The sequence below is a fragment of the Sylvia atricapilla genome, chromosome 12, assembly GCF_009819655.1.
Source record: "Sylvia atricapilla isolate bSylAtr1 chromosome 12, bSylAtr1.pri, whole genome shotgun sequence".
Taxonomy (NCBI): domain Eukaryota; kingdom Metazoa; phylum Chordata; class Aves; order Passeriformes; family Sylviidae; genus Sylvia; species Sylvia atricapilla.
In genome coordinates, this window is record NC_089151.1 from 3327151 (window position 1) to 3449046 (window position 121896).

The 121896-nt window shown below is 44.9% G+C and overlaps 3 protein-coding genes across 5 annotated transcripts; 1 reads left to right on the forward strand and 2 right to left on the reverse strand.

The window, feature by feature from the left end:
• Nucleotides 1–62277: 62277 nt before the first annotated feature.
• LOC136366292 (uncharacterized) lies at nucleotides 62278–70496 on the reverse strand. The gene is made up of 11 exons (XM_066327278.1): nucleotides 70287–70496; nucleotides 69543–69677; nucleotides 68629–68753; nucleotides 68289–68357; nucleotides 67995–68108; nucleotides 67158–67273; nucleotides 66803–66858; nucleotides 65433–65485; nucleotides 64588–64715; nucleotides 63866–64022; nucleotides 62278–62790 (listed from the first exon to the last, which is right to left on the reverse strand). Exons 1-11 carry the CDS (start codon nucleotides 70494–70496, stop codon nucleotides 62703–62705), a joined length of 1251 nt encoding a protein of 416 aa, XP_066183375.1. The 3' UTR covers nucleotides 62278–62702.
• A 4531-nt stretch (nucleotides 70497–75027) lies between these two features.
• ZDHHC7 (zinc finger DHHC-type palmitoyltransferase 7) lies at nucleotides 75028–93637 on the forward strand. 2 transcript variants are annotated; one of them, XM_066327517.1, is made up of 8 exons: nucleotides 75047–75173; nucleotides 79186–79272; nucleotides 81517–81854; nucleotides 84391–84515; nucleotides 88886–88982; nucleotides 89230–89311; nucleotides 90430–90560; nucleotides 91558–93637. In XM_066327517.1, exons 3-8 carry the CDS (start codon nucleotides 81534–81536, stop codon nucleotides 91732–91734), a joined length of 933 nt encoding a protein of 310 aa, XP_066183614.1. In that variant the 5' UTR covers nucleotides 75047–75173; nucleotides 79186–79272; nucleotides 81517–81533; the 3' UTR covers nucleotides 91735–93637. The 2 variants fall into 2 exon arrangements, with proteins under 2 accessions (XP_066183615.1, XP_066183614.1); XM_066327518.1 differs by lacking the exon at nucleotides 79186–79272 and having other exon boundaries at nucleotides 75028–75173.
• A 2004-nt stretch (nucleotides 93638–95641) lies between these two features.
• On the reverse strand, nucleotides 95642–121513 carry LOC136366453 (hepatocyte nuclear factor 4-beta-like). Of its 2 annotated transcripts, none has more exons than XM_066327516.1 (10): nucleotides 121267–121513; nucleotides 114433–114604; nucleotides 112484–112578; nucleotides 104583–104689; nucleotides 103416–103571; nucleotides 102755–102842; nucleotides 101825–101977; nucleotides 99462–99698; nucleotides 98579–98692; nucleotides 95642–97444 (listed from the first exon to the last, which is right to left on the reverse strand). In XM_066327516.1, exons 1-10 carry the CDS (start codon nucleotides 121379–121381, stop codon nucleotides 97308–97310), a joined length of 1374 nt encoding a protein of 457 aa, XP_066183613.1. In that variant the 5' UTR covers nucleotides 121382–121513; the 3' UTR covers nucleotides 95642–97307. The 2 variants fall into 2 exon arrangements, with proteins under 2 accessions (XP_066183613.1, XP_066183611.1); XM_066327514.1 differs by having other exon boundaries at nucleotides 114433–114607.
• Between the last annotated feature and the right edge of the window lie 383 nt (nucleotides 121514–121896).

Consider the following 121896-nt stretch of genomic DNA (forward strand, 5'->3'; position numbering starts at 1 on the left):
GAGGGCAGAAAAAGACCTTGAACGATGGTCATTTTGGGTCTGAAAGTTTTCATTTCTCATCTTCGTGTCTTGGGCACTTGGAATTTTCTGAGTTTTGAATCACTATTGAAACAACCTGTTTGGTTTTTTTTTTTTTATTCTTAATTCTTGGACAAGAAGATTTCAGGGTAAAACAACTTTTCCAGCATTTCATGTATTTCAACTTACTTTGTCGGTGTCATAGCTATTAGATTTTTAGGACAAAAACCAGATGCTGAACAAAATGAAAATGAAATACTGACGCTTATCATCAGCTATCAAAGCTGCTTGTCTCCCTTTTGTGCGTGTCGTATTTCATCCTGAAGAGAGGGAACATTTTATTTATTTATTACACTCCAAAATATCTCGAGTGGATTAGATTCTGCTCCTCTAACCTAAACACTCAAAGGATGTTTCCTATTGCAAGATGATGTTGCATAACCAAAGCGAGATTTAAAAAGCCACTGGGGTAAAGTCTGTAAAATTTATGGTGTAATTTATTAAAGGGACACAGTCTGCTACTTTTTATAGCGCTGTATGTGCCGTGTACAAGGGTAGCAGCACCCCAGTGAGCAGCTCTGGGTGGGATTGAGAGTCAGCAAAACGTTTCCATTTACATATGGTAGCAGTTTATTAGGAAAGCAGTTTATTAGGGAAAGAGATTCAGATATTTAAAGTTCCGCCGGGAGAAGCCCCCAACACCCTTTTCCCAGATTTAGAAGAGAATTACAGAGGCAAGCTCAGCTCCTGAGCTCTCCCATCCTGTCTGGACCAGACATTTTCCATGAAAGTTTGTCCTTCCAACAAAAAATCCTGTTGACACCGAGGACAAGCAGCCACAGCAGATTTGTCTTCTCCAGAATATGCTGGGAGCAAGGAAAACCTCTAAGTAAAACCCCAGGAGACAATTTTGCCCAGAGAAGCTGTGGCTGCCTCATCCCTGGAAGTGTCCAAGGTTGGACCAAGGTTGGCTCCAGGGGCTTGGAGTCACCTGGGATAGTGGAAGGTGTCCCTGGATGATCTTTAAGGTCTCTTCCAACCCAAACCAGTCTGTGACTCTGATTCTAGGAGAACTAGGAACAGCAGTCGCTGCATTCATGAAACCTCTGGACATTTATTCTTCTTTTTTGGAGCCTGCAACAGCTCAGAAGCCACCCCAGGCTGATTTCCTGAAGAAACTCCTTCCAAGGTGAAGCTCTCCTACTTCATAACCCTTAACTAACATTGCTATTTCTGCTGTCATTCTGCTCATCAATAATTATGTTCCCCACCAGGTGATGCAATTAATTCCTGTGCTGCAGCAGCACCTACTCAATCCAGGATTAAGGGCACGTTGTGTGAAGCGTTTCACGGACAAGTAACAAAGAGTTCCCTTGTAACCATTCCTTTGAAAACAACATTTCCTGTTTCCAGGCCGAGCAGAAATGAGACCACACAAGATTTACAATGAGGGAAGAATTGATTACAGAGCTTAGCAGCCATTTTCATTTTTCAGGTTTATTGTTATTGTTATTGTTGTTATTAGTTTGGGGCTAAATTAATAATGGAGACTCGACTTCTCACTTGGACTTTGGAGCTCACAAAGAGCTTTTCATAGCACTGATAATTTTCAGAAGCTTAAGAACCAGCTGCACACACTAAAATACTTCCCTTTCTTTCACATGTGGAGTTTGCACCCTACCCTGTACCCACTGGAGACTTACAAGAAGTCAGATCTGGTTGGGAAAATTCCTTCGATTTTACAGCTCTGGGAGACACCAAGATTATAGCCTTGACAAGCCCAGAAAACATATTTTAGACATTTCCTTGAAATTGCTCTTTCTGTAATTCTGAGCCCTGTGTAGTTACGGAGTCATGAACTCCACTGCAAGTGAGAGAAAAATTACCACTGACTGCAGCAAGGGCAGCGTTAAATCAGAGGTTTGGAGGGTGTTGGCTCTCTTGGCAGGGTTAAATGAGAAGTAGTTTCAAGAGCTCTGCAGTAATCTTTCAAAACCTCCCTGAAAATGTCCTGCTGTGCACGCTGAGGACACGTGTTGGTTTGTTGTGCTGTTCCTACCCCCCAGACGGCTCCAGCATCTTAAAACACATTTCCATCTTTATCCCAAAAAATCCTTCAATGCCAAATCCGCACCCTGCTCTCGCTGTGTCCTTCCCAATAGCTGCTGTCCATTCTCATCTGGGCCTCTGTGGATACACCTGGGAATGGGTGAAAAAAAAAATTTATGTGAGGTTTTATTTTTGAAAAATTGAAATTAAGGATTCTGTTTTAAAGTGAGATTTTCCTGAAAATTATTTCATCTTTCTCTCTTGTCTTTGAGATCACTGCAGACAGAGGAGTCCACCAGGCAGCCTGAGCTCTTCCAATTTCCCTGAAGAACTGAAATTTGGATTGTGCAGAGAGATGGACAGATTAAATTCCCTGGAGCAGGTCAGGATGAGAGCAGGAGGATTCCTGGTGTTACCCACAGGAGGAGAGTAGCACAAGAAAATCACTCGTTGCATGTTTGTGTCCCTGGCATTTTTCAAAACCCTTCAGAAATGGAAGAGTTTGAGAAAGCCACTGGTGATGTTGGGATCTTTGCAAAGGAGGGAAAAAAAATCAGTGGAAATTCCCCTTCTCTGTCTTATTCCCAGAACTGGACAGGAACTTTGTCTGATTTGCGTTCTGAGATTTAGCCACACTCCTCTCCCTTTTTTCTTGCCAAATTCCTTTATTTTGGCCCTATTTCCTTGCCAATTTTTCCCTCTTCTCCATGGGGAGGGAATAGAAGGGAGAAAAGGCTTTTTTAGCCATCAAAACATGTCCCACCACTCTATTTAGAGGCAGAAAGGGTGGCAAAGAGGCTGAGCCAATACTTTTATCCAGCTGCTGGCAAGAGGCAGAGTCGACCTTCCAGGTCCATCACTTTCCAGCACTGGGGGATGTTCCCTGAAAGGTCCATCTGAGCAGCCAGGGAGAGGGGAGAGGAGGGAAAAGCAGCCCTTGGGGAGTCTGTTATAACAGATTTCCCTGGAACTGTGTGGTTAAATATCGTTACACGAGGGTGGAAAATTGCTTGGGGAGGGGGCAGATGGAAACATCCTGCTGGCTGCGCTCACAGCACGAGCTGCCAGATGGGAAAGGCTGGCCAGGACACCAGAAATGGGATGAGGATTCCATGGAGGCAGTGATATCTGCAGGGATTATCCATGGAAATGGAGAGGAACGAGCTGCCCTGGTGTGAGACACGTGTGAAGGGCACAGACACAGCAAAGGCAGCTCTGGGCTGCCTGAGGATGGCGAGGAGATGCTGCACTGGTGTGAGGAGAACTGGAGCTTGAACTACTGCTGAATAAAATAATTCCTCTTTCTCTGTACACTGATCACAGCACATTAAAGGCTACTTTAATAGCAGTTAATTAATTTAATTAAAAATTTAATTGCACGTCCATAACCAATTACACTGGCACAAAACCCACCCAATCCAGACCTTGAATGTTCCATTAATCTTTTTTGTGCTAGAGACTCTGTCCTTAAAAGAAAAAAAAAATAAAATGAATAAATAAAAAGGAAATGTGCTGGTTCATTTAGAAACGAGGAGTGAGAGCAAATAAACAAATTATTCAGGCATCCTAAATCTGTATGCCAGAGCCATATTTTAGAGTAATGCTTCCCCTTCTAAATGAGTTATAAATGGAAAATAAATATTTAGGAGAATTTTATAAGAAAATTGCAAACATGACTAGAACATGTCAAACATCAGTTAAAACACATCGGTCTGAGGGTTTATAGCTGGTTATAAACCTGGGCTAGGAGCAATTTCTGGTCTCTATAAAAATGATTTGCCATTTATTAAAATGGCTGTTTCGTGCATTTAAATAAACGTGGCCTTTATTAAGTGTTTGTAAGTGCATCATTAATGGACAGTGCCATTATTCTGGAGCAGGAATATTGAATTTTGGGCTTGCTCCCTGCCAACAGCCATAACCATGGAGATGGCAAAGTGTGGATGAAGAGAAGGATGGCAAAGTGTGCCCCCTTTCCTGACAACAACCTGACACGTTTCCTTCCACAAGCATCCAAATTCTCCATCCCCACAGGGTGGAAATGATAAACATCCCAGGCCTGAATAAAATGAAAATAAAGGAATAAAAAAGAATAAGAAGCTGAAATCATGGAATCATTGAGGCTGGAAATGGATCAATGAGCCCAACCATTCCCCCAGCACTGCCAAGGCCAACCATGTCCCCAAGTGCCACATCCACGTGGATTTAAAATCCCTCCAGGGGTGGGGACTCTGCTACTGTCAGGGCTGGACAATCCATAAAAAAATGTCCCTGATATCCTTTTCTCTTTGTCCCACAGCGATCTCCTGGGCCACCTGGAAATTTGTGGGTAAGGTTTTAAAACTCCAAAATTTTACAGTGCAGGGGAATATAGATGAGAAGTGTCTACATTAGACTGGAATAAAGCTAACTCCTATGGGTAAGGATTTATTCCCTGTGGGAGCAATGGCCAAATGCCACCAGCTGTTGTGGTTTTGAGCAGATCCCTGGTGTTTCTGAACAGATCTCTAGGGTTTTTTTTAGCAAATCTCTGGTGTTCTTTAGCAAATCACCAGTGTTTTTAAGCAGATCTCTGGTGGTTTTGAGCAGCTCTTCGGTGTTTTTTTGAATAGAACCCCAGTGTTCTTGAGCAGATCTCCAGTGTTTCTAAGTAGATCTTCAGTATTTTTGGGCAGATCCCCAATGTTTCCTAGCAGATCTGTGCTGTTTCTGAGCAGATCCCCAGTGTTTTTTAGCAAATCTCTGCTGGTTTTGAGCAGATCTCAGGCATTTTTAGGCAGATCTCTGCTGTTTTTGGGCAGATCTCTGCTGGTCTTGAGCAGCTCTCTGATAGTTTTGAGCAGATCTCTGCTGTTTTTAGGCAGATCTCTGCTGTTTTTGCCGGACCTGCCTGGTGATGCTGGGAGGAAAGGCTGTGGAAGCAGCTCACCGTGCACTCAGGGCACTTCTTTTGCCTCTCCCAAACCCCCTGGTGATCTGGGAAGCGGCCTCGAGGGCACATACCATTGTCCTGAAGTCAAACTTTATTATTTCTGTAAAGAACAGGCTACTTGAGACCTCGTTTTCTTTTGAACCTGGGAGAGCCCATCTGTGAAGTAAAAAGATCCTATATATCACCCTGCTAATAAGTTTTCCTCAGCAGTTGCTACAGTCAAGTGTTAGTCTTCAGCTGGAGTCTCATTAAAAAAAATAAATAAAATAAATAAATATAGACCACTGGCTAGGAGATGAAAAGTATCCTTGCAGCCACTTTATAAACTTACCTCCCACCCCAAAAAGAATTAATATCTCAAGCCATAGAGCAAAAGGGCTGAGATTTCAGCAGAGGGAAGAGGCTTTGTGGGGTGGGGATTTTGATCTTTTTAGCCCCTGAATAAAGATTTCTTCGATGGGTAATTCTGTGCGGAAAATTAATTAACGCTGTATTAATGTAATGGCTTTACCTACAAATCTATCACGTGAAATGCCAAGAGAAAACATTTTTTATGACGAGCAGCAGCCTCCAATTGGGGGGGAATAGGAAGGTCATAGGGACAATATTTTCTTGGGGTTGTTGACACATTAATTTTTACAGGTTGGACACTGGCAAGAGGAAAAATTGAAGCCTTTTCTTCTTTTGAGGCCCTTGCCACCATCTGATCTCTGATGTCAAGGCAAACACAGTTTTCATCTCTTTGATATCTTTTTTTCTCCCTCTCCATTTTCTTTGAGGGAAGTCCAAGTTTTCAGTGCTGGGCTGTGAATTAGGTCTCTGCTGTTCTGTGAACTGCAGGGAGACCTATGGAAAGGCTCAGTGAAGTCTCCAGGGTCATAAATTCCCCCTCCAGCCCATCTTAAAGAGTTCTTATCTGAACATCTCGTGTTTCATGGGGTCCTGAAGAACAGTCTGAACATATTCAGTTCCCTCTGAGGTGATGTGCCTGAGCTGGCCACCCTTCCCTGCTCACTTTCCTTGATGCTTTGGGACTGAGAAGTGAGATTTCCCCCTTTTTTCCTCCATATATTTCCACTGCACAGGAAAAGGAGCTGGGAAAATGGGATTAATACATGATATGTTAATATTCACACACATCTTCATGAGATGAGGTGTCATCAAGAGCTGAAGGTACTCAGAAATTCAGATTTTTGGGGGATTATTCCAGAAGCATGGTGTCCTTCAGCATCTGGATTTCATATATTTTTGAGCATCATACACCCCGTCATAGATCCCTCTTTGGGCTGTTTAGGCAGAGATTTTTCCAGGTTGGGACTGACCTTCTAAATGGGCATTTAGAGCTTCTCAGTCCTCCTCAGAGGGGAATCTCATGGTGGTGCAGATCCAGCTCAGCAATGGGGCTCCACTGCTGTAAACCCCCAGGAGCATTCACAGGAGCTCTTTGAACATTTCCCCAAAGCAGAATTTAATTTACAGCCCAGATAATCCTCCCCCTGTTGCCTGTGAGAGGAAACACGGAACACAACCCTTCCTGTGGCCTCCATCTGCCATGTCCTCTCATCACCCTCACTGCTGCTTCAGGGTGAACCTTCTGCTGGGAAATTCAGGCTGGAAATTCCTACCCATTTTCCAGCAGGACCTGCCTGTCGGGAGGATGTTTGTTCTTGCTTCCCAGATGGCCTGGACACGAAGGATGGTGCTGTACAAAAGGTGCTGTGTCATACAGCGAGGTCTCCTGGAAGGTTTGGGTTTGTTGGCTCCCAAGAGCTGCAGATCCAAAGCGCTTGCCCATGGCTGAATCAGGGCTGTAATTAAAACCCCACCTCAGCAATTAGGCACATAATTACTGCTCATAGCCACGGTGATGATGCCCAGGGTGAGATGCACAGAGCCCAGCAGTGACAGGAGGCGTTTACAGAGGCTCCTTTGGCTTAGAAAATGGAAGATGTTGGGTAAAACCATCTCCTCCAGGGCACACGGAACAAAGCAATAAATACTGGGATGAAAGCAGTGGAAAGCTTTCTGGTGGGATGTGTGCTGGGCACTGGAACAGGATGGGCTTTTCCCTGGTGGGGGACACCGAGTTTGCTCGGTGGTGTTTGCATGAAAAGGGATTTGTTTGTGTGGGGAATCCTCTGCGTGGATGAACACAGGGATTGCTGTCTGCCCCACCAAAGGTTCCAACACAGCAGCTGCTCCAGGGGCTGGATGCGCTCCCAAAACTCCCTTTTGGCTGGGGTGGAGGATCCAGCACCAGGGCAGGGAGTCCACAAAGCCCTTCCCAGCCCCAAAAGCATGGGAATCATCCCAAACCAGTTACCCTTTGCAGGCACTGCCCCTGCCTGGCCTCTGGAATGGGGCAGCATTCACAGGAAATCTTTGGTGCTGAGGTGAGGAGCTGCCTTATCCCAGCTTGGCAGAAATGCATTCTTTTAATTGCTTTATAATTTGGAAGAGACTTTGTGTGGAGATGGGCTTGGGCCTCCGAGAGTTGTGATGGGGCAGAGCTCATCCTCAGCTTCCTCGGCACCAAACCCTCCCAGATTTAGGATGGGGAAGGTGAGGAGAGATTAGGATGGAGAAGGTAAGGAGGCGCTTCCTCCCCATCAGATGGCTCCAGGAGAGGAAAGATTTCTCAGGGAAATATGATTATTTTTCTCATTAAAAAACTCAATTTTTTGCTTTGCTCTCCTGGAATTGCTTGCTGGGACAGGGTTCGTGGTGCTGCTCCCCTTTGGGAGTGCCCCAAATTCTTCTGGGGTTGCACACACATCACTGAACTTCTCTTCACACCTTTAATGCCTATTTATTTGAGCAGGAACACTGCAACCTAGGGACATAAACCCCAGCATCAGCTGTGCTCTGGGCTGCACAGAAGGCCACCTAGCTCTTTTGGCAGGCTCCTCTTGCTGCTGGCTGAACCCTGAGGTCCCTGTTAATAGGATAGCAGTGTTTATTATCTCGTGGAGATCATTATAAATAGATGCTGTTAAAGATAACGCCCCGCTGTAAACAAAGGCGCCAGATGAAATCACAATATTTAATTAGCTGCTGTCGAGGCATTTCTTGTCAGGAGGAAAGAGTTCAGCAACACTTCACTGAGGCAAAACTCCCAAAGCATCCTGGAGACAGATCCTCTATGAAAATGCTTCCATTTACACAAGGAATCATTCTTTGCATGTCTCTTTTTAGCTAGTTCAGTGGATGCATGGATTTGGATCCCCTGACAGATCCAAACCTTGTCATTTCCAAACCTTACAAAACCTTCTAACAGAGAGTTTGTTCCTCAAACAGGAAAACTGAGACACAGGAGGCATAAACAGGTCGTGCTGGCACCAGCTTTTTCAGTAGGTTGCACATTCAGATCCAGATTTATTAGTCTGAAGACAAATGTCTCTTTGGAGGAAAGGAAACCAAATGTTGCTGGCATTCCATGGATCATAATCACTGCAGAAAGCACAAACTTAGCCAAAAAAAAAGGGAAATGTGCCCCCCAAAATGTGCTAGACTTCTTCAAAGTCTGAGCACACAACTCCCTCCTTCCCCTTTGCTTCCTAAATGTATAGAAATTAAAAATTATTTGCAGATTGCCCCTTCCCTGTGATTTCATGGCATTCCCCTAGGAACTGGCTCAGCAGACAGCTCCATCCCTGCTCTTGCCAGGGCCAGGGACAGGATGGATCAGCTTCCCAGGGACACCTCGGGGCTGGGACCTGCTGAGGAGTTATTCCCTCTGAAGAGGTCACAGAGATGTGGCAGTCACTCCAGGAAGAGGAGAGAGGCTGGGACAGGGACAGGAGACAAAGCAGAGGGAAGGTTAACTCTTGCATCACCTGAACAAGCTCCACAATCCTCTTTTGGGGTCAAAATCAGATGAAAGCCTGTCTGCTCTTCAAAGTGTGGGGTAAAATGTGCTCGTGGCACAGCCCCTGGTTTGCACTGGGACATGTCCAGCAATCCAAATCCCAGGGAAATGCTGGAGTCTGCCCTCCTTGGCTTTGTGTCCATGGCATGGATCAATATCTGTCTCCTACATCATGAAAATTTCAGCGACAAAGGGACAGAGCAAAGCCACCGCAGAAATCACACACAGGACACATCTCACACCTTTATCCCTTCCAAGCGATCTTGATTTCAAGCTATCACCATCTGCAGACACCCAAACCCCCAGCTGCCATCCTTTGAGCTGTCAGGGCTGCCCTCAGCACCAGGATGAAGCCGTGGTTGTGCAGGATGGAGGATTCCAGGGAGCAGGACCCAGAGGAAGCGTGGCTCGAGCAGGAAGAGAAGTCAAGCAGGGGACAAAAGGTCTGACTGCAATTTCCCTTCCAGAGGATGGGAAAGAGTTGTCTGGGCAGGGAGAAACCCTCATTGTCCTGGCTCAGCCTGGCAGCTTTCTCTGTGAAACACCTACCCCGAGCGGGAGCAGCAGATGTTTTGTGTAAATCTGCCACGGGACAGAAACATCCAGAAGGTCGGGTGGCCAGATGGACAGATAGGGATGGGGAGACGGAGGAAATTGCCTTTTCCCCCTTGGAGGGTTAGCAGGAAGGGGTTTTCATCAGCACTTTGGATGCAGGAAATGCAAAGCCTGAGGGCTATTAATAGAAATAGTCTCTTCCATGGATGCTGGAGGTGAGTGGGCCTCCAGGAACGAGGAAAAGACAAATCATTTTAGACCCTCAGGAGCTGTTCCATCCACGAAGGAATTCCTGCCTCTGCCCTTCCAGCAGGCTGCTGGCATTCAGGTCATTTCCCAAACTCTCCTGCAGGTTGATGTCCAGGAAAGGAGGACAGGGTGGAATTTGACTGATGAGGAGATGTGTCCAGAGCCCCTGAGGGCAACTGGGGTTGATGCAGACAGGATTTCTGAGGAAGTTGGCTGTGTTTGGGCAGTGATTCTGGAGAAGGTTTGTGAGCTTGTGAAGAGTAAGGATGACTTTTCAGGAGTCTCCTCACAAGCCTTGCTGACCCACACATCTTGCACAGTGCTGGACAAATGAGTGCTGACCATAAAAGGGGATAAAACCCACCAAAACCAGGCACTTGAAAACTGAATAAACCCCTCTGCTTTGTCATGGACAATCTTACAGCTGTGGGGCTCTTGAAAAGGAGAGAAAAAAGCATTGTGGTCCTTATGCCAAATTATCTCAGGGACTCTGTAAAGATCTCTTATTGCCCTCACAGAGATGAAAAAATAAATGCATCGAACTCAGATAAGTGATCAATTGCCCAGTTTTACAGAGTGTAGAGGATTCACCATAAAGGACAGGGTAAACTCCTGAAGCAGGAGTTGATTTGTCTGTGGCAAGACAAAAAATGAAAAGCCAGGAGAATATTTTACCTTAATAATTGCCTAAGGCAGCATAGCATCCCTGGTTTTTATTCCTCCTTTTTCCTTTATTTCTACTTAATTCTTTTATTCCTTCTTTTTTGCCTCCTCCCAGCTGCACTTTAGCAAAAATCTCATTTATGATCCCAGAGATTTACTCTTCTCCTTCCTCCCCTAGTCTGTGAAGAGGATATAATATTAACTACTGCACAGATTAATGTCAGGCTGCTGCAGGGACGTAAAACCCTCTGCTAGTGCTGTGTAATTACATTATTATGGTCCTATAATAACACAGGCAAACCCATTTTGTTTAAGTGTTGGCAAGGGTAACATCCCACTGCATGCAAAAGTTCATTCCCTTTCTTTTCCAGTCTGCTAAAATGGCCAAACACTTCTACCTATTCCCCGTGGTAGTAGCATTTACAGTAGTTAAGAATAGCAAAGCAAAATTAGCTCAAAATAATGAAAACAGAGCATTATATTGTCATGTTCCCCACGCTGCTGTTGCTGAGTAGCTGGCCCTGAGAAATAGGGGAAAAGGAGAAAAAAAATCATGCAGGATAAACCAGATTTCTCCAACCTGCAGGAAGGTACAAGACCAGATGCTCTTATTGCATAAAAATAATTCCTCCTAATTTTAGCAACTCCTTTGTACAGTTTGCGCTGATCATGAACTACCCCTGTTGGACATTGGAGCAATGGGTTTCTGGGGATATTACTCTATAAAATAATTTTTCCTGATTATTTTATGGTTTTGAAGGTGCTATTTACCATTATCCAGTTTGGATTACTTGAAAAAGCCGAATCTCTTTATCTTTGTGTGCCTAAGTAACACCTACAGGTCTAACTGGTTTAATTCTCTCCTTGAAAAAGCTACTTCTCCAGATGACAGGGAGAAAGAAATCTCCTTCCTGTTCTTTCCTTTTTGTCATCCTTGGATTTTCTTCTTGAATTGCAAATGAGCACATAAATCTTTGAAATTTTGGGAAAGACTTTTTTTTTTTTCTTTTAAAATTTCTCCTCACTCAAGGCTGTGAATTTACACCGATTTGAGCCATTAACTTCTACAGTTCTCTGCCTGTCTTTCCTATCACTCTGTGCCATCCTGTCATGGACAAATATTTTCAAGGGTTCTCTGGAGTTTGGATCAATCCTGTAAATGAATGATTGGACTTTATCTGCTTGAGTAGAAGCTCATGTGGAAAGCCTAAACAAAACCCTGCTGGAACCAAGGATCTTCCAGGCAAAAAAAAATATTTCAGAAAACCAGGGACAGCAATATCCACGGAGACCATCTGTGGAAATCCTTCCCAGGCCTCTGAGGGTTTGGAAATCCTTTCTCTGGGGGTGTTTGTTATTAACATTCGATGTTCCTCCAGCCAAAACAAGATCCTTTGGGTTTCACTTCATAGAAGCCAATCCATGAGGAGCACTGTGCTTTCACCTGGAGAGGCTGGAACCCACCTGCAAATTGTAAGCATTTTGCTGACACATTCATGCCAGGGGGATGAAAGGAGAGAGAAAAAGGAAAAAAGAAAAAAGAAAAAAGAAGAAAAAAAAGAAAAAAAAAAAAAAAAAAAGAAAAGGAGAGTGAAGAACTACGGCAGATTTTAGGAAAAATAGACTGAGTATTTTTCCATCTTGGCCTGGCCCTGCTCGGAATGTGTGATTTCACTGGCTTATGCCAAAGGCTCATTTTTGGGGGGTTATTTTTGTTTGCATAAAGGAATATATTTCACTGACAATATTGTAGCAGAGAAGGAAATCTTTTGGATGAGACACACGTGCTCAGTCACCGGGCATTACATCCTCTTCTTTTCCTTGCTTTCTATTCCTCAGCAAGCTCTGAGAGAAGCCACAACAGCCCTCACGCCAGCAACCATCCTTCCTTTCCTCTTTCCTGAGGAACTTTGAACTTTTCTCCACATCCTCGACAGCTCAGCGCTGTCAGAGAGGGGAAAAAAAGCCTTTAACAGTTTCCTCTGTGGGATGATTGAAGGATTCTCCATCGGGAGCGGCATCCCCAATTATCCCTCTGGGTTAATTTTGATTGACAGGGGCATTGTGAGCTCCCAGCTGGATGGACAAGCACCTGGATTCACCTGTGAGGGAGGAACATGGATCAGCCTGACAGCCTGAGCCCCATTAGCAGAGGAAGGGTCACTAAAGGAGCAAACTCCTGCCTTGTTCTTGCCGTGGCCGTGCTTCGCATGGTCCAACTCAAACAAATGTCCAAAGTGACATTCCAAGCATAATAAAGAGGTTTCCATATCCGTTGCACCCTTGTTGCACAACCCCCTTCAATAGAAGTGTTCAGCTAATGGAAAACCGAAATTGCTCAGGGAAAAGAAAAAAAAAAAAAAAAAAAAAAAAAAAAAGGAAGAAAGAAATGAAGAAGAAAAAAAAACTCATCCATTTTTTCAACATCCTCTCTGCTTTCAGATGGGAAGGGAAAGGGGGATGTAGAGAAGAATGCAAAGAGCAAACATCTTAAAATGCCAACGAGAGCCTTTTGGAAGCTGATTAGAACGATTTGTGTGTGGTCAACAACAAAAAAAAATCAACAAAAAACCCAAAAAAAAACCCCCAAGGGGAGAGTTTGCAGAAAAGGGAAGGGAGACAACCTCTGCTCTGTTCTGAGCCACAGAACCCATGCCAGCGTTCCTTCTGACTTTACAACTTTTTCTTGGCCTACCCGGGTGAAAGCCTGATTAAAAATGGGGGCTGAGAGTGCTTGTTGAAAAACCTCCCAGACTGTAATCCCAGCACGAGGGCAAAGGGAGGCTTGCAGGAAATCATTCCTGCCTGTCTGGGTCACTTATCAAACACGGCGAGCAGAGACACCCAGTCACAGCCAAAGGAAATCCAGGGACCTGCTCCTCACAAGGGGCTTTTTCCTTGTATTCAGTGTGAAACAGGGAGGAGAAAACTGCCGCTGAATTACAGCTGAAAGAAAAAAAAAACAAAACCAAAAAACCCCCTCAGGATTTTCTGTTAAAAAAAATATAGACATGGATGGAAAGAGATTTATCTACTCCAAACCCATTTTTCCTTCAGTGGTGTCTTAGGTAAAATGAAATAAACCAAGAGGATTGAATTTCACTGGGAGAATGACTGTGAGGTCTGCTGTGCAAGCCAGATTTTCCAACCATACATTTAAAAGCGGTTACTCAAGTTTGGGTAAGAGGAAAAAAAAATAAAAAAAAAAAAAAATTAAAAAAAATGCACTTACCCAATTTCCGAGCAGTCTGTGAATCGTGAGCTTGGGAGATGCAGAGGAACAGAGCCTGTATTTACAACTCACATGGGGATCTTTCCAAAGGATGATGGTGTCAAGGCTTTTTTTTTTTTTTTTTTTTTTTTTTTTTTGCTACCCTCTTGACCTCTCGTGGGGGTTGTGTTTTATTTTTTGCCATCAGGGGCTTTAGAGAACATAAAATTCCTTTCCCCATGAATGCTCCCAAGAAAAATGGGCAGCCAGGATGAGCTGCCAGAGGTCTGTGAGGTGCAAGAGCCATGAGCATTTTGAATTTTGGAGTGCCGGTGATTCACAGGCAGCTCAGTCTGGAAACGTCGTGCTCATGGTAAAATCAGCATCCATTATATCCACTATAAAACCAGCAGCTGCTGAAAACACTGGAGAGGGGAACCTGAATTCCAGAAATCAAGGAATTCCACTGAAGAAGTGATTTAGAAATGCAAGAGGGTTGAAATCTGGGAAGGGTAAAGTCAAGATCTTGTGGGGCATCGATTTATCAGCTCCACACCAAACACGGGTGAAGGAAGAGATGATTTTATGCTGTTGATTTTTCCAGGATTGGAGGAGACAATTAATTTGCTAAAACTTCAACCAAAAGATGAGGAATGAGAGGTTTGGCCTCCAGAGCTGGTGATCACAGCGTGGCTGGGAGCGGACACTGATCCAAGACTCAGACCTTGATCATCAATGAGATTCACTAAGTTTTTCATTGGCAGCAATTCAGTGGCAACGACTCAATATTGAACCAAAATGCAGTTATTAAATCCTTGCTGGGTGTCTCAATCTATGAAACACCACGAAACTCCAAGAACTGGGGTTTATTCTGATCCCCTGGAGCACTTTTCCTCGTGGCACCTGTGCCTCTCCATGGAGCAGGCAAACATTGCACTCATTTTTCTGGCTGGGAGCTTTTTTCCCACCAAACCTGGTTTCTATATTTAACCTGACTCGCAGCAGCAGCAGCATCACGGATTTTGTTTTTGTACTGGATGTTTGCAGCTTTTTTGGCATCTCATAATCTCTTGGCACACCTAATGCTTCTAAATGGTGCTGAAATAAATCACCCCTTTGCCTTCATAGTCCAAAATGTTTTGTGACTGCAGATGAAATAGTTCAGTTGCTCCAAATATTCAGTGGTGCCTTAATGGTAGGAAACGGAGAAAAAACCCCAAAATTTGAGGAGGAGACAGCACTTTTCACCTCTTGTCCACAGCTCTGATGTTAATAGATAAGAATTCAACAATGGGGAGAAGCAAATGTATCAAAAATTAGAATTGTCTTATTAAAGAGAGCAAGATGGGACAAGGTTTAGCTAAAATTGGGATTTCTGAGCATGTAGGAAGTTCTGTTGTAGCCATAGGTTAGGAAACCCTTTCCTAAATTACATGGGAGTCTCAGCTTTGAACATCCATCATCTAACCAAGCTCCTCTAATATCTTGCACTTGTTTCCTGAAGAGATCTAAAATAACCATAATATTTGAAATTTGTCTGCTACCAGTAGAAATCCAGCATGGAGAAATCCTCAGTTTAATGGAATATATTGTTAATGGCTTCCTGATTCTAACAGCAATGCAGTGAGGAAGTGGATCTGCTCATGGGGAATCCTTATTTATTAGTAATACTAATTAGCATTGCTTAAAAAGTTTATCTCTTTGGTTCCTCTTTTTAATTTCGCCCTGGTGACAAATCCGTTCTCCAGGACAAGAACTTTAATTTTAACCAGAGGTGTGGGCAGAGCCTCCTGTTTGTGGAAGGATCTCCTCTGTCTGTGGGGTAGGTTTGAACATTATTAAATGTTATCTCATTAAAAATCCTAATCCTTACACATTGCTGCATGAAGGGAGACAGAAAAAGAGAAAACAGGGCTTTAGTTTCCTGAGTTTTCTCCATCATTTCCAATGTTTAGATTTTAAGAAGGATTTTATAAGGTCTTCTGCCACTGTCCAAGAGGGCTCTGGTGAATTTGTGCTGTGGCAGGGTTATCTCAATTAACTCTGGCAGTTTTTGTCCGAGATTACCCTTAAATTAGTGTCAGCTCCCTTCTTCAGCTGATAACCAGCTCTCAGGAAGAAGGTGCCAGATCTTCTCTCCTTTTCCTTCCTTCTGACAAAGGAAATTCCTCTTTCCTGTCTCCAAGGAAGTTACTTGATTTTTACCACCTTAATGTGGAAAACTAAAAGCTCAGAAACTTTGTTCTTTTGATTTTATTTTTATGGAGCTATTTTCTCTGCCTTTCCAGCCTCATCAAAGCTGCAGCAATGCTCTAACAACCAATAACCTCTTCAAAAGGGATTTTTTTTTTCCTCAAGATTTTCTTGTTTTTGCTGATATGAGAGTGAGGAAAGAATTCAGCTGTATCTCTTTATCTCCACTGGAAGGAAAGAAATTAGACAGATATATTACAAGTCTTATCTTATCCCCTGTGTCTCACACATGTGTTGTTGGAGGGGAATTTCAGTTCAGGGAACATGTGAAAAGTTAAAGGAGGATAAGGGTGCTCAGGGGACAGGGATGAGGTGCTGGGGGGAGTTTGGCTGCAGGAGAGGCACCAGCAGCAGGAAAATGCAAGTTACTGCTGGGAAAAAGAAAGATGGAGCTGCCACTTCCACTCTTTCACCTTTTCCAACAGAAAATAAATGAATTCTTTTTCTTCCCTAACTTGCCAAGGGTGAAAAGGGGATGCCTCTCAGCAGATAAAATCAGGGAAAACATTTATTGCCTCAGAAATTCTGCTGCTAGGCTCACCTTTAGTCACGAGCACTCACAGCTGCAGCATGCTGTTCTCTTATCCTTCAGTCTGGCTACAAAATTTAGCTTTCATTAAATGGCGCAATTAAACACTAGAAAACAAGTTTTTCTATTGACATAATTCCATACCATAAAAGCCTCCACACTTGTATACATAAAACAAGCCCAACATTGGAAATATTATCATGATTAAGAATATGGATTTATTCTGCCAGCCATAAGTATTGATCCATATCAATTCCCTCCCAGGCTGCAAAGTGTATCCCATAGCCCAAGTTTGCTCTCCTAAGGACAGATTTCTTTGTTGCTGTGCTCTTTAAAGAGAAAAAAATATTTTGCTAAGAGATATTGAAGTCAAGCCTCCAATGTTTTTTTGCTCACTTGCTGAGAATTCAAGAAACCTTATTACTGCTGAGCAGGGAGTGTCAGATTTAAACTGCAGAACTGTGGAAGTTTTAGAATAATTAGAGACAGGAGCTTCCAAATCCACCTTCTTTTCAATTTTCTGTTGAGTGTTTCCTATCCTTCATATCAAATGTTTCAGATAAATTATTCTGGTGATGAGAGAAAACAGGGTGAGGAAGAAGTAGAATCTATTTTAGAAATTAAGGCATCACCTTCCTGTCCAAAGAACTTTAATGGTTATATCTATTAAAAATGCATTTCACATGAGTTCTCCTTCTTTATTGTGTTCTCTGCCGTAATGTAGAAAAACAACAGAAAATTTGGGAATTCTGTGATGAAGACAAAGAGTTTTTATGGATGGATTTTGATGCTGAAGGCTGAAGAAACTCGTTTGCTCCCAGCCATGGCAGCAAGGGCTGAGAAAGGTTCCAGAAGCACCAAGGGCAGGGTCGCCTTCCCCTGACCTTGTCGTCTCATTAAAAGGGGGATATTCAGAATTCCACATTCAGCCTCCTGTGGATTCCTCTGGGTCTCAGCTTTCTGTCTCTGGCAGGAACTGCTGCTGATGCCAACTTTTGCATTGACACAGATTGGAGTTGACACTGGCAGCGATTCTTTTCCAATAAATTTGACACCAGACACCAGAAATGTTTGCCACGAGGCGAGACTGCTCTCCAACTGCTCTCCAACTGCTCTCCATCCCACCAGTGCAGATCTCTACTGAAAAAAAAAAATCTGTCAGCTTAACTCTCTGCAGCTCCTTTTGCAGGAATAACTCCTTCCTGCAAGAGGGGAATGCAGTGAGTGAGAGGTGATTGGGGAGCACTGTCAGCCTGCAGTGGCACCTAGGAGAAGGTGTCACCGTCTGGGTGTTTACAGCCCACCTGATGCCATGTCAATGGGATTCTACCACCAAGTCCACCTCTGAAACCTGCCCAGCTGCTGGCAGCTCTACCCCTTCTGCCTTCAGGAGTTTTAACGAGATGTTTCTGGTCTGTAATCAGTGTCAGCTTCCCATACAAAATGTGCCGGAATGTCCTGATTCCTGAATAAAACACTCGGCGCTGCGTTTTCTCCCTGAGCGTAATGTTCCCTGCCTTAGCCATGGCGCTGGAAACCAGAGCAGCCTCTAATCTCCTTCTCTCATCTAACATGTTTTAAAACAGGATGGAGCTGGCAGGTGAGATACCAAACAGAGAGCAGCCAGCACAGCTGGAGTATTTTGGAATCAAAATGCATCCCACAGCCTTATCGCCTTCGGCGGCGTCTCGGACCCGCTCCTATTGATACATATCCATAAGCTTTGGATTAGGTTTCTCCAAAGCCAGGAAGCTGTCAGCCTCAGCAGGGCTGAGGCACAGGAGAAAAGTTATTCCCGTGCATAAATCCTTCAAAATGAGCCCCTGGGTGTGTTCACACGGGATATTTTTAGTGTTATTGTCACTGTTAATAAGGGAACTAGTAATTAGCAGCATTAAAAATATCTGTTGGTTCTGCACTTTATTTAGGCATGATTTATTGAGTCATTTGATTGGGAGACACAGTAGCTGTTTGATGGAGTTTTATTTTATATTAAATAAACATATTTATTTGATGTTTAATGGCATAGCCCAGCCTGTGAATTGTGATGTTCACAGGCAAGGCACCTCTGGAAATAAAGATGAGAAATTCAGCAGTGAAATTCAGAAGGGAAGTCAAGGACTCGTCAGGAATACAGGGTTGTGTTTGCATTTGGCTCTCGCAGGGTTCTGAGATGAGGATGGATGGTCAGCAGTGTTTTTGGTGTGCCCAAAAGCCCCAGCTGCCCATGGTGTGGTTCCCATGGCAGTCAGGGCTGCTCCCCATGCTGCTGGAACCCCCAGAAATGGTTGAGTTGGTGCCGCGCTCCACCTCAGCCTCATCACACTTGACAAAGCCACGTCCTCTCAGGCAGGTTTCTGGAGACCAGTTTGTGTTTGTGTCCCCTCCCAGGGCTCAGAGGAGTGACTGCTCCCCCAGCTCAGAGCCCAGAGGCACGGAAACACCTGGAGGGCCACCAGGGTCCCCAGCAGTGACGTGCTCCCATCATGAGCTCCTCTCACACAAAACCAACTTCTTTCTCCTGGGTCTCAACATTGTGACACTGTCCCCTGCCTCGACTTGAACCCAGGCCTCCCAGCTGCAAATTCAATAGCAAATACCTGCTTTCTATTGAAAGCTGCCTAACTGGCTGCCGTTCCTGCTCCTCCAGCCCAATTTGCATTAAAGAAAGACCTGCAATCCTTGGCATCCCCTGCCCTGCTCCACATTTAGCCTATGGAGCTGGCAGTTCTCTTAACGCCCACATCTGTCTGTGCTGGCCACAGCTGATTTATGTTTAATATCTCAAAGGCATGTGGTGCCAGTCCCACGTCGAGCTCTGGATTGTGGTGGTCCGTCTGTGTTTGTTGAAATTGGGCCCAAAGAAGCTGGCTTGGAGCAGAGACTGCGAGGAATGTGAGCCAGTGGCCGTCCAGACAGCTCTGTCAGCAAGCTCAGGAAACTGGCTGAAAAATACTGGGAAGAGGCCCAGATTTCAAACAACCTGTGGAGCTCTCATGAGAACACGCTGTTTTAAAACAGAAAGTTGAGTGATACTCTTAATTACAGATTTTTTTAACAAAGAAATGGTAATGATGGCCTTTGCCCTTGCAGAACACAAGGCACGTTCCCCAAATTCATGGAACAAGCGCCCGTCATTCTCTTGTGTGGAGATTTCTTCTCTGTGCCCTGGGCTGAGAATTTTTAATTCCCAGGCAGAGATAAAGATCAGTGAGACACTTTTGGGGTCTCACAGCTGTGTGACTTGTGGATCTTTACAGCAGCACTGGCCTTATAAAGAAATATTTGCCTCAGGGGTTCCATTCATGTCCACCCCTGTTACCCACCGGACAGCTCAGAGCTGAGGGTGGGTTTGGCTCTTTCAAGTTGTCATCCCATAAACCAGAAAGCCACCAGCCCAGCAGTTCAGGTCCAAAGGGTTTTATCTCCTGAACTAATGGGCTCCATGGTCTTATAGCAGGGACAGGATGACGTGAGCACAGAGAGGATTTAACTGAGCTCGGGCTTTAGGGCTCGGTATCGGGGGAATGGGGGGAAATGCAAGAGTCTGGTTCATCTGCTGGATGATCTAATGGTCCCTCTTGGTCTTAAATTTTATGAATTTAGGCTCTGAGTGGGATCTGGCTCATTGAGCTGGTCAGAGTTTAGCCTGAGAGAATGAAACACAGCTTTTAATCATGAACAGGCACCTTGTGCCCTGCCTGCAGTTCAATTGCACTTAGATGCTTTCTCTTGAGAAATCCTCCGTGGGTTTTTTTCCTCTTTATTTATTGGTCATGTGACTGGGTCAGCATATCTTGGAGCTTGGGAAATTGCACAGATTTAATATTAGACCACAATTCGTTATATCTGCATATGTTGGGACAGTGTTTCATTGCTTTTTCAAGGCAGGAAGTGACTGTCCCATTTTGCACAGAGCTTGCCAAAACAGGTCAGTGAAACTTCGGGTTTAATTCATAGCTCACTTGATTTTATAAGATTTTTCTCTCCATTGAAAAATACTCAGAGGATGAGCTTTACAACATTGAAAGGCACTGCTCCTAAAATCTAAACCAGGAAAAATAAAAGCCAAACTTGGTAAGAGTGAAGTGTTTTATTTAATTTGAAAATATTGAGTATGAATGAAAAGAGATTTTTTTCCTCTGTTTATAAACTGATTTTATTATTATTCCCCATGTCAGTGCTCTACAGACTTCTTTGAAAGTCAGTGATGACATTAGAAAGGGGAGTAAACAGAGGAAAACACATTAAAAATTACCTCTTGATAGTGACTCAGGGTTTAATAGCACAAAGCCTTCCTTGTGATATTTGGTTGAGGCTAAAATTATGTGGCTCTGTCAAACTGTAACTATCAGTGAGTTACACAAAAATTATCTGTTAAATACCTGCTTCTTTTGGTCAGCAGCTCGGTGGTCATGGTTTGTGCCAGCTGGCCTAGAAGCTTAAAATTAAGTTTATGCCTCAGTCCTGATTCTCTGGTAAAAGTGTGTTTGAAGAATAGGGTTGGGAGGGAAAGAGAGGATTTGGGAAGTTTCAAGTGGAATGGAAAACCAGTGAAACAGAGCCCTGGACTATTTAATATTTATATTTAGTACCTCTTGATCCCCACAGGCTGCTGCATGGACAGTATTAAATGCTGGCCTTGATGGTGAATTCTGCACAGTTTAATAAGCTCTGGACAAAACCTCAAATTACCGATCCAGAAATAAGGAATTGCAAAGAACTTCTGGGGTCTGCTTCCTCTTTTTAATTACCTTGCTCCTTACTCTGCTGCTTCTGCAGGAAGTTTGTTCCAGGGCCTTTTGCTGCCAATGGAAATGCCTTGGTCTAAAGAGACCACCAAATTCAGCAAACTGGACGTTTTCAGGTTATTAATTTCCCCTCAAAATCCACAAATGCCTGTCTGGCCAGCATGTACTGTGTAAGTCAATATTGCCCTTTATCCAGGGAGTTTTCCCTGCTCCCAGAATGTTTCCCTGGACGTATTCCCAGCGGACAGTGGTGTCCCTGCCCCAGCTCTGCTTGGATGAGGCGAAGAGAGCAAGGTTCCTGTTCCAGGGAATATTCTCATGTCTTCCCATATAGGACTGCCTTTTCCCCTTTTCCCACAAATGAGAATGGAATGGAAAGGAATAGAATTAGAATTAGAATTAGAATAGAATAGAATAGAATAGAATAGAATAGAATAGAATAGAATAGAATAGAACTCTGACTTGCAGAAAACCTCACTCTCATTCCCTCAGTTTGATATCTCTCAGTATTAAATCAAAAATTTTTATATCACTTCAGCTTTCTTTACACTGAGCCTCTCTTTCAAGATTCAGGTCTCCAGAATTAATTTGGATTCATTGTCTAATATTTTCTGAACTTTGGTGCTCTGGATCTCAAGAACGCCACTTACAATTGTCCTCAAGATGGATCTTTGGAAATTGATATAAACCCCAAACATTCCAGACAATGGGATCAGCTCCCCTTTAGCATGTTTCACTCTGAATTTCCTACTGGGTTGCAATCTGGTCCTTTCTTCTTAATTTTAAGACCCAAGTGTTCCTCTGGAGCACAAAGAGCTGTTTAGAGAATGTAAAAAGACCAGGGAAAGACTTTATATTAAAATTGCCCCACGTAAGCTCACATCACATTTTGTTTCTTTCTTTACCTCAGTGTCTATAATCACTTTTATTCTCTCCTTTAACTCCTGAAGTTTTCAGGTGACCAGGAACAACTTCAGCTGCTCAGGTAACCCTGGCTGGAAACACTTCTTTCATTTTTTTCCAGTTGTTCCACTCTTCTGGGTGATGTTATTTCTCTTCTGTGCTCGATTTCAGCACATCGAATCCTCTGAGGTTTCTTCCCCCTCCAATGTGGGAACTTCCATTCCCACTCACTCACGAGCCCTCCAGCCTTCACCCCATGTTCTGCACACTCTCCCTTGCTGAAAACACATTCAGGGAATGCATTTAATTTTGGGAATTACACTCAATTGCTCTCAATCCCAACACCATCCTCACTGCGCAGCAAACCCACGTCATCTTTTCTGGTTCTCCTTTTATTCTTCTGGTTGAGGAACTCGTGTTGTTTATTTTAATATCCTTCGCAAGGTCTAACTCAGCTTGACTTCTGGCAGTTCTCACTTTACCCCCGTGCTTGCTGACCTCTAAAATGCAGCTTCCTTTGCAGATTCATCTCTTTTTCCACTCTTATCCCTAACAGACCCTATGGAGTCAGCCAGTGAGCTCCAAACCCTTCAGGCTTTTCCTCTCTTGTTTGCAACGTGAGTCCCACAGCAGCTTTCCACTTGTGGTGCAAAGAGTTTTCAAACATCCTGCAGGAACAGGTCAGCAAAAGCTTGGCTGGAGTTGCTTGCCCTAATCTGAGCCTTTCACAATCAGAGATCACTCTTTGAAATCAAATTGATCAAAGAAGAAACACTCACAGCTACAAACTTTGGGGGTTTTATTTTAGTCCCTCTCTATTTGGGTCAGCTCACAGTGGCTGAGGTGTTATTCTGGTTCTCAGTCTTCTTTTTCAGAAGATCATCTCTAAGTGCCAAACAAACAAACAAAAATTTAAAATGCATTTACTTTTTGGGATTTTATGGTCAAGACATCTCCTGGTGATCACATCTCAGATAAAAATAATTTGTTACTACTGATAGTGTTCATCCTCCACGTGTCTCCCATGTTCAAACAATTCCTTGTGCTATTATTACATTGTATAAAACCATTTATGGTCTGGTTTCAAACCCTGAAGCTTGAACAATTCTCTGAGAATTAAAGATATGGCACCAATTTGAGCTTGACATTGCTGTCATGATTTTAGGTAACAGGGTATCCCTAAAAAACAGATCAAAGCACTGCAGGTGGAGGAACTGGAGTGTCAAAAAATGGATAAATTATAACAATACCAGCACTGAACCTGGGAAGATCCTGCACTTATATGGCTGTTTATACCCACAGGAACTTGAACCTGGTTTAGAAAATAAATCAAATTACTCTCTAAATCTCTCATACACGTAGGTATAGTAAGAAAAGACATATAATTATTGATTTCAGAGAAGTAAAGAAAAGGCTGTTTGCACTGAAAGCAGGAACTTCCTTCCTGCCAAGAATCTTCTATGATATTGCCTGAAAGAAACTTCTATAATATTGTCTAAGGGCTCAATCCCTGCAAGGAGGTAAAGAAATGAAAGTTACTCATTTCTTGGGTTGCCTGAAAACATTTTTCCAAACCATTATTTGACCAAAAATGAAAGGCTTTATTTAGTTCAGTGAGTTTTTTCCAAAAGGTGTCTGCTTTGGTTGCCCTCATTTTTGATTAGGAGCGTGCAAGGTCTCTGCAAGATTTCCAATGAAAACTGGGAGATGTGGGCTCGCTTAGTCATTTTGCAATTATTTGCATAATTTTGCTTTCGTGGCGGAATTTTGTAAATGCATGAGTAATTTTCAGGAAAAACAAACATTTCTTTTTCCCTCTTTTTTTTTTTTTTTTTTTTTTTTCCCTCGCTTTACAAACATATCCCTGGGATAATAATGTGCCCTTGTTGAAATTTTGTACTGGAAGGAGCTCCATTTTTCCTTCCCAGTGCCACCAGTTTCTCACACGGCGTGGAGCAAAAACCAGAGGATCACAGCAGCTCCTCTCCCACAGAAATGCCAAACTGCAAATGGAACGGAACAGCTGAAACTCCCAGCGAGAGGCACGAGGGCTGAGGTTGCACAATCAGGATTTCATCCTCTGGCACTGTTTGCTTTAGGCTTGCAAAATCTGCACAAATATCCCGAGATCGTATTTATTCAGCACCTCCGCCATGGAACGTCGCGGGGGCCTAAAGAATGTGTCCAGGGAGGGATTAGACCAATTAATGGTGAATAAATTCACCTAAAATGGGAGTCTGGATGCAATATTTGGTTTATTGAGTTCCTGGGCTGCTGGGAGCTGGAAGGACAAACCAGGGAAAGGATCATTCTGTTCTTGTCCTTGTTTTTAACTTCTTTTCCCTAACCAATAACTGTGCAGAGCACCATGATGATGATGATTGTTGTGATTGCCACAAGTGATCCATGTTTAATTTAAAATTAGAAGTAACTGCATTCTGCTGTAACTTCAAATCTATTTTCTCATGTCTCTTGTAACTCTGAAGTCTTCCAATCCAGACTGGATTTTCCAATCAAACCTAATTTCATCAGGAAAAATAAATTATTTCAAGAGCAGACTGGATTGCCTCACAATCCCATTTGCCTTCAAAATATCTGGTGCTGTTCCTGAGAAACAAACCAATTAATCATTACTCAACCATGGAAAAATTTGATGGAGACCTTTCCTGATTTTGATGACATCTAATCATTCTTGGAAGTTACCAATGAAGGACTTGATCCCACTGCTGTCAATTAACTAATTTTTTCTCTCTCATGACTTCTTTACTGATTTTACTTCCACCAAGAGTTGCTCAGGGGGATTTCTCCTTGTCCAGTTGGGACAGTTGTGTTATCACCACACTTGATTTAATTGGTTTGAGCTTGGACTTGCCAATCTCAAAGGTTTTTTCCAACTGAGGTAATTCTGCATTTCTGTCATTCTGTAAACATCAGTATTAGTGGAATTCATTAGGATGGTGACAAGTCTCTTATTTTTTGAAAAGTTCTCCTTAAGTTGGCTTCGAGATGCAGTTAAAGTTGGTGGCACACGTGGCACTGGTGTCTTGTTCTTTGTAAATCAGAAGTGAGTGTTCAACAAGAATTAAATTCTCTGAGACATAACTAGAAAGTTTCCACCAATGTTTTCTCAGTACACTTCAATTTTTACAGTCCTTTACAAAGCAAAGTGTTTAAGGATTTATTTAGATGCTGAAATGTGCTGATGAACAGGAGATGGACTTAAGAACGTGCTTAAAGTTAAGTGCATAAGTAAACATTTTGCTGAATAAGCCCAAATGATTGCAAAGTGTGATTTCCCCTTCTTAAATTCAAATGAATGCTCACAGAAGTTATTTTGCATTTATTTCCCATATAATGTTTGGACAAGCAGGCAGGGAGGCAGCACAGTCTGCTGCAGTCACAAATAAATTCTGCAAAGAAGGTTTTGTGCTCTGGACCCGTCTTTCACAGGGGCAGAACATTTGGGGATTCCAGCAGGTTTTGGCATCAGGAAGTAGCAGCCGTGCCATGAGAGCTGCCTGATTTACCTGGCAGTAACCAATTAAAGAACACCAGCTTGATTTAAGATTTATGCAAAGATTTCTATCTATATTAAAGCAAAAATATTTAGGAAGACTCGTTTAAAATAATGGTCTTTCATGAGAAGAACTTTACATTATTTCCATAACTTAATTGTTCTTGGTGCTAATTGTTTCATTAATTAGGATATTTTTAAGGCAGTTGTAATAAGTTTCCTGGACCATTGCATGGGAGACATTAAACTTTGGCTTTGCTGAAAAAAGCAAATTGTTGGTCAACAAGCTTGATGTCAGTGGGCTCACAAATGTCATCCTTACTCGGGTGAGCTTTCTGCTGGCTCCAAAAGAATTTTGTCTTTGCAAAAGAAGAATTAAAAACTTCAGGATCAGGCCTAGGGTTAGTTCCAAACAACACAAATAGACCTTTTGGATCCCTGTCTACTGTACTTTTCTGAACACCATCAGTATTTTGCATCCTCTCTACAAAAAGAGAGCAGGAGGAAGCATTTATTTCCAGTAAATTAGGGATTTCTTTAATTTTTTGGAGGTCTGGTGTGCTCAAAGCATGGCAGATCAGTGGCTCTTGTTCTCTACAACCAGGCAATGGGCATTCATTGCTTTCCTTCATTAAACTGGAGACCTAGGTGGGCTGCTGGAAAAATAAAAGTAAAAAAAAGAAAAAAATTAGGAAAGGGGTACTGGAGAGGGGAGGGCGAGCGCGTGAGAGAACCACATGTTCACGGTGCCTGTGTATGAACAGCAAGCTTTCTGGCCTGACATTTATTGAAAAAATAGATCTTACACTGTATCCACCCAACACCTGTTGAGAAACACTGACCCCATTACAGAGGTTGGATTTACACTGGCTCTGTATAACACCCTATAAAGGAGGCCACTGGTGCAAAAGATTAAAGAATGCTGTTAAGTAAGTTGTTTTATTTCTTTTGAGACCGAAAGAAAGCTGCAAAGTGAGAGAAAGCTTTCCCGGGTTATTTACTCTTCATTACCGGGGATCTTGAAGGGCCGTGTATAAACTGCTCCAGTCGGGTCATGACAACACTTTATAAGGTGCAAATGTTGAGGTGGAGCCAGGGCTGCACTGCCGGGGAAAGGAGTGGAAAGGTCCCTCCCGACTCCATGGAAAGTCAGTGCTAATAAAAGCTCACGGCTTTTGGCACGGCCTCCCAGGCACCAGGGGCCCATGAACACCAGTTTGCACCAGTTTGCACCAGTTTGCACCAGGGCCCCGAGCAAGTGTCCCGGCACACGCTGCCCTCGGTGGAGTTTCTCCAGGTGAACTTCTTAAAGTCCTAGTTGGTGCTAAAAAAATCTCATGTTTAAGGGCTGGGGGAGAAAGGCAAAAAAAAAAAACCCAAAAAAACCCCAACTACTTGTTTTTTACAAGCTGCTGTATAATGAATAGCCCATTTCAAGGAATGTGTGAGTTCCTATTAGGGCCCGGTGAATGCTGCAGAATGTTTTCAGTCAACGCGTGTCCCAGTTTTCAGACAAATGGCTTTCTGTGTGTTTGCTGCCTTCTGCTCTCTGCCTTCCCAAATCATCTGTGGGATCTTGTTCTACCTGGCAGAGGGCTGCTGGAGACAGCTCACCTGCCTGCTGCGGGATAACACCCTACCTGCCTCTCATCCTCTTTTTGTCCAGTGAACTGGGAACCTTCAGCTTTTGGGGGCCAAGCAGGCTGAGAGGTGAAGCAAGGGTTCCAAAGGGTCATGAGCATTGAGTAGTTACATCCAAGCTGGGAGAATGGAGGATTGACCCCATGATCCAGCCACGGAGTTTTGTGGTTGAATATATTGCCTTGAGACATCCTCAAATATCTGAGACACCTCCAAGATTCCATACAGGATCTGTGGGGAACCCTTATCCTTGGGAGTAGCTGTTGGAGACTCCTGAGGAGATCCCAAACAAAACTAAACATTAAATGTGTGGGTTGATGGCCTGAGCCCTTCAGTCACCCTCTGACCAAAGACTGGCTGGAAATGTGGGGACTCAGAAAACTCCAGCTGAAGGAGACAGAAGGGAAAGAGATGTGTCCACTGCTCAAAAGAGGAAATGCAAAGGAGACACAGAGGCAGGAGGTGTTTGCTTTCACCAGATATGCTGAACACTCCTCAGGGCAGTGAGGACCCTGGTAAGAGGCTGCTTTGCTCAGTCCTCATTCAGCAGGAACCTGCAGCCCTCCTGCCTCAGAAGGAGCCCTTTGCTTTGGAGCAGATACAATGCAAAACCAGAATTCCTTCTTCGATTTTCACATCTGTCTGAAAAATAATTTAAAACACAACTACAAAAAATGCTCAGGAGAAGTGGGCAAAGCAGCTCAGGAGCCTCTGGAGGTTCTCTGCTGGCTTTGGGATGTCTCATGTCTGAGCTATGACATGTTGCATCAGAAGGGTCACTTTAGGCAATGGGTTCCTGTCCCTCCCTGCACTGGCCATGTCCCCAAGCACTTCCCGACCATGGGCAAGGATGGATGGACTCTGGGCAGCAGATGTCAGGCTGTCAGAAAGTCCCCATTTATTCAGCCAGTCTTTGAGGAAGCTACTTTCTCATCCCACTCTTTCCACAACTCTGTTTGGACTCAAACATGATTTTTGTGTAGGAATAATTTCTTCATAGCCAGGAAACGGGCTATGAATGAGACCTTCTTTTGAAGAAAAAAAAAAAAAATTTTTTTTTTTCTTTTTAGATGCTCCAGGCTGGGAATAGTCCCTTATTTCCCACACAGGGATGTGAGGCTGGCATGTGCTCTGCATTTCCAACAGGCACAGCAGCTGCAGGGAGCTCGGGGAGTTGGGCTCCTTCTGTGTGAGCAGGACTAAGCCCTGCAGGTTCAATTAACAGATTTTGGAAATGCACCAAGACCTGACAGTCCCCAGGCTTGTTCTGAAGGAAGGAAGGTGGCTGTTGGAGGAGAAATGGATCTGCCAGGGTTTGAGCACAGCTGGGACACACAGTGAGAGCCTGGAAAGCCTGGAACCTGTGCTCTGGTGGCTTCCAAGAAGTCCCACGTCTGGGTCAATACACAAACAGGAATGGGCTGTGCAGATGAATTCCTTGTCTTTGGGTTGTAAAATCCATATTCTTCCCAAGTCACAAGCCCCAGCATTCAGCTCAGAGGTCTTTAATGAAAGGGATGGCCAGAAAGCAGCTTCACAAAATAAGAAAAAATGGAATTTATATTTTTTTAAAAAAATAGAACTTTTCAAGTTCTTAAGGGCTCATTAAGTTAAAAGAAAAAAATCTTTCCATTACTAATTTCAGCTAATTGCCATCTTAGACTAATAAAGACCTTGGCTTTTGGAATCAAAGGCTGGTGCTTCAAGCTGGGGCAAATTCCCTTGAAGTCACAGCTCCCAAACACAGAGTTTGGGAAAGGTGAGCTCCAGGAGAGCTGAGGGGTGAGACAAACCCATCCCCACCCCCTTCACCTTCACCTGGAACGTGGGCCTGGTCTCTTTCCACCATCCAGATCCAGAAGAAATCCCAGCTGCTGTCGCCTGGGAGTTACTGTTCCCATCCTCCTCGTTTTGGCTCCCGAGGTCAGGGTGAAACATCCTTGCTTGTTGATGGTTGATGACTAATTTGAGGTGAAAAACTCCTGAATAAGGAGTTTTCCACCCCAGAACCTAAATTCCCGACTCTGGCACTGCCAGAAGAAGCCCTTTTAGAAGAAGCCCGTTCAAAAACCGGATTTCAAGATGAATCAACCGAGCGAGAGGAAAAACTGAATATTTAATTGTTGTATCTGTGAAAGCAGTAAAGGACTAGGAGGGGGCAGGCAACGAGGGAGGAACAGAAATATTCTGGCATGGCTGGGAAATGCACCATTTTTTTATTTTTTTTTATTTATCGGCTCTGTTTACTTTAAAACACATCCAACTGGAACGCTTAGGTGCAGACATAAAAATTAAAACAGAAAACATCCTGGGCCAGCCTCTCGGAGGATGCAAATTGGCATGGCAATTCCCATGGCTTCCAGCCCAGCCTGCTGCACTCACACCAGCTGCACTCACGGTGAAGGCAAACAAAGTCAACCCCACCACTGATTTTGTGAGGAGAGGGAAGGAGGGAGAGATGAGGTCTCTCTAAGTGCTAAATTACAAGGGGCATGGTGGCTCTGAAGGAGAGCAGAGAGGAAGGGGAAGCCAAGGCAGGTCAAGGAGCACAGGTGGGCTCCAGATCCGAGTCGTGCCACGGCTTGCTGCCATTCCTGGGTGGTCCAAAGGTGTAGCCCCGCCGAGGGCTGGTTGCTGTAAGCCAAGCCCTGGCCTCCTGGACGTGCCATGGGCTCAGGGGAAGCGAGTTCAAGTGGGGTCAGCAGAAAGAATACGGCCGTTGAGGGGTAACAATGAGCACAAATTACCAACAGATCGTGGAAGGCGGCCTCAGTCTGGGAAAAGGCTGGAAATGGGGGGGGGGAAAGTACAGTCAAACTTCATCTGAACCAAAGGGGACGTGGAGGACTTGCTTACAGTCTGTGTGATGCTCGCTGTGTGGTATTTATATGATGTTGATAGGAATAATCCCGTGTTTCCTTGCTGCATGGATGAATCCCTTCTGGAAGGGTCAGAACTGCTGGCCCAGGCTGTGATGGAGCCCTGAGGGGCACCAAAATATCCTCAAAACCATGGCAGATGAGAGTGACTGAAAATGATCAGATCTGCAGCTGAAATGATGATTTCCCTCTCCTCAACAGGCAGGAATCTGCAGGGAGACTGGAGGTGCAGAAAGACATTTTTTTCCTGCAGGAGCCTGGAGTGTGAATCATGGTTAATCCCATCTGGGCATTCCTCTCAATTTATAAATAATTTCCTTTCTCCTAGCAAGTACTTCATGCTTTCTGTGGGGTGCTGGAGAGTTTTTCTCAGTGAATATGTGGACTTTTCTGTACACAATTCCATAGGTGCAAAACTGTGAAGAACAGACACCCAAACCTTCCTTTCCAACTGGAGCCCCTCTAGTTTTTAGGTTGGAAAAGCAGCACATAAACACTTAAAACTGAACAAAAGATGCAAGAAATAGAAGGTTTACTTTAAAAAAAATCTCAAGTGAAATTAGGGTCAGCTTACATTTGATCAATTCTTCCTTTTTAACACACCTTTATTAGCTGAAGAGAAGAGCCAGGCGACTGCCTTTGCAATAATACTGTCACAGAAACATGCCCCAGTGAACTCTCTCTGAGATAACATCTTCAATAATCTTTCCACTGTTAAACAAACAGCCCAGAAAGGAAAACAAGAGTGAATCCAAATATTCATTTCTCCCTGGCAGTTGTGTTTTTGGGAGTGGAATGGTTCTGGATGGAGGATCGTACATATGGCTTAGTTAATGGGTCGTGGTAGGAGTGAAAACCTTCCTAAAGAGGAATTTAAAGATGAGGACTCAAAGAAGAGCCTTTCTTGTCGTAATTTATGGGCTGAGTGCTGGCTTAAGGAATGCAAATAATCACCAGCAGACATGGCTGACATCCACTGACATCCATGGGAGCTGCCCTTGGGCTGCCCAGAGAGATGAGAGAAACGTGGCAGCATCTGGTCATGCCTTTAAGGAAACCATGAGCTGAGGAAGCGACTCAGATTTCTCTGATTTTATTAGTATTGGCCAAATCCAGGAGTTCTCACCTAGACTTTAATTGGCCCAAATGTCTCTTGAAGGCAGCTGGAATTTGCCTGTGTTTGGGGTTCTGTACCACCTGAAAAAGGTCTTCAGGACTGAGCCCCGCTGCCCCTTCTTGTACCAGATGCTCTGATTAGGTGTCAAGAAGCCCCCACAAGGCCGTTCATAGCCAAGTGCAGGGGCTCAAAGCTGAACAAGCACTGTGGCTGACAGGGGACAATATTTTCCTTCACATCTGACCATAATTAGACAGAGAAAAGAAGACAGAACCATTCCTAAAAATGTGAACCACAAGCAAAAAATTTAGATGAAGACATCGCTGGGTCTGCCAACACCATTAAGAGGACATATTTTGCTGTTTCATCTCAATTCCTACCATTTTATAGGATCAGGGAATGGTTTGGGTTGGAAAGGACCTTAAAAATCATCTTGTTTCAGTGCCCTGCCATGGGCAGGGACACCTTCCACTATCCCAGATTTATCCAAGCCCTGCCCAGCCTGGCCTTGGGTGCTTCCAGGGATCCAGGGGCAGCCAAATCTTCTCTGGGCACCTGTGCCAGGGCCTCAGCACTCTCAAAGGAGAGAATTTCTTCCTAATTTTTCACAAAACATTTTGACTTATTCTGGTCCTGCAAGTAGCTGTAGTTTGATGTCCTCCTGGAAGCCACTCTCACCCAAAATTTGGGGGCTGTGGAAAATGGTCAATAATGAATCCAAATTGATAAAAATTGGAAAGAAAAAGCTTTGGGTGCTTTTTGGGTTTTCAAGGGATGTTTTAAAGATCCTGAAAATTATGATGGGTGCAGTCTCAGCTGCACTGAGCTTATTTCACTTCTAAGCTTGACCTAAGCAGCTCTTTGATGGCTTAGGCTTCAGAATCATTTATCCACCCCCAACTTTTTTCACTTCCCTATAGATTTTTGTTACAAAAACACTAATATGTGTGTTTTGATTTAAACAGCTAAAATGCCGGTTAACATCGGTTGTTTTAAATAGTTGAGGATTGTTTAACTACATGGAACTTCCGCTTTCTATGGAAAATTGTAGGAAATTATTAAAATGCTCTTAGTTTAGGCGGTCTAGGCTTAAATGTATATTGAGACTTGGGTGGTGGTTGGGAATGAGTGTGGAGGCGCATATGGATGGATGGTTGGATGGAGGGATGGATGTGTGTGTGGCAGTGGAGAAGAACCTTGCACACACTGGGAATTTCCTAGCAGCACAAGAGTGATAGGCCATTTTTCTTGAGAGTTTTATTGGGATTTTTTTTTTTTTTTTTTGGCTAAGGTGTGAAAATTGGCAGCTCGCTGCATTTTCTGACCGACTGCTGAAGATTGGCTAATTAGAAATCATGTCTAATTCCAAGTCAAACAAGCTGAGGCCACTAAATCTTCATGGGATGTTTGTCTGAAATGTTTCAGTGAGCGCTAACATTTGCAGAAAGAACAATATTGTCGATCCATGTTCACAAGTCCAATCCACCACTTGCTATAAAGCAAAAATAGTATAAAATTCACTTTCTGTGAGCGATCAGTCTTCACACTCCTTCCAGGCAGGAAATAGAGCCCAAACCATACGTTTTGTTTGTTATTTATGTAAGTGATAACACCGATTTAAGTGCAGAGCTGGCTTTTTAGTGAAGGTTTGATGGTTTATTCAGTTTCCCAGCTGGGGTGATTAACATTAAAGGATTTCCCAAAGGCCCCAAAATTTGGTGATGCACCAGCCCCCATAGAAGCTCCCCATCCTCCTCCCCTTGTCATTCACCAGGCTCCTCTGTGTTCTAACAAGCACCACACCAGCGAGGCTGAGGACAGAATTTTGGCCTCCTTTCCTCAAGTTTATTAATTTCAAAGTGCTCTTTTACTAAATACACACCGTGGGCTTCATGAATCCACATCCCGGCCCCAGAGACTTGGTAGACAGTGAAATAATTTTCCCCAAAGATGTGATGGAAGCTCCATAACTCAAATCAGGCAGAATTGGGTCTGACAAAGCCCGGGCGAGCACATTGGTGTAAACAGAGTTCCTCTGGCAAGAGGCAGCCAGAGCAGAGCACTCAATGTGCTCTCGTGCACCATTACTCACCCTGTGGTCTGTGAACCACTGGTGGTCCATGAGGCATCAGAACATGGCCCCAGAGATGATGGAAATGTCTTTGTTGTGTTTTTGTTTTTAATAAAAAGGCACATTCTGAAACAAAAATAAATGGAAGGGGAGAAAACGTAAGCCCAGAGCACTTAAAACTCACCCTCGTTTTTTATTTGGTTATAAAGGAAAGGCCTCACAGCAGCACCACACAGAAGGGCCCTTGGATTTTACATCCTGCAGTAGTGAGGGTGTCCATGGATTTAAAGATCACAGAATCATGGAATGCCTTGGGTTGGAAGAGACCTTAAAGATCATCTCATTTCAACTCCCTGTAGGGCCACCTTGCACTGCACCAGGCTGCTGAAAAACACTGAGGCAGCAGGTGAAGATGAGGACTGGAATGACAGAAGCCTTCTCCTTCTGGGAGGGATGGCAAGCTTCCCAAATGAATGGATCATATAATTCCTCATTCCTGTGTAATATCAGATGTTGATTATAACCCCATCTTCACTCTGGGATTCAAGAGTTCTGCCTTCTTCCCACCACAGCTGCCCTTCCTTGCCTTGTCACTCCACTTGACTTCTGCCTCTGCTTGTAGTAAAATCAGGACTGTTTTATTGTGAGTCACATTCTTCTACTGTTGTGGGGACTGACTAAACCATCCAAACCAGCTGCAAATGCCTGAGATACTGCTGGAAAATCTCCTTCAATCCTGCTGCCTGAATCTCCCATCCAACACAACCCACAATAAAATGAATGCTGCTGGTTGAAAGGCTTGTGGTGAAATTCTGGAAATTTGGTGGGTAAGGGATGGGCACCAGGAAAGGTGAGATTATTGTGAAAACCAGCTTTGACAATCTGCATTTTCCTACAAGGAGACAAAATGATAATGTCATCGATTGTGACACTGCCTGGATTCACAATGGCATCACAGAGGGGTTATCCTAAAGCATTTTAAGAATGAAAAAAGGCTTTGGGTGAAAGCAAAGAGGGCAATTCTTTGTCTCTGAAACCAGCTATTTTTATTCCATGCAGAGACTGAACCCACAGAGAAAGAAACATCCTTATTTTTCCCCTGTGAACAGTTTGCCAAAATATTGGGAATATCACCTATTGTCTCACACCAGAACTGCTGGATTCCTTAGGCTTTGAACATCAGCATGATTTGAAAATGATGGGATTTCATGGCCACCACGGGGCCATCCACATTCCTGAGATGTGTGGTCTGTACCATGCAGGCTTGGGAATGCTCCTCGTGGTCCAAAATTTAGCCTTGAGCCCGTTTTATTTATCCTGACCATTTAAACCACTATCTGTTTTTGAGTGTGGCCATTTTTTACAGATTGTGGAGATCATTATTTGCACAGTTAACTGCTCTCCCTTTCGTCTTTAGCTGTTTTCCTTATATACATATGAAGTGCTTGGGATATCCAGCAGAGTTCATAGAGTACAAAGACTTGTGCTGCAAAAAAATATTTGCATTTCGCTCGTATTCAAGAGAAAGGTCAATAAAACAAAGCAAGATGAGGAATCGTGGGGTGAAACGTTTGCCCCACCGTAGTCAATGGGAGTCTTGCCATCGCCTTCAGTGGTGGCCAGAATTTCACCCGTGCTGCCTCAGACATGGTGAATGACTCCTTTTTGTCCACATTTTTCAAGCCTTAGGAGGCAAATGGAACAGAAATAAATCAGTATCCCACCAGAAATGCAGATTTCACCTTGTCCTCTCTGTTTCTGAACCCATAAAACATAAATTCCGGGCAAACTTTGATCTGCATGTTCGACTTCGATTTTTTGTTATTCCTTGGGTTTTTTTCAGGAAGGCTGACTTTGCAGAGGTTGCCTGGATGGGCTCTATAGGTGGAACAACCTGAAATGCACAGCATTCTTAGAAGATGAAAGCATCCCTCATATAGATCCAGGACTGGACGGGCTGTCTGCTCCACACAGTAACAAAAGCCTGAAACCAGATTGGCCTGGTGCCTGACACAACACTCAGATCTTCCCTGTGGCTTTTTACTCCCAGGGAGAGAGAGCAAAGGAATCAGCGGGGAGACCAGTGGAAGTCATGGTTTGACAACATCAAAGAGCAGCTTGGACCTTGTCCTCACAGAGAGAAAAAGGTTGCCAGGATCCCATGAGCTGGCTGACTAATAAGTGAAGCGCTGCCAACGCTCCGAATTCAGGATGACTTGGGGTGGGTGACCCACTGAGCCATGGCCACTGCCAGTGGAAGAAGTTAACAGAGAAAAAGCCGGGAGATAAAGAAAAACAACCAAGCAAATAGAGGGATTTGGAATGCATAGGAGCACGGGGGGAGTTGTCTCTGGGATCAGAGCTGTCTGTGTGAGTAGTGGGGTCAACAGTGACTCCCTGAGAAGGCATTTGCAGCTTTCGTCCTGGCTTCCGTCCCCTGACAGAGACACTGGGGTGTGGTGCCGTTTGTCTTGTCCACACTGGCCAGGGAAATGGACAGCACTGGGGGAAGGAGGAAAACACATTTATAAACCAGGATGGCCAGAGGTACATTTGCACTGGGAGCTCGCTGTGGGGTCAGCCCCTGCTCATTATTATAAACGACCTGGGGTTCCTTTATGGAGACCAAGTCCCCAGGGAGGGCTGAGTGACTTGACAGCCAGCAATGACAGCTTGGGACAGCCCAGGGCACACTGCTATGGAGAGCAGAAGGGACAGGCAGTTGCTCTTGGGCAAGAAAAGATTTGGTGAGTGCTTTTTGGGTCAAGGATTGCTCACAGTGGACAGAAAACATTTTCTAGCTCTCTAAAGTTTGAACAATCCATAAAAGGGTTGAAAAGTGTTGTAATCTTGAGGTTAATTTTCCAAAATGAGATGTTCAGAGGGATGTGATGAGTAGGGTGGCTCCTGGTCTGTTGCAAACCATTTTTCCTTCTGCTCGAGGTCAATGTAGAACCATGGAATCGTTAAGGCTGGAAAAGACCTCCAAGATGCAACCTTAGAGCAATCACCACCCTGCCAACTCAGCCACAACACTCTGTGTTGTGTCCACTCATTTTCTGAACACTCCCAGGGTTGGTGACTCCACCACTTCCCTGGGGACCCTTTTTCCATATGTTCTGTGGTTCCTGAATTTCAGCTTGCTCTGAACAGCACTGCCAGGCCTTGTTTCCTCCCAGCACAGCATTAAAGTCAGCACCTAACAAAGAGGAATTATTTTGGCCACAGCCACACCTGTGGCAGCTGGGCCTTGTCTTTAGCTGGACCATTGGGTGACCAAAGCAATGGGGAAGGGGAGCTGCTTCCAGCTTCCCTGTTTTTTTGGCAAATCACCTCCCTGTATTTTCCATACCTCAAATTTCTGGCTGTTTACACTGTCAGCTCTTCGGAGGGTTTTGTGCAGCACCTTCTGCAACAGGACCCTGACCTCTTCTGAAGCCTCTGAACGCCACAGGAACACAAATAGTACGAGAGCATTTATCAAAACTTACAAAGGCAACTCTCTGTGCTTTGATTTAAAGCATGTAAAATGAGTCTTGGAAAACATTCCTCCAAAGGAGCCGAGGATTCATTAACAGCACGGGTGGTGCTGGGAGCCCTCAGCACCCACTGACTTTCCAGCAGGGTTGGCTCTCACCAGGAGGGGTGCAGACAGGCACTGGATCTCACAGGACATCACGGATCTCTTTGCTTTCACTGGGTTGGCTTTTCTACACAACAACAACAAAATCAAAAATAAAGGGGCACAAAATGCTGACATATTTAAAGAGATGAGGAGGGAATAGTTCAGCATTCTTGAGGCTCGAAGTGCTTATGGCTGAACTTAAATCTTCTCCTGCATATTTGATTGGCCTGGAGAAAAGGAGACTCAGAGGTGACTTCATCACTCTCTACAACTCCCTGAAGGGTGGCTGTGCTCAGGTGAGGTTGGGCTCTTTCTCCAGGCAGCACTGACAGAATGGGAGGACACAGCCTCAAGCTGTGCCAAGGGAAATATAGGCTGGATATTAGGGAAATTTTTTTTACAGAAAGGGTAATAAAGTATTGGAATGGTCTACCTGAGGAGGTGGAGGAGTCACCATCCCTGGCTGTGTTTAAATAAAGACTGGATGTGGCACTGGGGCCATGGTTTAATTGAGGTGTTAGGGCTGGGTTAGACTCCATGATCTTGAAGGTCTCTTCCAGTCTAGAAATTCTGTGATTCTGTGATTAAAAAACACCTTCAAAATTGAAATGGTTGAATCTCCTCCTGGACTGAGAGGCTGCCCACAGGGGTTTATCTGTGATTTATCCACCACAGGTCCACAGGCAGACACACTCATCTGTGGGGAGGTCGGGTGTCCTACCAGCTGCTGAGAGCCGAGTTCCCAAACCCTTTTTGGTCTGGGTTCCTCTGTCAAAGCTATAGAATCATGGAACCACAGGATGGTTTGGGTTGGAAAGGACCTTAAAACTCATCTGCTATGAGGAGGGAAACCTTCCTCCATCCCAGGTTCCTCCAAGCCCTGTCCAACCTGGCCTTGGACATTTCCAGGGATGAGGCATCACAGCCTCACCTGTGCCAGGGTCTCATCACCCTCACAGGGAAAAATTTCTCCTCAATATCTCATCAAATCTACCCTCTTTAATCTTAAAGCCAAACTGGAGTTCACTGTCTCAGCTGGCTCAAATTGCAGAACACAGGAAGGGAGAATGGTTTTCCAGCTTTTAAGCCAGGATAATTTGCTTGCTTTATTTTTTATTTTATTTTATTGTAAAAATGGTTTAAATCAATCAAGTCACCCTTCGTAGTTATAGAGCTGCCATAAATCCTGGTCTGTTTGGACTCAATTTCCGATTAATTTTTTTGCCAAGCACCCTAATAAAAATGTATTAATTTAAAGCTATGTGGAGAAAATATATATAGAATTTTACAGCAGCTATTTCTTTAGCTGGACTGTGCTTTTCTTGTATGCATGTTCGAATCATTAGAATGGCAATAAAAAGAACTGGTAATTGCACTGCCTGTAAAAAAAGTCATTAGACAGGAATGGAAATTTATAAAACTTCAGAATTAATGGTAGATGAGTTCGTACACACACACACATACAGAGGTGTGCTTAAAACGTATTAATATAGAGGATAATATGGGATATGGGCAAGGAAAGGGACTGCTCTGAGGTTTAAATGAGTTATCTTCTAGCAGCCTTGAGTGGCCTCATAGAGTTAATTAAAATTAAATTGTCACTGTACCCTCCCCAGACACATCCCTACAGGAGATTCTTGGGAAGGAGGAATGTGGGGTGCTTTGGGGTGGAAAAAAGAGTGCCCCACTCACGTGTGCAACATCCCACCCTGCAAAAAATACAACTCCCACACCCACAGCAGAGCCCAAAAGATGGATAGAGGAGTCACAATTAGGAGGGGCTGTGCCGTTTCTGTAGCCAGACATAAAAACGACCTGCCCTAATTTCTCAGACAAACTTTGTAATAATGATGAATGCCAGGGCTTGACATTTCTTGTCCACAGTCCTGGCCACTGGCTCGAAGCAGGGACAGCAAATAAACACTCCTGGCTTGGGACAGCCCGTTGTCTGCAGAGACCTGGGAGCATTTCTCCTTGGGAATATTTATGAACCCCAGTGTGACAGCTGCTGCCCAGACAGGCAAAAACCATCCTTTGGATAACCTGGGAGCCCAGATTATCTAAAACACCCCCTGATTCAGGCTTTTGTAGCCTCAGGGAAACGATTTTTGTGCGGTGATGCTGCAGCAGGATCTTGCTGAGCCTGTGCCACTGGGAATTGCTGGAATGCTGCAAGGGCAGGAGATGGGAGACCTGGAGCAGCCACCCCTGCCCCGGGAGAGGAAGGTGGGAGTTCAGCTCGGGGTCTCGGGAAAGAAGGATCAGTGTCATCCCTGTTTAAACACTCAGCTTCCACCTCTCCAGAGAAACACGCTCAGGAAAGATAGGGATATACATTTCAGGGAAGTGGAGATGGGATCCTGTCACCTCCGGGTTACACCACACAGAGGTGGTCTAGTCTGGGCTTAATGAATACGTGGGAAACAAAAAGAAAAGGCCAGGGGAGAAAATCATCCCTCTTCCACTCAACCATCACGGTACAAAAGGATTATTCTGTAACTTATGATTTAAAAGAGTTGTCAATCCTTGAGGTCAGTTATTAAATTTTAAAAGGAGCAGCAGCAGATGCTCAAAAGCAGAACAAGGGGATCATTTACATGCTCAATTCGAAGAAAATTTAACAAAAAAAATCAAACTTCAAGAAAAATAATCTCGAACAAGTGAGATTTTCTTGCCAAATTCATTCAAAGGATATTTTTTCGCCTCCTATCAGCTGCTCTGGAATCCAAGGACAACGTTCTCTTCCTCTTTTCAGAAAAGCTTTGGACTGACATTTGTTTATAATGCCTTATTAGAAACTACTAAAATATTTTCGGCGTAAGACCCACGGCACCAACTCATCTTTCCTCGCTGAAGCAATAAGCAGCCACTAAGGCTCAACGCGTTGGGCTTCCTGTTTACATCCCCAGATGGCAAATTCATGTGTGCTCATTCCTCCCGTGGACTAATCTCCCCTTTTCCCACATAATCTGCAAATGAAGCCCAGATGGAAAGAATTAGCTCGAAATCTCCCCCTTCTCCAAAAAAAAATAGTTGAGAGAGGGGTTTTGGTAGCGCTGATAACACTGCAAAAATTGTTCAGTGATTCCTTAAATCTGTTGGAATCTGCCAGTAGAAATGTAGGATTATTCTGCTGGTGTCACATAGCACATGATAGATTATGGTTCCTGTGTTATTCCCTGCTTGCAAGACCAGGGATGTTAAAAAGAAGCCATTGGAAATGTATGAAGCGAGAGACACTAATCCCAGCTCAGTGAATCCAGGGAAGAGACCTCCCAACAGCAGGCATGGGATTACACCTCTCCAAGACTTACCAAGCTCAGCTTGGTGCACATCATAAACTCTTACACTCTTTATGTGTTTCTGAGAGTGTTCTCATTGGATGGATACGAGGTCATAGCCTGTATTCCTTATTTTTTGAAGGAAAAACTTGCCATGAGATGCCTGCGACGCCTTTTGTGGCTCTGAAGGCTTTGGATGGATGTCCCTTGAGGCACCTTGGTGACTGACATCACATCGGTGTCATCAGCTGGGTCTAATTCCCACTGGAATTTAGGGAATTTATAGCACTAAAAGCACTGATGGATGCCTTCCGTGCACAGTTGGGAAGGGAGGAACTGCAACATGAGCTGTGCCCTAAGAAAATGGAGCAAACCAAAGTTCTTGTGCCTCTTGTGCCTTATTAACAATATTCACGCCTGCCTTATTAACAATATTCCCACCTGCCTCATTAGCAATATTCACACCTTTCCAGGCTTCAAACACGTGCCTGGATCTCTGAAGATAACGGAAAATGGCCTCAAGTTGTGCCAGTGAACTTTCAGGTTGGATAATAAGAATTTCATCACTGGAAGAGCGGCTAAGCAGTGGAACAGGTTCCCCAGAGAGGTGCTGGAGAGACCATTCCTGAAATTTTTTAAATTTTTTTTTAACTTTTGAACCCTGAAAGTTTTTGAAATCTTCCAAAAATGAGTAGAAGTGGCCACTTGGTGACACAGTTTAGTGGGAATGGAGGGATTTGTTCAAAGTTTGGACTAGATGATCCTGGAGGTCTTTTCCAACCTTAATGGTTCCACGATTTGATGATTCTTGGTGCCCTTTTCCATCACACCCAGCTCCAGAGATGTTGATCAAACCTTTCAGGCTGGGGATATCCCACAGTAGGAATTTTCTACAACCCAAATTTTCCATGACTTTCCCACCTGACGGCAGATTTTTCCCTGACTTGTGAGAACGACGGGAAAAACCCACCAAAGGGAATTAACAAACTGCTCCAGCCTTACCTTCATCCCGTTCTGCTGGAAGCCAAACCACAGATACACCTTTTTTAATCCTCAATTATTAAATTGCTCCAAGGAGTTGCCTGCGCTGGGGAACTCTGAGACATTTCGGACACGACGCCAACAATTTATTCGAAGCCCTGCGTGCTGCCACATGTCCTGAACTGCTCGTGAACCTTCCCCAATCCCAGGTCATGCCGCAGCAGAGCAGAGTTTGGATCCCAAGTGGAAGAAATCTGAGTGCCAGGCATTGAGCTGAGAGGAGTTAAGCCAAAGAGCCACCCAAAAATGGTGTTTATTTGGGGTTTGTCCCATCATATTCCTGCAGAAGTTGGTAAATTCCCTGTGGAAATGACTGTTTAATGACCAGGAAAAGCTGGAAGATCAGTATTAATTGTTGTGAAAATGACACTATTATTAAGAGCTTTTTTTTTTTTTTATATTGGTTATTTTGGAGTTATTTGGATTTTTTTAAATTTTATTTTATGAGCATTGTAAAAATTAAAAATGTTATTTCTCTGTTTGAGTGCAAGTGGTTTACATCAAAACAATTTTTTTTCCTTCAGAAACACTCCACTCTGTGAGGAAACAGAGAAATCCCTGTGGGCAATGAGGAAAACAGATCTGAGCTGAAATCAAAATGAAAAATGAGAAAATGAAAATTATCCAAAATATAGACATAAAACCAATTTAATAATGATCAGTGACCTTTAATGTTAAAAAAAAAGGAGAAAACAACTAGAAAATTAAAATGTTTGCAAGAAAATTTGCAATCACAATCTCTCCCTCACTACACATCAAAGTAGAACCCAGTGGAAAGTTCATTATATCCCATCCACAAACACTTTTAAAAAAGCCACGAATAATACTAATTTTTTAAAAAAAGTTATGCAACTTTAGTCTGAGCTAATTGTTCAAGGAAACAGAGTTTCCTCCAAGACTGATAAATCCCACAGGCTATTTCAAACAACTGGGCAGTAAATCACAGAGAAGTGCTGGTACATTATACAATGAAATCAAAGTGATTTGCAGAACCCTAAATGTTTCTTCATTACCCTTAATCCTACACCATTAAAGTAACAAGGAACTCTGATAAGGTTTTCAGACAGTGACAAGGCAACAAGAAAATTATGGGCATTTTTATTTCAGGCATTTTTTCTTAGTGCTTTTGGTTTAAAATATAATGAAATATTGTAAATAGTTTTATGAGGTTGTAAAAAAAAAGCAACAACAAAACCTAATGAAGCTAAAACTGTGAGCTTTGTTAGAAGTTGAGAGCAGGACTGAGTCATGCTGCTACCCTGGATTTAAAAAACCCAAACCAACCAAACAAAAAAACCCAACAGAATATTTTATATCTTAGTATGATTTTTGCATTTAAAACATTAAAACAAATAACAAGCCATTACTTCTCAGTGGCACAGAATACTTAGAATATAAAGAACTTAAAACTGAAGGTTTATAATAAGTACAAAGAAGTGAAAAAAGAGTTATTTCCTTAAATCCCAGATGTCACTAGGACTTTTTTTGCACAATATATAATACAAATACAGGTTACACCCAGCCTCTATCGTGCATAGACATGCACAGGATGATTTATAATGTAGTAGATGTGCTGGCAGAGAGATCCTCCCTGTTTTTATATGATTTATGTGAATGGATGTAGTGGGAATAAACATTTTTTGTGTTCATTTTGTGCCACAGAACAAATGACATCTGAGCCAACATTGGCATCTGAATGGAAGCACAGAATCCCAGAATGGATTGGGCTGGAAAGGACCTTAAAGCTCATCCCAGGCCATGGGCAGGGACACCTTCCACTGTCCCAGGGTGTTCCAAATCCCATCCAACCTGGTCTTGGACACTTCCCGGGATCCAGAAGCCACAGCTTCTCTGGGCACCTTTGCCAGGCCCTCACCATCCTCACAGGGAACAATTCCTTCCCAAAATCCCATCTAACTCTTCCTCTGGCAGTTTGAAGCCATTCCCCTTTGTCCTGGCACTCCATCCCCTGTCCCAAGTCCCTCTCCAGCCTATTTTATCTCCTGACACATACAGGGGCACGGAGAGAAACTCAGAGTATGACTCTCCTTTTCTCCCTAAGCCCCATGGTTCACTTTCTGGTTTATTTTGGGATTCAACAGCTCCCTGGATGATTTTCTGCATGGAATCTGCCTTGGCAGGGGCTGCCCAGGGAGGTTTGAGGTGCCCATCCCTGGAGGTGTCCAAGGAAGGCCTGGGTCAAAAGGTGGGGATCAGTCATAGGGGTGGACTCCATGATCTTGGAGGTCTTCTCCAACCTCAGAGATCCTGGGATTCTGCCTGGTGAGGTCTGAGCCTCTCTCCCACATCAGGGGACCTCTGTCACTTCTCCCCAGCAGCAACAGCTGCCTGAGCAGACCTTTACCTGTGCAGTTTGTGCAACAGCCCAGTGCAGTGCTGGGAGCAGGGCTGGAATTCCTCAGGGCTGGATGAAAAGGCCCCAGTGCTGCTGGAGGGGTGGCTGTGAGTGCAGCTGCTGGACACAGCCATAACTCACTGCTACTACTGAGCTCGCTGCTATTTATTTACTGAGTTCAGCCAACAGACTCCAAAGTGATTTAGATGTTCCTCCAGATAAAAACAGCAGAGCAGTCAGGGGTTTTTTGGCTTTTTTTTTTTTTTTTTTTTTTTTTTACAAATCCAGCATTGCATCAGCAACAGAAAAGGAGCAGGAGGGAGGGCAGAGAGGGGGAAATGGTTTGGGTGCCAATGGGCACAGTTTGGTCTTTCTGCTGAGTGCTGTCAGTGAAGACCAGGAGGTTTTGCTGCTCCTCAGGCATGTCTTTGGTTTGGTTTTAGGACAGAAAACCAGACAATATAAGCATGGAGGGACAGAGGAGCACACTGGTGGAACACGGACAGCTCTCTGAGGTGCCAAGTATAAAGAAAAGTAATAAATGACAACAATCAAAACAAGGGAGGCTCTGGAGAGAGGCAAAAAAAATCAATTACTAAAGGGAATAAAAAGATCACTGTCAGAGGATGACAGGAATTCCTGATATGAGGGATTTAGCAGTAAAGGACAGATTCCTTTTTTTTTTTTTTTTCTTTTACTTAAAGGCAAAATATACAATCTGGTGAGCAATATGTTCGATCTGATGAACATTTTTGAACTTTGAACTCCCTGACCTTTAAAACCCCCGAAAATAAATCCTGGCCAACTCAGAAGAAATGGCAACAAACAGCAGAGTTGGTCTCTTGGGTGCCTTTGGTCACACACCCATGGCATCATTTGGCTGCATCCAGCACCACGGTGATGGCAGCAGCTCCTGGGGACAGACAGACAGACAGACAGTGGCCAAGCTCTCCTCCCGTGCCCCCAAAGTCTGGAGGTGCAAAAATCCTCGTGGATTTTTAGAGGATTATCCTTTCATTCCGGCAGGGGTGATGGAATTAAGGCTGGGGAAGGCAGAGCATGCTTTACAAGAGAGAGCAGAAAAGTCACATTTTGCCCCAGTTTGCAATTTTGGTTCCTCCTCCAGTTTGCCCAAGTGAAGTTGCAACACTGAATTAATAGCAGAGAGATTTATGCCAAGATCTAAAACACCCAGAGCCCTTTTGTTTTAGAGAAACCTTTAAATCCTGCCCAGCTGAAAGGAAAGCTGCTCTCACTTGCTCCATAAGCAACTGGGCTCAGAGGAATGAAAGTGTCACCCCAACTGAGCAATTTTCTGGGAGCCAATGAGACCACGGGCAGTGGTTTGTAGGGATAGGATTATTTTCTGAGCAGATGTTTAATAAACACATGGAGGCATCTCTGCATTAGCATCCCCAGAACCAAAAATGACAGAGATCATCTTTAAACCTTAACCTTTGCCAAAGGCTCAGCACAAGGAGAGGGAAGAGAGGAAATCACAGAGAGCAAAGCCCTCACCTCTTCTGCTCTGATCCTGCTGGAGCATTTTTGCATGGAGCAAGGAAATTGTGTTTATAACATCTCTTGAGTTTTACTGCTCCTCCCTACCTGTCCTGGGGACTCATACAGTATAAAATAGTGCCATCTACTGATATATTTTAGCAGCTCCTGGGTACTCAGAAAAGCTGGTTTTACTGCTTAAATCATACTGATTTTACCTTGAAAGCTTTTTTTTAAATCCCTTCATCGTTGTGTTAACTCTCTAACCAGAATGTGCTACTCCAAAGGTACTAAAGCAGCTTCAAACTCATCTTGGATGGAATTATCCCAATGTTAGCAGGGCTTTAAACCTACTGGTTTCAATGGGAAGTCCCTGCTGGAAAGGCAAGGATACTGTGCAGGTCTGGGTTTTCCTGCGTGGAACACAGGAGGGTGTCCTGGGGAATGCAAAGAGGGTGAGCTGTCTTCAGCAGTGCCCAAAAGTCACGTTGTTGTTGTGTAGGATGCAGTGCAAGCTCTTGTTCTGGGATTTAAGACAAGAGGAAACACCTGAAAGGAAGGACCAGAGACAGAGAAATGCAGCTTGAGGCAGTCAGGGGAGTGTTTTATATAGAGGGAGGGAAAAAATTCCTTCTTGGGAGCTGCACACCTGAGGAGGGGACGATGTGACATCTGCCAATTCAGGCATCTTAGAGAAAGTCACTTCACAGAGAAAATATTTCCCTGCTAGCTTAAAAACAGAGGGAAAGGGAGAGTTGAGTTCCCTGGTTTGGAGATCAGTGGCTGGAATCTGTCAGCGTTGATATCATTATTTTGGGACCACACCAAACTCACAGGGGGAAAACGAGACCAGCCCCAAAGGCAGAAACACCCGGAATATTTTCACATTGCTCACAACTGCTCTGCACACAAAAGCCAAACACAGGAACCAAATAATGAGCAGTGGCAGGCTGGGAGAGCTGGGGTGCTCACCTGGAGAGGAGAAGGATCCAAGGAGAGCTCAAAGCCCCTGCCAGGGCCTGAAGAGAGAGCTGGAGAGGGACTGGGGACAAGGGATGGAGGGACAGGACACAGGGAATGGCTTCCCAGTGCCAGAGGGCAGGGATGGATGGGATTTTGGGCAGGAATTGTTCCCCGTGAGGGTGCTGAAGCCCTGGCACAGAGAAGCTCTGGATCCCTGGAATGTCCAAGCCCAGGTTGGACACTGGAGCTTGGAGCAGCCTGGGACAGTGGAAGGTGTCCCTGCCCATGGCAGCGGTGCCACTGGCTGAGCTTTAAGGTTCATTCCAACCCAAACCACCCTGTGATTCCTCATGTCTCAGATCCCTGCTCCTCCACCCCACACCCCTGAATTATCCCAGCAGGTCCTGGCTCCTCATCCAGAAATCCCCAACCGTGTTACCAAAGAATCCGTGTAACTTTCCATTTGCCAGCCTCCTCCAGGAGGATGTGCCAGCAGCGCTTGATTGGAGCCCCTTATCAGATCCCAGAGCTGGGATTTTCCCCTCTCCTGTTGTTTTTATGACCAGGAGAAGTTGTTTCAACCTTTATTTTACAAGCTGGAGCTCGGCGCCCGGCCGGGCTGAGCGGGGTCTCTGATTGCCCTGACTTCCCTGCAGGTATAAAAGACCGCTGATTTATGGCAGGGGAAATTCATATTAACCATAAATATCTTAATAAGTGGCCATCTGGGAGAGAGGGCAGGCTTTGGATGCAGCCAGGACTAATTGCTGTTTAATGGGCAGCATCTCCAGCACGGTGTAAAACAAAGCTTTTGGCAGGGAGTGTTGCTGAGGTTACAGAAAGGGCTTTTCATCTGCCAGGGGAAACGTGACTGCTGCTCTCAGCTCAGTCCTCCTGGCCCGTGTGTCGCTGTTAGGGACACAAAAGAACCAAGCAGGCAGCAGGAAAGTTCTGTTCTTTATTTTTCTGACTCTGTTTTATATACACTTTTACAAGCAGAGCCAAAGATTGGCTACACAGGTAGACACCTCTTCGACCTCGTTGGTGAACATCACCATCAGTCATCTTTCTCCTCCCAGAGGAGAAATATGTGAACAAAATAGATAAGTTCTAAAAATATACATAGATGTTGTTGTTTTGGGGGGTTTTTTTTGTTTGTTTTTTTTTGTTTTTTTTTGTTTTTTGTTTTTTTTTAAGTACAAACAATGAAAAGCAGGCAAACTTGGGGTCCCACAGGAGATGATTATCTCGCATTAAACACAAAGATTCAGGCCCCACCCTTGGCCACATCCAGACATCACCTGGTTTTCCATCAGCGCTGCTGAGCCCCCTCACCTCCAGGTCCCATGGGCCCCAAAGGGACCTCACATCTCCAAGCTTCAGCACGGGAATGTAAATTCCAATCAAGGCTGGCTAATTTTGTAACATTTTGTGTCTCCTTCTGATGCCTTAAGTTTCATCTTTCCTGTATTCCAAGTTCTGTGGTGCCCAGGGGTGCAGCTCTGAGCTCACAGTCAGTGTCACTCAGCTCTGCACACAGCAGGGACACAAAACAAATCCTTGTCCTGCTGCACACCAAGGACAACTTTCAGCCCCAAAGCACAAACAAGGTGGGCGAAGGGAGGAACAAGAAGGATGGGACCTCACAGCCTGGGGCTGGAATGGGAAAATTAAACCCCAATATGCAAATGGACCAAAACTTATAAAAGTGTGAGACCTGGGGACTGGTCACTCATTTGTGACCATTTTGGTCCCCCTTGGGTGTAGCCCTGGCCAGGCTCTTGTCCTGCCCAAGGCGTATCCTAAAGGCTTTTTAATAAATATTTTATTCTCTGGCTCTGTCACTCTCTGTTCCAGCTCAGCCTTCCCAAGGCATCAGTTCCTGCAGGAAGGCTCACAGGTATTGTGAGATCAAGTTGGCAGTGGAGGTGGAAGGTGGCCCTGGGATGCTGTGGGGTTTTACTCAACCTTCCTGCACAAAACGAGAGCTTTGGAGACTTCTTGGATCTGTGTGACCCTCCTGGGTGTCCCCTGTCCACAAAGAGCTGCTTCTCACCAGCTCTCCCATTGCTTTTTCCTTTCCCAGCCCAGCAGAACCCACTCTTTGGCCAAGGTTTTATCCCAGATATCAACCTCCCCCTCCTCTCTTGAATCAGACTTCACCAAATCTCAGCAGCACTTGCACTGCAGGGGGAGATAAATTACTTGGAGGATAATTCTCATTTTTTCACACAAACCCCTTGGATTTTGGTTCACGGGGGCTCTTTCAATGTGCAGGGAGGTTCCATCTGTGCTGCAGCCTCTGCAGAGACCTGGGCCAAGGGAAGCCCTCAGGGTTTGCACCCAGCTAAAGCATTAGTGAAAATAAAACCCGGGGTTCTGCCCAGATGTGGGAGCATTCACAGGGGTTTTGGGATCAGCTGAGGTCGGCTGTGAGCTGTGTCTCCTGCCTTTCTGCTCCAGATCGAGATTAGGACAGAGTCCTGTGAAGATGGGAGTGATGAGGAGACACAGAAACAGTTCAGAGGCCTGGCCACTTCCCTGTTTAGCCAGGATATTTGATGGAGTGTAGCTGAAAACGTAATTAAAGAACTCAACTGCTTTAGCATAACTCTTCAAAGTCCTCTGAACCAAGGTGAAAACAGCTTTCTGCTGATCTTCCCTTTCCTCACTTCTGAATAATTTAAAAGCAAGAGCTATGAAATACTTGTTATAAATTCTTTTTTTAGTCTGAAGTTCTGGAAATAGACTACAAAATATGTTTTGTGTTACTCGTGGTACATGAGCCATAGACACTGACGTAATTAAATCTCAGGAAATTTCCTTATTAAAGGAAAAAAAAAAAAAAAAAAAGAGAAAAAGAACCTGGAAAGCAGAACATGCCCATGGACAAGGCATCAGGTTTCTTTAAGCTAGTGGCCAAATCACAATGTTACTCCTGGTCCATGTCTCTTTTTTTTTATTGCTTGTCACTCAATCCTCACTCAGCACTTTTGCTTTGAGTGTCAGCACTGGCAGATCAGTGTGCTGCCTGCAGATAATTGTGAGTGTTTGGGTGTTTAAATCCTCTCAGCATCACCCAGAAGAGTTGAACCTGAGAAGCTGATGGGGGAATTGCTGCGTTCACCACCACGAGGTGCAGAACCTGCCTCTTCTGCAGACACCTGGGAAAATAAATCCCAGACCCACTCTGCCTGGCACAAATCAGCGTTTCCTGCAGGGATGGCTGCACTCTGCAGCTCTGGCACACGGCAGCGCAGAGGCTTCCACACCTCAGGGCTGGTTTCATGGACTAAAAAGCAGTTTTTTACACTCTTCTGGCTTCAGGATGTGAGGCAGAACATCAGCAAGCTTTGACTTCTCAGTGTGGTGACTTGCTTGAGGAACATTTACCTGTGTGAACAACCATCCCTTGGGTGTCGTATTCTGGAATTGGAAGTGAACACCTCACTGCTCTGCCCCCGTTTAGATGACCAGGCTGGAATTTCTCCAGTGCGCTTGAATATTTGCCTTTTGCAAGCAAAGCTGCTGTGAGAGCACCAAGAGGAGAAATAAATCACCCAACGTGTGGAGGTTCCTGCTCCACTCGTGAAAAACCAATTTCTGCAGTCTGCAGCAGCACATTCCCAGCTGTTCCCGTGGGGGTCTGGGGGCAGAGGATCCCCCAGGGCAGATCTCACAGAGCCCCTCTGTGCTGGCACAGGGGTTGTGTGAAAGGGAGGAGGAGGAGCTGGGCTTTGTGCAGGACAGAAATGGACTTCACAAAAGCAGGTGAAGCTCCAGGTGTGCTCCTGTGAGCTCCATCCTGGGGACACACCAGGCTCCAGCTGAGTTTACTACCCAGAAAATCTGAATTCTCATCTCTGTTATGGCTTTGCAGTGGGAAAGAAAGTGGAGAACCACCTTCCCCAGCCAAGACAGAGACTGAGAGGTGGAGGATTACCAAGCTTTTTCTAGATATATTCCCAAATCCACCTCTCAGCAGACCTGGAGGCGGCTTTTCCACACATTGCCTGGATTCACAGTTCTCTCCAGCAGTTTTTCCTCAATCCTGCAACCCAGAAACGCCTGAGGCAACACCGTGCCCACCCAGCTGTGCCTTCACCTCCTCTGCAAACTCACCACCGCACCTTCTTCTCCTCCTGGAGATAAATCTGACCTGAGGAACTGCGGCGATAAATGGAAAAGGAGATTCACAGCGTGGAGGGTAATCCCTAGGAGGGGTGGGAAGGATTCAGCTTGGCAGTAAAACACCGGGCACTTGGCACATCAATTTCTCCTGAGTGTGGAGGTGAGTGGCAGGCAGTGTCAGAGGCATTAACACCTCCCTTCAGGTGTAATTGTTCCAGGCTGTTCCCAGTCTGGGGGTCGAGAGGCATTTCAAAAACTCTGAGAGAAATCAAAGCCTGGGAGGTCTGTGGGAGCCATTTCAGGAGGCTGTAAATTTTATTTTAAAAGGAAGAATTTGGAATTGCATTAACAGCCAACCTTGTCCTAACAAAGAGTGGAGAGTTTTACAACAGCTTTTACCAGTGATCAAATCACTTCTTGTATTAAAGTAATCGCGAAATTCAAGGTTATATACACATTCCAGAGAAAAATACCCTTGGTAAGATTAAAACTCCAACAGAGAGAGCCCCAACAAGTGTCTCTTCCCACATAAAAGCTTATCCCTAAAGCACAGTGAATGGACTTTGATAAAGCCCATTTGTAGAAGCTTTATTCATACAAATCCCCCCTCTCCCAAAGAAATGTTATCCACACTGCAGACATTCCACTACTCGTGGCCACCAGGGAATTCAGAAGCAGCCAGCTCATGGAAAAGTCTTCTTCCAAAGAACAGCAAGGAAAACAATTCAGCAGCAGGAAATCTCAGCTGAGGGGGGATCCATCAGTTCTCTAGAAATCCTCCTGAGCCTTTTTCTTTTGGAGTGAGGAATCACAGAGAGGAATGAGAGAAATCTTTGTCCTTCTGCAGGATTCTTATCTCAGTTTCTTCACTTCATTCTGCCACATCTTTGCCTTTTGGCATCTGCAGCCCCAGAGGTGCCAGCTCAGGGCTGCAGCACCACCAAATATTAGAATCTACATTTTTTAGTCTCCACAGCCTCCACAGCTGCTCCCATCAGGAGCAGCTATATATATATAAATATTTTATATATTTTAGATAGATATATATTTATCCTATCCTTTCCAAGCCATGTTGGCAGTTTATTTCTGAAGCAAATGGTCACTGGGTGATTTTCATGGGGTCTAAACCTATTTTGCCAAATTAAAGGTGATGTTAAGCCACACACTGAAAGCTCTTCCAGCTAAAGGCTGTTGGCAACTCCTAGTGCTCATGGCAGCAGGAAAAAGAGAATAATCTCCATTTTTAGTTATCTCTGTCATTAATTGTCCATGGGTTGGGCTGCCCTGTGTACCACTCACCCATGAAATAGGTTTAATGGCTGAAGGGCAATGCTGAGAAAGGAAAAGAAGAAATGTGAAAATTATCTTCTCTCCATGTGTTCAGCACTCCCAGGATCTGTTTATGTGGGGGAGGACATCACTTCATGTTTTCCTGAGTACAAATTCACCAAGATTAAACACCATGAGCTAAACCCTTGTCAGCTCGACGTTGATTTACACCTGCCCAGGAGTTAATCCTCTGAATCCAGCATTGAAGCTATTTCAGATAAATAAACCCAACAACAGCAGCCACTTGTTCTATTAAATAACAATAATTTTAAAAACAGAATCAATAAATTCAATTCCACATGGTGGGGGGAGAAAAACCTTCCAAAATCAAAGCTCAGGGCAAAAGAGAACCGGTCTCGTTTAGGGGCAGATGAAAGAACATGTAAGTTCAGCATGATGTCATGGCTGTTTATGCACTTAAATGGCCCTTTATCATCCACCAGACACAAAATGACTTTCTAAGGCTCCCACTGGACGGATGGTCCGTCTCTGGAATAAATGTTGACAAGTTTTATATCAAACCGTTGATCACTCTCAATTCCCAGCGCGGCCATTCCGGCCCGTGATTAATAACCTCGCAAATCTTATCTGTTTGAAAATAAGAGGAGCTGGGTTTGTTTCCTTCAGATTAGGGTCCAGGGCTTTAACAACAGGAAAATCGCCTGCTGAGCTCACTCTGCTTTGCGTGGCACATGAGAGTCCAAACCCAGAGAACAGAATTTCAGAATGCGCTCAGCCTTCCTATCACAAAGCAAATAAGATACTCCAGGAGCGGTGATAACGTTGATTCCCGGAGCCTGGGAGCAAGGAATTGTTTGGTATCAGGCAGAATAACTGTGAACAGAGAGATAGGCACTCGTAGGTTTGGATTCAAAGGCTAATTGGCTGATAAGATGTACCACGAAAAATAATATCCAGCCTCAAACTTCCCGGTGGTTTGTCAAACTAGAATGAGAAAGCTCCTGGGATTGGGAGAGGGCAAAATGGGGTGAGATTTGGGGTTCCAGATCTGTGTTTGGCCTGGATGCAGCTGATAGCCAGGGCTGAATAAAAAAAGGGGGAAAAAGGAAAAATAAACCAAATTAAAATCCACCATTAGCACATTTCTCCAGGCTTTCCCTGATGCCTGAGAAAGACTTTTATTGTGAGAAGATGCTGGTTTGCAGACAGCACGAGGACAAGGATCAAATGAAAAGTGGTGTCAGAATGCTTCAGGTCTTCAAGCTGAGCAGAGCAAGCAGCTGAAGACAAGAATTTCCTTCAAAATCCACTACAAATCTGCAGAGTGTGTAAAATATTACATAGGATGTAAAGCGTTCCTGGCACAGTTTGGGAAAAGAAAAGCTCACCCTGAACCCAAACACCTTCATCCTTCCCTCCCCAGTTCCAACATTCCATCTTTGCACCTACAACCACAGTCACCAAGAAGAATTAAAAAAATATTGCCAGTCCTTTCCCCTGCTGGAAAAGGGCAGAGAAGAATTAAAAAGGAATTTTTTTTTCTCCCCTGCAAAAATCAAAGAGCATTCAGCTGAAATACGTTTGGTTTTCAGCACTCTGCCACGTTGAAATTTTCCTGTGAAATCAAGTGCTCCCTGCCAAGATTTTAATTTATCCTTGAAATGTAGCTTTTTGTCCCAAATGGTCAGTGGATTTTTCTCTTAACAGAGCTTAGAGTTATTGCAATATTAAAAAGAAAAATTGCCTTTGCCTTGCACACAGTGGGCTGCTCACAGGGGCTGGAGATAAGCACGGAGGGCTGAGCGGCTCCTTAATTACCGCTCCTTAATATTAAATTCTTTGTCTCCCTTTAATTTTACGGCACTTTCATGCAAAGCCAGGGCGGTGGAGTAAACTGAAATTTCTCCTCATGCTTTTTTGTTAAGTGAGAACATTAAGGGCCACCAATAACTCATCCCAGTGAGGAAAGGATGGAGCTGGAAAATGATCATGGAAAAAAAATCGAATAATCTCTGTGGGAAAAGCAGTTTATCCCCACGCTGGCAGATGGCTACAGACAGGGGATTTGGGGATAAATCTCACCTCATAGGAGTCACCTCTCAGGGTCTGGGATCAACCAGATTAACACATTGCTCAGGGGAAAAAAAATTGGATTTTTTTAAACAATAAATAAAAATTCAGTCGCTGATTTATTTCTTGTTTAAGAGTGGTGGGTTTCAACCATTGAACTCCCCCTGCCAGCCCCAGAAATGCTCAGCAAATTCCAGATTCCTCTCTGGTTGATGGAAATTTTCTGCTTTGTGACAAAAAAAAATGGGCATTAAAATTGAGGGGGAAAAGAGTCAATAAATTGATGAGTTTTGATGAGTTTTTCAGATGAGAAAAAACCCACCACATTCCAAATAATTTACAATCAGCAATAAATACATAGGAATTGAAATGTAGTGCTGCTGGTTTAATTCTTCGTTTTCTAGCATCCTTATTGTCTGATAAACCAAAATAGTAAAAAACCCAAACCCAGTGTGAACTGAAATTATTTCTCACTGCCAAACACCCCTCCAGAACAAAAAAGTCTTAACAAAATAGTAGTTGAGGACAAGGCAAAGGAGGTAAGTGGGTAAATATTAAAGATGTTATTTGCTTGATCATCACTGTCGGAGTAGAATCCACCTTTGTGTCACCATGGAATATATCATAATAATGTAATATAATTATGAAATAATAATAAACTATAATAGCAATTAATAACGTGTAAACAATAATAATAATAGTAATAATAGTAATAAATTATTGGCAAATAAACACACTTTATCCCTAAAACAAACGTGTCACATGAAGGAAGCAAATGTGTTTGTCCACGAGAGGTCTCTAGAGCCCTGATAATCACAGGATCTTGCCATGGATTCTGGTGCTCCTGCTCTGAAATGAGACAAATAATTGGAATTTCGTGTCCCCTCACCAACTCACTGGGTTGTCCCCTCTGGATCTGGCACATTTTGGGTTTCCTCAGCCAGAGGAGGAGGAGGAGGGATGTGGGCAAGTGTCTCCAGGACACAAAAAATCCATGTTAGCCTGTGGTTATGGGAGCAGATCAGGTAAAGAGCAGCCTTAAAGATCCTGGGATTTTGGGATTCTCCTGCTTGTTTTCTCCCAGAGGAAAAAGGAATTCTTCCTGGTGACCACACCTGACCCAGGGCCATCTCCTCTTGTCCCATCACTCATTACCCAGGATAAGAGACCAACCCACCCTGGCTGCACCCTCCTGTGACAGAGCACTCACAGACATCACACTGCACTCAGAACATGCAGAAATCAAACAAATGCCATTTTGGTTGCATAATTACCAATATTCCTGTTTATGTCAGTTACTGACCAAGAATTGCCAGATGTTTACAGCACAAACATTTTTGTAAGTAAATCCCATTTCCAGAAGACTTTATGAAACAAGGACAGTCTGGAAGTATTGACAGCTGATAATGGACACATTTGGAGAAATCTTTGGAGAATCCATTCTCACAAATCTCACAAGTTTATGTTTTTGTCTAAACAAGAAGCGGTAAATTGCTGGCCAGTCCCAATATTCTTGTGGGATATTGGTTCTTCAGTCTCAGTAACTGCACTTTTGAGTCCAGGTAAGATTAAATCCAGGCTCTGCCTATCAGTGCCTCAAAAAACATCTCCCTGCCGAAGAGCTGGAGCCTCCTCATTGCCCTGTCACTAAACCAGAAGACACATTAAACAGCTCACTTCAAGGAAAAAGCAGAGTTTACTTTTTTTTGAACTCTCAATTTCCCTGTGTTAGTGACTGGGAATTGCAGAGGGAATGAATGTAGAACCTGAAGGGAAGACAAAAACTGGAATATGCTGGATTAGTGCTGGGTTTACCACTTTGGAAATTTCCAGCCATCACTTTTGGCTTGGCCAGCCCAGTGACTGTTGAGTCTCATCAAAGGATGCCACGAGGAGAGCAGAATTCTACTTTAAAGGAGCTTTAAAGAGGAATAAAACCAGTCTTTACCTCTTCCAACACACATTTCAGCAAGCTCCTGCCACCAGCAGGGCGTAAATCTCCATACCTAATACATTGGCAGATTCTTCCTTGGAAATTTTCCTGCTTGCCTCCCATCCCAAAACCGGAAACATTTCCCCGAAAAACAAACAGAGAGTGCCTGAAAGCAGCATCCCCACCCAGCCCTGGGTGAGTGGGCTCCTAGAGCCCACCCCAGCACAGAATTCCTCAGATCCAACCCCGTGGAGCCTTCAGCTGTCCCAAGGATCTGAGCTTTGAACAATGAATGCCTTAAGTGTGGTTTTCAATTTTTTTTCCCTTTTTTTTTTTTTTTTTTTTTTTTTTTTTCCTTTTCTGATTTGTGGACCATTAAAAACATTCCAGCGGGGATACAAGATACCCCTTTAAAACATGTTGGTTTCTGTGTAGCACATGTGAACTCTTCTTCCTCAGTCCCCTTTGATGGAGCCCCAGGGAGCTGCTGGAAGCGCCGGCCCTGGGAGATCAAACAGACCAGGGCTCTGTGAATCAGACAGGAGAAACAAATTCGAGAGGCAAAGTCCCGGCGGAAACATCCTCCCGGAGTCATCGGAGAAGACAAATGGGAAGAACCAGTCTCGAGAGGCTGAAAGGGGAGAAACCATCGTGGATTCCTGGCCAGGGGATGGAGAATCCTGGAGGGAGCAGGGATGTGGATGGAGCTGTGCTTTCAGCTGGGATTGTGCTGGTTCAACACAGCTCCGGCAAACGCGGGAGGCACGGAACACATCTGCGGGTTTTCTGCTCCATTTGCCCCTCAGCCTGCACAAAACCCTCTCTCCTCAGTCAGTGGGAACTAATTAAGGGCCGTAAATTACAGCTTCTCTAGGGAATGTGGCTAAGTAATGTGAGCAAACAGTGTTGAAGTCAGACGCGGTGTGAGCGAGGATGGATTTGAATAAAATAAATGCAGGAAAGGATCTCCAGCTTGTGATTTGATATTTGGTCCTTGAGAGAGTTGGCCAAGTCCGTGGAAAACAGCTCCACAGCTCATCAGTGACATTGGGGAAGCCTGAGGGAGAAAGGGATGCTTAGAAATGGGTTTTCCTTATCCAGTTTTACCAGTTGCAGAAGAGCCTCAGGTATCAGCAGAGCCTCAAATGTGCTCCAGAACATCCCTAAAGTTACAGGAGCCTTTGAGGGGCTGAAATCAGGCTCCAGATGAAACCAACCTGATAATCCCTTCCCAGAGCAGAAACATTTGGTGTTCTGGTTGTATCAGGACTGGTTATCTGTGGGAAAACACCGTGTTTTGGAGATCCTGTGTGAATGCAGATCCTGAGTCTTCCTGTGAGCATCCCTCCGTGTGTTTGAGTGGAGAGCTGGGCTCCAGTGGAAGGTGTCCCACCGGTGGCTGGGGTTGGAACAAGATGGTTTTTAAGGTCCCCTTCCAACCCAAACCATTCAATGATTCTTTTGAATGCTTAGCCAAGATGTCCCTTTTCCTGTGAGACAAATGGAAGAAGATGGAAGTAGCGGTTAAGGAACAATTTACCCACAGTTGATTAATGTGAGGGATAACTGATCTAATACTCACTCATTTCAGTGCTCTTCCATCACCTTCAGAATATGAAATTATCCAGGAACAAGGTGCTCCACTAAATATCCATTCAGTGCTAACTGAGCTCATCCAGTTGTGACTAAGAAGCCCAAAGCCAAGCAGGGACTGGCAGGGAAAACTTTGGGATTATCACCATGGCATATTCATAATGTGCATTAAACTGAGCATTCTCCATTATCCAACCCATCCAACATCCTTTTTGGCAGTCACAGTTTTTACCATTTCACTGGGGGTGGTTGTACAGCATTTACACAGAGCATCACACCTCGGGTGTCTACAGTGGGGGCTGCCAGGTTTCATTTACAGGTTTGACCATATTTGGGGTTTTTTTGCAGACTTTCCCCCCCTTTTCCACCTTGCCTGCTCTGTGTCCCACCCCAAAAAGCTGAAAGGCTGCTGTAGGTCTGGGCAGAGCCCAGGAGAGGCTGGGAGGGTGCACAGAAGCCATGAGGAGCAGAAAGCAAACTCTCGGGTTAGCAGTTAAAGAATGCTGCCATAGAATTGGCCAGACAGCCTCTTCCCAGAGTTTTCCCGTGGGTAAAAGTCAGATCAGAGCTCTTCCTCCCCATGAAAGGCCCTTTGATCTCCCTTGATGAAATGCTTTATGTATTTGGGGAGTTGAGTGTAATTGGCTGGGATGGCTCAAGGCTCTTCCCCATCCCCAGAGCTCCTCTGTGCTGCCGTTTGTTCAGAGAGCCTCACACAGCACACGAGTGCACCGCAGATCAAGAGGAGCATATTTATGGCTTTGGGAAAATCTCCGAAGAGATCAGGGAAAATCCTCCTCCTGCATTCTGAAAAAGCATTTTGTGTGGCTGCTCTGCCCTGCTGGGAGCCCAGCCCGTGTCATCAGGAGCTGCCTGACATGTCCAATTAGGAATTTTTGCTCAGCAGTGTCTGCTGGGATTTATTCTCAGATATTTGGGCTGAACATTCTGTCAGCCCTGCTGTCACCACTGAGGGTTGCCAGCCCAGCCAAGCAGTGGTGTGGCACCAGTGTGACAGCAGAGCGAAACATTTCTCATCTACAGGGAGATGCACAGCTCTTACGTTAAGCCGAGAAACTCCTCTTTTCTCGCCTCTCCATGAATTATGACATTTATTCACAACCCTTGTTTTGGTGTAGAAAGCAGGGTAAACGAGGCTGTATCTGTAAAGTCACTTATTTGGTTAATGGAATAGAGGAAGGAAAACCTTCCTGGCATTATGGTTTTATCAGCTTATAAACATGTGGTAGAAGCCTACAGGCCTTAGAATAACAGCAGGAACAAGAGCGGGGAAGGAAACACTGGGATCTGGATGATTTGGTAAAGACAACCAGCAGCACAGCCCATTGTGTAACCTTACAGTTTTTTCCTACTCCTCACCTCTGCAAAACACTATTAAATAGTCTTAAACCTGATTTTATAATTTTTTTTATTATTCTTTATCAACCAATTACCTAGTCCTCTCTCAAAGGACATTTGGGAGTGACAGCAAAAGCAACAAGCAGCGGAATTTCCTGTGCTAAATCCAAAAAAGGGAGGTTTGAAGGTTAAAAAAGGTTATTCAAAAGGTATCAAGTGTGCATAATTTGTGGCGCTTTGCAGAAGGAAATAAATCATGAACCATCATCTGGATCTCCTTCTGCAAACTCATCTCTAACCCCTACAGCAGCCAGAAGTCCTGTGCCAGTCTCTGATGTCCCAAGGGCCATCAGAGACTGGTGACAAGGACTTCAGCCATGAGCCCTCTCCAGGCTCATTGTGCCCAGGGCCATTTCTGAGCTTCTTTGACCAAAACTTTTGGGCTCAGCACTTCAAACAGTGTCCCACACTCAGCCACCAAGAAATGTAAGAGGACACAGAATGTCCACTCCTTCTTTCTCTTCTTTATCTTTCTTGGGAAAGGGGGTAAAAAACGTGACATGTCAGATCTGCATCTCCACTCCCACTCTGGGGATGAAGAAAAAAAGAAAAAAAAGGTCATTCAGCACTCAGCATATTTGCAAAGTCTCTGGTGCACAGAGCAGACACCTCCAGATGTCTCCATCAGTGACGTTATTTATAAGAGGACCAAGCAGCTCGTTAGGCTAATTGCTCCAGCAGGGATTTAACCCCACTGAGGGAGCCTGAACAGGGCTCGACTGTTCCAGAGCATTTGCTGCCACTCCTCTCTTTGATTTACACCTCTCGTAAAATTTTATGGCCAGATTAGAATGAACTTCACTTGCACTATGGTTTAATAAAAGGGATTTTTTTCATGCTGAAGAAAAGCAAAAAAAAATCAATGTGGTGACTAATTACAGCTTTAATGAGGAGAGGAAAATACCTCAAAAAGGGGAGGGACCCAAAAAGCCCCCCCAGGACAGATCCTTTTGGAGACTTTGCTTCAGACACCTGAGCTTGGAGGCTGTTGGGAGATCAAAAATATAAAAAAAGTCATATTTTAAGGAAGAGCAATTTTGGTAGGAGAAAGAGCAATGTGAGTTTTTATGGCAGATGTGAGGGAGTTGAGGTTCCAGTAAATGGGAGAAGGGAGTGAACAGTTATCAGTCACTCTGGCTGGAATGTCTTGGAGTTATTTGGCTGCTGAGCATGTTCTCATGGAGGGAAAAGTCCACTTTTGAAATAATCAGTTGCTTTGCAGAGATAATTTGGCCATACAGTGCATTTCTGTTGATAAATTACACAGCTCCCTGGGCTACACTTTGCTTCACCAACTGTAAAGCTACAACATAAATCCAAACAGAAAAAAAAGACTTTTTTTCCTTCCTTTCTTTCTGCCAGTGAAGTACAATGTCACTGAAAATGGCTTTTATAGCTCTGCTGTGAACACATGAAAAATTGCAAGATGGAAGGAGAATAAATAAGCAGGGTAAAATATTTACCATTCTAAACATCAGTAGCCAGGGGCAGATTGATGGGGAATGCTCAGTTTGGGGCTGACAGCCTTTAAATGACCTCTTCACGAGGCCTGAATCCTGAAATTCAGCGTGCAGGGAGCTCCAGGGGGACGTGCAAGGGTTTGGTTGGGAGCATTTTGCCGTGACAGCAGCAGGAATTACAGGTGCTCCCTCCTTCCAGATGCTGGGAGAGCAGCTCATCCAAGGAGGCTCCAGCTGCCCCCCTTCGTGCAGATCACATGCTGCATTTCACTTCTGGCCAAGGCTCACCTCCATTTATTGCTTTTTTGGCTCCAAAGTGATGCTTTTGGGCTGCAGGAGCACTCCCCAAGATGGATTTTTCCACCGAGAAAGGAGCCGCCAGTGAAGGACCACTTCATATGGTCAAAGCGTGGGGCTTGGGAGATTTATTTTAAATTAAATAAGTTATTCCATGTGTCCTGGACACGGGCTGGCTATAAAGTAATTTGAAATCCAGGGAGAAAAACCCCAACAGTCAATTTTTTTTCAGCCCTTGGAGCTGAAATAGCCTACCAGTAGTTCATCACCTGGCAAATAAACCTGCCAGCTCCAAACTTTATTAATCATTTGCTGTACCCTGCTTGAACTTTTCCCAGCTGAACTCAGGAGTGCTCTAATTCTCCACCCACTGGTACCAAAAGAAACAAGTAGAGGACAAAAAGGAGAGTGATGAAGGCTTCATCTCTGCCTCCTCCACCGCAGCAACATGAACTTCCAAGAATTTGGAAGCATCCCTACTTCTAAGCCCAGTTTCTGGAATTAGGATATAACCAGACCAATCCCTTCCTTTTTGGGGGGAATTTTCTTTTTCTTTTTTTTTTTTTTTTTTTAATTTTTGGCCTGGACAGGGAATTTTTTTACAGTGATTTCTCAAACTGATTCCAGAGTCGTAATTAACAATTTTTCTCATCATCTACATGCTCTGACACCTCCAAAACCTTGCTTTATTAGGTGCCTGTCTCCCACCTTCTAAATGTTAATGTTTTAGCCTTGAAGAAATAAGTGAGAGGGAAAGAGATGACAAGAACTCCTTAGAAAAAAAAGGAACAGATGTTCCTGAGATCATAGCAAAACAAGCCACACACTTAATAGGAACAAACTGTGATGTATAACATCGTTATTTTTCTAACCTTTCTAAAATTACCTATTTGACTGATTTCTGAGGTGTAAAAAGAGGCATAAGGCCTTCCCTCCTGTCAAAGTACCATTGTCTGGAGTAATTTAGAAGCTCCCTGTTTCAGCACCTCGAGACCACGAGAGCACAGACAGATTTAAGGCATCTTTGGGTTTGTGCAGGGCTCACAAGAATGTGGCTCTTAATCCCACTGTAACTGGAGAAGTGTCCAGCTAAAATCCAAAGCTCGGAATCAGCACCTATCCCAAAAGAAATGAACCCAGAAATGAGCTTGGGTCATCCAGAGGTGGTTTGGGATGGAAGGAGGGGCACAACACAACCCTGTTGGGGTGCAGCTCAAGGGCACAAGCGCAGGACAGGGATGAGGTTAGAAATTAGGGAATTAGGGAATGGGAATTATGGGAATAATCTCACAGCTGCACGATGGTGCTGATAGAATCAGCCTGTTACAGAATGCCAGCTTTGTTCAGTGACACATCCCAAATCAGGACATTCACATCATAAATCCAGGTGGGATCATTTTATATTCACGCAACCACTCTGCATAAAAAGCTGTTGTAGCAATAAGTGTAAAAACTGCCCCAAAAAGGAAAAGTTCTTCTTTAAATTATCTTAAAATTTCATCCACTCTCAGCCTAAGCAGAGATTACAAAAACACAAAGATGTGCACTCAGATTTCATTATTTTCTGAAATGGAATGGTGGCACTATTTTAATTAAAAGGAGTCTTTCCTTAGTTTCTCCTCTCCACATTTCCCACTTAACTATATATATATTTAAAACCCCTATAAAATATAGATACATATTTATATATGTTATATAAATATTATATATATATGTATTTTTATATATTATTTAAAATATTTAAAGCATGTTTAATTTTCAGTAATTAATGGCAGGATCCATCTAGGCAGGGAATACCCTGTAGGCTGCCCTGGGCCAGTGACTGTTGTGGACGCTGTGGTTAATAAGGCACCTACAAGGGAATGATGAGGAATTCAGATCCCTCTCTAAACTGGATTACCAGAGCCTGGCTTCCCTTCAGACATGGGAAAATCGTGTTTGTTCCACTTATTTCATTGGATATAAATGCTATTCCTAGAGGACACTTCATTTAGATGTGCTTTCTCCTGCTCCTTCCACTTCATGTTTTACACAGCCAAGGACAAAACTATCAAATCAGTGCAGTTTCCTGTAACAGGCTTTTCCCACGTTTTAATGACTATAACAACCAGAGGGTTCAGAAATAGACAGTTTTTATTTCAAAAACAAATCTGAGAGAAGAGAGGAGCTGCTAAATTGGGCCAGTGATCCACGTAGCCTGAGGTCCTGGTGGTCACGGTGGGGAGCAGCTGGAAGTTTAGGAAAAAAAGCCCCAAAAGACAAGAGCGTGGAGTGATCCCTCCCAGTGCACTCCTCCTGCCATCAGACTTCCTTCCAATTGCCTCCAGACCACCCTGGTTAGCAACCACTGAAAGCTGCACTAATAAAAATACATCTCATTTCTCTCCAAATCCTTTTAATACCCTTGACCTCCCCGGCATCCTGTGACGAGCTCTACACTCAAACCAGTGCTGTTATTTTTTTTTTTTTTTTTGCAAGGGGATTACATTTTTTTGCAAAGCTGCTGCTTGCTAACATTGCTGGGATGAGCCTGTAGATGATCACGGGGGAGAGGCATCAGTGGCAGGGTCAGGTCCTTCTGCTTGGGAACCAAGGTGCAGGTTTGGAACCGGCTGGGCGGCCTCGTCCCTGCGGGGAGAGCAGTGACACTGAGCAGGTGACTCGTGGGGAGGAGGAAGGAAGGACAACACCCCCAACCCTTCCATTCCTCCCACGGGGTTGATTTTGGGAGCAGATATGAGGTAGAGCTGATGGGAATTGTGTCAGCACTGCCAAATGGAGCCTCCCTGGGGCAGTTCCAGAGCTGGCCGGGACTGTCTGGACTTGTGGAACGTGCCCGGTTTGGGTTTTATCCCAGCCTGGCCCTGCTGGGTCATTTCCTCCATCAGGCAGGTCTGGACAGCCCGAGTGGGGAGGGAGCAGGAGCTGCAGGTTCAAGTTCAACCAGCAGGTATCCTGCACTTTTGGCCTGTTTTATGTGCTTTGAATAGGTCTGGTTTTCAGAAGGAGCTGAGCTCTCCGTCTCCTGAAAGTCATTTATGCCACTTCCTCTGACAGCCAAGGATTGGTGTTTATTTTAAAAAGCAAACAAAATGTCAACAACAAAATCTGCCTTTTTCTTTCATGAGAGCAAAGACTCCACATGGAAAAGGCTCCAGGGGAAGAGTGACAATCATGTGGCAGGAGGAGCAGCACTTCACTGAGAAAGGAAGCACGTTCTTAGTGGATATAATTTTGCCCCTAACAGAGCCACTCCTGTCAGGATTTTCTCAACATTTATCTGTTCAAATAAATCCTGTCCACAAAAACCCTTGAGTGAGCAAGTTCCACCCTGTAAACTGCCTCTGTTTGCCCCTTTTTTTCTATAATGGGAGAGATTTTCTAAATAAGAGAGTGTCCAGAATGGAGCATCCACCTGCTCATAAACCTATATGGAGACCTATATAAAACCCACATAAACATATATAACAAACAAATTGTTGCACCCATGAAGGGCTTGTGCAATTATTCCTTTTCAAATAATATATACAGAGTCCTTGTCAACTTAATAAACACATTAAGCACTAAATGAGCAACATTTCTTTTACATCAGGTAACAAAAAAAATCAGTGCATTTATGCTTCAAATATCTATAGAGTTGTAACCGTACAAGTCAATGTAGGATAGGAGTTTTTTTACCTCTTCTTGCCTGTCATTATTTTACCTGTAATAAAATTCCACCAGGCCCCAGCCTGGTGTTGATCCATTGAGTTGGAAATTTGCAATGCACTCGTGGAAAACTCCACTGCCTGTCAGGCCATTGTACACCACAGGACAGGTCTGCTTATCCAGAGCTGCAGAAACATCAAAGCTCTTGCCACCTTGGAGAAGAGTAAAAGAGGCAACAATGTCAACAACTTTCCATAGTATTTTATCTCAAAAAAAAAAAAAAATCCCAATATCTATTATTTTTGTGTATGGGGGGTTTTATGCTTTTCTGAAGTGATAGTTCTGTCTGCTTTGTAAATCAAGTAAACTGAACAACCATATTTCCAGCTGAATGCACTTAAGAACAGAGGTGTTGACACCCCAAAAAAGTGGAAATCACTATTTTATGTGGATTAGCACAAGTAACAGTCACCACAAACAGAATCTGTAACTCTCCCTCTGGAACCTGTGGCCCTGATCCTGCAGTGGACACATTTCACTCAGGACACATCACACTTATAATTCAATTTAAGCAGGGAAGTGCCCATGGCAGTAGGGTTGGAACCAGAGGATCAAGTCCCTTCCAACCCAAACCATGATTTTATGGTTCTAATCTCAGTGTGTGAGATGATGCATTCCCCAGGATCACATGGAATCTCAGGGAACAGTCTCTCCTCCACCAAAGGAACTGCATGCCAAGCAATGGAGGCAGATGTAGCTGGGCTGTGTTGAGCTTACCAGCAGTAAAACTGACTCCATACTGATCCTGGATAACCCCATCCTCAGCCAGCTGGGCCAGGGAGGCGTTGGACCACTCAATGCCAGCCTTCCTCCCATCAGGAAAAAACACATAACCTACAGTGAGGCTGAAGGGGAGAGGAATGGAGCAGGTTTAAAGTTCAACCAAAACTCAAATGCACCACAACAACGGCAGAGAGAATTGGGACTGTTCTGCCTGGAGATGGGAAAGCTCTGGGGACTTCCCAAAGAGCGGGAGAGGGACTTTGGAAAAGAGCCTGGAGTGCCAGGATAAGGGGAAATGCTTCCCACTGCCAGAGGACAGGGTTAGATGGGATATTGGGAAGAAATTCTCCCCTGTGAGGATGATGAAACCCTGGCACAGGGTGCCCAGAGAAGCTTTGGCTGTCCCATCTCTGGAAGTGTCCAAGGCAAGGTTGGATGGGGCTTGGAGCAACCCTGGGGCCATGGACATTGGTCTTTAATCCTCTGGATGCAGAGAACATCAGTCAGGGCAGGGCAGGGCTCCCTGTGGAATGCAGACTACAGTCAGACACACCTTCCCAAAGAGCTGGAAGTGCCCAATTTGTACCTCTAAATCATCCAGACAGACAGGCAGCTCCGTCAGCCCTCAGCAACTGAGGGGAAAGAAAGCAAGGCAAGGTAAAAGCTGTCCTTTTCACTAACTGCAAATGAAAAGCTGGGAGTAGGGAACATGAGGGCGTGGATGGAAATTGGGCTGTCCAGGTTCAAAGCAAGAATCTGCACACAGGTATCCTGCAGAGCAGCTTTTGTCACCTCTGAGATGAGCATTTTTGGCAACATGAAGCTCTTTGGTCACTTACTGAGTTGTGGTGGCTGGCATGTTAATGACTGTTAAATGTGCTGCAGTCCCATCCTGCAAGAGAGAGAAAGAAAAAACAGCCAAAGTTGTGCAGATTCATTTCTGAGGGTCCTTCACTGGCTGGACCAAGAAGACACTGGATAGAATTCAGCTTATGCAATGTGCTATGGCCTCGTGCTTTAAAATCCCCTCATTACATCTTCCATGAAAATCTGGCTGCAAAAACAAATCCAGGAATAAATCCAAACACATTCAGGACAAATTAAGGAAAATGGAAACGACAGAAAATCAGCAGCAAGAGGACACAGGAGGGAAACAAACCTGCAAAGAAGTACAAAACTGGTGTCCTTTGAGCAGACTTCTCTTCTAACCTGCATTAATCTACGTATGGGAGCAGCAGATAGGGAAAATGTTAAGAAGGAGCTGGAATCTCCTGGTTTTACTAATTTCTCTTCCATCCTCGGGTCTGGACTCTTCACGCTCCATTTGGGCTGCTCTGAGGCAAGTTTAAGCCTCCTCTGATGCTATAAATGTACAGACACTCAGAGTAAGAGGACTCCAAACTTCAATCTGCAATAAACTTCTTAATGAAGTGAGCTGGCTTTTAATTAGGGGCAGAACAGCCACTTTGAGTCTTGAAGAACTGAAGAGCAGGGAGATGTTGGTTATACACACTGTGGTGCCAAAGCTCAGTGAAAGGTACACAGGCTAATCCTGATAAATCAGGATTTCATTCTGAATTCAGTATAAAACCTTGCAACGCTGCCTGTGACAGAGAGTTTTGATTTATGCCTGGCTTGGCAAAGGAAATGCCTTTTCAGGAGCATCTGCTGGGCTTGGCTGGCAGCTGGCAGGGGCAGCCCTCAGCATGTCCCTGGGCTCTGTGCTGCCAGCAGCCACAGCACTGCTCTCCCCCACACAGCAAAGCAGAGAATTATGGCTCAGCACAGGCAGAAATATTTGCTGACTGCTGTCACGAAGGCTTAGGATGCTTTGAACACCTCAGGCTTCCCATCAATGGGAATCAGCACTGCAGAAACTCCACGGAGTGCTGGGTACTTGCAGCAGCTGAGACTCTCTCCTGTAAAGCTGCCTGCCTAATTCTTCACGGAAAAGGCAAAATAAACTGTTTCAAGTTATCAAACAAGCTTTGCTTCAATCAGTGTAGCAAAATGTCAGTTTTCACACACACAGCTCTGCTTTTGAGAGCTGCTCACAACACTGATCTGGGCTAATGGTGCCACCAGTGAGCACTTCTGATTGTGCACCATGGATGTTCCCAAATCCTGGTTTCTGTGTACTTAAATCTGCCTCAGAAAAAGCTCAGAAAATTTTCTGGGTTAAATAGCACATTGCCATGTTAATACCTACTTCAAAGCGTGCCAAAATCATGACATAACGGGAAATCTCAGCCCAGTTCCGGACACCTGAAAAAAAAAAAAAAAAAAAAAAGAACAAAATCTCCCAACCTGAAGTTCAGCATTCCTGGGAAATAAGTACCTGTCTTCACAATAACTTTTTGGGATAAAAAATACCCAGTGACTGATGTTGTGGTAAGCAATGTATGTCCCCAAAACAGTGATGGCATTTCCTCTGGAATGTCTTAACTTCATGCCCAGGCATGGAACTGGTTGTTTTAACAGATAATCCTTAATCTCACTGCCCTGCCAGTGCCAGCCACAGTGCAGGTATTCCCAAGGGAGGGAATTCTTTCCAGTGCTGTTACCATAGGAGTGGCTCCGAATGCCTTTGAGGGAAAGTTCAGTTTTCCCATAATTTCCTATTTCAATCTCTCCAACAGACTGGCCCCACTGCTCGTGGCGGAAATGCTGTGTCCTTTGTCTGGAAGAAAGAAAGGAGTGGATCAGCACAGCCAGGATCTCCAGTTCTCCTCAAGAAGCCTCAATGCCAATCTGATGGATTTATCTCCCAAAATGAAAGAAATTTCAGAGCATCTGGACCTTGGCTATCCTGGATTTTATACATCAGTTCTACATTTCCCAGTTACTGTTACACAATGAGACAGCTGAGAAGGAAACGACAGCAAATTCTCACCCTGGCAATATAAATTATCCTGTGTTTGAAGAAATGCTGGGCTGCCAAACATCTGCTGCTTACAACTCAGCAGGTATCACCAAAACCCACACATTATTGATATATATAATTTCTGCTTCAATTTATTCAACACACTATTGATTCTCATTTTTTTAACTCTCCAGAGCTTGTATAATATTTAAAACACCCACTGCAGGTCCTTTCTCACAGGATTATATTCCTTTTCTTATCTATCCCTGGACCATTGACTTCAGAAGCTGCCTAAATCAATGAAAAACAGAAAGAATATGGAATATTGCTGATGGTGAAGGTGTCACTCAGGAAGATCCCATGTGTGTGCAGGATCCTCCAGGTGTGGTGTGGCATTGAAACCAGGAGTCAGGTCCTTTAATAGAGCACTCCAAACTAAACCTACCTTCTAAAACCAACTATAACACACAGCAGACCTTGAAGAGAACTGTAGAAAAAATTATTATGAACCCTAGAAGACATTAATCTTGCCCCTCACTTTTTGACCCTCTGGAAGAGCTTGATGGTCCATGGCTCCTGGGCTAAAGCACGAGCAAATGTGCTGGGGTTACTGTCAACATTAAAGTTAAAAACGTCTGTGGAGTTCTCCCACCTAGAAAAAGAGAGAGGAGAAAAAAAGACATTACTAGCATTCAGCTCATGCTAGGCCAAGTTGTGCACTTGCAACTTTGACAGAGGCAATCTTTGTATTTTATTGGAAAATTCTGATTTTTGGAATTTTAAATGAGCCATGAGCTCACTGTACATCCCAAAGCAAAGATGAAAATCTTACTGCAAAGAGAATTTAACTGGTACAAGCTCTCCCTCCTCTTCACTCCACTGCTGTCTGTAAGATCCTTTCCTGCAAGGCAAAGCACTATAATTTTACATCACTCCTAAACAAACAACAAAAGGTTTCTTACATGTTTGGAATTGGGTGGAATAGAGGATAGTACAATACTATACACCACCAGATATATTTTCATTCCTTAAAATATCAAAGTGTCTTAGTTACCAAATAGCTTTTGGTTCAAGCTGGTTAAATTCAGGATGAATTAAATCTATTTCCAAATAGTGCTGAAAAAGCCTTGGTTTTACATGTAGATAAATGAAATTAGGGAGTGCTGCAATACCTGAGTAATCCATCAAAATTTATCTTCCAGCACATTTGGGGCTCCAAGTATTCCATAGTGAGTCCTCCTCCACTCCAGATTTCTTTGGATTCATCTCTCACCATCATGTTTGGATGCTGTGGGTGCTAAAAAGAGGAAAACATTTGCTTAATTCAGTTCTGAGGATGCCACAAAGCAGTCTTGTTATACTAAATATTACTAAAACCCAAAAAAATGCACATCAATCCTCTCTTTTTTCTATTTTCTCCAAACAGGATTTCTCTTGCTTTTTCTCATCATGGCTACTTAGTGAAACAGATCTGTGAACATAAGAGAGTGGAGTGCAAAACAGATTTATGTCAGGTCTTCTCTCCTTCTTTAGTATGTAGCCAGCTCTTAACAAAAAAAAAAAAAAAAAAAAAAAAAAAAAAAAAAAAAAAAAAAAGAAAATCTCCAGGCAAAAATCTGATTAACAATATCTGATTAAGCTTTCTTTTCAGCAAGAATGAAGCAGATGCACATCAAACTCCCTAAAAGCTTTCCCTTCTCTTTTAAAGAGGCAATTCCAAATGGTTTTATAGGAATGAAAAAAGGAGCAAAAACCAACCATAAGCAGAAAATGGGACTCATTAACCATGTGCTGCACCTGATTGGAAAGAGTGGATGTTCAAAATATTCCTGGGGGGTTTAATAAGCCACTTTTTAGAAACAATTCTGTTTTGTGCAGATGATGGGGAAGGGGAATGTGTCAGATCCTGCTGGAAAAAGGACATACCCAGTACTCTGACCAGCTCTAGCCCTGCCTTTACACACAGCACTGGCGTCTTGCTGGTGTGAAGATGCAGAGAACATAAACTTTGGCTTGGGATCCCATCACAGGTTCAAGAAAGGAGCTAATCTCTGCTCCTGAACTTCATCCCACATCCAGCACTTACTTCAAACTCGCCTATCCCATGCAGCCTCAGGAAGAGCCACATCTCACAGAGGCCAGCGGGACGTCTGGCCAGGCGAGCGATCACAAAGGTCCCGTTGGTCTCTGCAAAGCCCGTGAAATACAAGGAATCGAGCGCCTGGGGAAAGCGAAATGGATTTCAGCTCCTGCGGGAGGCAGGAAAGGGCGGGGAGAATGTCAGCCATCCTTTGTTTTCCATAGGCTTCTGCTCAGGGATGAAAGTTTAGTTTCGCTTTTTGTATTTCCATAGCAGGCGCTCCGAGAACGGCCAGAGAGCTCGGCAAGCAGCGCTGAAACCTCAGCCAAAAGACAGCAGAGCTCAAAATAACGGGGTTGAGCAGTGAGGGATGCCAGGCAGCAGGATGCAGGGAACGGGAGCACCTGAGGGATTGCCAGGGGAACGCAAGGAATGCAGAGGATGCAGTGGGGTGGAGATGGAGCTGGTGTAGGTCCAGCGGAGTGTGAGTCCAAAAGGGAAAAGGTGTTCTGAGGGAACGCGGGGATGCCGGGGATGGGAGTCTCGAGACTGGGGGAACTCAGGGATGCCGGGGATGGGACTTCCAAGAGGGATACTGGGGATGGGAGTTCCAAGAGGGATACCGGCTTTGGAGTGCCAGGGGAACACGGAGATAGGAGCTACAGGGACGCGGGGCACAGAGATGCCAGGATATAAGAACAGAGTGTCGCAGAAGCGGGTCCCAGGGAAGGGGGTCTCAGGACCACTCACGTGGGGGTCAGCGCGGAGCGGGCGCGGCCGGCGGGGCTCGGCGGTACCTGCGGCCGCCCGCTGCCTGCAGGCGCCGAGGCAGAGCAGGAGGCAGCCCAGGGCCCAGCGCTTCAGCGGCACCCAGGCGCCGGGGCCGACCGCTCGTCCGGCCCCGAACAGCGCCAGCAGAGCCGCGGCCACCAGCGCCAGCAGCTCCGGCAGCGCCAGCATCCCGGCTGCGGAGCGCGGGGAGATGCGGGTGCGGAGCCCGGAGAGATGTGGAGCCCGGAGATGTGTGGATGCGGAGCGATGCGGGTGCGGAGCCCGGAGCGATGCGGAGCCCGGAGATATGTGGATGCGGAGCGATGCGGGTGCGGAGCCCGGAGCGATGCGGAGCCCGGAGATGTGTGGATGCGGAGCCCGGAGCGATGCGGAGCCCCGAGCGATGCGGAGCCCCGAGCGATGCGGGGCGCGGTGCGGGGCTGGTTCCGGCGCCCCCAAACCCCGCCTCGGGGCCGCTCCATCCGTCCCGGGATGGATCGCTGTCATTTCCGCGAGGGGCTTGCCCAGCTCTGAGAAGTTGCATTTGCTCGTTTTATTGACTGAGCGCTCCGAGGGAAGTTCAGGCAGTTCTGGAAGGGCACTAGTGGAAACTCTCCAGTGATGCAGGAAAAGCGGGAGTTGGGCTCTCTTCCCCGAGCCTCCCAACTTTTTGCTGCCGATCGCTGAAGGAGAGTCCGTTTAAGAGATAAGGAATAAGCGTTTCACACGCCACAAGGAGAAACACTGGCACAGGCTGCCACAGAGGCGGTGGATGCCCCATCCCTGGAAACATTTGGATGGAGCTTTGAGCAACTTGGTCTAGCTGAGGATGCCCATGGCGGGGGCGGGGAGTTGGACTGCAAAAGGATCCTTTCAAATCAAACTATTCCATGATTCTGTGATTTCTGATCCTGTTTCATTGGGCTCTTGGCATAAGTGGGAGCTTCACTTGCTCCCACTGCCGGCTCCAGCCAACAGGCAGCAGCCCATTTCATTCAAAGAACCAAAAAACCCCATCCACAGCAGGGCATCTCAGCATCTCTTCAGCATCTCTTGTAGGAACCATTCCTAGAAGCCGTATTTTTGAAGGCTTTTGGCTCGCTGTACAAGAGATCTTTTTTATTCCTTTTACAATTAGCATTTAGTCTCATTTCCCTGCACTGAAACAAACCCAGCCTCTCAGGAGAGGTTGAAGCACAGCTAATCTCACTTTGGAGAAAGCTGGGGCTCTCAGAACCTGTGCTTTCTTTGTCTCCTGGGTGTTTGGACTCTCGAAATCTCTCAGCTGATTTCCTGTTACTTGCAGAAACATTTATTGTGCATTTTTTATGCCTTGTTTCAATTGTGCCTCAGTCTGGTTTTATGACCACCTCTGCCCTGGTTTGTGTTTAACGGATCAGTGCTTATGGTTCTTTCGATTTTCTTCTTTGAATGTAACTGGTTTTTAAGAATCTCCTGAGCTCTGCTGCTCCTTTTTGCCCTTTTTTTCCCCAGTTTGTCCTGACACTGATGTGCACTTACACTGCCTCGGTGATCATGTTTCTATATTGTTCCCTCAAAAGCTTTTAGCACCTTAGATGTTCCTTTCACCTTCTTAAAAAGGTTCCTCGGTTTTACACAGCTCCCCTTTTCTGGGACCAGGCACAGCTGTTCTGTGTTGCTTTATTGCTGCCCATGGGCCACATCAAATTAAAAGGAGAAGGGCAGAAGGCACCAGAGATTCAGACAATGAGGTTCAGAAATTAATTTCTGTAAATCACCATTTCTTCAGTCCATACTGAAGGGGCACATCTTAAAGTTAAGCACCTAGAGCAGGCAGAGGGCCAATAAGGTTGTTTTCCAGCGAGCCAGAGGGATAATAAGGTTGTTTTCATACTTCGGATTGTGCTGTGGAGGGACTGAAAACAGTCTGAAAGAAAGAGATGTGTCACAATGTTATCACCCTGCACCTGCAGCACGGCGGATGTGGCTCAGCCCACAAAAAGGCTGCAAAGGGAATGGATTGTGAAAAACAGCTTTTCTTTTCTGCTACATTTTAAACACATTATTGACACAAAGCAATGGTCTGTGCTAAAAGATCCACGCAAATGACAAACCTTTGGGACTTTACAAACACCCACATAATTAAATCCTCCTCTGCCTGAGGTGGAAGGGGCTATAACAAATGACAGATTCTTCTAAACTTCTTTTTTTTCCCCCCCAGTGCAACCCATGAGAAGCTTTGCTGCCCTTCCCCAAATTGCTGGAGTCTTACACAAACCACTCGAATTTCAGTATTTGCATTTCTGAGGAGAGGAGAAATGGGGCATGAATATGGCATTGTGTGTGTGTCCCTGCAGAATCTGTCACAGAGATAAGCTCCCTTCCTTCCTGTGAGGACAGGACACATGGAAACAATTGGTTTCGTGCCACCTTCTGTTTCCACGTTTCTTAGGTAATTTGTTTGAGGACTCCAAGTTATCTCTGGCAAACAATTTGTCTTGGCAATATTATTTGTGGTGGGAACGGGTTCCAAACCACCAGGACTTGAAGAAGAACCCAAGTCCTGATGCACCTGGGGATGTTTTTAATGTGACAACACCAATTCTCTGTGTATTAAAACAAGTCTAAGAGCTGCTCCACGTGTTCAGCAAAAAATGTGGGGAGGAAAATACTCAACCGGTTTGTTTTCAAGATCAGGAGGAAATCAGGAACCTGCACGGTGCTAAAACACAAAGAAAATGCAAGCTGAATTTAAGAATTTCTGCTTAGCATAATTTTAAGCTTCTGCATAAGGTCTGAAACATCTGCAATATTGCTAAAACAAGATGTCACAGTACCTAACATTTTTGTAACTCCTGGGTAAATCTGCTATTTCAGCCACTCTGAGATAAAAGCACAAGAATGGTAGGGTTTTTTTCTGTAATTTAATATAAAATAACAGAATATTATTTTGTTTTCATTTTCATTCCTGCATAAATAACATATTAGCTACATTAAGGAAAACACCGAGGGAGAACGAAGCTTCAGAAAAAGATCAGCTCTTCTGATTTTGTGTCTATAAATATTTACATAATTATATTTGAACAGCAGAGACATTGGCATCGACCAATTTCTTTTCATATGCGCAACCAGCTGTTGGGAAATAGATGGAAATATGTCAAATCAAGCTTTTCATATGTCCCCAATATTTCAGCACAGGGGAGAAGACAAACAGGCATGTGAGCAGCTGTATTTTATTGCACTTACTAGCACACACACCCCTTTTGCACTGGCTGCCCGTGTCCCACTAGATGGTGGTCATGCTACAAGGAAAAAAAAGGATGCAGACGAGTGCCCGGGTTGTCATCGTTTCTGTTTGTCATCCTTCAGCGTTTTTTATTTGCTTTAAAAATATCCTCAGCTCACACACTGTAAGGTTTGCTGGTTTGCCTCTACCTTTTGAGCCACTGGGTCCGTATTTTTCCTAATACACAGTGGGAAATTCTGAATGAGTGTCATGTAACAATATTTCCATATCAAACAGTTTATCCATTACTGATTTTTAATCATAGTGAACAACTGCTGAACATGCTCTTGAATTAGGTGCCAAATCACATTCCTGAGACTCTCAGAAGCGAAATCAACATATGGTTTGGGTGGGAAGGGATCTTCAAACTCATCCAGTTCCACCCCCTGCCATGGGCAGGAACACTTTCCACTGTCCCAGTTTATTCCAAGCCCAGTCCAACCTGGCCTTGGACACTGCCAGGGATGAGTTAATGAGGGACTATAATGAAATATGTTAATGAGGGACTGTAATGAAATGATCACGAAGATACGAGTAGACGTAAAGCAAAAATTCTTCACGGAGTAATTTCTTGCAGGGGCAGGGTGATGTCCCCAGCAGCCCTGGAGCCCGGCACAGGAGGGACCTGGAGCTGCTGGGGAGATTCCAGGGAAGGCACCAGGGTGAGCAGAGGGATGGAGCAGCTCTGCTGGGAGGAAAGGCTGGGAGAGCTGGGAATGCTCAGCCTGGAAAAGAGAAACTTGAAGGTGACCCAATTGTGGCCTTGCAGGGCCTGAAGGGAGCCCGCAGGAAGGATGGAACGGGACTGTTTATACGAGCACGTAGTGACAGGACCAGAGGGAATGGCCTCAAACTGACAGAGCAGGTTTGGATTAGATGTTAGGAGGAAATTCTCCCCTGTGAGGGTGGGGACAGCCTGGCACAGGCTGCCCAGCGAAACTTCGGCTGCTCCATCCCTGAAAGTGTCCCAAGCCGGGTCGGACGAGGCTTGGCGCACCCTGAGGGAGTGCCAGCTCTCCCTGCCCGTGGCAGGGGTTGGGACGGAACAAGCCCCGCGGTCTCTCCGGTCTCCACGCCCGGCAGTGCGGCTGTGGCCGGCCGCGACGCCGCCGCTGCCCTCAGGGCTGTGCCAAGGCCCCGCTCATCCCGGCCCGGCCCCGCCCCTCCCGGCCTCGGCCCCGCCCCTCCCGGCCCCGGCCCCGCCCCTCTCAGCCCCCGCCCCGCCCCTCCCGCCCCGGCCCCGCCCCTCCCGCCCCGGCCCCGCCCCCCCGCCCCGGCCCCGCCCCCCCCGCCCCGGCCCCGCCCCCCCGCCCCGGCCCCGCCCCTCCCAGTCCCGGCCCCGCCCCTCCCCGCCCGGCCCCGCCCCTCCCGCCCCGGCCCCGCCCCTCCCGCCGCGCCTGCGCCAGGCCGCGAGCGCGTCCCTTCCGCCTCCCGCGGAAGCGCCGCCCCCGCCGCTTCCGGGATCCTGCGGCTCCTCGGGAGCCTCGGGAGCCGCGGGCGCGGTGGCGGCGGGCGCGGAGCTCCAGCGGCCGGGGCCCGGCCCCAGCGCCCCACCGCGCCAGGGCAGCGGGGCCGCCGCCTCTGCTGCTGCCGCTGAGGTAAATCCACTCGCGGTCCTTCCCCGCTCCCCGGCGGGTCCCCGCGGGAAGGAGCGCGCTGGCCCCGGGAAGGGCGAGCGGGGAAGGTTAGCGGGGATGAGCCGCCTCAGGCCGGGCTGGGCGCTGGGCTGCTGTCTGGGGGCAGTTCGTGGGGTGTTCCTGCGTGTGCTGTCTCTTTCCGCGTTATTTACACTACTCCCCCCCTCAAAAAAATATTAAAAATCCTCCATCAGCAGCGATGGGAAGAAGCCCGGACGTGTCCCTGTGCCTGGAGCCCGAGGTGCCGCTCTGGGAAGCTGGAAGGGCAGCTCCCATTTGACTCCCACCTTTCCGGGTTTGCTCCGGGGGATTTCCCTGATTTATGTGGTTTTAATCTTCCTCATTTCCAGGAGAGGAGCCCAGCGCTTGCAGGAAGTGGGAACGCAAAGAGCTCTCGAATGAGAGGGTGGGTTCGTGCGGCGCAGCATGTGTGTGATCTGTGCCACTAAAAAAAAAAAAAAAAAAAGGGATTGGGCAATAACTGGCTACTTTTTGTGCTGAATATCCCCTCGTAAGATGGTATCAGGATGCAGAATTACGGTGATGTAACTGTTTGCTTTGCTGGAGACATAATTAGGTTGAAGTCGCCGTGACTGTTCACATTAACAGACTTAAATTAGCTCTTTTGAAGTGAATGCTCTCTGACTTTGAAAATTTACAGATAAAAAGGAGCCGTGCTGGTTCATTAGGAGATGAAACTGATGTGAAATTTTAGTGGTTTGAGATTAAATAGCTGAGGTCTGTCTGTGGCTGAAAGGAGCTGGTAATGCTTTTATATCTCTGTAGCTTCTTGGTTTTCCTTTAGCAATAGTGTATTTTGTATCATACAGATCCGATGATTTCTTTTTTATGCCTTTTACGAGGACAGAGAACTTTTAAGGAAAGTGAATTGGTGGGATTTTGCAGTGATTGAATGGCTGAACATGAAGAACGTAGAGGAAATGTGAGGATTTATGTGTCTAATATAGGGAACAATTGAAACAAAGGCTTGAACATGCCTCTAATGAATATTGGAAGTTGCTAGTGAGAATAGTTTGACCAAGAGCATTATTGTTTGGAGCCTGGGAGGAAGAATCACACGGATATGGATGTGGATATAATAGCTGACACTCAAATGTGCTTGCAAGCTTGAGATCACAGAGCCATCACTGTGATACCTGAGCTCTCTTCAGCTGAGTGTCAGGATAGAGTGTGCACTGATGAATGCAAAAATTTAGAAATAAAAAGTTTACTCTCTTAAGTAGGATGTGATTCATGCAGTTGCTGTTGGCGAAGAGGTAAAACTTCCAGCTTTCACATGCCAGTGTTGATATTGGTGTGAGCCTTGTGGAATCTAATCGGAATTTGAGCCTGTGGCCCTGCTCCAGAGGAGGCAGAAATCAAAGCCCAGCCACAGATCGTATTTGTGTCCTTCTCAGGTGAAGGTTGTTTAATCCAGGAGCGTTTTGTCCTTGCTGCTGTACCCCAGTGAACTCTTGGGGGATCAGATTGTGTGTTTGGTTCCTTGCTGGGCACCAAAGTCATGTGTAAGATACTTTCTTTGACTTTCACATCTCGGGGTGAAAGATGTGTTATTGAAAAGAAATCCTGCTGCACATCTCTGGTGTTGTTTTGTGCTTACGGAAGAGTGATTTGGTATCACAAATCTAGTCCATGTCTGATAGCAAAGCTTTGTAATACTTTGTACAAATATCTGTTCTGAATACACTCATCAGGGTGTTTTTTTGCATTTTGATTGTGAATTCTCATTTCTGGGTTTTGAGGATGTTTATGAAGATGTCACTGGCATAAATCATAGAAGTGGTTTGGGTTGGAAGGGACCTTAAAAATCATCTTGTTCCCACCTCTTGAGGGAACATCTTCAGCTAGATGGATTGCTCCGAGCTCCCTCCAGCCTGGCCTTGAGCAATTCCAGGGATGGAGCAACCTGTGCCAGGGCCTCACCACCCTCACAGGGGGGAATTCATTCTGTATATCTAAACTAAATTTCTTCCCTTTAAGTTTGAAAAAAAGATGTATGTAATTAGGTGATCAACTTCTTCCACTAAAACCAGGCCTTTTACAAGGCCATCTTTCTGGTGGTCATGAATTTATGATGTAACTTCTTCAAAAGTTGTTGTGTTTTGTTTGTTTTATTCCAGTAGTATATCTGCATTTTAGGCCTGAGTTTCAGTACCAGTGAGGTGCAGGTCAGGTGAGATATTCCCAACCTGAGAAATTCAAATAACCCCTCAGAGTGGAACTGGTTTAGGTCAGGTTTAATACAACCACGTGTGCGAACGTAACAACATCCGGCATGAAGCATTGAATAATCTGCTGTTATCTTCTGCTGCCAGATAAAGATTTGTAAAAGGTCAAATTAAAACCTGTTGTTTGGTGTGTTAGAGGTTGAAGTGTAGTGCTTTGACCTTTTGTACTCTGAGTATGCAACAAAGAGTAAATTTTGTTAGGACAGGTGTTGAAGCAAATAAATAAGGAGTAGAGGGAAGCTGTGAGCGTCTCAGTGAGGATGCTGAGCTCTTTGTAAAGGGAGAGCTTTTCATTGATCCTCTTCCCTTGGAGGGACCAAAGTGGGGCCACCAGTGTGAGCAGCTGGAGAGGAGAAGGATGGGGCAGATCCCCTGAGAACGCCTAAATCCATTATTCCTGCAGAGCTGAGCTCAGGGGACACTTGTACCTAAACCAGGCTGTGACAAACACAGATTCTGCACAGGATTGCAGTTGGGATGAGGGGCTGGCTGAGCAAATCACGTCCCTGTCTCCTCACTGAACTCTCCATGAGCAATTGCAGCTGATGAGTGCGATGTGAATATTTCACCTGCGGGGGCTGAGCGTGTGTCGTGTTCCCTCAGCTGTCACCCTCAGCTGTCACCCCCAGCTGCAAACGGCTGGGTGACACTGCACATTCATGTGAGACACCCAACCTGGCTGCTCCCGTGCCTCTGCTCGGCTGCCACCAAATGCCACCTCAGTGACAACTTAATGGCTGTGGGTTTCACAATATTGTGAAGTTTAAGAGTCTTAAAAGCTTATTTGTAAAGCAAACCACGAAGCAATCAGAGCTTCCTGCGGTGATACAGAAGATAAGAGGGGATGGTTTTAAACTAAAAAAGGGCCAGTTGGGATTTGATCTCGGAAGTTTTTCACAATGAAGGTGGTGAAGCTCTGGCACAGAGAATCTGTGGATGCCTCTTCCCTGGAAATGTCCAAGCTCAGGTTGGATGGGGGTTTGGAGCAAGGTTGGATAGTGGGAGGTGTCCCATGGGCAGGGGGTGGCACTAAGTGACCTTTAAAAGTCCCTTCCAACCCAATCTATTCAATAATTCTGATATGTTCATAATAAACACTTGCATTACCATTTAGTCTTGCAGGAGAATGTTTGAGTTTGTTTAAATAAGGTAAAGAGACTTCTCCTTTTCAATTCCCCTTGAGCTGGGACAGTTTGAGAATGGGTACCAAAGAACCCCACCGGTAATGTTGTATTTGGAGTATCTATTTCTAACAAGCTGCTTTCAGAAGCTTTTCAAGAAAGTGACTTTGCATTTGCTGTAGCTCTTAAATGTCAGAATTTTTATGTTACTCTCAAAATATATTAAGTTAACCTTGCAAATAAGAGTGATTTTCAGGTCACAAAATTTACTTCAAGTAAACAGAGAATAAAACCGATAAAGAAGAGCACCCTAGGTACTCCTTTAGGCAGCTTTAATCAGACAGCAAGTCAGGCCCACACCTCTTCTGTTCTCTTCCCCAAATAGAAATGTAATGCAAGATTCTGCTCCAAGTGCCATGTGGTGATTTCCAAAAGTTAACAGCTAAAAATGTCAAGCTTTCAAGTACCTGGTCTCCTAAATAAAACAGGAACTTTTTCATTGTAGCTACATTCGGAGTGCTACTATTGATGTGTATCGTTTGTATTTAACAATATTTTCCTGATGCAGCTTTGCTAATCAGTTTGTTGGTGATGTCTTTTCAGATCTACAGCAGACATGACTATGTGAATAAGCAGGGATAACCCAAAGGCAGGACAGGATGTCAGAATAACATACAAAACATTTTTGAGGTATTTGTTTTGTTTTGGATTTCTTTAATTGTGCTAAAATCTTTTCGGTTGTCTTTAAGGCATTTAAGCAAAATGAATGCAGTAATTCTGTGCCATTCCATACTTAAAACATTCCTTAAAAGTTTTAGAAGCCCTTTTTTGATTAAATAATAGCTGATTTGCATGGTTATTTACATGATCTTCATGTTCCAGCTGCTAATTGTGTATTTTTATGAAACTTTTATTTTCTTGACCACAAGGGAGGGTGGTGTCCCAAAGTGCTATTGGACTTAGTTGACACAGATTGTAGTTTTAACTATGAACATTTAGAAGGATCAAGGTCATTTGAACTGGGTAAAAAGAGGACCTTATTTAGGTTAAATTAAGCTTTAATTACTTTTAAGGGAGATAAAATTCATTCTTTCCTAAGGTAATTTTCTTGTGTGTGACATCTTCATCCTTGGCTTAGCAGCTGCATTCCGGTGAGAGAGGAATTTTGTCCAAAAAACCCCAATGTGTGAACAGAAACTTCTAGAAATTGTAATAGATACAAGCAGCAGAGCTGAATTTCAGTTTGTTCTGTTCCACAAGCAAAGAATGTGTCCTTCAGACACCTCAGTGTTCTGGGAGCTTCCCAGCTATTTCTGCAGTTGCTCTCACATCTCTCTGCTGCATCTGCATGTATTTATTTTCATTTCTTGGATTGCTCCTGCCTGGTTCTAACATCAAAGCTTAAGGATCAGAAGGATTTCCTGGGCAAGAATGTGTCATTCTGATTCCTGATAAAGAGTTTTTAAAGGGTTTAGACAAACACAGCCTCATCAAAAACCATCTCAGTGCCAGTGTCTTCACCTGGTCACTTGAGCCATTCTAGAGGGACAAAGTGATCCCATGTTCAAGGTCTTGGGATGGAAATTGCAGTGCCATAAATCCCTACAGTGTGTGTAAGCTGCCATTAGTAAGGGGGGGAAAAAGGGAGACCTCTGTGTGCCTGTCATAAATCAATAGAAATGCTTTCAGGTTTCTCTCAGGCATGGCCTTTAAGAGCAAGAATCAATATGATTTTTAGCACACAGTATACTTTTAAAGCAGCAGGATATTCTTGAGGCCTCATGTTTAAGCTTTAATTTGTCTTCTGTTGGTTGATAGCACGTCGGTTCTACCATTCCATATCTTTCCTTGGGAGAGATGTCTGGAAAATAATGCTGTTTTCATGAGAGCTGTTAAGGCTTCAAGTCTGGCTTTTGCTCCACGCTGGAAGGACAACAAAGCCCTCAAAGAGTTTTCATGAAATAAAATGAATTAATGTGTTCTTTGAAAATCTGATTCATGTAATCCGTTGCCATGTTAATTTAACCAAAACCATTTGTTTCCCTTAAGTTTGGGCTGATCTGAGACCATTTTATGAGTTATCCAATATATCTTTGTAAGAGGCTTGTGGTTTTTCCAAAACAATAACATTTTTGTCAACAAATGTAGCTGCTTTCTAACTTGCTGTGTTGTTTGTTGTGAGCAATGTATTAGAACAGCTTCATTTCCATCCTGGTTTTCCTTTCTACTCTTCCCTCACTTGCTGCAGCAGAATAAAAACTCAACAGTCTGGTGCCATAATTTGCTGTTTTCAGAGAGACATGAGCTGTAATTTAATGAAGACTTTGCCATTTTAGCTGGAGATAAAAGAGAGTTGAGTTTTTAACAGAAGGGGAGGAGTGGTTTATGAGCACAGCATGATGGAAATAAAGCCAGTGTAAAATCTCTTTGTCAGGCATTGAAGTTGCATGTTTGTGGTGGGTTAGCCCTGGCTGGACACCCACCAAAGCTGGTTTGTGTCTTCCCTCAGCTGGAGAGGGGAGAGAAAAAATAAAAAAAAAGGCTTGAGATAAGAGCAGGAGAGATCACTCAGCAATTATTGTCACAGGCTTGACCTGGGGAAATCAGCTTCATTTATTACCCGTGGCATTAGAGTAATAAGAAATAAAAACTAAAAAAACCAACCAACCAAAAAACCTTCTAAAACCAACCAATAAAAAAAAAAAAAAACCCTAAAAACAAAACCTTAAAATGTTCATCATCCTATTCATCTTGACGTAGTCACAGAACCGCTCAGGCGTCGATCATAAAGAATCCCTGTTGTGTTTCGAACCCAAACATGTTTTATCTCCCAGAAGGGAAAACCCAGAGCCACCTGCACTCTGTTTCCTCATTAATAATTAATGCTGAGCTGCTGCTGCTGCTGGTGATGCTGTGGTGTGTCTGTCCCTGCAGGGCGAGGCCAGCAAACCATGCAGTCATCAGGGCACCGTTTCCGCGATGTCGAGCACCACCCGCTCCTGGCCGACAATGACACCTACGACTCCTCCTCCTCCTCCTCCTCCTCCTCGGAGGCCGACATGGCTGACAGGGTCTGGTTCATCAGGGATGGCTGTGGCATGGTCTGTGCCATCATGACCTGGCTCCTGGTGGTCTATGCAGACTTCGTAGTGACTTTTGTCATGTTGCTGCCTTCCAAAGACTTTTGGTACTCCGTGATCAACGGGGTTCTCTTTAACTGCTTGGCGGTGCTGGCTCTGTCGTCACATCTGAGGACTATGCTGACTGATCCAGTGAGTATCCAAGAGTTCCTTGGCGTTGGATTGTCCCTTCCATCTGCACAGAAGTTTGGAGGAATGATACTAGGTCTTCTCCTGCTGGGAAAAGTAGTGTTAGAGTCAAAACCCCCTCGTGTTAGAGTCAAAAACCCCTCATGTTAGAGTCAAAACCCTCAAGGTTTTGATGATACTTGTACTTCTCATCAGGAGTAGTACCTGTACTTCTGTTGCTCCATTAATGAAACCATAAAGGAACAGTCAGTATAAAATTTATAAAAGTGTTAGGCTCAAGAAAAAACAGTAAAATATTACTCCAGGTCCTGAAGAAGCTGATAACATTTAGTTTCTCTGTCCTCATTTTTCTTACTTTTTTTATCAGATTTCTTTTCAAAATTTGTACCTTCGTCCTCTTGCCCCTCTTGAAATGCTTCTTCCATTCGTGGCATGTGGAAGAACTTTTAGAGGTGGATGTGCTGCAAAACCTCAGGCACACTTGGCATAATGGAAACACCACTGTCCCATGTGATTCCTGCAGTTTTGTCTTTAAATATTTGGAGTCAGAGGGAAGGGAGATTTAAGCTGAGCAGATATTGAAGCACTGTGGGTGTAAGAGGTCTTGAAAGTGCTCATTTCTTAGAACTTTTACTCTTCAAGATTTTAAGAGATGAAACAGTTGGTTTCATGCTAAAATCTATTAGTATTTTTAGGGAATAAATCTGGGAAAAGTTAGGTGAGGGAAAAGCACCTATTTTTGCCAGATTTTTGGAAAAAAAAAAACCCAGTACCAGTGTGGAGGGAAGCTATGAGAGTGTTCACAAACCCAGCAGGGTGTTGTAGTTAATGATTTTCTAGGTCTTTGATTTCCTTCTGCCCACACCCAGTGATGAAATATCACAACTTCTACAAACTGTGACAGCTAAGAGAGTTAATGGTTTAAAGATTTATTGCTTAAAATGTGAGCTGGTAAAACTGGGTGTCTCTCTAGACCTGTGTTGGTTTTTATGGGTAAAACATGATCCAAACTGAGATGAGTCACTGCTTTTTTCCTCTGTTCCTTTCCTGCTGACTCCCAGAATGGAAGACACAACTGTGTGATAGAAACTAAGATGAAAGGAAGAAAGGAATGAACTGCCTCAAAACTTACGTGAATTAAATTTATTCTTGTAACTATAAAAATAGATTCTTGGTGGCTGGCTGTGACTGTGAAAGATGTTCTTGAAATAGAGCATGTTTCTGTCAGCAAAATGCTTGAAAATGTGGTCTGAGGTTCTCATCCTTGTGGCAGGTGAACAGGGGAATGTGAGATGTTTACACCAAATATTAACTTGAGCAACAGCATTCAGATTGCAAAATCCACCCTAGGAGTAGGAGATGAGTGTTTCAGGAAGTCTCTGTGTACCCCTGTGAGCACCAGTTCAGGTTTGAAGCAGCACTCAGCCAAAAAGCTCACCTGGGACACGAGCTGGGCTGTGTCTTGGCCAACAGAAACACAAATTTATTATTCCAGGCCACAGGCAACAAAAAACCCCTACCTAAGCAGAGGGGTGTTTTTGGCAGTGGAAACTGAACTCTTGCTGGCTTCTTTATTCTGTCCCAGAACTTTTACAGGTGTCTGTGTCAAGTGCTGATATTTCCAGGGGGATTTTTTGAGTGAGAATTAGTTGTAGAGTGTTGCAGTTGGCTTAGGCTGGCCTGGAGAAGGCTCTCCCTGTGTGAAGGAAGTCTTGGAGCAGTTGGTACAGAAAGGCCACTGCACTTGGCTGTCACATCCCACTTTATTTCACAATCACTTCCCCTCACAGATAAGGCTTTACCTCCATAAATGAGCAGGGTGACAATGGTGCTGTCCATTATTTTCTCCTTACTAATCCAAGTGTAGATCCTGAACTCAGGAGGCTGATGCAGCTCTGTGATAATCAGAGAACTAATCGCTAGAAGTTAATTTCTTTTCCCAATCAATTATTTCTCTTTCGAATCAGTTCCTTCAACTCTTTACCACCAAGCTGCACAATAAAGAAGAGTGAAGAAGCCAATGCTGGTCCTTCCAACAGTCTCCAAGCTAAAGATTTTAGGAAAAAAGAATGACAGTTCTCAAAAACTTGGGGCAAGTGGTTCAATCCTGACTTCAGAGAGTTGAAAAAACATCTTTCAGTAGTTGCTGATTTAACTTCTGTGGAAGGCTTGGCCCATTAGTCAAATGCCACACCAAATACTCAGGGTCACTCCTCAGCAATTGGTGAGCAGTGTTGTATCTGCAGGGTAAGACGTGTCTCCCTCTTCATTCCTCTGGGCTGGTGGCAGGATATTCTATGAGAATTAAGCTAATTCTTGGCCAGAGATTAGTCTTGTTGAAATAAAGCTGAATTTGAGGTCAAGCAGAGGTAATTTATTCATTTGGAATTGATTCTGGCTTATAGCAGACTGGCTTTGAATAAATGAACTTATTTCAGCAATTATCCTGAGGTTACTGGTATGAAGTCTATGAAATGTATTTTTAAATGCTCTCATGCCATTTAAGAAGCTTTCTCTCCTCTAATTGAAATGATTTCAGGGGGCTGTGCCCAAAGGAAATGCCACTAAAGAATACATGGATAATTTGCAACTGAAACCAGGAGAAGTGATCTACAAATGTCCCAAGTGCTGTAGTATCAAACCTGAGCGTGCACACCACTGCAGGTATGCCAGAGTTCCTTAAAGAGTTCTGCATTTGGAGGCATGGAATGACATTCCTGATATTTCTTCATTTTTTTCCCCCCCAGAAATTTTTTTGGGTATCCACTAAACTTTCAAATTCCTACATTGCCGAGTATTTTATAAGTGTAATGTACTATGGCCAAAAATGGCTGTGGATGAGGGGAGAGAAGTAAGAGACTCAAAGATTTTATAAAAATAACTATGCTTTGGTGTCTTAAATAAATTTGATCTGTGAATATATTTTCCTGTACATAATTCCAGTTATTTTGCTGTGCTATGGCTAATGCAGGGCAAAGAAAAGAATCTCAAATTTCTGAGAGGAGCTGATTTAAGAAATGAATCCTGCAGTCTTAAATTAACAAAATTTAGAGTGGTTTTAAATGCTTACTTTGTGTCATCTCTTCTTGGCAGTGCATTTGAAGTTACATGTGGATTGGCAGGTTGTTTTCCCAAAGTTGCATGAATAATTGGTCGAATGCACTTCCACCTATTGAAAACCCATTTGAATAAGGACAGAAGTGATGATCATTTGAGCTAAACACACTATGAAAGAGATAGTAAATGTATATTTTTAATTCTCAGTCTTTGGAGTTTTCAGGCACTGTGGAAATGCTTTTGTAGTGTTTTTTGTGTGCCAGTTGAAAATAGCTGTGCCTGCATAATCAGGGCTTACATAAAGATGCAAATGCCTCTGGTGGCTCTCTAGGTGTGGGGAGTGATGTGTGTTGAATTGTGAGAAGTATTAAATTGAAGTCTCTGAGTTAGTGCCTGTCAAAAGAACAGAGCAGAGTCTTGTCAGGACTCTGAGCTGATTCTGGAGCTTTGTGGGTTCTGAATGAAAAGCCTGGTGTGTGTCAGGGCTCAGTGCAAATGCTCCAGCTGAGGAGCTGCTCCCATTATAAACACTCAGCCTTGGCACGGAGCTCCTGTTCTTCTCTCAGCTCTGAGTGGGATTTTGTGTCTGGAGTGTGAAGGGAGAAGTTCCACGGATAAACAGGCGAGTATGGGATTATCTGCAGTTGGTTTAGGCTGGCTTTGCTCAGGGGCAGATCCCAGGGCTGCTGCTTCATCAGCTGGGGAGTGTTCCCCGAAGGATGGCTGGGGGTGGAGGCAGCACAGCTGCTCCTGGGGCAGGAGGGGAGGTGGGAATCCCTGGGGATCCAGGAGAGCTGTGCACTGTTCACATGGCCTGGCTCTGTGTCTGTGGGCTGCACTGAGGGGGCCCCACTGAGCCTGGGCTGGATCTCACTCATCTTCTCATCCCATATTCAGGTTGATTCCTGCAGAGGCCTTGCAGGTATCCATGGATTTGCCATGTTTTTGGTCCTGGTAGGATTTGCTGATTTGGAAGGAGCCCTAAATGAAGGCATCATCTGTTGAACTCCGTATGACAGAAAAAGAGCTGCAGTATCAGAGATCCTGAAGCTCAAATACCTTCTTCATAGCAAGAATTTGAGCAGCATTTATTGTTAAAGCAGAGCAAGAATGGATAACGTCTGTGAAAAAATGGAATAGCTGATATTTTCAAAGGGTTTGTTTTCCCCAAGCAGTTGTTTAGGGATCCGGCTTTGTGTGTCTCAGGAATTGTTTTAATCCTTGGTCAAATATTCTGTCATGTTTTACTGAAGGGTAAAGGAGTCATTTTGGGGCTTGCTCAGTGCATCCCTGGCTCCACAGAACCTCTGAAAGAGAAAGCCAGAGCCTGAGTGTTGTGAGGCTGCTGTCATGTTTTTCTCAGCAGTTGGATTTCTGGTTTAATTGTCTTTGTTTCTGTTAATCTGATTCTTTGCCTTCGATTTATCCCTGCAGGAGTTTACCCAGTAGAAAAAGGGTTTGTTTGATTATGCTGCCAATTTTTTTTATTGGTTTGCAAAGCTATTCCAAGGACATTAAAAGGATGGTCTAGTCCCAAGTATTCAAAGTGGCAATTTGCTGATAGAAGAGACTTGAAAATGGAAATTGAAGTTGGTTGCTGTTGGGAAATACTTACACTGAGAGCCACAGTGCATGTTTTGAGTAGTAAATTATTAACAGAAGAGACTCTTAGGATGTAGTTACAAAAATTGTTGTGCAACACTGCAACAGAAGTTCTTTTAAGGAAGAAAAATAGTTTCATAACACACATTTGTGAGGGGGGAAAGAGCAGGAACCTTTTATTTACAGCTAAGCATCTCTGAAATACATTGAAGTGATGTTTTAGTGAGCAGTTAACATTTTCAGCACAGGGAAGAGCCCTATCCAGAGTGAATGGGTTTTCATTTTCACTGAAGGAGCACAGTTGTCATCATTTCTGCCTGTTCTGAGTGCCTGTGTTGGTGTGTGGGGAGCTGTTACTCTGAATTAAGTCACTGAGATGTTTCCACCAGGCTCCCAGGGAATATCTGTTACAAACACCCATTTCTCTTGAGTCTTTAGCTGTGTCTTTCTGAATGTTATCCTTGACATTCAGAGCTGTAATTGCACCTGCATGAGTTCATGGAGCAGCACATCCAGGCTGGAGGAGAGACTTTTCTCCATCCACAGGTGCTTGTTCTGTTTGCTCCTCTCCTGTGAACAACCCAGGGGGCAGCTGAAGGAGGGATTTCCCCAAACTGCTGCTGCACAGAAAGGAATAAAATACAAGGGATGGGGTAGGAAGAAGGCAGAACCACTGCTTGAAGCAGTGCTGTGAGATTGTTGGTGGGAGATCAGGAATAAAGGCAGGGTTCCAGATATCTGAGCTCTTGTGAGAGCCCTGTGTGGGCTTGTGAGAAATTCTGAATGAGCAGAAGCGAGTCCTGCCCACCTCACATCCTCCAGCATTCAGCCTGATTGAGCCTGGGTAGGATTTTACTCAGCACTTCACATTAATATTGTTTTCAGAGTGCTGGCATAGATTCTGTGCCACATCAGGAGCTTTGTCTGGTTGTGATGCTCAGGGAAATGAGAAGCTGAATTTGTAGGCAGCAAGGGAAGTTTTCTGAGGAGCCTCCTGAATGTCTCCTCTGGAGTGATACCCGGTTTTACTGCACCACAGAGTGGTTGTGGTGTTTATCTGGTACTGGGATTTTCACTTGTAGTTAAAAAGTCAGTAGCAGAGGATGAATTCTCTTTATTGTCCCTAAAACAGGAGGCAGGGGGAATGTAGGGGTTGGGTTTTGAAAGCTCAGAGCAAAAGCAGCTTCATTTGGGATTTTTCCCCATAACCTGTACAGTAGTGTATTCTGCCTCATGCTGAATTACCTTAAAATCATACAAATGTGATGTCTTAAAAAGTATTTTCTGCCTCAGAGCATTGATTTCCCCCCACCCCTCCCTCTTTTGTCTCTCCAGTGACAGTCACCCAGCTTTGCTTTGTGGTTTGTCACCACACGTAAAGCAGCCTGTACTAAAAAACAAAGAGGTTTGAATAAGAGTGCCTGCATTTTTTAGGCTTATTTGGCTTGGTGACTGCTGAAGTGAAAATGTTTAATATTCTGGGTATTCTGAGGGAAAATTTGGAGCCCTGAGTGTGTGGCTGTCTTCAGTACAAAGCTGGGAAAGTGGAATATCAGCATTGCTCAAGCTATTGATTTGTGAAGAACTACAACAGATGTTGCAACTGTTTTGTTTTTGGTGTGTAATTGTTCATATTTGGCTGCAGAACTGAGCCCTCTGCTGCTCTGTGGCAGATGTAAAATGGACTTACTGCAGTATTTGACTTCTGTGGGCATAACCTTGACTCAAAACTGGGCAGGAACCAAGTGAACCAGCAGAGAACAGGAGTGTTCAGGAAGTCATGAACAAGTAGCCACTCGATAAGTGCTGGTTATAGTTTCAATATTTGTGTTTTCTGTTGAGGAAGTGAGGTTTGATGCCGCAAGCCGTGCTTTAGTTGAGATTTTGATTGCATAAGTTTCGAATTTTATGGCTTGTTGAGACCTCAAGGGTGACAGTTTCTCTCTTGAGGATGTGAATTTCTTGGGTTTCTTCTTATCAACAAGCAAAATTTACAACTTGAAAGCCTATAAATGTAAAATTTACTTTATCTGAAAACCTTTTCCAGAAGGGAAAGGGTTTTATTAATACTGAATATAGAGAGAGAGCCGAAGCTTTGCCTCTTCTGAAGTTCTGGATTTGCTTGATTGTGTGTTTGGCTGTGTGGTGATTGTGTTTTATTGTGAGGAGTATTTTATGAACACAGTCCGTTTTGGAGCAACCAAAAGCTGAATTGTGAGAGGGAACAAACAATTCCTTTAAAGAAATGCAGATAAGATCCCTGTCTGCTGTTTGTCATGAAATATTTCAGCACATCATCCTGTGACCACTGGCTGCCCTTGTTTCTACATTTAAAATACAACATCTTACCAGAAGCCTCTTGTCCTTTCTTCCAGTATTTGCAAGCGCTGCATCCGAAAGATGGATCACCACTGCCCGTGGGTGAATAATTGTGTGGGGGAGAAAAATCAGAGATTCTTTGTTCTGTTTACGGTGAGTGAGCAGCAACAGCAGCTTGATTTTAGGCTGAGCCTACCTTGATTATAACAATTTATGTTGTGCTTGGTGAGTAATGGCTTTAGGGCACAATTGTGTTCTTTGGTTGGGTGGGTTTGTTTTTTTTTCCTTCCGTATTCATTTTTATTTATTCATTTTTATTTTGTGCCGTTTCAAAGTTTCTTGGTTTTGCTGTGTTTTATGTGGTGGCAGTGAGTGAAGTGATGCTGTCTCTTGTTTGCAGATGTACATAGCCCTAATTTCAGCTCATGCTCTTGTACTCTGTGGATTTCAGTTCTTCTCCTGTGTCCGAGGGCAGTGGACTGGTGAGCAAATAAATTTTCATTATCACAATCTAGTGGATATTAGGGGTGAGTCATAGCATTCCTATTTTAGTCTCATCTTTAAACATTTCAGATCAGTTTATCCATCACTCTCTTTTTTTTTTTTTTTTTTTCTGGGTTTTTTGCCCCCTTTCCTTCAGTCATTCTCTGGAAGAGCTGTGGCAGTCAGAGGCATTCTCACTCCCTTTACACACAGTAGTAATTTACTACTTCTGTAGTAGGAAGGAAACTGAGCTAGTCCTCAACCACCTCAGCCCTACATCACCTAAATTTGGGCTTTGTGTGCCCCACTTCACTTCTGGCAGTGACACCTGAAATTTAAACAGATTTCTCCCTCATTCCATTACTGGAGTCAGCTATGAGGCTCTTGCAGAAAAGAAAACTATCACAGTTTTTTTATTTAGGCTTCTGGCTTATATTTCTTAATGTTCCAGTGTGCCAGAGCTCATTCTGGTCTTGTGCTTTTGGCAGATTGTTGATGTGTTCTTTTGGTATATGAAGCAACAGGGAAATCCATGTGATTTTTTTTTTTTTTTTTTGGAGTATTTCATTAAATGGATGGAATCTTGGAACTTTTTATTTGAAACGTTCACCCTCCTGTACACTCTCCCTGTTCAAATATGGTTGAGTTAATCAGGTGATCAGAGGCTCTGCAGAGATGAGAGGCAGACCATGATTACTTTGTGTGGGGAATTAAGAGAAAAAAAGAGTAATAAAGTAATCACAGCCAAGTGGAACATCTGTATTAGCAAGTCAGGGCTGACAGTGGGGATGGTTTTTACAGCTTCTGTCATGCAGGAAGCTCCAGGCTCCTCTCTCATGTGCAATTCTGAGTTCTTCACTCACCTCATGTGCAAACATTTATTTGATAGCCCTGAAATCCCGAGGCAGGATTGCAGAAATAGTTACCATGTGTTTTATAGGAAGGCAGAAGTGTTACTTCCATAAAATTCTTTATTTTCTTGATCAGCAAATAAAGCTGCCACAAATCAGAAGTTTGTTTTAAATGTGAAATACTGTTTCAAGTGCCAGACATGTAGGACATGCTCTGTAATTTGCTGTTGGGGTTTTTTTGGTAACCACGTATCTCATTTTCACAGAGTGCAGTGACTTCTCCCCACCTGTAACTGTGATCCTGATGATCTTCTTGTGCCTTGAGGGTTTTCTGTTTCTCACTTTCACTGCAGTCATGTTTGGCACCCAAATCCACTCAATATGCAATGATGAAACGGTAAAAACCTCGACTTCTTTGTATTCTGTAAAATTTATTCTGGGAAGGTGTGATTAGATGTGGTTTTATTTGCATGAGGAGAGGCTCTTATTTTGGAGAAAGCTGCAAGACTTCCATAGTTCATCATTTTTATTTTTGACAGTTGGGAAGATTGGAATGGTTTACTGGGGGTGGCTTTCTAACAGAAGCTCTTGCACTGTTTGCTTTTTTGACATTTTATAATTTAGTTTTTAATGACAAGGAATGCAAAACTTCTGACTTGAGGTTTGACTTTCCCTTCTGAGCGGGCACAAATTCCTGCTGGGTGCCACGGGAAATGTCTGCTTTTTTCAGATTTATACTGAAAATCAGTCTCACCTCGCTTTGATACATTTTATCAGAGGGTAAAGCAGAGTTTGGGCCATTGGCTCCTTTGTCCTTAGATCTGCAGTGTCACATCTTGAGAGAATAATTGCCTGGGAACATAAGGAAATTGAATCCTGTGACTGTTCCATATTTTCTCATGTTTAAAAGTGTGTTTCTGTACTGAGGAGTAAGTGCAAAACAACTGGTAAATATTGAGCCTTCATTAGTGGGAAGCAAAAAAATGACCATCAAAATAATGCATTTGAGAGAGTAATCCTGCCTCCAGTAATTGTGGGGCAGGAGCCTTGCTGTCTGCTTTCATTAACTGAGTAAACAGCTTGTAATGTAGGACACTGCACGTGGATCCAGCAGCTTTGCTGGGAATTTTGTCTTTTAGCTTGAGGGGGAAAGAGGTGGGGGTAGATAAACCTTCTTGTACATATTTAATGTTCTCAATCTTCTGCCCTGTATCCACAGGGCTAAAACAGTTTCTAACTTCTTCCTTAGTACTTAATAAATAAGAATAAGAAACTTAATCAGCTGTGGAACAGACAGCACAATAAAAAAACTGCAAACCTGGGTTTTATAGCCACCATCAGATTAAACTAAACCTTGGACTCAGCAGTGCATCCCTGCCTGTGCTTGTTTGCAGGAGATTGAAAGACTGAAGAGTGAAAAGCCAACGTGGGAGCGCAGGCTCCGCTGGGAAGGGATGAAATCTGTTTTTGGGGGCCAGCCCTCCCTCCTGTGGATCAACCCTTTCGCTGGATTTCGGATCAGGCGCCTTCTACTGCGAGGAAAGAAAGGAGGACCTGAGTTTTCTGTTTGAGTCTAAATATGCTGGGACTTGCAAGAATCCTATATAGTATTTATTTTGGGGCCAGAGAAGGCTGTCTGCATATAATCTGTGACCAGGGGAAATTGATATCGGATATTTGCTTGTAGCAAGCAGAGTTTTCTACGTTTATTGTCACAGACATCTCATTGATTTCTGAGACAGGAGCTGGATCTGCCACGATCTTCACAGCAGGATACCAGAGGAAAAGCACGTGGTCACACTAAAGAAGCCAAATGTTGTCATGCTACTGTAATTTATTTTCTGAGATTACTTCCCCATTTTTTTCTTTTGTTAAGCCCTTTTTATTTGATAAATGTCTGGGGAATTAACCTGTGTGTTTTTATAACGAGTCAATGTCCTTGGATGCAGTTGTCAATCATTAGGAGGAGCATTCTGGTGGAAGTTGATCTCCAGTGAGACGCAGCCTTCTCAGTCCAGATTTCAGGGAGTTGTGCTTTGTTCAGTTCTCCTTTCTCTTTCAGCTTGTCCTGGTCAGCAGAGCTGTCCCTCTGTGTCCCACACATTCCTCAGGACAGAGGCCCTGTCACACCCTGCCCAGCATCTTCCCTAAAGCATGTGTTTGGCAGTGTCCATCCCATCTGGCATTTAGGGAAAGGCTAAATTCTCACTTGTAGCCTGGCTGGGGGCCAAATCCTGCCCTGTGGAATGTGCATTTCCAGTTCCTCACGCATTGGTGGCACAGGAACTCAAGTGTGGACGAGTGGGAGCAGTGTCCTGCTGTGTGAGGTGACAGGCTTGGGGTAATTCACTGCAAACACTTTGTCCTTGTAGGGTCTTGTTCTGCCCCTTTTTTACTATACAGACTTTTCATAGAGGAAAAGCTGTTAATGATCCCTGGAACAAAGCAAAGAGAGAGGCAACTTCCCTCCTTTCTCGAGTACAGCACATCTTAAATGTAGAAACATCTGCAATAGAAGGAGTTATTTTGAATTTAACCATTTCCAACCAAAACTACTTTGAAGAAACGAGAGCAATATAGATCTAGAACTGCTTTATGTGGGCCTGACAAACAACAGTACTGCTAAAAAATGTTCATAAATCTGCAAGTAATGAAATACAAGCTGCAAGTAATAAAAATCCAGCTAAAAGTTGATTCTTTAAAAATGACATTTAGATTATTTTTTGTATTGTTAACCTATAAATTACTGACCATATAAAGGATAAAGCAGGAGCCTTGATGCATAGCTTGAAACCGTGCCTAGAAAGTAAATAGCTCCCTGGTTCGGGGGCTTGCCTTAAAATTGTCCTGTTCTTGCTTTTGCTCAGCCAGTGGCACTGGTGACCTGTCCCACCTCAAGCAGCTCAGAACCCTGCATTTCCAGCCTCTGTGCACTGCAGGAGCTGTTTCCTTTCTCAGTGCCCTGCTTTCTCCATCTCTTCGTGGCATCCTGATCCCAGCTCCATCAGTTTCTGTTCCATGGGCTGGCTGAAGGCACTGAGGGATCCATTTCTTGTCTGCTGTGGCCCTGTGAACAAAACTGTGCAATACTTTGGGATATTTTCACTTTGCTTGGGAGGAGAGAGGGTGGAGGTGTGGAATGCTGGAGACTTCCTAGGTGGAAATCCGCTGGAATTGCAGCTCGGTGAACAAATCTGGGAGGGGAAACTGGAAGTTTCACAGAATTCTGTGCAGATTCAGTTGCACACCTTAAAGATTGGAGGGGAAGGGGAAAACACGTGTCTGGCTTTGTCCTGAGGCTCTTAACTGTGTATATTGTTCAATGAGAAAATCAGAAAATATCACTCCAGGTGGTTGAACCCTGTGACTTGGCAAATGTGTGCGTGTGGAATCCGGTTTACTTGGCTTTTCAAATCCTTACGTTGTCTTTTTTTTTTAATGTAAAAAAGAATAAACTAATGAATTGAAGTCTTAGTTGATTAAAACTTCTCTACATGTTAGGGTTTGGTTTTTTGGGGTTTTTTTCACATATATTTAGATTGAAGCAGCTTCAGGGAAGTAGTCTTGAATCCTTTGTTTTGTCATTGTATTTATATTAATTAACAGGTGATGCTGCTCCAACTTAAAGATGTTCTTCTGCTTATTAAGAATTTTAAGCTATGCTCTTTTAGCCCTTCTTGGGAATTCCTTTCATCCTCTGGTGTAGATTGCTATTTTATTATAGAACCATGGAATAATTTACATGGGAAGGGACCTTAAAGCTCATCTTGTTCTCATCCTCTTTGAGGGGAGTGGGCAAACACTTCCAGTCTGAAAACTTACCTCAGTATTCCAGCCTTTGCACTTCCAGGGAATTTGGGATAAATGCACCTTTGAATCTCTGGTTTTTCTGTGCAAATGTAGGATTTTTCCTGTTTCTGCAGCTTCAGGAGAGAGACAGTTGTGAGCCTGGAGAGCAGCAGCTTGGGAGTGTCCACCCAAACAAGGAGGAGGAGGAACCAGTGGCAGGAAAGGATGGAGAGACTCAAAGCTGTTCATTTCCCCTTTGCAATAATTCTAAAAAACACTCTGAGATATTTTCTGTGTCTCTATCACGCTCTACTCTAATGTTTCTATGGAGAAAAGAGCTCCAAATCCATGAACACAGACTTTATGCCAGTGCTGCTGATATTTTGGAGCAGGTTAATGATTTGATTGTGTTTGTGTGTCTCTGCAGCCAGGCTGGGCTGTGTTTGTGTGTATTTTAGGGAAGAGTTTGTTTATTCTCTGAAGGGAACAGACGTCCCTGCAGATGGAGCCTGCCAACTTGTCTCCTTTTTATTTTCTTGTTTAATTTCTAGTAGTAATGTCAGTATTGTTCCAGGAATCCTTTCTGAAGTCTTAGACTTAGCAAGAATTCATTTGTGGATTTCTTTATGCCTGTCCTGTGCAGAAATGTTAAATTTGTTTTGTTTCTCTTCTTTCTGTTGGCTGCAGGTCCAGTACTGTTGGAGAAAAAAAGTGGCCTAAGGGGTTTTGAAATACAGAAATTTTGGGCTGTAAAATCATTCTGGAATCTGTTAATAACACTAAATTAAGTGCACCAGCATTAGTTCTGTATTTTTTTTTTTTTGAACAGGGTTACAGGTTAATTCATATTTTAATGTGATTGGCACTTCCTCATTGATGAGCTTCTTAATTTTTTTTATTCTGCTTCTTTCACTTAGTCTTTCTTTTTTTTTTTAATATATTTTAATTTTTTTCTTCCTGCCTGTATTCCAGTAGCACATCTGCTCCTGTCCTGCACTTCACTCCTGTCATCCCCAGCCAGAGCCCTGGAAATTATCCAGCAGGCATCAAAGCAAGCACAGGCTGGTTTTTAATAACAGAAGCAAAACTTTGCACCTCCAAAATATTTCTGCAATTTCTCCTTATATTATAGTGCAGCATAAAGTTAATATTGGACCCAGATTCAGTGTTGAAGATGCCAAATATTAGAATTGGCAAGGAAAGGGATAACTCAGAAATATTTAAGTTTTTTTTGCCTGAGGTGCCCCATTCTGATAAGCAGAAAAAGGAAATATTATTAAATGATGGCTTTGAATCTCTTTTGTTAACAAAATCTTGATTCCAATAAAACAAGCACTTCCAAGGTGTGTTTCCATGAGAATGTTGGTTTAATTTAGAGTAGGATTTGAGATAGGGAAGCCAGAAAGATTCGCAGCCGAACTCTGTTTTGGGCCTTTATACAGTAAATTATTCCTGCTGCAAACCTTCCCCAGACCAGCTGAACACTGGGGGCTGTGTCTGATATCCTCTGGTGCATGGACAACTTTATTTTCTTTTCAGTTTGTGAATTCCATCGGCATCCAGTGAGAGCCAGGCTTTGCAGCCAGAGGTGATTCTTTTTAATGAAAAATAGGTATCTGTATTGGAGAAATCAGTAAAGAACCTTGGAAACTTGGTTTTGAATTCAAGAAAAGAGGCAAACTGTCCGGATGAAATACGAGAATATGGAATTTATTTCCCCCATAGATTTATTTTCTTACCATTAATGAGTATTAATGTACAGTTAATGTCTGGAAGAGGAATGGAATGGAGCTGCTGGAGGCAGTGGAAGCAGTGCTGGCTCAGAACAGTTACATCTGTCATACAGCAGGAATGCCTGCAGTGGAACCTGCTCTCCAGATAGAGCTGTTTCAAATCAGAGTTATCAGCATAAAATGTTGGATCAAATTCGTCAGAGGCAGGAGAAAAATAAAACATTCTGATCCAGGTGAAATTCGAGCCGCTCCCTGATGGTTTTCAGCTCTCCCTGGTGCTGCAGAGTGGCAACGCTGTCCTTCCCCTGCTGCTGGAAGCTGGGATGCTCTTCCCGAGTTTCCTTTCAGTCTCTGGGGTTGTGTTTCCTCCGGCTGAGCATCTCCAGGTGCTCCCCAAAGCCCCCCTGGGCTCCGTCAGCAGGGAGGGGCTGGGTTGGGAATGTGTGCAGGGAGTCAGAACTGGGAATTCTCCATCGTGTCCCAGTGCTCAGGACAGCCACTCCTGACCCCTCAGTGGCTGTTTGATAAAGGCTGGTGCACAAATGAGCTTAAGTTTTATGGAAATCTGGTCATTTGCTTTGTGAGAAGGTCCCATTCATTCAAATCAGCTCCGTAGCACGACGACAGCACTTTGGGAACTCTTGAGGCTGTGTAGTCACCACTGGGCTTATTTAATTTGTTGTTTAACTGCTGATTAGATTTTACATTAGGCAGAAGCACCTTTTTTTAAATACAAACCCTTTTTATAAAAAGTGTCTCGCAGACGTGCCTGTTCCTTTTCCTGGCGAATTTATAGAGCCACATTGCAGACATTACAAAGAAATACAAAACTACAGAAAAATCATGTTTATGTGCTGGGAAAAGGTATTTTGGGGGCACTTACTTCTTCCAAAAATGTTTGCAATAAAAGTCTGCAGAAAATACAAAGCAGGGGTTTGGGGTAAGTCAGCCTTGATTTGGGGGTTTGCCAGAGCAGCAGCCACAGTGAGAGGAAGAGATCTTTGCTGCTGTCTGGTGTTAGATGTGCTCGAGGTGGATGGGCAAGGTCGAGTCCATCCACTGGCTCACAAATGGACTCTGGATAGACCAGAAATCATAAACAATAGCAATCTGTTGGTATTTCTTGGCCTTGGCCTTGTAAGGATTATGATGCTATTTTCCCAAAAACATAACAGGAGAAGTGGGAGTGCAATTAATTAAATTTGTGACGGGAACAGACCATTTCATCCCAATTCAGGCCGTGCTGTGTGCATGAAGGGTTACCAGGAGCTGTGAGCGAGGCACTGCGGGGTGATGGAGAGAGAGCGGCTCTGGAAGGGTCACGGCAGCAAAAGTCCCAAACACACTGAGAACCCTTTTCCCGGTGGGGCTGGCGGTCCTGGCCCTACCGAGGAGGGCATGAACCCCACTCCTTGTGCCTTGTGGGGTGCTGGAGGTGGGGATCCCGTGGCGAGGCTCCTCTGCTCACCGTCCCTGGGCTCACGGGCGGGGAAGGACGGGAGCAGCGGCGGCGGCTGCGGGCAGTGGGGTGCTGTGCTTGGCCTCTGCAAAGAGAAAGGGCCAATTTCACTGCCAGCACGGCTCCCACAGGGCTCCCAGCTCCTGCTTCCTTCCTCCTCTCCCTAGAGCATCTCCTGCTTGGGCAGCGCTGGCTGGGGCAGGAGCTGCACCACGCTGCTGGGCCCCGCGCTAGAGCCTAGTTTATAGTCTTCGCTGCCCGTGCTGGCAGAAGGGGACGGCAGGGATGTCTCAGGAGATGCTGCAGGAGAGAAAAAAAACAAACAGGATTAACGTGGACTTGGATGGTGTTCAATAAAAATCAGCAATAGTCCTATGAACCCAGGAGGGGCAGGAGCCTGGGGGATCCTGGCGCGTCCTGCTGTCCTGGTTTGTGAGGAGTGGACTGGCACACGCGGACCGGTTCTGCTCAGTATTTTGCACTTGGGGAATGCCTCCAGCTGCTTTTCAATCCTTCATCTCCTTATCAAAGAGGAGCTCAACCTGCAGCCCCCCTGTACCTCATTTACAGAGCACAGCACTTCTCTAATCTCCTTTGCCAGAAAGGGGCTTAAAAGCTAAATAAAAGCCACCTAAAACACACGATGCCAGCGTTTATCTAGCTGAGAAATAGCAAAATACACCACGGGAGGTAAATGATTGTAACTGGCAGAGGGAGAGAGGCTGTGAGTACAGGACATTGTGATTACATGGCAGTGGCTGTTAAATTGCACCTCCTGTTCTACTTTCTTTTTTTAACAGCGTGGTCCTACAAGGGATAAATGCCTTAACCCACAGCCCAGCAGTGCCCAGGGTGATTGAAGACCATCTTGAATTCAGGTCCTGTTGGTTGGCAACAACCACAGGGAGTAACTCCTGCCATAAATAACCATCTGTCCTCTATTGTGGCATCTCCGAGTGCTGCCAAGTCCATAGAAACACCCAATCTTGATTTCTCGCCCTTTTTTTTCCAATCTTGTGTTGTTTTAGTAACATCTCAACCCCCTCCTGGGTCATGCTACCATTAAAAATCTTAACTTCTCTTTGGAATCATGGAAATGAATCAGCCAGGGGGGCTGTGAGCCCTGATTCCAGCGTAACACTTAAACTCATAGAAATAAACTTAAACAACTTAATTAAATTTACATTTATTTCAATAAACATAAAGAATTTTTTAAATAAATAAACTTTTAAATAAACAAACTTTTTTTCAAATAAATAAACTTTTTAAATAAATAAACTTTTTTAAAAATAAGTAAACTTCTAAGATAAATAAATTTCTGGTTTTTCTGAACTGTGTCTGCTGCCCCTTGGCTACGGCTGATGCTAATGACATAAAAATGGGCTGTAAATAATGTAAAAATGGGCTGTAAATAATATAAAAAGGGGGACATACGGTCTGGAGCAGCGTGGATCACAGAGGTCATGTTGCTTTGCAGGACGTGTCCTGGCAGCGGCTCCAGGTTGATGTTGGGAGGTGCTGACTGGTACTGGAGATCAGCAGTGGTTCCTGCGAGTGGGATTGGGAAGAGACATCATTCCATGCACAGTTCCCGACCAGCCACATGCCCTGGGCTAAATCTCTGTCATGCAGAGGATGTGGAAGACCTCTGTGGGTGAAGGTTAATGGCTCATCTTTGCTTCCTTCCTCTTTGCTCAGCCTCTCGCTGTGCAGGGACAGTCCCCGGGGATGTCTGGGCTTTCAGCTGCTCTCCAGCTGCCCTCTCCTGCCTGGGGCTGTGTCCCGAGTGCTGCTCTTGTCTAGCTTTCCCATAAAGTTATAACCTCTGCTCGTTTCTGACAAAAGATGCGTTGTCTTCCCTAAACTGCCTCAGTTGGGTCAGAGGCCTGGGTCAAGTGCTGCACCACAGAGTGAAGCTCTGCTGTGAATCTCAGCAGATTTCCTGAGCTAGGCTGGAATGAATGGCTCTGGGATTGGACTGGAGTGAGAAGGACCCTTCAAGCTACAATCAATCAGATGGTTTTGGTTGGAAGGGATCTTGGAGCTCATCCCATGCCATGGGCAGGGATGCCACCCATCCTGCTCCAAGCCCCAATGTCCAACCTAATGTCCTGGCCTTGAACACTTCCAGGGATCCAGGGGCAGCCACAGATGATCTATTTCCCCAATATCTCACCTAAACCTCTTCTCTTTCAGCTTCAAACCCCTTTCCCCTCCATCCTCCCTCCCCTACACCTCCCAGCAGTCACAAAACCCGGCCACAAAGCCCAGTAACCTCCTTGAGACCACCCAGCCTCTCCTCGGGAGGGGCTCATACCTCCCAGCAGCATCTCCTGCAGCAAGCTGTCGATCCTGGCCACGCCGAAGAGCTTCACAAACTGCACCTGCTCGATCATCTGCCAGGTGATGCTCTGCAGGGGCGGCAGCAGCAGCAGGATGTCGCTGAAGCGGCCCCGCGAGTCGTACTGGCGGTCGTTGATGTAATCCTCCAGGTTCACCTGCACCTGGAAACGCATGTTCTTCACCTTGCCCGGCTCGCTCAGCCCTCTGCAGTCTGGGAGAGGGGGAAAATTGGAAAAATTTAATTGCTGGGCCTGTGTGGGCAGATGTTGCCTTGTCAGGCTGTGTGCAGGGGATGCTTCAAGTTTTATCTTTCCTGTATTTCAGGTTCTGTGGTGCCCAGGGGTGCAGCTCTGAGCTCACAGTCAGTGTCACTCAGCTCTGCACACAGCAGGGACACAAAACAAATCCTTCTCCTGCTGCACACCAAGGACAAATGAGTGCAAGTTTTCAGGCCCAAAAGCACAAACAACGATGGACCCGAGAGAGAAACAAGAAGAGTGGGACTTCATCACCTGGAGTTGTAATTGGACAATTAAACCCCAATTTACAAATAGACCAAAACTTATAAAAGTGTGAGACATCGTGACCATTTCTCCATTTTGTGTCCATTTTGGGTCCACCTTGGGTACAGCCCTGGCCAGGCTCTTGTCCTGCCCAAGGTGTATCCTAAAGTCCTTTTAACAAATATCTACTTTATTCTCTGGCTCTGTCCAGTCTCTGTTCCAGCTCAGCCTTCCCAAGGCATCCCATGGAAAGGATGAGATGGCAGTGATGCTCTGACAGGGTCTCCAAGGTCAGCTGCCATTGCTTCATATCTCACATGGAACAAGGAAACAGAGAGGGGAATTGGAGGGGAAACAGTAATTGGAGAAGACTTTGGAGGGAAACAGTAAGAAAACAGGAGCTTGCTTCACATGAGTGTGTCTGTCTGCTGCCATTAGCAAAGGGGAAAATTTTAGAAGTTAAAATATTTATCCTTCCAAGGAAACAGCCTGGAATTTTCCCCTGAAAACTCTGCGTCACAACTGCCACCACTGAATGCAAGTGGGTTTAGTGCCTGTATGTTGTGATTACACTCGCTGCAGCATCGGGTTCCTGTCTTGCTCTCCTGTCTTTGACCTGTGGTCAATCCTATTTTTCAAGGACCACTGGTCCAGCTTTGCTGAAGCAAATAAATTTGTCCCTGAGTCGAGTGAAGTGCTGGTGTTTACAGCCTCCCACTCCTGCCTCTGCTGTTATCTAAACCTGAGGTTTCTGGATCACTGCACCATTTCCTCCACTGTCTGCAAAGAATCCACAGGCACCACATTTTCGGGATTGCCGTGCCAAGAGATTAGATAAAGCAGTTAACAAATGATTGTGTGTCAGCACCAAGCTCTGAGGACATTCCTGCTCGTTAGCACGGATGAACTTCACTTCTGGGGAGCTTCACACCTCCTGCTTCCAGCTGAAACCTCAGCACCTCATTGTCACATTGATCTAAAGCTGCAGGGAGACACTGATCAGCTGAGGAGGTAATTTGTCAAAATCGATTTGGTGAAAGCACCCTTACTCTGCTCACAGCAGGCTTTGGGTGAGCCAAAGCTCAGGATGTTCCTGAAACTCCTGGATCTCGATTTTGAATCAGTGAACAAAGCGAAAAACCCAGTAATTGATGGATGATACTCTGATTTGTCCACGCTAAAAGACAAAAGGGCATTGTCTGGACTTGGGATTGTTCTCCCATCTTCTCCCTGAGGTCCAGGGTGATACCCACTGGAACCTGGGCTGAGGCAGAACCTGTGCTTCTGGAATAAACACAGCAAAGCTTCAAAACAAACTGTTTTCTCTGTGTTTACCTGTCCTCCATCCTGTGGATCAGCCCTGCCCTGGGTTGCTGCTGGCTTCCAGCAAGATCCATTAGCAGATCCCTGATATTTCTGGGCACTCTGAGCAGCTCAGCTCTCTGTGGTTTTTGATGGTGCTCTCTGGACACTTATGGATGCTCCTTGGCTCACTGCTGCTCTTTTGGCTCACTTTGCTTCTACATAATTAATACAGGCATGCATGTCCTTAATGATCATCTCCTGCATTTCAGGCTGATGGGCTTCCCCCAAAGCCAAGCTCCTGCAGCAGCCAAACTCCTCCAGGGCCTGCAGAGCCTTGCACAATCAGCCTGGCTGGAGTTTATTCTTGCTAAAGAGTAAAACACTCAGGAATGGGTCACTTAAAACTACACTACTGAGTATTTCTCATGACAGCACGGGAAGGGTGAGATGAAGAGGGGTTCCAAGGGGTTTTCCTGGCTTTTGGAGAGCCCCCAGGTGCTCTGCAAGCCCCAGTCAGAAGGAATCTCACCTGGGTCAAAGAAGATGATGGCTTTGAGGCAGGCGTACTCGTTGTCATCGATCTGGATGTCCCTCAAGGGCTTCACCAACTCGTCCAAGATCCTGGTGGCCACACGAGCGATTTCCAGCTCTGGGCAGTGCATTGGGATGATGAAATCATTCCCTGGGAAGACAAGAGGGAATGAGGTTTTTCCCCAACCAGACTTTGGTTCTCGCTCTGCTCTCAGTTACCCCAGGGAGGGTTTCCTGACAGTCCCAGTGCCATTTGCAGCAATTTCCAGTCTGCAGCTTTAGCAGCTGATCCACCAGTGAGGAGCCAGCCCTGGATCTCATCCCCTGCTCCTTATTTATCTCGGCTGCACGTCAGTGCACCCACACTGTGCACACAGCCTGCTCCCCGTTCTGCTCTGCTCTGCCCTCTCTTACATCTGAGCATCTGTTCGTGAGCAGTGTTTAAAAACCTTTATTTTTGGTTTTCTTTTCTTAAACGGAGTTATCCCTCCCTCTGTTCTTTAATATGAGCCTTTTAGGGTAAATATTCTCATTTTTCCAGGAGCAATCCCACCTGTGGTGGCAGAGAGCTGCATGAAAAGGAAGCAACTCTTTTGCACTGCAATTTTTAATAGCCATTTCTGCTAATTTGAGTATCTATACCAAAACACCTCATTGCTTAGGCCTTGGCAATTTCAGCTACAAAACCAAGACAACCCAGCTTGAGATGCCATTTCAACACTGGGGCTTTCTCATCCATTATTCCAAAGCAGTGAGGGAACAGATATTTGCTTGCTCCGTTTCACTCTCCTCTCCAGCTCTCTGTCTCCAGCCAGATGTGCAGCCCACGCCCAGGAGTGCAGAGAGGGTTTCAGGCATGCAGAAAAGCTTGGGAATAACTTGGGAGGGGGTGAATTATAAAATCGGGAGGGGCTTTTCACTCCTTTACCTAATAGCAGGAAATCAGTGTACGGTATGGACCTCTTGGCTACCCCGAGGAGCAGATGTTCTCCTGCGTGGGCTCTGAGCAAGGCAACCTGGAGGTGGCACAGGAGGAAGAAATAAGATTATGTTGGAAAAGCAGAGAAGGAAGTGCTGAGCTGTTGCTGTTTAATTAAGCCCCATTTGGTGTTTGCTCGGATCTGGCAGATCTACAGATAAAGTTCTGTTCAGGGCTAGAAAATGTCAGTGTATGTTCACTTTGAGAAGTGCTACATTTGTGGCAAACTAAATGAGAAGCTGTTTTTAACTAAAAGAGCAAAGAGGGGCTTGAGTAATTGGAGATCTTAGGAAATAAACAGATTGTATGTTCAATTATTAGGTACCAGTAAAGGCAAAATCAGAATTGCCTCGCAATTCAGAACTGCAGCAGTCTGACACCAATCAGATTTTTTTTTTTTTTGCCTGGATCTTTTACAGGTTGGAATGACCAGCTTGATATTTCAAGGGTCTTTGGCCACTGAGGTTATTTTTAATATTTCTCCCCTGTTGTTCATAGCTCAGAGTAGGGTGATGATCTGTATGTTAGTGCCAGATTCTCCCGTGCAAGGTCCAGCTGGGAATTCCTTTCAGAGGCAGTGGATTCACTGGGAAAAGCCGGTTGATTTTACCTGGTCGTCGAGGGGGAGCTCACAGAAGGCCGGGATGTATTTTGCCCATTCCACCAACACCAGGAGCTGCTGTTTCATGGACTCACACACGTCGTTGATGGTGGCAATCTTCTTCATGGCGATGTCTGTGCTGTGCGCGGGGCTCAGGGATAAATACTGGGAGAGAAACCCCCCAGCCGTGTTTGGAGCGGACCGAGGCTGTTTGATCACCCTCCACAGCAAGGATTCATCCCAGCAGAACCCCGAGGAGATGTTCCCGTTGTGGTTGGACCCTTGTGCTCGGCTGTGTCCAACTCACAGCCCATGGAGCAGCTTCCACGAGGTGGTGCTCAGTCCCAACACACACCCAGAGCTCCTTCCCTGCTCCCCAGGCTGGCTCAGGACAAAATTCACATTCCCATTCCTAGCAGGAGCCAGCAGCTCTGTGTCCAGCATCCCACCGATCCCTCCAGCCAGCCAAATGCGTGAAATACATCCCTATTTTCTCCCCCAAGTTGCTGCCAGGGACACAAAACTCCCTTTTTGTTCTCTAAGGCGCTGCGTGGCTGGGAGAGGGTTAAACCCCATCATTTTTGAAAAGGAAGTGGGCTCATTGCTGCATGTAATGTGCAACATCTGGAGCATGTGTTTCAGTGGAGAAAGGGTATTTGCATAAGAATTTAAAGGACGCTCAGGGTGAAATTAATGGTGGAGCATGAAATAAAAAAAGCAATCAGCGTCAGCTGAGGCCCGGAGGATTTATTCACATTATTTTTCTGCCCTGAAATTGTTACCCCGATAAAGAAGTTATGAGGAAAGATACAATCAGCCATGACTGGAATATTATGTTCGGAGCAGGACAGAGAGTGCAGCAAGGAAGGATAAAATGAGATTTTAGGGGAGCAGCAACAGTTTAGGTTGGGGGGAAATAGGGGACCTGGGCACTGCAACACCCCTCAGCCCTTGGAATTCCAGCTTCTTATCCCCCACCAAAGGCTGCATCTTCTCCCTGCAGGGTGTATCGCCTTGATAATGGATTTTTCCTGTCTGCTTTTGGATATTCTGCATTTTCTTCCCTGTGGGTTTGTGCAGGAGCCACCCAAGGGCAGAAAAACCATCCAGCCCTGGTTGGTTTAGGTTGGAATTGCTGAGGGCCCTTTTGGAGGGGCTGTCCCCAGGGGTCCCTACCTGCTGTGCCATGGCCTCAGCCTGGGTGAGGATGTTGATGGAGAGAGAGCCATTGTCCTCGTAGCTGCTCCTGCGGATGCTGATCCTGTCACGCTCATTCTGCACGGCTGAAAGAGAGAGAGAAGTGCTTGTGTCAGTGAGAAACTCCCAGTGCTTGTGAAAGTGAGAAACTCACTCCCAGTGCTTGTGTGAGTGAGAAAATCTCAATGCTTGTGTGAGTGAGAAACTCACCCCCAGTGCTTGTGTCAGTGAAAAAAACTCCCAGTGCTTGTGCCAGTGATAAAATCCCTGTGTTTGTGTCAGTGAGAAACTCCCAGTGCTTGTGAAAGGGAGAAAATCTCTCAGTGCTTGTGTCGGTGAGAAACTCACCCCCAGTGTTTGTGTCAGTGAAAAAAACTCCCAGTGCTTGTGCCAGTGATAAAATCCCTGTGTTTGTGCCAGTGATAAAATCCCTGTGTTTGTGTCAGTGAGAAACTCCCAGTGCTTGTGCAAGTGAGAAAATCCCAGTGATTGTGCCAGTGAGAAACTCGCTCCCAGTAGTTGTGGAAGTGAGAAAATCCCATTGCTTGTGGAAGTGGGAAACTGCCCTCAGCCAGTGGCTGCTGCTCCTTGTGGTCCCTAAACAGGAATGGATGGGGCTTTGCTCCTGGTTCACTGTTGTTGGATGTTGGAATGTCCCCAGGCTCTGGGGAGGGAAAAAAGCCACTTCAGAGGGAGAAGACCAAGCACAAGGGGGAGATGAGGCCATTTGGTTCTCAGAGCAACACCCATGGAATGTTTGGTGGTCCTACTGGATTTGATGGAGCTCAGGGGGAATTTAGGGGTTTGGTGTCACCTCTCTCCCCTTGGCCGTGCACCCACACTGCTGTAGCCCTGGCCTTTGGTATCCCTTCTGCACTGAGGGCTCCAGTGCTGAGCTCCTGATGCAGCAGGATGCTCCTGGGGCTGCACCTCATCTCATGGCAGTGCTGGAAAAGCATCCCCTGATCCCACCTCAGAGCAGCCTTGGAGTGTGCCCTTCCCCTGAGGCATCCCAGGTGGTGATCCCAGGGGACATCACCACTCAAGGGACACAGAAAGAGCCACTCCATGAAGGAAGCTCAAAGAAAAGGAAATTTAAATCCACTGATTCCCCCTTAAAACGATTCCCTCAGTGTTACTCATCACACAGCTGATTTCAGTGAGCCTGAAACCCCAGCAGCAGTGACAGATAAAGACAGCACCAAGCCAGGGTTTGTCACCAGCCCTGGTGCAAATCCCTGCTGGAAACCAGCTCAGTGTCCTGAACTGGTAATAACAGCAACACCACAGACCTGGGACACACTGCAGGGACCAGGGCAGAGTGAAAATCAGCCCAGACCCTTTGCTGGCCATGCCATGGTGACTTGGGGAAAACCCCAGTGATTTTTGAGGCCCATTCCACCCTCTCAACCATCCTTTCCCCTGGAGCAGGAGCCACATCCAGCCCCATGCTCCATCAGCCCTGCACAGGGGACAGAAGGCAAGGGTTGCACTTCAGCAGCTTTTATTCTGACACAGGCTCTAAGAGCTGACCCATCTCCACTGCAGCCATTGAGTGCAACAGCAGCAAAGAAAAAAGGAGAATTTAGACTTAACCCGAGCTGATTTCAGTGTTGGTTTCTCCCCCAAGCCCTCTTGCCTCTGTCCAGCAGCTCGGGCTGGGGGAAGGAGCCTGCACACACTCAGTGTTTTCCTGGCAGCTCACAGCTCTTGGCCACAAACAGCTCGGAAAGGCACTTGCCATGTCCTTGAAGCAGAGGGAGCAGGAAGATTTAGCATGTGGTGATAGAGCAGCACATCCCTCCTCCTTCAGCCAGCAATCCCAGACTCCTTTCCCTTTATTTGGGGGGAATGACTCAAACAGAGCTGCCAAAGCACAGCTCACTCCATTTGCTTTAACCCTTAGGGTGTAGAACACCCTGGGTTTGTCTCAAAAGTGGCCACTAGAAAAGAGTTTTCCAGCAATTTCTTTTTTTTTTTTTTTTTTCCCTCCTTTCTGCAGAATCGGCAGAGTTATTTTGCCATCATTCTTTTGAGTCTTTGCCTTGCTGCTGGGTCCTGTTTTTAGAGCATGAGGACTCATTCCTGATGGGAATCCATACATAGGGAAAACGTGGGCACTGCTCTGCACAATTTGAGAGGTGGGTTTTTTTTCTGCCAGCTCATGTCCAACCACTGCTCTGTTTTCCTAACCTCTGAAGAGGGGCCAACAAAGTGAAAGGGCAGAAAACAAGCACCAGTGACAAAAATCAATGTCTCCCCTTATCGACAGGAGTGCAGTGTTTGTTTTCTGAGATCTGGGGCTCAGCCTTGCTGTCAGTCAGGATCAGCTCATGGGGATCTGATTTTGTGCCTCAGAGCCAGCCTGGCCTGCGAGGTGCATCCATTTCTGAGAGGTGCCACACACAGACACATTCCTGGGGCATTTTCGGGCTATGGGCACTACAGAGAGGCAATTTGTCATCAATTTAGAGAAAAAAACAACACAACTTTTTGGAGGCTCTGCTTAGACAGCAGCATAACTTGCCCTGTGCACGAGGGGAGGGTCAGCCTGAAGGTGAAGGTTGTAGGAAACACGACCTTGACATTTTATGGGTTTTGTTGGTCACCCAGGGGAAACAAGCCTGGCCCAATCTGTGTCATCAGTTTTGTCAAATCCCCATCCAAGCTTCTACACCTGGATTTATATCAGATGCTCCCCCACATGCTATCAGGGTGAGGAGCTCTGCCTACTTACAAGAAAAGGGACAAGTTTTGCCTTTCCAATCGAGCTACACATCCGATTTTATGTAAATCCTGCAGTCCCAGGCAGGCCTGGCCCCCATGACACACTCCTTTAAGAAACCTCAGCCTGTTTTTTCCCCTCCAGTCCTTTTATGGCACATATTTCAGTGCTTCCCTCATGCTCTGATAAGCTCAATCTTCCCGTGGAAGTGGATGGCACAGAATGACTTTCTCAAGGTGATTCGGGTGTTATCGCTGAGAGCACCCCAGATGTGATGGAATTAGATACAAAGGGGAGTTAATGTTTCACCTGCCACAAAAATTAATCTATTACTGTGCAGTGATTATATTGCTGTATTTATTGTGTTTGTGAAAGGGAAGGGACAGGTCAGCCCTGGTGAGGCAGTGGGAGTGCTCGAGGGACGTGCTGGCCCTGGGGGTGCTGGGCTCAGGTGTGATCTTGGCTTTGCTGTCAATAAAACCCAACAAACCTGCAGGGAGGACTGAAAAACCCCAGTGCTGCACCCCTCTGTCTCCCAGGGGCTGCCGTTTTCAGAAGTGCCTGGCAAAATCTTTGCTGCCTGTTTTTGGTTTTTTTTCCCCGCTAATCCTGTTCTCTGCACATTCCCAAAGGCAGAAAACCCCACAAAGCACACCCAGCCCCGCAGGAAGGGATGTCAGTGAGTCCCCAGGATGGTGCTGGGCAGGGACAGCGTGGCCCCAGGCTGGGCTTTCCCACAGGGAAAGGGGAGAGAGGGCAGAAGGATGCTTGTGTCTCCCTCCAGGGAATTGTCCCTGGCTACAGCATGTCCTGCCTGAGGGCAGAGGATGGGAAAACAAACGCAATCTCTGTGTGACTGATGCAGGGGAACCCTCAGAAGGGTTTTGTCACTCACAGCAAGGCTGGACACTCTGCCTGGAGCTCTGGGCAAACAGGGCTGTGTTTGTGGGATTGTAACCAGCCCCTGCTTCCCAAACTGTTTGCTGCTTTGCCACGCAAAGCCAGAGCCTGGGATAAGGAATCTCCAATAAATGGGGGCACAGGCACTGGCTGGGAGAGCAGCAAATCAGAAACTTTCCACAGCAACTGTGGAGGTTCAAGTTTTGCCTACATGAGAATTGCTGTTTCCATCATTATCCCACTAAACCCAGCCTCAGTTAATGCTGGCAGGGCTGGAAATTCAGTGATAAATGGCACAGGGAGAGCAGGAGGAGGGAGGTCCCTGCATGCTGCACTCAGTGTTTCTGTCTTCACCGACAGATTTACTCCTCCTGCTGCCTGATTAATTTATATCCACAAATAATCTTTTTTCCCTGAGCTGCCTTGGATTTTGTAGGTGTGGTGTGTTTTATTCGCAAATAAATCCCAGTGGTACACGTACATTTAATCCTTTCATGGGCTTGTGGGCTGATTTATGGCCACTGAAGGTAGAGAAGATCCTTTATCTTTTCCATCCTTCTTTGCAATAAGCTGCAGCCCAAGCCTTCCGAAAGCTCCAGAAGAAATGTGCAAACAAAAGGTAAGAAACAAGGTACAGGCCCTGTGAAGCACCAATAAAACTGTCCTATAAACCTGTCCAATTTCACAATAAAAAAATAAAGAAAAGCCTCAAACTCTCCCTCAAACTCTCCCTCCTCATTACTGCTGCAGCAATAAGTGATACAACAATTCTTTTTACTTCTGCATAAAATTGAAGAAGTTCATGCACATTCATAAATTACTTTGAAGGAGATGAGAGGTTAAATATTAACCCCTCATATTTATTTTTTTTTCCACCAGCAAACTGAATCCTGACAGTGCAGTGCTGGCATTTCAAAAGGCTCCCAGATTTTCAGGCACTCAGCTCTGTGTGAGGAGATGCCCTGGCTCACTTGAGAAATCACACCCTGCTGATTTATTCGAGGTTAAACATGATCTCAGGGAGATGCTAAAAATAGAATCCCGCTGTTCTCTTTGGGTGTTTCAGTACCTGGTGTTCTGCTCAGCCACTGATGCTGCAGAGACCACAAACCTGTCTGGTGGCATTGTGCAAGACAATAGAAATCGAACCTTCTGAGGCAACAGAGGAAGTCAGGGGGAACTGCCAGAAAATCCCCAAAACATCCAGACCACCCTCTGGCACAGCCCCAGCCTTAACCCCAAGAATAAAAAATATTAGCAATATTCTTAAGAATATTCTTAGTAAGAATAAAGGAGTGAATCTGCTGTAAAAATCTTAGATCCTGATCACAGAGGTGTTCAGGACATAAGAGGATTCTTTTGTTCAGGCAAGGCTTTGCCTCTCATCTCATCCTAACTTTAATGGTTATTATTAAAGTGAATCATTGATACCAAAAATGCAATTTGGATAGGAGTGATTCCGAGTGAGCTGTTTTCTAGGAAATGTGGGAACTGGACTTTCCACAAGACTCAAGTTTTGTCCCTTCCCTGCTCTTGTTAGTGCTGATGGAACCTGGACCCCATCTCAATTCACAAGCCTGAAGGTGTGGGGCTCTTTTGTAGGGCAGTTTTGGTCCTTCCTGAGAGTAGGATCAAATTCAGGCTGTACAAACCAGGCAATATAAAGATCCTACAGGTAATTTTCTCAGTCATTCGCTGGGGAGCCTGTTCAGTGCCCCACCACCTTCTGGAGGAAGAACCTTTTCGTAATATTCAACCTAAACCTCCCCTGACACAGTTTAAATCCTACAGTCCCAGGCAGATCTGGTCACCATTTAGCTCAGGTAGTTGTATTATATGGCTTTTTTTCTTTAGGAAGAAATTTCCTTTCTACCAGGCTATGCAGTTCCTTGTCATTCCTTATCCACAAGAAAAGTTTCCAAAAGGGGGTAAAAAAAAAAAAAAAAAGAGAGAGAAAAAGAAATAGCCAAACGTGTCACATCACATCTTACAACACAGGAAGACTGGAAAAAAAACAAAGACAAAATCCCCTCTTGATCCAAAATTCCCGTTTGTCGGTTGGTTTTGCCAGGGAACAGCAAGTTCCCCCAGGCTGTGCACACAGACACTGAGCAGTGGGTCAGTGGGGCACGGGCGAGGGTGACCCCACCCCAGGTGTATTGTCACAGCCAGCCTGGGAAAAGGATCGTTTCCAGCTTCTTCCCCTCTGCCGTGGATAAACAAGGCTGTTACCACACCCTGGGAACTCTGACTGCCGTTATAAGGGCTGGCCCTGAAGGAATGTGCCAGGGACAGAGGGTTGTGCCAGTGCTGGGACACAGAGAACCCTGTGGATGTCACCGCTGCCACCTCCCAACAGGAACCTGCTGCACTCCCCAAAAGAATTTGGACAAATATTTGGACACTCCAATAGCGCTCCATCCACGGCTTCTCCTTTTCCCTAAGGCTTCGCAATGCTGTTTAATATTAATCTAGAACCACCCAAAAGCAAATAGTTGTGTTCTTTTCGTGCACACAGTTGTGCAAGAACTTTTCTTTCCCAGTCCTGCACATGTGCTCGGGATAGAGCCCTGCTCAGCCCAAGCTCATTTCTGCTCAGCAGTTGCTCAAGGTGCTTTAAAATCTTCCTTGCCAAACACAGGAGCGTTTTCCGAGTGCACAACCTGGCTGCACTCATAAAAAAGAAGTTTCAAGGAATGTGACGATGTGGAACCTGAAATGAGTCATCTCCCATCAAGCTGCACTCAGTGATGGAGGCATGAGCCAAGGTTTTATAACTTTTACCATAAAAACCAATAAAAATCATGCTTCAGCTCAAAGAATAGATCTCATAACCAGATTTGAGCCTTTCCAAGCAGTGCAGTTTGCTGCATTGGCAATTGGCTTTATCCCACCTAGAACTGACCAGAGCAGCTTCATTTTGGTCTTTATTAATCTGAGCTCTATTTGTTTTTCCATCTGCTGTATTTACTGCATTTCTCCTAAACTAAACCAGCTGGCATTTTTGCTTCATCCATGACTTCTGCCAAATTTCAAGACACCCTTCTTCTCCAGGAAAACATATGGTCAGAAGATTGGAAAGATCATTTCATCACCAGTAAGATCTTATTAATTACCAGAAATCGATGACAAATTTCCCCTTGGGTTCAATGGGGCCACAATTCCACCCCTTGGGTGAACCTGGTAACATGGAAAGAAACTTTCAAACTCATTTCTACCTCCTACGTCTTGTAGCTGCCAGTGGGTTGGGGAGCAGCACAAATGAAGGGTGGAGAATGTGAAGCCACCACCCAATAACCTGCACCTTGGCTGAGTTGGGCCCCCAGTTTGTCAAACTCTCTGTGGACAAGGACAATCACAATAAAACAGGATCATCCATGCTCTCCCAGCGTGCAGAACCAGAGACCAGCAGTGCTGGGATAGAACCCAGATAGATCCCAGGGAAGCTGCTTGCAGGCACAGGTTAACAGAAAGGGCTTTTTTTTTCCTTGCAGAGCACTAGGCACTATGACAGTATTTCCTTCAGAAAGGGCACATCCTGATGGCCCCTGGCACCCAAACCTACAGCTCCTCACCTCCTCAATACAGACAATGGGAAGTGCCACAAAAGGTGTTGGCCAGCCCGGGGTTGGCCCTTCAGTGCTGGTGGTGGCCTCACAGTCACCCTGTCACCAGCAGCACGACCAAAGGGTTTTGCTCTGAGTCATGTCCCTTGTTGGGGCACATGAGTCAGCAGTGGGGGACACATGAGTCACCTGCTAAGGAGCCCTGCCCTGTGCCACAGAGGAGAGGCTCCCACTCCTTCAGGCTCCATGCTCAGCCTGTACCTTGCCCTTGCATGCAGCTACGTGAGCATCAGCCCAACCAACCACACCACCTGAAGCAGCAAACCGATGGCATTTATGAGATTGGAGGTGGCAGATCCTCGCTGAGATTGGCACAGGTGGGATTAGGAGTCACACCAGGGGGTATGGAGAGAGGAAATTGATATTATAAAGCACTTAGAGACCAAATAAGCCCTGAGGAAGCCCATCCCTTTCCCAGCCTCACAGGCTGGGTGTATAATGTCACTGGGCCCTCACTGAAATTGAGATAAAATGGCAAATGGGCCTCTCAGCTACAACAAAAAATATCTCACTGTGACACACAATCATCATCTCTCCAGCCAGTGCTGCTGCTGCTCCCCACCATGCTCTGCAGTGGAACAGGGCCTAAGAGAGCAGCAGGAAGGATTGAAAAGTCTCTTTGCACCCACCTTCTTTCTTCATGCCTGCTCTGAAGCACTTCTTCAGCCTGCAGTACCTGCACTGGTTCCTCTTGTCTTTGTCTATCACACACTGTCGGTTGAACCTGGGAGGAGATGGGAAATACAACATGGAGCAACCAGCCCGGCATCTGCGACCCCCTCACCCTGAGCAGCCCCAAATACAGCCCCAGACCTCCCTGAGCTCCACACTGCATGATCCCAGAGAAGGGCCAAAGGTTGGCTAGAAATGGATTGAATCAACTTTGGCTTGGCCCAGCTCCTCCTCTTCCTCACGGCTGCTCCTGCCAGCTGGGAGCGCAGCGGCTCCAGACCACCCACCCTGCAGGGATGGGAATGGGTTTGGCTGTGAAAACACGACTGTGGCTCAAGTTGTGCTCTGCTAGGAGCTCCACCTCCGTGCTCCAGACAGTTTTTGGGTGTTCAGCGTTGGGGTTTGTCTGATTTCACTTGTTAGCTATTCTACGATTTGCGTAGAATAAAATCCGCGACGGGCCTTTGGGTCTGCCCATGGCCTCCTAATTCTTCCTCCTTTCCATGGGGATTTAGGAATCCTTGGGCTGTTCCAGGGGTGGCCCACGCAGGCTTGGCAGCTCTCCCTATGGTGGGTGAAACAATGGAAGGGAAATTGTCCATGCAGAGAGGAAATGATGTGGGTTGCTCCGGGACCATCAGGTTGTAAAAGCTGAGGCGCTTTCCCAGACTGGTGAAAAGCCAAAGGTGCAAAGGCCCAAAGACTTCCAGAGGAATTCACGTCTCTGAGCAGAGCTCCGAGCTGGGCTGAGCTCACCAAATAAGGGCTTGCAGACAAGCTTGGCTTCAGTGCCGTGGATCTTCCCTGAGCTGCCAAATATCACAGAGATTCATGGATTCCTGGGGAGAGGCAACAACTCCACTCCCAGGAGACTGACAGCTGAAATTTCAGAGAAACCAGTAGCAGAGTTCATGATCTCCTGCAGGAATCCCACAGTTCATGGGATGGGCACTGTGTAGGTGGACACTGCTGTCATCTCCAGTGTCTTCCATGGCTGGTGTGGCATGGAGTGATAAGGGCACCAAGAACATTTTGAACAACTAGGATGACTCGCATTAGAAAAATTTGGAATGCCCTTAGAGGAGAAAAAGCTTTGGAACAGAAAGAAAACTTCCAGGTTTTAACTAGAGATGAAGGGCTTAAGTGTATTCAGGTTTGGGATTTCTTTCCACTTTCTCCTGTGCTAAAATAAATGTCATTTTTCTAAGATCAATCAAGATAGCAGCTTTATAATTTATAGCCTCCTCCTGGCAAAAAAAGCCTTTCTCAAATCTGTGCCAAAGTGGACGTGAATCATCTCTGGTCCACACTTATTTCTCAGAATATTCATAAAATCATCACTGATAAGTCAGTTCACATAATTTATTGTATTTCAAAACAAGAATGGAGAAGCTGTGAGAGGGCTCTGGTGACAGATTCTTGGATGCCTGTTGTTTTTTACCGGGAAAAGCAAGAGAGATGAAATCTCTGGAGCTTTGGTCCTTTGCCACCTTGGCTTCCCCTGGCTGGGCTGTGACAAGGTCATGGCGTCACTCCATTCTCAGGGTCTGTATTTATGTATTTTACACATCAGGCAAACCTCAGGTTTTAGGTTGGACTGGAGGATCTCAAAGGTCTTTTCCAACCTAGTTCACTCTGCAATTCTTACGTCTATGAGTTTCCCTCTACTTACACCAGGGGGAAAGCAGTGATGGTGAATTCACTCAATGCGTTCCTTGGTGTCCAAATGAGATAGGACTGAGTTTAGAGACAGGACTGAGTTTATTCCTTGTAAACCAAACTGCTGTCCTACTGGTGGCCTCCACGGCATGGCAGCTTGGCATTTGAGACACCATCCCCTGATCCCCACCCCAGATCATTTCCCACGTCCATAAACCGCGTTTATTAACCACCGAAATCCCGGTACCTGCAGGAGTAGACGTGGTTCTTGCGGACGCTCCTCCTGAAGAAACCTTTGCAGCCGTCACAGCTGGAGGCCCCATAGTGCTTGCCCGTGGCCCTGTCCCCACAGATGGAGCACAGGGAGCTGACCCCGTTGGGGAGCAGGTTGGTGTTAGCTGACTCGGCCGCCATGGCCTCTGCTGGAAGAGAATGGGGGCAGTTAGAGCTCCCTGTGGTGGAAACCTCTGAGTTTATGGTGTCTCTGGTTGGAATGCAAGATGTATTCTATTCTCAATCCGTTGAAACTGGTTGAAGACGTGTTTTTCCTTATCTCATGACTCTGGTGGGGAGGGGTCAGGCGTCTTTCTGTTAAAGGGCCAGCTGTTAAACCAGCTGGGGCAGTGTTTCTTTATCTCTTCCAGGACCCATCCTCCCTGCAGGGATATCTGCTGTTCATGGGCCATCCAGGCTCACTGCATGGCTAAGACAATTACATCATCCCACTGGGAGATGTTCCACCCAGGGGGAGGAGCCCAGCATTCCCACCTGGATCAAACCTGGGATTCAGAACACCAGCACAGCCTGTCTGCACTGGATCCCCAGAGGGAGACCAGACCCTTCTCAGCACCACTGGAGCTTCAGAAGAAAACTCCATCCTGCTACAGGATCATCTCTGCTCCAACAGAACCACATCTGTCACTGCAGGAGGACTGGATTGAACTGACCAACAAGGTGTCAGGTCGTGTTCTGACCCTGTCAGTGTTTTTCTTTCTTTTTGTTAGTTTGCCTTTTTTTTTTGTACTACTACATTTTTAATATTCCTAGTAAAGAACTGTTATTCCTATTCCTATATCTTACCCTGAAAGTCCCTTAATTACAAAATTGTAATAATTCAGGGGGAGGGAGTTTACGTTCTCCTTTCCGAGGGAAGCTCTGGCTATTCCCTGGCAGACACCTGTCTTTCCAAACCAAGACAATGGCGCTGCTCTTCCCAAGCTCAGCTCCTTTGCTTCTGCTGTTGGTGTTTTTCTTCAGTTGTGTGATCAGAGGGATTTCAAGCTGCACAACCTGAACTGAGCCTGAGAATTTATCAATTATCACTGCTTTCCTGGAGAGATATAAAGAAACCTCACTTGCACATGAGTTTTACATTTCTGAGGGATGGAGAGCCACTTCCTCAAGGAGATACCTGGAGAACATGGTTCAAAGCTGGTGTCCACAGAAGAAACTGGGGAAAAAAAGCTCATTAACTTGAACAAATAGAATGCAGAGAAGAAACAGCAGAGGCAGAAAGGATGAGCTACTTCATGGCCATGACAAAGGTGCTGAAGATAAACGACTGTTCTTGAGAGCTCCTCTGCAGCTGGAGGGCAGAGACAGCAGCTCCCACAGGGATCACTTCAGTCCTAAGTCTGGTCCATCATCTGAAATTCCCTCCAAAGAGGCTCACTGATTTCTACTAGAAAGCAGCAGAGGTGTGTAGGAAGATCAGACTTCTAAATTAAGGACCTAAAATTAAGTGATATGAATGCCCTCTGTCGTGTCCTGCTGCACCCACCCGTTTGGGGCAGGAATAGCTCTGCCCCTGCCTGCCCTGTGTGCACACACTGCTCAAAACTCCCCTTGGAACCTCTCCCTCTGCCCTAATCACCAGACTCACTGCCTTCTTTATCCTCCTAAATTTGAGGCACAGCTTGGGGAAGGAAAAAACAGGAGACAATTGCAAAGAGGGCAGCTGACAGTGTTTGTATCTCCCCATCTGTTTGCAGAGCCTGACCTGGGCACTCACTGCAGATTTTATGAATTTATCACACCTCTGGGAGCATGTTCTGTGCTCCAGGGGAGCCCACCTCGTGCTCCAGTGACCTCAGAAAAGTCTCTGGGACAAGGCACACCCTGACATGTCTCTGGGATGGGACATCCTCACAACAGAGATGGGGAAAGCTCAGCTTTGCAGTTTCTCACAGAAAACTGCTCTCAAAAGGGAGGAATTGCCATCTGGTCTGCCTAGAGAGAGTTTTCTAATCCATAATGCATGAAAATAGCTCTGGGTAATCCACACACAGAATGTACACACATGAAAAGAAAGGGAGAGAAGGTCATTTTTGTGTGTGAATGCACATCAAAAAATTTACAGTGAAAATATTTGCTGTGCAATGAATGCTGCAATCAAACCCCTCCCTCAAAACAAAACAAAACAAAAAACAATAAAGCCAACAAAGCTTTAGTTTTTAAAAAACTGGACAGTTTCTTAACTAATGCTGAGACTAAGACATTTTTAGCCAAGACTTCACTAATGCAAAGTTCAGATTTCCTGTCACCTCCTAAAATAACCCTTTTGGTCTATATTCACCTCCTGGTGTATGGATGAGTAAATAAGTGGGTTATAGCAAGATGGGAGCAACGTGACAAGAAAGAATGACAGCATCGAAATCATTCTTAGGTCACAATGACAGGAACTGAGATTTGCCTCTCCCCAAATTCTCTGTAAGATTCTCCCAGCTCTGACATTTGTCAGGAAGTGACACTTGGGTCCTTTGGGAGCATTGTCTATGTCAGAGGTGTTTAATGGCAATTTAGGTTGATTTTTAGGGGTGTTTTTGCAACGATTCTTGATTTTATATAATTTAATAACTCAGTATTAAATGAACTGTGCAGAATATTCCTTTGAGGATAACTGCAGAACATTTGGGCATCTGTTGTTCCATCCATTTTTGAAGGAGCATATGACCATAAACAAATGCACTGTGTAGAATTCCATTTTAAAAATTTGCACAATGAAAATAAAGATAACGCAGCAAATTTCCTCTTCACTCCACTCATGCTTTCTCTAGACTTCAGAGGAATCAAGCCAAGGTCAAACAGTTTAGGTCTCCAATGGACCTTCATCCTTCAACTAGATCCAGACTGCAAAATATTCCTGATGCTGGAAAGTAGCTACTCACCAGAAAAGATTATTTTTTGTCTTTTATGTGAGAATCTGCTTGCTGATATAAGGAAGGAATTCATAATCTGGCCTTAAACCAGGTATTACTGCAGGAGGAACCATCAGCACTGTGTGTGTGAGGGCCCGTGGAAATTAGCAAACCAAATTTTGCCCTCACTTTGTATCCATGGAAGCACAAACAAACCACCAGTGAGCTGGGTGGCTCCGTGTTAGGGCAGCTAAAAGTTCAAACTCTAGGAGGGAGCCACGTGTCCTTTTTGAGCTGAATTGGCTGAATGTGAACAGAAATTTAAATAAATAAAGATATAGATATATAGATATATAGATATATAAATAAATATATGGAAAGCCCTCAGCCAGCATGCACCTTAATTATTATGATCACAATTTTTAATTACAAAATCCTGTCACCAGCTAATGATGGGCTCCAAATGGGAATCAGCTCAGAGAAGCACAGCTGATATTGCTGGCACCAGGGGACCCTTTCAGCTTTCAAACTCACCCAATAACTGGGTTTTCCCTGGACTGATCTCTGGGAGGAAAGGCAGAGGAAGGCCAGGATCTCTGGCAGCACAGTCCTTGCCTGTCTGTGAGATCTGTTTTGTGTGCTCCATCCCTGCCTGGCACAAGGAGATATCCTGAGCAGTTCCTACCCTGTGCCACGGTGCCTTTGAAATTTCCACTGAAGAGATTTTGCACTTGATTTTGCTCTCCAGGAAGAGACCACAACTCATCTTGATTTTGTGTGGCTCAGCTGAGGTCCTGCTTGTGGCCAGACTCCTCACTGGGGCTGTCCCCAAGGTTCACTGGCAGAAATATCTGAAGTTTTGACCACATTTTGTGAGTTATATATAATCAGTGTGCAGATTGGGAGCTCCCTAAGGCTGAGAAGAGCATCCCAGTGGCTTCCCCAGATTTGGGAACAGCCAAGCTCACAACAAAAACACGCACAAATTTTTTGGTACTACTGCCTCTGTATGTATATCATTGCCTGACCAGGGCTGAAATGAGAATGCCAGTTTACAGTGATAAGAAATGACACTGAGGATGTTCTCATGATACCTGATCCCTGCACTGTTTTTCCTTTCAGTTCCTTTACTGGTTACATCTCTTCTAGATGCACATGGTAAAAGAGAATTGTCTTGCAATACTTTCCAGGGTGGCTTTTATCTGCCAGGAAATCTACCAAGTTCTGGCGCACATAATTTGCAGTTAACAAATCCCCAAATTGCATGTGCTGGGCTAAAATGTGGAGAGATCACCAGTGTGGGTTTAGGGTTTGAACACACACAGTCAAACCCGGTGCCAACGCCAGCATTGTGAAAGCTGTACACAAAAATGTAGGTCAGGAGGGGGTTTAAACCCTGGCCACGTGCAGGTCAGCCTCTTTCTACATCATCTTTTAGCAAATAGAAGAGTTTTTGAGACATAAAACACAGCTGTGATTTAGTGAGCCCAAATCCTAGAGGAGCGATGATGAAGGTGACAAGCAGAGAGGCCAGAGCTGTTCCAGGCACTCCTGCAGCTCAAGGGATGGTAAAATCCCTGCCAAAACATCTCTGGTGGCTTTTGCATGGTCTGAGCTGGGTCAGACTCCTGCAGGGCTGGGAAAAGTGTCACCAACCTCACGCCAGAGTCCCAAGGATCAGTGTGGAGGGTGGGTGCTGGGGCAGGACAATGAGCATCAGCCTCCCCGAATCTCGAATGAAGAACTGGGGCTCCATTGCCACAATGCCTCACATCTTCACGAAAATGAGACAAGAGCGAGAGGGAATGGGCTTTAACCACACATAAAAACCGAGAATGTGGGTTGTATTGTCTGCCAAGGTGAAGAAAACAAATTTGTACAGAATGGGAAAATTTCTGCTCTTGTAACATGTACTTCACAGAGGAAAGACAGAATTAGCAGTGATTTTTGCTCCTTTCCTCTTGCCAGTCTTTCTATTTAAACCTTCAGTATTTTTTGTATCACTCCCATCAAGTGTTCTATTCTTTATTTTGAATTAATCTTAAAATATTTGGCAAATTATGGGATAGTTGAAAGTGGAAAATCCAAAATATATTTCTGGAAAGATCTCAGAATGATAGCAGCTTCCTGAAGATGAAACATTTAAGCACAGGAAGAGCTCCATAAATTAATCCACCCTACATTTTGATGAAATAATGTTCTGAAGAAGAAAGGAGACAGTTTCAAGAAAGCATGACCTTATTTGAAAATATTCCAATTTTCACTTTTGGAATGGTAAGATGGTAAGAAACTGTGCTGAGTACATCAAAATAAATATTGCATCCTTTCCTGTTCATGTTTATAGAGGGCAAAGCTGTCACCATTTAATAGGAAAAATACAGATTAACCTCAGGAGAGATATAAAAAATCTTAAATAAATCCAGTATGGTTATTAAAAACACCTAAAATGAGGTTGTTTCTTAGTCTAAAAAATTTTAAAATATTTCTGAAGCCACAAGGAAACTGTGATTTCGAATTACCTCAGGGGGCTTAACTCAGCTGGACAGCAATAGATTTCCATGCATGACCATTTCAGGTCTTTTTTGAAGTTATTTTTACAAACCGTAGAAAAGGACACTTACCCAAGACAAACAAGCTAATTTCAAAGCAGCTACTTCCCGAGAGAGCTGGTTAGTCATTAACAGCTAAACAAATAACACAATACCGAGTTCGATAAAGTTCAGAAAAAAACCTCAACCTGTCAGTTCCACTGCGTGAATCAACAGAAAGCCCAAACAGGCATTGGTGGTTCGTTTGCAGGGTTATATTGAATTTTGAGGAATTTTATTCCCCTTCAAAAAGTGAAAAATATCTTGATGTTCAACGGGAAGTGTCAAAGCGAAACATTCTGTGTTAAATGACATTTCTAGAGTAGGATGAGAGATGGAAAACCTTTCTGCAAGAATAAGATCCAGTCTATCTGGAGCTTACAAAAACTACATATATTGAAAATCCTTGACTTGGCGACTGCCAGAGCTTTACAGATGGCGATTTGAAATTCAGGTTCCTTTGGGCCTTTTAGCTTTACTCGTCTCCATACCTCCCTCCGTGCCCCACACTAATAAGTCTAATCATTTTATATTGTAGGTGATATCTCTACTGAAACTCTGATTGCTTTTGATGAGCCAGTTAATGAGCAAATGGGAAAATCCCATCTTAATTTCACTAAGTTTCTTAACAAATTAAAAGGCTGCCAAAACTCTCCAAAGGGATCGCTAACGTTGGAATCTCATTCAGTTGCACGATTGGTTTCATGCAACATGACCAAAATGCCCTTTATTTTTGCACAGCCAGCGGCTGATTTCACAGAATGGGGTTCGCTCTGTGCCAGAGTGCTTTTGACTGCAGAAAAATTAAATACTGCACAAAGCGCTTTATTCCTGCGAGCGAAGCGGAAGTCTCGGCACACAAACACTCCCGCCTCCCAGCCAAGTCCTTTTGTGCCCTAAAAACTGTTGGACCATCCTGGTAGCCAGAGAAGGACCAGCTTAAACAGGGCACATGGTCACGGGCAAATGCTGTTTGAGATTACATGTTTTCCCGAGGATTAAATATCAACTGAAGTCGTGTACGGCAACGAAACACACATTTGAACAAGAAACGTTGGTAATAACTTCTCTCGTAAGCAATGAGACAAACCCCGGGAATGCCATGAAGACCTGCAGATGTCTAGTGGGCATGATGCTCAGCCCACCAACAAAAGGAATAACCCAAAATGGGATAGGCAGGTGAAGGGGACACGTTTCAGCCCAAACATAACCACGGATGCAACAGAGGTTGACAGGTCAGCCGCTTAAATATCATCCCTTCCACCCTTTGCCCCATACCTCACACCTTCCCTCTGTGACCAGCTTTACAACAAAAGCAGTGGAGCTTGTTCAAGAGAAAAGGGATAAAAATCTCACCGGTGTTATTGGGGAGCACGCGGAGGTTGTCGAATTCCAGCATGGTGTAAGAGGAGTCCAAGGAGTCGACATAATCTGGCATATCCATGTCCATGATGGACTGACAAAGCTTCATTATTACTTGACAGCAGCGAGGGAAGAGGCAGAAACAGCCCCACTGTCAATCACGGCCAAGGTTTCCTCTGCAGAGAGAGACACCCCGGTCCTGGCCATGACAAATCATTACCCAGCTCTGCCTGCAGTCCCCTCCCCGTGCCAGGACAGAAAAGACGAGGCCAAACCCTCTGGCTCAGTCCCCTCCCTTCCCGGGGTGCATCTCGCTCTCTCTGGCTCCTGATAAGGTGATGTAGATAAGGCCTAGGCTCAAATGCCTTGGATTGCATCTTCGGGTCAATACGGCTGGGTTTATGGCTGCTCCTGCACAAACATTTTGAGAAGGGCTGAGAAGAGGCCGTCACACACGTGTCACTCGCCCAGGTTAGAGCAGTGGTCATGTCCAATCACCAGTTGTCACCTTGCTCACCAGCCAGCCCTTGGGGAATGAGAAAATGGTGTCACTTGAGGCTCATGAGGACAATAAATCAATGTCCCACCAGATGGAGACTGTTAAGGCAGGTCAGCATTGAGAAC

Coding starts and splice junctions, on each gene's coding strand:
- LOC136366292 (XM_066327278.1), bottom strand. CDS start 70,496: ATGCTGGCGCTGCCGGAGCTGCTGGCGCTGGTGGCCGCGGCTCTGCTG. Junction 68,754..69,542: donor ATGGGATAGGCGAGTTTGAA/GTAAGTGCTGGA, acceptor TCCTCTTTTTAG/CACCCACAGCATCCAAACAT. Junction 62,791..63,865: donor CTGGTGGAATTTTATTACAG/GTAAAATAATGA, acceptor CTCTCCCCGCAG/GGACGAGGCCGCCCAGCCGG.
- ZDHHC7 (XM_066327518.1), top strand. CDS start 81,534: ATGCAGTCATCAGGGCACCGTTTCCGCGATGTCGAGCACCACCCGCTC. Junction 84,516..88,885: donor GAGCGTGCACACCACTGCAG/GTATGCCAGAGT, acceptor CCTTTCTTCCAG/TATTTGCAAGCGCTGCATCC. Junction 89,312..90,429: donor TGTCCGAGGGCAGTGGACTG/GTGAGCAAATAA, acceptor TCATTTTCACAG/AGTGCAGTGACTTCTCCCCA.
- LOC136366453 (XM_066327514.1), bottom strand. CDS start 121,381: ATGAAGCTTTGTCAGTCCATCATGGACATGGATATGCCAGATTATGTC. Junction 102,843..103,415: donor AGCTCCCCCTCGACGACCAG/GTAAAATCAACC, acceptor TGCCACCTCCAG/GTTGCCTTGCTCAGAGCCCA. Junction 98,693..99,461: donor GCAGGAGATGCTGCTGGGAG/GTATGAGCCCCT, acceptor TCCCACTCGCAG/GAACCACTGCTGATCTCCAG.